This window comes from Saccopteryx bilineata, chromosome 9 (assembly GCF_036850765.1).
Source record: "Saccopteryx bilineata isolate mSacBil1 chromosome 9, mSacBil1_pri_phased_curated, whole genome shotgun sequence".
Lineage (NCBI taxonomy): Eukaryota > Metazoa > Chordata > Mammalia > Chiroptera > Emballonuridae > Saccopteryx > Saccopteryx bilineata.
This window is the reverse complement of record NC_089498.1, coordinates 96,686,499-96,830,677: the sequence shown is the minus strand read 5'-3', so window position 1 is coordinate 96,830,677 and position 144,179 is coordinate 96,686,499. Positions and strand designations below refer to the sequence as shown.

Here is a 144,179-nt window from a genome sequence, read left to right as displayed (position 1 = left end):
TGTGGTCTTTATTTCTGATATTGTATTTGTCATCTCCGACTGATTCTTTTTTATACTTGCTATTTCTTTATTTAGGTGTTCATAATGACCATCCATTGTTGTTCTAAGATCCCTAAGCATCCTTACAATTATTATTTTGAACTCTGCATCTGGAAGTTTGATTATTTTCATATCACTCAGTTCATCTCCTGAAGGTTTCATTTGGATTGCACTTTTTTGTCTTCTCATTGTCTGTGTTTTGTTTGTAGAGTTGGTTGAGTCTAGGCTTGGTGTTGTCTGCCTCCAGTTTTCAGTTGTGTTATTTCTAGGTCTTCTTGTGTTGGTATCAGTTATTATTTGTAATCCACTTTCAGATGTGGGCAGCTTTGACGTCTTGATTTGTTTGTTTTCTTAACAGGTGATAGTCTTGTTTACTGATCTCAGCAGGGGGCTTCCTTGAAACTGTATCCAGGAATGTGGTGGGTGTAACCTGAGACTCTGAAAGCCTCTTCCACCAACTAATCTCTCTGGGGGCAGGGTGTTTTCTCAGCTTCAGTAGGGGGAGGTGTATCTCAGATCTCCATGGAGACCAGAGTTACTGCCCCTCCTCCTCACTTCTTGTCTTCAGCTGTGTCTTGTTGCACTGATTGGAGCTGGAGAGATGTCCAGAGATCTCTGATCTATAAGCAATTCAGTACTGTTTTGTGGGGAAGGATCAGTCCCTCCCCCAGCTATGGCCACCTCCAGCATGGATGAGTCAGCTTTTTTTTTTAGATTGTCTCTTGCATTCCTTAGCCCCTCACAGTTTTGGCCAAATGTGTTCCAAATGTTCTGAGATAGTGTCGCTCATGTATATGTTTGCTTGTAATTGGAAATTATCTTTAGGTTTACATGTCTTCAGTTTCTGTACTTTCTGCTTCTGAAGATTTTTCAATAGCATGTTACAAAAAGTTTTTTAACATGTAAGTGCTTTATTTTGGTCTCTTCTTTTACCAGCACACAAAGTTTAATATAATACCAGATTTATCAAGTTAAACAGTGTTCCTCATAGAGTAAATTGAAATACAAAATACTGAAGAAACAGAATTTAACCACAAATTTAAAAGTAACTTTAGTTATATGTATTAGTCTGATAAGGAAGACTTCATTGGTGTACCTCCTTCCATTAAAGCAGAGAGCAAATATAAAATATCTATAAATGCTTCTGTAGGCTTCAGCACTGTCTCTAACAACCACAGTATACAAATGTTCAATAGTGGCCATATATATCAATGCTTTCTTTCAGTTCTGAAAAACACAACCAGAATCATCACTCAAATTTACTGTAGTATTTGAGTTAAACTGTTGTCTGTTCTTCCAAATAATCAGTGATTGGCAATTCTTTGATATTCATTGGGAAATGAGACAGTACTAAGTTTTGATACACAGTCATGTACGTACACCATCTGTGCTTAGCCTCTCAAACAAAATGAAAATGTAATAAAGCTGTAAGTATTGCTTGAAAGAATATATACCTTCAGGAGTATGAACTGCTCTTTGTACAGGTTTATACATGAAGTATACTAATAGTTATTTGAAACCTCACCATTCCTTTCAGTTCAAGAGTTAAGCACAGATGGTGTGGGTGCATGGCTGTGTATCAAAACTGGGTCCTAGCTCAATTCCCAGTGAAGCTTCACCTGAAAAGCAGACAACTGTTTTACTCTTGTAAATGCTACATTAAATTTGCAACCAAGCATATACATGAGTGAAGCTATCTCACAAAACGTGAAACTCTGTTACCAAAAAACCCACATACAATGAAAAACTAAATCTGACGTGTAATGAAGCATTAAGAATTGTCTTGAAAGAATATAATATCTTCACAAATATGAAATGATCAATGAGGAGTTCTTTTGAGGAGTATACTAACAGTTATTTGAAAACTAACCATTTCATTCAGTTTGAGAGGCTAAGAACAGATGGTGTAGGTACATGACTGTGCATCAAAACTGGGTACTAGCTCAATTTCTAAATATGTGTCAACACAGAGCAGACCACTGTGTAAATCTTTTAAATACTACATTGAATTTGAGTGGTGATTCTGTTGGTGTTTGTCAAGAATTGAAAATAGGTTTGATATATATGGTCCCTATTGAACGTTTGTATTCTGTGGTTGTTAAAGACAGTGCTGAAGTCTACAGAAGGGTTTAAAGATATTTTAGGTTTGCTCTGTGCTTTTATAATGGAAGAAGGGAGACTGATGATATATGTTCTTTATAGTACAGACGCATGTCTTACCTGCAATGTTTTCTTTCAAAATCTGGGGTTTTTTTTACCAAGGAGCAAAATCTTGTGGGTTGAACGTATAAATTGGCTTCCAAATGGGAACATGGCTCTTTTTCTGATAGGAATGGAGCTAAACATTTCGAATTCCATCTGTAAAATGTGAAAGAAACAACTTGATGAATATCAACAATGCATTTCAACAACTCTTTAAACACGTCACTCAAAGCATACCTGTTTATAGTGTAATAATTTCCAAGAAAATTGTAATGTTTTGGCTAGGTATGTTTTGTTATGCACACAGTGAAAACGTGCTGCTTTTATGTGACTGGAATGGTATTCTGACACTTCTGAAATGGATAGACAGAGAAGAACAAATGTGTTAGATTATATTCTGGAGCAGGGGTCCCCAAACTTTTTACACAGGGGGCCAGTTCACTGTCCCTCAGACTGTTGGAGGGTCATCACATACAGTGCTCCTCTCACTGACCACCAATGAAAGAGGTGCCCCTTCTGGAAGTGCAGCAGGGGGCCAGATAAATGGCCTGAGGGGGCTGCATGTGGCCCACGGGCCGTAGATTGGGGATGCCTGTCTGGAGCTTAGTATGATATACAGTATGATATTAAAGGCAGAAAATCATAGAGTATAGAGAAACATTTCATTTCAGTACTAGGATACATCTAGTTCATCTATATGGTTTAGTTATCTGGAATTTCATAGAGACTGTTATAACTTGACAAAATATTTACTGGTTGTTTGACAATGGTTTTTCCTTGATTATGCATGTATCTTGAGCAACATATTGTGTAAAATGTAAGAAATATCTGTAGTTTTAAAATTTGTGCTATTGTAACATTTCATATACATGTGCAGTTAAGTAGGACTTCTTGCCCATGTTAGGTAGATGATTGAATGTACTATTTAATTCTAGGTTAGCTTCTGTTTCCCGCAGGATTTTGTAAATATATTCACACAATGAGTTCATTTTTAAGTGAGGAATCTGATTGTATATGGAACTTTGTGTGCTGGTAAAATTGCAGTACATATATGAAGCACTTTAAGTTAAAAGAAGACATTTGTAACCTAATCTTGAAAGATCTTCCAGTGCAGGAAATACAGATAGTGTAGATGTTAAAGCCTGAAGTTAATTTTTAAGTACAACCAAACATACATGAGCGAAACTATCTCTGAACACTTAAAACTGATATTAGCAAAAACCAGGATACAATGAAAACTAAATCTGTTGTGTAATAAAGCATTGTCTTGGTAAAATATAGTATCTTCAGATTTATGAACTGATCTTTTTTTCATAATAAATTTTTATTAATTTCAATGGAGTTTCATTAATAAATCAGGGTACATGTGTTCAAAGAAGATATCTCCAGGTTATTTAGTCATTCAATTATGTTGCATACCTGTCTCTCAAAGTCAAATTGTCCTCTGTCACTTTCTACCAGGTTTTCTTTGTGCCTCTCTCCTTCCCATCTCCCTCCCTCTTCTTCCCTACCTCCTCAGTAACCACCACATTCTTGTTTCTGTCTTCTGTCTTGTTTTTATGTCCCACCTATTTATGGAATCATGCAGTTCTAAGTTTTTTCTGATTTATTTATTTCACTCCGTATAATGCTTTCAAGATCCATCCATTTTGTTGTAATGATCCGATGTCATTATTTCTTATGGCTGAGTAATATTCCATAGTATATATGTACCACATCTTCTTTATCCAGTCATCACTAGAAGGGATTTTTCATTGTTTCCATTTCTTGGCCACTGTGAACAATGCTGCAATAAACATGGGGCTGCATGTATCTTTATGTACCAATGTTTCTGAGTTTTGGGGGTATATACCCAGAAGAGGGATTGTGGGGTCATTTGGTAGTTATATTTTAGTTTTTAGAGCAACAACCATACTTTCTTCCATAATGGTTTTATTACTTTACATTTTCACCAAGAGTGAATGAGGGTTCTTTTTTCTCCACAGCCTCTCCAACACTTGCTATTACCTGTCTTGTTGATAATAGCTAATCTAACAGGTGTGAGGTAGTATCTCATAGTAGTTTTGATTTGCATTTCTCCTATAACTAATGAAGATGAGCATCTATTTATATATATGTTGGCCATTTTTTATCTTTTTTCCTGGAAGAAGTGTTTGTTCATGTCCTCTTCCCATTTTTTATTGGTTTGTTTGTTTGTTGTTGAGTTTTATGAGTTCTTTCCATATTTTGGATATTAAACCCTTATCTGAGCTCTTGTTTGAAAATATCATCTTCCATTTAGTTGGCTATCTGTTCATTTTCTTTTCAGTTTCTCTTGCTAAGCAAAAACTTCTTAGTCTGATTTGGTCCCATTCCTTTATATTTGCCTTCATTTCTCTTGCCTTTGGAGTCAAATTCATAAAATGCTCTTTATAACCAAGATCCATGAGTTTATTACCTATGTTTTATTCTATGTACTTTATTCTTCAAGGTTTTATATTTAGGTCTTTGATCCATTTTGAATTAATTTTAGTACATGGGCACAAACTCTAATCGAGTTTTATTCTTTTGCATGTGCTTTCCAGTTTTCTCAGCACCATTTGTTGAAGAGACTTTTCACCATTGTGTGTTGTTGGCGCATTTATTGAAAATTATTTGACCATATATTTGTGATTTTATTTCTGGAATTTCTATTTTGTTCCATTGAGCTGAGTGTCTATTTTTTTTGCCAATACCATGCTGTTTTGATTGTCGTGGTTTTATAATATAATTCGAAGGTACGTATTGTAATGCCCCAAGCTTCAAATTTTTTCCTTAGGATTGCTTTGGTTATTCGGAGTATATTATATTTCTATATAAATCTGATGATTTTTTAGTCCATTTCTTTAAAAATTGTCATTGGAATTTTGATGGGATTTGCATTAAATTTGTATATTGTTTTGGGTAATATCGTCATTTTAATTATATTTATTCTTCCTATCAAAGAACAGAGAATATTTTTTCATTTCATTGTATCTTTTTTTATTTCCTTAACAATGCTTTGTAGTTTTCACTTATAGGTCCTTTATATTCTTTGTTATGTTTATTTTTAGGTATTTTTTTTTCTTTCACCCATGAAGGGGATTTTTTTTTGAGTTCATTTTCTAATGTTTCATTGTTGGTATATAGAAAAGCTTGGGACTCTTGTATATTAATTTTCTATCCTTGGACCTTAATGTATTGGTTTATTTTTTCTAGTAATCTTTTTGTGGAGGCTTTGAGGTTTTTGATGTATAAGATCATATCATCTGCAAAAAGTGAAACCTTTATTTCTTCTTTATTATATGGATGCTTTTTATTTTTATCTTGTCTGATTACTCTGGCTAGAACTTCTAGCATCATGTTAAATAAGAGTGGAGAGAGTGGACACCCCTGTCTTCTTCCTGATTTAAGAGGAACAAGTTTTATGCCATTTACTATGATGTTAGCTGACGGTTTATAATAAATGGCCTTTATCATGTTGAAATATTTTCCTTCTATACCCATTTTGTTGAGTGTTTTAAACATAAAATTGTGTTGTATTTTAACGGGTGACTTTTCTGCATCTATTGATAGGATCATGTGGGGGTTTTTTGTTTGTTTTCTTGATATGGTGTATTACATTAACCATTTTACATATGTTGAACCATCCTTGAGATTCTGGGAAGAATCCCATTTGATCATGATGTATTATTTTTTTAATATGTTGTTGTATTCGATTTGCTAGTATTTTGTTTAGTATTTTAGCATCTGTATTCATTAGAGATATTGGTCTGTAGTTGTTTTTTTGTTTTGTTTTGTTTTGTTTTGTTTTTGTGCCGTCCTTGCCAGGTTTTGATATGAGCATTATGTTGGTTTCATACAATGTGTTTGGAAGTATTGCTTCTTCTTCAATTTTTTGGAAGACTTTGAGTAGAATAGGAACCAAGTCTTCTTTGAATGTTTGATAGAATTCACTTGTATAGCCATAAGGGCCTGGACTTTTAATTTCGGGGAGGTTTTTCATAGTTTTTTCTATTTCCTTGCGGCTTATTGTTCAGTTTAGGCTTTCTGCTTTTTCATGACCCAGTCTAGGAAGGTTGTGTTGTTCTAGGAATTTATCCATTTATTCTAGATTGTTGAATTTGGTGGCATATAGTTTCTCATAGTATTCTACAATAATTCTTTGTATATCTTTTATTTCTGTGGTGATTTCTCCTCTTTCATTTTTGATTTTGTTTATATGAGTCCTTTCTCTTTTTTCCTTAGTGAGTCTTGCCAAGGGTTTGTTAATTTTGCTGATCTTTTCAAAGAGCCAGCTCCTTGTTTTATTAATTTTTTCTATAGTTTTTCTTTTCTCTATTTCATTTATTTCTGCTCTGATTTTTATTATGTTCTTTCTTCAGCTGTTTTTGGGTTTCTTTGTTCTTCTTTTTCTAGTTCCTGAAGGTGTGAAGTTAAGTGGTTTACTTGGGCTCTCTTTTGTTTGTTCATATAGGCATGAAGTGATATGAACTTCCTTCTTATTACTGTTTTTGATGCATTTCAGATATTCTGATATGTCATATTGTCATTTTCATTTGTCTGTATATATCTTTTGATCTCTGCGCTTACTTCCTCTTTAACCCACTCATTTTTTAAACGTATATAGTATAGTTTTCACATTTTTGTGGATTTTCTTACCAGTTTTTTGAAGTTGAATTCTAGTGTCAAGGCTTTGTGATCAGAAAATATGGTTGGTACAATTTCAATTATTCTGAATTTGCTGATGTTATTTTTGTGGCCCCACATATGATCAATTCTTGAGAATGTTCCATGTACACTAGACAAAAATGTGTGCTCTGTCACTTTGGGATGAACTATCCTGTAGATGTCTATCATATCTAATTGCTGTAGTGTTTCATTGAAGGCCAACATTTCTTTATTGATTTTTTGTTTGGATGAACAATCTAGAGACATTCAGCAGCATATTGAGGTCTCCAAGTATGCTTGTATTTTTGTTTTTAGGTCAGTCAGTAGCTGTCATATATTTCGGTGCTCTTTGGTTTGGAGCATATATATTAAGAAATGTTATGTCTTCTTGATTAAGTGCCCCCTTAATCATTATGAAATGACCATTTTTGTCTCTGATTACCTTTGTTGTCTTGTAGTCAGCATTGTTAGATTTGAGTCTTGCTACAACTGCTTTTTTTTGTATGTTATTTGCTTGAATTATTGTTTTCCAGACTTTCACTTTGAATTTGTTTTTATCCTTGTTACTTAGATGTGTTTCTTATAGGCAGCATGCAGTTAAATTTTCTTTTTTAATCCATTCTGCTACTCTGTGTCTTTTTATTTGTGAGTTTAATCCATTTACATTTATTGTAATTATTGACATTTGAATGTTTCATGTTGCTTTCTGTTAGATTTGTATTTTGTTTTATTCTTCTTTTTTGTTTTTCTATCATTTGTTTTTGTTTGGTTGTAATCCATACTTCTTTCCTCTGTTTCTACCTTTTTAAAGTCATGGATTTAAAAAGGTGGTGGATTTTTCAGGGATGGTTACCATTATGTAATAAAAAGGGCATCTACCATGTTCATTGTAGTACACTATTTATGAGTGCTTCTTCACTCTATCATCCTTTGCTACTCTTAATTTTCATCCTCTCTCCTTTTTTGTTTTTGTTGTCACCGTTTAAATTTGATTTTATTGTGTTCTTGGTGAAGCTTTTACTTGTGGTTTTGTTTTGTTTTGTTCTTTGTATCTGGTTGGAAAACTCCCTTTAGTATTTCCTGAAGTGGGGATTTTCTGATGATAAATTTCCTCATTTTTTTTGTGTGTCTGTGAATGTTTTTATTTCTCTTTCATATTTGAATGATAAATTTAATGAGTATAGTATTCTTGGCTGTAAGTTTCTCTCCTTCAGAACTTTAAGTATCTTCTAGCTTGTAGAGATTCTGCTGAGAAATTTGATGAGAATCTAGTAGGCCTTTCTTTATACATTGTATTTTTCTTTTCCCTGACTGCCTTGAGAATCTTTTCTTTGTCGTTGGTTTGTGCCAATTTTATTATGATGTGCCTTGGAGTAGGTTTGTTGGGGTTAAGATAACTCGGTGTTCTGTTTGCTTCTTGAATTTGAGGCTTTAGTTCTTTCCACAGTCTTGAGAAGTTCTTGAATATTATTTGTTTAAATATGTTCTCCATTTTATTTTCTCTCTCTTCTCCTTCTGATATACCTATTATTCTTATGTTAGTCTTTTTGATAGAGTCAGACAATTCCTGTAGGGCTTTCTCATTTTTTTCAATTCTTGAGTCTCTCTCTTTTTCTCTCTGTTTTGCCTCAAGTTGCTTGTCTTTTATGTCAATAATCCTCTCTGCAATCTGGCCTGTTCTATTAGTTAACCTTGTTACCTAGTTTTTCAGTTTATGAATTGAGTGTTTTATCTTTATTTGATTTGTTTTCATAGTTTCAATTTTTTTTGGTAATATATTCTTTGTGTTTATTGAGTTGTTTTTTGAGTTCCTTGAATTTCCTTTTTTTGTTTTCTTGTAGATCTCTGAGAATTTTTATGATTTTTATTTTAAATTCTATCATTTAATTCCAAGATTTCCAATGTGTTAAATTTTTTTATATATTTTTCCTCATCTATCTGTGTTACATCTCTGTCTTTGTATCCATGATATTCGATTTCCTTTTCCTTAATGGCATCTGAGGGTGGTTTTGTTAATACCACTAAAGAGAATTAATAGAGTGAAAAGTAAAAAAAATAGATTTCAATAAAATAATAATTTTAAATGATTTTATTCTTCTTTGAGATAATACCATAAAAAAACTGAGAATTGTATTGTGCTAAATAGAACAAAAACTATGTATAATGGAGGGCCTGAGTTGGGGAGAAGAGATAAAGGGGTATAAAAAAGATAGGAACCAACAAAATGTAAAAAAGTGATAAATTTTAATCAATAATAAATTAATTTGCTTGTAAATGATGGTCAACTGAGAGATATAGTTAAAGGGTAAGAGGAAAAAAAGAAAAGAATAAAATACTATTGTATTAAGTGGAACAAAAACTACATAGAATGGAGAGCTGGGGTTCAGGGAAATGCTAATGAGTTAAAAAGTGAAGTAAGAGATGACTTCAGAGTAATGGCGGGGTAGGAAGCGATACCGATAAATCTCCCCCAAAACTCAACAAGATCTTCAACCAGGATTCTTAGAGATGATGTCAGAGTAATGGCGGGGTAGGAAGCGATAGTGATAAATCTCCCCCAAAACTCAACAAGATCTTCAACCAGAAACAGAAAAACCTATACTTGGAGCCTCCAGATGCTTCGCAATACACCCGAAGGTATGGTCAAGTGAAAAATTGGCTAAATATATAACCAAACCCTGAAGAAAATAAGGAGTAAGAAATGCTCCACCTTCCTCACTAACCTAAACAGGGTGGCTTTCTCTGGTAACTGTGAATATAGAAACTGAGGCAGGCAAAGGGGGTGAATAGATACAGGCCGCAGCACAAATGACCGAACCAGGCTGTGGAACGGAGATCCAAGCCAAGGAAAAGCTGATCCTGTGGCAACCTGGGCAATACAAGCTAACACTCGCGCCAAACCCAAACAAAGAAAGACAAGCGGGGCAGCTATTTTACCTGATCTCCTGGTTGGTGCACAGTTAGTGGGTGAGAGATTTCTTCCTAGGCCCCGGGAGTGGGTGCCCGTGTTGCCCCACGGAAAGGCAGAGTCGAAGGCCTTTCTGTGGGCCGAGGGTGGAGTCTCTGGGCAGCCTAAGTGCCCTGGAAGGGCCACGCACGGGAGGGAGCGAGAACTAGTTCCAACGGTGGAAATTTTCCGTAATGGTGGAAATTTCACTCAGAGGGAAACGCGGCCGGCCTCATATCCTGGTCTGCGCGCGCATATAACAAGAGATTCCTCCGAGTGCCTCGGCAGTGCACGCCCATGTTATTGCACAGAGGGGCAAAGTCAGGGGCCTTTGTGTGGGCCAAAGCGGAATCTCGGGCCGCCCCAGCACCTTGCAAAAGCTGTGCATGGGGACGGAGCGAGAGCCAATTCCAACGCTGCAACTTTTCCATGCGGTTTGGAGTTTCACTCAGAGCGTGAGACTGCTGGCCGGATATCCTAGTCTGCGCACACATGTAGTGAGTGAGAGTTTCCTCCAAGCGCCCCGGAAGTGGGTGCCCACCTGTGTTACCGGAAAGAGTAGCAGAGCCAGAGGTCTTTGAGTGGGCGGAAAGCCCGCCTGATTATGTTAGCAGTTCTGACTGACTGAGCCTTACTCAGAGTCCTGTGCTGAGTGGAAATAGGGTGGGGAATTGCCAGCTCTTTGAGCCTCTTACTATCCAGGCAGAGGCAGCAGCAACCCCATGGCTAGATTATCAGGCTACTAATTGAGGAAGGAAAGACTAGGAGAAAGGCTCCAGGAACACGAACTCTCTCACTGTCAGAGCCTATAAATGCTAATGAGCCTCGACTGCCAACAAGACTAAAGCACAATACATGACATTGCGACAGAAACTTATCAACTGCAATCCTCTACCTGAGCGTGCCAAAGGGGCAGAACCCGGGGTACAGAGTCACCGACCAGGAAGAGGGAAAGAAAAGAAAAAACAAGAAGATAACCTCTCAAAATCAAGAATAATCTGCAGACTTTATAACCTACCCAATTTTATTATATTTGTTCGTTTGTTTCTCTTCATGCTGGATACATTTTTTCCTCCTCCAATTTGGCCGATTAACTCTCTGCCGGTCTTACTCTCTCCTCCCCTTGAACTACACAACCCATACTGTTACATCTCCCATTATCTTTTCTCTCCTTTTCCTTTCTCTCTATGAGGGTTGCACTCTAAAACCCTTAACTCTCTCTCTCTCCCCCTCTCTCTCTCCTTTCTTTTTTCTTCTTTTAGTGGTTTCCTTTTCTTTCTCTCTCTCTCTTTCTTTTCTCCCTCTATATTAGTTTCTTCCTTTCTCCTTTACATCTCCTCTCATTCAAACCTCAATAACAAACAAATTATCTTATCTGGGACTCAAACTTCTGTTTTTGGCATTTTGGGGGGTTTTTACTTCACCTTTTTAACTCAATAGCAGTGGCCCATCCCTGGCTCTCCATTTTATCTAGTTCTTGTTCCACTAAATACAATAGTATTTTTTTAATTTATCCCGCCATTTTTGTGTTTTCCTCTTATTCCTCTCATCATAACTCTTAGACAACCAACACCTAAAAGCAAATCATTTTATTCTTGATCCAAATTTTTTCCTTATTTGCTTTTTGTGGGTCCATGCCCCCTTTTTTTTTTCTTTTTTTTTTTCTTTTTTTTTTGCCCCTTTATTACTTTTCCCCAATTCAGGCCCTCCAGCACAGGCATTGTTTGTTATAATTCACAGTTCACCACAATATTTTCTCAAGAAAGAGGGGAGAGGAGAGAAAAGGAAAAAAGGAGGGAGGGAATAATTTCCTTTTTTAAAAAATTTTTATTTTATTTTTCTTTATTTTATTATTAATTTTTTTTAAAAAAAACAACTCCTTGATTTTTTTAATTTTCTTTAACTTTTTATTCTTTATTAAATCTCATTAATACTATCAACAAAACCACCCTCAGATGCCATTAAGGAAGAGAAAATCGAATATCATGGATACAAAAGAAAGAGAGGTAACACAGCTAGATGAGGAAAAATCTATGGAGAAAAAATTTAATATATTGGAAACCTTGGAGCTAAATGACAGAGAATTCAAGATAGAAATCCTAAAAATCCTCCGAGATATACAAGAAAACACAGAAAGGCAACTTAGGGAGCTCAGAAAACAACTCAATGAACACAAAGGATATATGTCCAAGGAAATTGAAACTATATAAACAAATCAAACAAAGATGAAAAACTCAATTTACGAACTGAAAAACAAAGTAGCAAGCTTAGCTAATAGAACAGGCCAGATAGAAGAGAGGATTAGTGAAATAGAAGACAAACAACTTGAGGCACAACAGAGAGAAGAAGAAAGAGACTCAAAAATTTTAAAAAAATGAGAAATCCCTACAAGAATTATCTGACTCCATCAAAAAGAATAACATAAGAATAATAGGTATATCAGAGGGGGAAGAGAGAGAAAATGAAATGGAGAACATACTCAAACAAATAATAGATGAGAACTTCCCAAGCCTGTGGAAAGAACTAAAGCCTCAAATTCAAGAAGCAAACAGAACACCAAGTTTTCTTAACCCCAACAAACCTACTCCAAGGCATATCATAATGAAATTGACACAAACCAACAGCAAAGAAAAAATTCTCAAGGCAGCCAGGAAAAAGAAGAATACAACATATAAAGGAAGGCCCATTAGATTATCATCAGATTTCTCAGCAGAAACTCTACAAGCTAGAAGAGAGTGGACCCCAATATTTAAAGTCCTGAAAGAGAGGAACTTTCAACCACGAATACTATACCCATCAAAGCTATCCTTCAAATATGAAGGAGAAATAAAAACATTCACAGATACAGAAAAGATGAGGGAATTTATCATCAGAAAACCCCCACTCCAGGAATTACTAAAGGAGGTTCTCCAATCAGATACAAAGAACAAAAAAAAAACAGAGCCATAAGTAAAAGCTCCAAGAAGAACACAATAAAACCAAATTTAAACTGTGACAACAACAAAAAGAAAGAGGGGGAGAAGATGGAGATTAACAGTAGCAAAGGACAATGGAGTGCAATAGTACTCACAAAATTGTTCACTACAATAAACAGGGTAGGGACCCTTTTCATTACTCAACGGTAACCACCACTGAAAAAACCACCACAGAAGAACTTGAAATGAAAAAGATAGCAACAGAGGAAAGATGTATGGAATACAACCAAATAAAAACAAAAAAAAGAAAACAAAAGAGAAGGATCAAACAAGACACAAAACTAACAGAAAGCAAGATATAAAATGGCAATAGGGAACTCACAAGTGTCAATAATTACACTAAATGTAAATGGATTAAACTCACCAATAAAAAGGCACAGAGTAGCAGAATGGATTAAAAAAGAAAATCCAACTGTATGCTGCCTACAGGAAACTCATCTAAGTAACAAGGATAGAAACAAATTCAAAGTGAAAGGCTGGAAAACAATACTCCAAGCAAATAACATCCAAAATAAAGCAGGTGTAGCAATACTCATATCGGATAATGCTGACTACAAGACAGGAAAAGTACTCAGAAACAAAAATGGCCATTTCATAATGGCTAAGGGGACACTGAATCAGGAAGACATAACAATTCTTAATATATATGCACCAAACCAAGGAGCACCAAAATATATAAGACAGCTACTTATTGATCTTAAAACAAAAACTGACAAAAATACAATCATACTTGGAGACCTCAATACACCGCTGATGGCTCTAGATCGGTCATCCAAACAGAGAATCAACAAAGACATAGTGGCCTTAAACAAAACACTAGAGCACCTGGATATGATAGACATCTACAGGACATTTCATCCCAAAGTGACTGAGTATACATTTTTCTCCAGTGTACATGGATCATTCTCAAGAATTGACCATATGTTGGGCCACAAAAACAACATCAGCAAATTCAGAAAACTTGAAGTCGTGCCAAGCATATCTTCTGATCATAAAGCCTTGAAACTAGAATTCAACTGCAAAAGAGAAAAAAAATCCCACAAAAATGTGGAAACTAAACAACATACTTTTAAAAAATGAATGGGTCCAAGAAGAAATAAGTGCAGAGGTCAAAAGATATATACAGACTAATGGAAATGACAATACGACATATCAGAATCTATGGGATGCAGCAAAAGCAGTGATAAGAGGGAAGTTCATCTCACTTCATTCATATATGAACAAAAAAGAGAGAGCCCAAGTGAACCACTGAACTTCACACCTTAAGGAACTAGAAAAAGAAGAACAAAGACAACCCAAAACCAGCCGAAGAAAGGAGATAATAAAAATCAGAGCAGAAATAAATGAATTAGAGAACAGAAAAACTATAGAAAAAATTAATAGAACAAGGAGCTGCTTCTTTGAAAAGATCAACAAAATTGACAAACCCTTGGCAAGACTTACCAAGGAAAAAAGAGAAAGAACTCATATAAACAAAATCCAAAATGAAAGAGGAGAAATCACCACGGACACCGTAGATATACAAAGAATTATTGTAGAATACAATGAAAAACTTTATGCCACTAAATTCAACAACCTAGAAGAAATGGATAAATTCCTAGAACAATACAACCTTCCTAGACTGAGTCAAGAAGAAGCAGAAAGCCTAAACAGACCTATTAGTAGAGAAGAAATAAAAAAACCCATTAAAAACTTCCCCAAAAATAAAAGTCCAGGCTTGACGGCTATACCAGTGAATTTTATCAAACATTCAAAGAAGACTTGGTTCCTATTCTACTCAAAGTCTTCTAAAAAATTGAAGAAGAAGCAATACTACCAAACACATTTTATGAGGCCAACATAACCCTCATACCAAAACCAGGCAAGGATGGCACAAAAAAAGAAAACTACAGACCAATATCTCTAATGAATACAGATGCTAAAATACTAAACAAAATACTAGCAAATCGAATACAACAACATATTAAAAAAATAATACATCATGATCAAGTGGGATTCATCCCAGAATCTCAAGGATGGTTCAACATATGTAAAACGGTTAATGTAATACAGCATATGAACAAAACAAAGAACAAAAACCACATGATCTTATCAATAGACGCAGAAAAGGCTTTCGATAAAATACAACACAATTTTATGTTTAAGATTCTCAACAAAATGGGTATAGAAGGAAAATATCTCAACATGATAAAGGCCATATATGATAAACCATCAGCTAACATCATATTAAATGGCACAAAACTGAAGGCTTTCCCCCTTAAATCAGGAACAAGACAGGGTTGTCCACTCTCTCCACTCTTATTTAATATGGTACTAGAGGTTCTAGCCAAAGCGATCAGACAAGAGAAAGAAATAAAAGGCATCCATATCAGAAAAGAAGAAGTAAAGGTACCACTTTTTGCAGATGATATTATCCTATACATCAAAAACCCCAAAGAATCCACAAAAAGACTACTAGAAACAATAAGCCAATACAATAAAGTCGCAGAATACAAAATTAACATACAGAATTCAATAGCCTTTCTATATGCCAACAATGAAACCATTGAGAACGAACTCAAAAGAATAATCCCCTTCATGATCACAACAAAAAAAATAAAAACTTACGAATAAACATAACAAAGAATGTAAAGGGCTTATATAATGAAAACTATAAACCATTGTTAAGGGAAATCGAGAAAGATATAATGAGATGGAAGAATATTCTTTGTTCTTGGTTAGGAAGAATAAATATAATCAAGATGGCCATATTACCCAAAGCAATATACAAATTTAATGCAATTCCCATCAAAATTCCAATGACATTTTTTAAAGAAAGGGAACAAAAATCATCATATTTATATGGAACTATAAAAAACCCTGAATAACCAAAGCAATTCTAAAGAAAAGAGTGAAGCTGGGGGTATTACAATACCTGACTTCAAACTATATTATAGGGCCACGACAATCAAAACAGCATGGTATTGGCAGAAAAATAGACACTCAGACCAATGGAGCAGAATAGAAAGTCCAGAAATAAAACCACATATATATTGTCAAATAATTTTTGATAAAGGGGCCAACAACACACAATGGAGAAAAGAAAGCCTCTTCAATAAATGGTGCTGGGAAAACTGGAAAGCCACATGCAAAAGAATGAAACTGGACTACAGTCTCTCCCCCTGTACAAAAATTAACTCAAAATGGATCAAAGATCTAAACATAAGACCTGAAACAATTAAGTACATAGAAGAAGACATAGGTACTCATCTCAAGGACCTGGGTTTTAAAGAGCATTTTATGATTTTGACTCCACAGGCAAGAGAAGTGAATGCAAAAATTAATGAATGGGACTACATCAGACTAAGAAGTTTTTGCTCAGCAAGAGAAACTGAAAAGAAAATAAACAGACAGCCAACTAAATGGGAAATGATATTTTCAAACAGGAGCTCAGATAAGGGCCTAATATCCAAAATATACAAAGAACTCATAAAACTCAACAACAAACAAACAAACAATCCAATAAAAAAAAATGGGAAGAGGCCATGAACTGACACTTCTCCCAGGAAGAAATACAAATGGCCAACAGATATATGAAAAGATGCTCATCTTCTTTAGTTATTAGAGAAATGCAAATCAAAACTGCAATGAGATACCACCTCACACCTGTTAGATTAGCTATTATTAAGAAGACAGGTAATAGCAAATGTTGGAGAGGCTGTGGAGAAAAAGGAACCCTCATACACTGTCCGTGGGAATATAATGTAGTACAACCATTATGGAAGATAGTATGGTGGTTCCTCAAAAAACTCAAAATAGAACTACCTTATGACCCAGCAATCCCTCTACTGGGTATATATCCCAAAAACTCAGAAACATTGATACGTAAAGACACATGCAGCCCCATGTTCATTGCAGCATTGTTCACAGTGGCCAGGACATGGAAACAACCAAAAATCCCATCAATAGATGACTGGATAAAGAAGATGTGGCACATATACACTATGGTATACTACTTAGCCATAAGAAATGATGACATCGGATCATTTATAGCAAAATGGTGGGATCTTGATAACATTATACGAAGTGAAATAAGTAAATCAGAAAAAACCAGTAACTGCATTATTCCATACATAGGTGGGACATAAAAGTGAGACTAAGAGACATTGATAAGAGTGTGGTGGTTACGGGGGGAGGGGGGAGGGGGAGGGCACAAAGAAAACTAGATAGAAGATGACAGAGGAACAATCTGACTTTGGGTGATGTGTATGCAACATAATTGAACGACAAGATATCCTGGACATGTTATCTTTGAATATATGTATCCTGATTTATTGATATCACCCCATTAAAAAAATTAAATTATAAAAAAGTGATAAAAGAACTAATTAAAAAAGGCAATAATTTTTACAATTCATATCCAGATTATGATCCAATAAAAAATTTTAAAAGTTAAAATACAAACTGAAATAGAGATTAGCATACCATTTGGAAATAACTGCCATTTAAAAAAAAATCAAATCAAGCTTCTTTATAGAAAAGTAATGTTTAAATAACAGACCAGCCAGCATTCCATCATTATTTAAGTTCATCTAGAATAAGAGTATAAAAGAAAAATCTCAATTCTTTGCATAAAGCCCATTATTTTAATATTCAGTATTGACAAAGACAATGAAAAAGAAAAAACTGCAGACCATTCTAATGTCTTGATTCTATATTTCTAAATATAATGTCAGTAATTAACCTAGCAATTTGTCAAAAAAATATGATCAACCAAGTTTTACATCAGGAATTTAACTATTCAACAGCAGGGACATTAACAAAGTGATCCTATCAAAACAACTAAAGGAGAAAGCCATATGGTTAATATATAAATACTGAAATGGCATATGATAAAATTCAGATATTAACAAAAAGTCTGAGAAAATTAAATATGAAAAGAATGATTTACCCCCCACACAAAATAAAATCAAAGAGCTTTCAAAAACAACCAAACATTAAAAACTTTTAAAGTCAGAAACCAAAAACCATTAATCAAAGAATGAAAAATATAACTAAATAATAACACAGACTCTGGAACCAGATCAATTAAGTTTCAATACCAAGCCACCCACTGCTGAGTTATGTGGCTTTGGGTTAGTAGTTCCTTAACACTGGAGTCTTAATACAAATGGGGATGATAAAAATAGTACCTATCTTAAGATATGTTGAAGAACTGCATATGTTAATAACTATAAAATTTGACACACTGTAAGTACTCAAAAACTGTTAGCTATTATTATTAGTTACCATTTTTATCAAAGATTTTAGAGCATCACTGTGTAATGAATGGAACTTTCCACAATAATGAAAATGTGCTATATCCACAGTGTCCAATGTGGTAGCCAATACAATAGTTGGCAATTGAGCACTTGGAAAGGGGCTTTGAATGTACAAAAGAAAAAAATTAACAGCTAGCCAACTTCAACTAATGAAAGAATGAAAAGCAAACCCTGTTTTTAAAGCACAGATCTAATACTGGACAAAACTGTAACATACACATACCGTGCTTCCTCTATAAAAACCACTAAATTTTCAGATAAATACAGTGAGAGGCACTGGCCTTTCACCTGAGGATGATCTTATAATTTCCCACTCCCACCCTGACTGTCTGGTCTGCAAGATTAATTTTACTAGAATGGGGACTGGCCATAAAAACAGCAGCTTTGACCATGACAGGGTAGCTCAACTGGTTGCAGCGTTGTCCAGATATGCCAAAGTTGCAGGTCCAATCTGCAGTCAGGGCACATACAAGAATCAACCAATGAATGCATAAATAAGTAGAACAAAAATTGATTTTTCTCTCTCTCTCTGCCCCCTTCCTCTTTCTGAAATTAATAAACTTTCAATAAACAAAAAAAGAAGCTTTGCTATGAAATGAAGTAGAATCAGTTTCAGGAAAAGAGCAAATATGAAAACAGAAGCTTTAAAAATAGATATCTCAGAGAAAAACAGCTTTGCTGTTCTGAGGTTAGTATCACAGAGCAAGCAGCTCCCCCCCCCCAAATTAATATGAGATATTAAAAATGAGAGTCAGAGAAAGACTAAAATAAACTTTCCAAATATGTCTGGCCAACTAAAAGAAAGACCTAAGATGCCTGACCAGAAGGTGGCACAGCAGATAGAGCATCGACTGAGATGTGGAGGACCCACGTTTGAAATCTCATTGTTGCCGGCTTGAGCACAGGTTTATCTGGATTGAGCAGGGCTCATCAGCTTGGGCCCAAGGTTGCTGACTCAAGCACAGTCTGCTGTGCCCCACCTTCCTGGTCACGGTACATATGAAAAAGCAATCAATGAGCGACTGGAGTGCTGTAATGAAGAGTTGACGCTTCTCATCTCTCTCCATTTCTGTATGTCTGTCCCTATCTGTCCCTCTCTCTGTCACTGTCACCAAAATAATAATGATAAATAAATAAAAATAAAAGAAAGACCCAGGAAAGCCCAGCAAAAAGAAAAGGCCAAGTGAAACTAAAAACTGGCTGCAACTTTGAATGTGATTCCAAAATCACAAGATCAACCATTAGTGGTTGTAAGGCTCATGGATTCAAGATATTTGACCGCAACTCCTGCCAAAGTTCAGGATGACTAACAAGCTATGCAGACACAAGAGCAACCCCCAGAAAGCCATGCAAAACAAATCAAACAAACAAATATATATATAGAAAAGAGACATCAGTGGCAACACACTGCACAGAAGATAGATTTCATACTTTAAGTCTAAACAAGCTACTAAAAAATCTCAACAATCCATAGAAAAATACAGCAAATTTCAGAGTCGCTACATTACCTTAGATGTCAAGTTGTGGAAACCTTTAAAGAAACAGCCAATTGTAACCTAAACTCAGGAGTAACAATCATCAGTCAATAATCAATGGAGCACTAACACTGAAGTTAGCAGACAAAGATTTCAAAGCAACTAGTATAAATATTTCCAAGAATAAAAGGAACCTTTCAAAACATAAAGTAAAATACAATGGCAATGCCTCAACAAACAGAAAAGTCTCAAGAGAGAACTAAAAATGATAACCCATAAAGATGAAAAGTACAATACCCATAGTAAAAATTTCATTAGACATCTGGGCTCAATAACAGGCTTGAGTAAACTTATAGATAGATAATTTAAAAGTATCCAATCTAAAAGAGCAAAATAGACCTAAAAAAGGGACGGACCACATCAAGAATTCCAACACCAAGGAACTGGGAGTCCCAGGAGATGAATCAGGATAAGAAATATAAAGAATAGCCAAGAATGTTCCAAACTTTATGAAATACATTAATCTAAAAATTCCAAAAGTTAGAAAAACTTCAAATATGATAAATGCCAAGTGAACCTAAAGATATTAGTCAAAGAGCTGAAAGAAAAAGAAAGACATGCAAAGAAAATTTTGAAAGCAAGAGAAAAGCAATTTTTGACTTACAGAGTAATAATACTGAAATAGTCTCCTGCATGTGCCCCAACAAGGATCCACCTGGAAACCCCATCTGGGGCCAATGCACAAATCAACCAATTTATCCTCAGCACCCAGGGCCAATGCTCAAACCAATTGAGCCATAGGCTGTGGGAGAGTAAAAGAGAGAGAAGAGGGAGAGAGAGAGAATAAGAAGCAGATGGTCACTTCTCATGTTTGCCTCTGACCAGGGACCGAACCCAGTACATCTGCTCACTGGGCCAATGTTCTATCCACCGAGCCAACCAGACAAAGCCACCATAAACATCTGACTACATCAGAAACAGTAGAGGCCAGAAAGAAATTGAATAATGTTGTTGAAGAATTGAAAGAGGATTATAAATCAAGATTTCTATATCAAGCAAAACTCTTCTTCAAAATGAAGACAAAATAAAAATATCTCCAGGTAAACAAAAATTAAGAGGTTGTCACTAGCATATTTATACCACAAAAAATACTATGTGGAATCCATCATGCTGAAAAGAATTGAAACTAGACTATGACTCAAATCCAGAGGAAGGAAATGAGAAGCACTAGAAACAAAAACATTAGGAAAGACATAAAAAACTATTTTCTCTTAATTTGTTTAAAAGAAGCATACGATTGTTTAAAACAGTAATCATTTTAAACATGTAAATAGAATAATATAGCAATAACAGTAGAAAGTAAGGAATGGATTTATAGTGGGGCAAAGTTGCTATATTTTAAGAAAGTTAATACAGTATTTCCCAGAAGTGTCTCATGAAAAAGACATATAATTGCCACAGCAACCAAAAATTTTTTCTGAAATACATTAAAAGTACTAGTTAATGAAAAAGTGTAGGTAAAAACCGTAACAAAAAAAAAAGACATGACATGGCTATAAAATAAATAAAAAGTGGCCATCCTATATTCAACCATATCATTACTTACATTACATATAAATGGACTAAGCATTCCAATAAAAAGGCATATATTGTCAGAATGGATAAAACACAAAGTCTAACTATATGCTGTCTAAAATAGGCATTTTGATTCAAAGACACAACAGGTCAAATGTATGTGAAGGGGAAAAGATGAATTATAAAAACAGTTCTCATAAGACAAGTGGAGTGGTTATGTTGACATGGGAAGAGATGGAGAAAGCTCTCAGATGAAAAATATTACTAGACACAAAATTAAACATTTTATATTATAAAAGGTCAATTGTTACAGGGAATCATGACAATTATAAATATCTATGTGCCTAAATACATGAAGCAAAAACTAATATATTAAAAGAGATGGAAGATTCAATAATTTCAGTTAACCATTTCAATATTTATTCCTCAGAAACTCATTTTTTAAAAACTGAGTTAGTAAGGATACAGAAGCTTTGAACCACATCTTACCCAAAACTTGATGTAACTGACAAAGAACACTCTATACAAAAATAGTACAACACATATTCTCTTCAAGCACAGAGGGAACATTCTCAAGGACAGATCAGTTATTAGTCCAGAGATGGGCACACTAAGGCTCACAGTCCAAATCAGGTCCAGCCCTTCCTGTATGTCCTGCAAATTAAGAATTGGTAGGTATTTTTAAAAATCAGATATCAAAGGTTAAGAGAATATTAAGAATGTGTTTAAGCCTACATGTTAAGACAACTTAAGTCAAATTCCTAGACAAATATTAATTATCAAACCTGATTCAAGAGGAAACAGAGAAACTAAATACATATAAGAATATCAAGTAAACCCTGGCCGGTTGGCTCAGTGGTAGAGCATCGGCCTGGCATGCAGAAGTCCCGGGTTTGATTCCCGGCCAGGGCACACAGGAGAAGCGCCCATCTGCTTCTCCACCCCTCCCCCTCTCCTTCCTCTCTGTCTCTCTCTTCCCCTGCTGCAGCCAAGGCTCCATTGGAGCAAGGATGGCCCGGGCGCTGAGGATGGCTCCTTGGCCTCTGCCCCAGGAGCTAGAGTGGCTCTGGTTGCAACAGAGCGACGCCCCGGAGGGGCCGAGTATCACCTCCTGGTGGGCAGAGCGTCGCCCCCTGGTGGGCGTGCCGGGTGGATCCTGGTTGGGCGCATGCGGGAGTCTGTCTGCCTGTCTCTCCCCATTTCCAGCTTCAGAAAAATACACACACACACACACACACACACACACACACACACACAAAAAGAATATCAAGTAAAAAAACTGGATTAGTAATTTGAAATCTTCTACAATACAAAGTCCATAAAACAATGTTAAAACAATAAATTAAAAATAAATAAAAATTTAGGCTCAACTGGTTTTAATAGTTAATTCTCTCAAAGAGAATAATACAAACATCACACAAAATCTTTAGAAAGGAGAAAACATTTCACAACTCTTTTTAAGATACCAACATTACCCTGTTACCAAAGATGTAAGACAAAGACATCACAAACAAAATATCACCAGAAAATCACAGACTGAGCAATAACAGAAAAAGTATGGAATGGATTTATAGTGGGGCAAAGTTGCTATGTTTTAAGAAAATTAATACAGTATTACCCAGAATTATCTCGTGAAAAAGACATAAAATTGCTACAGCAACCAAAAAATTTTTGGAATGGATTGGATTTATAGTGAGTACTGAGATGTATTAGAAGAGGCAACTAGGGTCATTCCCAAAGTTTTGGCTTAGAAAACTAGTAATTACACAGTAAGAAAAGCTTTTAAGAAGAGGTATGGGTCGGGGTTACCTACATAGCAAAGCATCTCCCTCACTGCAATCTACTGAAAGTCAGCCCTAGACACAAGGGTTTGGAAAAAAACTAAAAGAAAAGAAGAAGAAGCAGTATGGAAACTACTGAGATGATTTTAATTTTAGATATGTGAATTTGAGATGCTTCTAAGTCATTCTTGAAGTGATGTTAAAGAGGCAGTTATTTTAAACAAAACTGTACTTAAGCGAGATTGAGTAAGGTAATACAATGTCTTATTATGAAACAATGGCCTACCTGACATGATTATATGTACTCTTAATAGCTTCCTAGCCATTATGTTGTTTTAAATTTTCTAATAAAGTAATATAGTTAGCATTTCATATTTTAGAGAGTTGTGATTTTAAATGAGTTCCTAATATTTAAAAACATTTATATAGTTTGAAAGTCTAACCATGTCCATGTCTTACTTTGTCACAATAACTATAAAAGTTGAACTGGTAAAAAAAAAAATCTTAGCTAAATAACCTTGACCTGTAAATTTTTCATTTGCAAAAATAAATACTGAGTATTCCTTCAATCTTTAAAATTAAGTGTTTACTTAAGTCTCCCAAATACCAACACAATACTCCTGAGAGCAAAATCTAATGCTACCTCTGACAGAACAGAAACTGAAGCATGAGTTCAGTGAGCCATGATTCTATCATTTCATATCAGAAATTATAAACTGTTAGAACCTAAAGGTCCTTAAGATAGCCACTTCAATAAATGGTGCTGTGAAAACTAGATAGCCACATAAAAAAGAATAAAACTGGACCCCTATCTTACACAAAAATCAACTCAAAACTGATTAGACTCAAACTTAAGACCTTAAATCCACCTTGCCTGTGGTGGCACAGTGGATTGAGCATTGACCTGGAGTGCTGAGGTTGCTGGTTCAAAACCCTGGGCTTGCCTGGTTAAGGCACATGCAAAAAGTGAAGCAGCTCTACTTCTCAATCCTGCCCCATAAAAGCAATCAATAATCTTTTTTTTTTTAAAGAGACTTTAAACTCTAAAACTCCTAGAAGAAAAATAAAGGGGGTAAGCTTCCTGACATCAGTCTTGACAATGATTTTAAATCAACAGGTAGGATGGCATCAAACTACAAAACTTCTGCACAGCAAAGGAAGTCATCAACAAAGTAAAAAGGCAACTTATGAAATAGAATGGAACAAAATATTTGCAAATCATAAATTAGATAACAGGTTAATATCTAAAATGTACAGTATAAAGACTTTACATAACTCAGTAGCAAAAATACAAATACAATTAAAAATGAGCAAAGGAACTAAATATTTTTTCAAAGATATACAACTGACCATCAAGGACATGAAAGGGTGCTCAACATCGCTAATCACCACAAATTTAAACACCACAATTCGCTATCACCTCACATCTGTTAAAACAGCTCTCATCAAAAAGAGATAACACATGGCAAGGTGAGGAAATGGGGAAAGGCAGCCCTTGTGAACTGTTCATAGGAATGTAAGTTGATGCATCCACTATGGAACATAGTATGGAGGTTTCTCAAAAAATTTAAAACAAACTACCATGTGATCCATCAATTTCACTTCTGGGTATGTAGCTAAAGGAAGTAAAAACAGGATATCAAAGAGAGACCTGCACTCCCATACTCATGACAGCATTATTCACAACTACAATATGTAAACTACCTACATGTTCATCAACAGATAAAGAAAGAAAAAGTGATATATGCCACTTGAAAACAATATAGATCTTTAGGACATTATGCTAAGTGAAATAAGCCAAAAAAAGACAATTACTTCATGGTTTCACTTAACATGTAGAAACTAAAATTTAAAAATGTCAAGCTCACAAAAACAGAGTAGAAGCTGCCAGGGACTGGGGGATGGAGAAAACAGAGAAGTTGGAACAAGGGTACAAACTTTCTGCTATAACATAAATAAGATTTGAGGATCTAAAGTATAACATGGCAGCCTGACCAGTGGTGGTACAGTAGATAGAGCATCAACCAGAAACACTTGAGGTGCCTGGTTGGAAACCTTGAGGTCACTAACTCAAGCATGGGATCAACAATATGATCCCAAGATTGCTGGCTTGAGCACAGGGTTGCTGGCTCAACATAAGCACCCCAGTCAAGGCACATATGAGAAGTAATCAATGAACAACTAAAGTGAAGCAATTATGAGTTGATGCTTCTCATACCTCTCCTTTCTTTCTCTGTTCTTCCCATTATCTCTCTCTGAAAAAAATATTTTAAATGTTTTTTTAATTAAAATTTAAATGTGCTTACCAATATAGATATAAAAATATATAAATTGATGCTTTAATTGAATAGATGAAATTCTTTCTCAATGAATATGTATATTAAATTATGTAAACATTTTACTGATTAAGAGAAGAAGAGGGAGGGGGAAGAGGAAAAGGGGGAGGAGGATGCAGAGGATGCAAAAGGGAGAGGGGAAGGAGGAAGAGGGAAATGAGGAAAAGAGATAAACTCATTCTTCTACTTACTTGCTTTTATTTGTTGATTCTTGTATGTGCCTTGACCATTTATTGAACCGACAACCTTGGCATTATCAGAATGATGCTCCAACCAAATGAAACACCCACCAGAGCTAAACTTTAAATATCTTAAAATTTTGTCAATTATACTTCAGTTAAACTGGAAAGAAGAGGGAAAGCTCAATATTTCCACTGACCTGAACTTAAGTAAAGAAAACTAAAATTAAGCCAACTTTATTTTTTACCTAAACTACTAAAAAAATCTTCTACTACCTGCATGTCAATAGGTAGTAGTATCAAGCAGCTAAACTTCTACCCCTACTCAGCAATAACAAAAAGGAATAGATAGTAGAAGGTGAGGCAAATCATCACTCCACTTTCTCTCCCCTTCTCTGGTATGCTAGGGTCTCCAAGGGAGCTGGGATCGCACCAATCTCCTGCAGCAGAAAGCAAGCATGAGTAATTCTAATGCTTCTTCATGTGGTGTCAGAGGGACTATGTGGAATCTAGCTTATATGCAACAAAGCTGTATGAGTTATTATCCCATTTTTGTTGAGAAAAACCAAGAAGGATAGAAAATTTTTATCTCATCCATTTGCAGCAAGGTAGTGAGAGGAAGCACTCCACTTTTTCTACGATAATGTCAGCAGGGCCCAATGAGATGCTGAACATATACACCCACCTGGCCAATATGTCTTCAACAAGAAGACTGCTTACTAAAAAAGATTAAACAGAATTTCCAGGGTCCAGCCCCGAGGGGAATCTAGGGGTCACACAGGAAGAGACAACATCGGCACAAAACGAGTGAGAGAGCCGAATTCTTTAGCATTCATTACCAGGCATCTCCTCCAATGGCTAGTTTAGCTTTATTTTTATATACACACACTAAGTTACAATCACATGGTATACAGAATACATTGATTAATAATTGTTTTTGTTTCACTATAGTTACATATTTCTAGGCAATGTTTAGTATATTTCTATAAACTATAAATTAGGTGGTAAATCATTCTAAGGACAGTTATACAATAACTTGAGCAGCAACAACAATATTGGCACAAGCTTCTAAAAGGTCAGTATTGATTAACTATTTTATCTAAGGTCTATTGTCTAGTCAAATTTTATTTGTCTACTATACTCATATAGTAGTTAAGTTCTAACTTTATTTTTCTCAGAGTGTTCCACCACCTGCAAGTCAGGTATGCAAAAAGAAAGGAAAATTTCTCTGCTCTACCGCATGAAAAGGCTAGAGAGGTAAAATAATTGATTAAGTGAAGGTTGAAAGGTGCTTTTATGTATAGTTACTGTTTCCTAAGTATTCATAATTCACAATCTATTTTTATAACATGATTTAAAGAAGGGAATTTTAGTGCAAACTTAACCCTTTCTGGGGGATATCATAGCCAGCCTACTATGTCTATAAGCCCAGGTAAAGGGGCTTTATAGGCTTTTCTGTGGAACTCACACACTCTGTCTTACTTTTAAAGAAATTATTACAAATCTGCAGGGAAACCACAGTGCTATTATTCCTGTGTCATAAATGATAGCACACACACACAGAAAAGTGGGGATAAAAAACCAAATTAATTCAAAAAGTTAAAGGGGGAAGTACCGTGGCGGCTCTTCTTTCTGTGACTGTGTCAACCAGCAGCTGTTGATCAGCTTCTGACATCTCCCCCCCTTTTTTAATTGAAGCTTTTGTATTTGCACCACTGTTTCCCAGAGACTGTTGTTTAAGAGTCAGAAAATGACTTGCAGGACAAGAGCCATAACTTTTACAGCTTTATTATTTCTATATTGGTAGCCAAAGAGGTCACGCTATGTATAGAAAACATACTTTTAATATTTTCAACAAATTGACCAGCTACTTCTGAGGCAGAGACTAAAGAGCCTGAATGTTCTTAATTTTGTATTTGTTGATGTAATTTTTTCAAATTTAAACTAATATTGCTATTATTCCATACACCTAATAAAAGATTCTGTATATTATTTCATGCTATGGTAAACTGATTGTATTCTAGAGGAGTCACACATATTTACTTGAACCCTGCATGGCATCTAAGAGTCATTCTAATCTTCATAGCCAACAGCTCATTTTCTATGTGAATAAAAACCCTCTCTAAAGCATTCACTTTCATTTCTAACTTTCTATCTAGTCTCCTGTATTGCTAAAGCAAGAGATATATTATAAGATAAGCTATTTATATGATTTCCAGTGTGAATTGATTGAGCTAATGTGGTGGAAGAAGTGGCTACTGATTCCATAATATCAATAAGAGCAGTAATTTCTAAAATTAATTCTGTAATAAATCACTTTTCTCAATGGTAAGCAAGCATTTCATAAGCAGCTTGTAATGCATGCAACCCTGGGTCATCATAGCAAGGCTGAGACACACTAACAGGTAACATCACATAAGGTGGCTGCTGTAAAATACACATGGCTTGAGCTTTGATATCATAAGATAGTTTGTTAAAACACAATGAGAGCAGGAAATGCTAAACATAGAATTGTAAGTGCTAACAGAAAGATTACTGTCTTTGTAGCAATAAAGAGTACATAAGGAGTCTGTATACAAGCCTGAACAAAAATATTTTGAACAGGATAAGGGTGAGGTCCAACCATATGCACAGATGTGGCAGCTGCAATTACCAGTCAAAGCTTTGTTTGATATCTGGTGTTTGATTCATTCTGATGTCAGCTGTGCAGGTATTCATCCAGTAGTTGGTCAGCATGTGATATATTTATTTAAAGGATTATATTTATTTGTTCAATTATATACATATTTAATTTTCTGCACTAGCATTTTATAGTCATGAAGAAAATAAGGACTAGACCAATCTTGCATAGTAAAATTAACAGCACATGCTTTATAATTCACAAATTGGAATATGTACATTTTGTGATGGGGGAAACCAAGTCTATTTTGAACAGACCACCAGTAAGGCTCTTGAGCTGCCTTATTTTGGAGGATAAAGTTTACATGAGTGAAATCTTTAGGGGCAATGCAACAGGATTATATTCATGGGGATCAGGGCTTCCAGGCATTAAAATTGTGAGAGACCATAAGTCTCTTGTCATGTGTCCAGGCTTATGACTTTTAGGGGAGTCTATCAAAATAGTCTTAAGTATAGTAGGAAAACATCCAGAAATCTTAAGAGTATTATTAAACATAAACCATATAGATATATTATTTGTGTTTTCATGGAATGAGAAATTTGAATTAGTTTTATATATAATAAAAAAACTAGGTTATTTTTTTAGGAATTTAGTATGATTAATAAATACAGATATATCATCTCCTCCCCAAGCAACAGGCTTAAAAATGGTAGATTTGGAATATAAGTCCAATAAGATTTGTTTTGTCCAATAGCCCCAACAATCAGTATTTGAATTGAAATTACAGCTAGCATAGCAACAAACATAGTAGTAGGGTTACAATTTATATTTTGTTGATTATAAATTAAATTAGCTTCTCAGATAGCACCTTCAACTGGCTCAAAGTTGATGTGTTGATGGTTCGAGTAGAGTGAGCCAGCCATTGACCACAATAGGAAGGTCCTGTAGTGACAGTCGTTGCATTGCTCAAAATACAGGATTATATGGAGAGTTTCTTGATGACCTTTGCTGGAGAGTCACTGGTGACGAGGGTGGCACAGGAGTCTCATCCAGACTGGACAAATAAGGAGGAGGATGGAGATGAGGAGGGGGCAGTGGTGGCAGCAGAGGCCTCTGGTGAGGCATGGTGAATCAGCCAATCTGGGATTCAGAGAGGAAAGTCAACATCCTCTGGAAAGATACAAGCATACACTCTCGCCTGGGTTAGAAATACATCTGGCCCCTTCCATTGACCTGTTAATAAATTCTTCCACTTTGCCATTGGTTTAGGCTTATCCAGATTTGTATTCCAATGTCTCAACATGCGAGTGTGGCCTTGACAGTTGAATTAAGATTGTTAATCACAAACAAAGTATGATTTAAAAGCTGATGTGGGGAATTATATTTAACTCACCTTCCTGTAGTTTTTGAATCTGCATTTTCAAGATCTGATGGGTCCTCTCTACTATACCTGTCTCTGTGTATTGTAATGGATGCCAGTAACATGTGAAATGTCAAAAGTGTTACAAGACCTTTTAAAGGCAGCTAATGTACATGCAGGGGCATTAGCAGTTTTAATGGCCATTGGCATGCCTAGAATAGCAAAGTAGTGGAAAAGGTGTTATACTACATTCTTGAAGGCCTCCCTAGTTCATGCAGAAGTAACAACATTTGAAAAGATATTAACACAAACATGCACATAGCAAATTTTGCCAAAAGATGGAATATGACAGACATCCATCTGCCAAAGGTCATTCGGTCGGAGTCCTCGTGGGTTAACTCCAAAACTATGATTAGGAAAGTGATAGGGCATGTGTCACATGCACGATAGCTCGAATAGCTTTATGATATAGCTGAAACTGCCATCGGAGTGCAGATGCATTCTGATGATGTAAAGCATGTGAATACTTAGCTTCCTTGACTGTTGTGAACACTAAGTTTTGCTGTGTAAGTAAATTAAGAAGACGATTTCTTTAGTGTAGTGGTCCTGGAATAGAAGTGTAAGAGCAAATGTGGCCAATAAACAAAGGGAGAGTTTTGGAGTGAATTTGCTTTTGAAGGCTGTTTAAAAGTGAAAAAATGGTGGTTTGATAATGTGGCAAGGAGGCAGTTTTAATGTGAGAAAACATCTTAACTATATACTGTGAATCAGTGAACAAATTAAAGGGAACATGTTTTGTTTTTTGTGGGTTTTTTTTGAATTTTAGATAAACAGCAAATAATTTTTAATGTAAGCCTGTTCCATGCAATCTTTAGGACATATTTTTAATATATAAATAACTATTTTGTACATTAATAAAACATTATTTGTTGTTTATCTGAAAAATTTTTTTTAATAATTTTTTTTAATGGGGCAACATCAATAAATCAGGATACATATATTCAAAGATAACATGTCCAGGTTATCTTGTCGTTCAATTATGTTGTATACCCATCACCCAAAGTCAGATTGTCCTCTGTCACCTTCTAATCTAGTTTTCTTTGTGCCCCTCCCCCTCCCCCTTTTCCTCTCCCTCTTCCCCCTCCCCCCGTAACCACCACACTATTATCAATGTCTCTTAGTCTCACTTTTATGAGGGAACATGTTTTAATTTCTAAAATGCTTTTATAACCACAACAATTTCTGGGTTTTGCGCTGATTTCTTCTGAGTTTCAGTGATAACATGCTCATTCCCTATGACTGTTACAGCTTTACCATTAGATTAGCCATCACTAAAAACCAGTGCAGCTGGTGGCGGCAGTGCATTTCTAAAAGTCTTAGTGGGAAAAATTACTGATTGTTTTTTTTAGAAATTGCAGCAATGTGTGAACAGGAGGATGAAAAATAAACCCTGCCCTGCAAAATTACTAAAAGCAATTTGCCAATCCGAATTTATCTGTAATAATGCTTAAAATTGATTCTTATTATAAGGAACAATTACCTCTGTCATTTCTTTATCAAACAACTCTCTGCTGCGGTTTTTTTCTTTAATTATAAGAGTAACCACCAAATTAGTATAGGGCATAGTAACTTTTTTGTGATAAATAGGCAAGTGAAGCCACTCTAGAGATCCATTCTGCCACAAACATCCGGTAGGAGTGTGTTTAGTGGCTAAAATCACAAGCTAGTATGGTTTCTCTATTTTAACTCTGACTAAATATTGGTGATTAATTAATTCTTCTATTTTTGTAAGAACTTTTGTCGCTTCTTCTGTGAGCTCTAGAGGAGAAGTTGGATTAGCATTTTCTCTCAAAATAACAAACAATGGCTTAAGCTCTGCTGTAGTTAATTTCAAATAGGGCCTAATACAATTAATTTCTTTCTATAATTTTGATAGTCATTTAGAGTTTTAAAATATTTTTTTCTTAATTGAAACTTCTGAGAACTGACAATGTCTGTAGACAGGATATACCCTAAGTGATTAAAAGGTGACTTTACTTGAATTTTTTCCGGGGATATTTTTAATCCAATATTCTGTAAAAACTGAGTTGTTTCTTGTAAAAAATATTATTTAATTTTGCCGATCAGGCAGAGCAAGTAAAATGTTATCCATATTGTGAATTAAGTAAAGGTCAGAATATTTTATTCTTATTTGTTTTAAAGCCCGATTCACAAATTTTTGACAAAGTGTGGGACTGTTTTTTATTCCCTGAGGCAATACCTTCCACTGATACCTCTCAAAACATTGTTTAAAATTTTCTGATGGCAAACTAAATGCAAACCTTTGACAATTCTGTGTGGCTAATGGTATAGTAAAAAAGCAGTCCTGTAAATCTATAACAATCACACTGTATTCATGAGGTACCGCGACTGGTGAGGGGAGTCCAGGTTGTAGTGACTCCATATTCTCCATAGTGGCATTTATAGCCCTAAGTTCCTGTAACATCCTCTATTTTCCTGATTTCTTTTTAATGACAAAAATAGGAATATTTCATGGACTATTAGAAACTTGTATATGTCCATCCTCTAATTGTTGCATAACTAATTCTCTGGCTGCCTTAATTTTTTCTGAATTCAGGGGCCACTGTTTATCCATGCTGGGTTGTTAGATTTCCAGTAAATGGCACTGACAACTAATAACTCAGTGGCCCCAACTATATATTTTTATATTCTATACTATGTCTCTCTTGATTCTCCAGCACCTGAACTGAATAAACTTGGCCCTGCTGTTTCATTTCTAGTCCTCAATTAGGGTCAAAACCCATCTGTAACATTTGTGTAGTTACTTTTGAATCCAGACTATACATAAAAACCCCTCATCTATTCTAAAATGTCTCTACCCCAGAGAGATAATTGTATACTTGAAATTACATAGGGGCAGAAAGTCTCTGGTTATTGTCTTCATCCTGCCAGGTTAATATTTGAGAACTTTTAGCAATATTTGAATCATGGCCAAGTCCAATTAATGAGGTTGGAGTTGGCAGTGTCGGCCAGGCTCGAGACCAATCTTTGCTAGCAATGCAGGAGACGTCTGCCTCAGTATCTAAAAGCCCCTCAATTTCTTTTTCAGAGATTTCAAATTTTTTTAATGGCCAGTATTTCTTCATTTCTTGAATTAAAAAAACAAAATCATTGGAGCCAAAAGCACCCTCTCCTCGTTTTTGTTCAGATACAGGTTTTCCAACTGGTCAGTAAGGCAATAGTAAAAGCTGAAAACTCTTTGGCCAGGATAAATCTCAGTTTAATTGGGGGAGCAATCATTATTTTTATCTCCCTTTCATAGTCCAAATCAATTATTTCTGGCATAACATATATTCCTTTTAAAGATGTTGAACTTCTGCCAATTAATAATCCAACCATTCCTTTAGAAAGGGGACCTTTAATTTCGGTTAGTAATGTAACCACAGTACTGTCAAGGTGTTAAAATTGCTGAGGTGGTGGAACAGAGGTCCATTCCTGCACTGCCTAGGGTTGCCCTGGTGAGGTCTGTGACAGACCAAATTTGGCAAATGGATTCAGGCTAGCCCCAATTGTTATTGGGGTCTGGAGCTGGCCCCCTTGCCAGTTTTCATGATTGCTACTTTGATTACTTGCCAGATTTTGATTTTGTGGGGGCTGCCATTTTGTTCCCAAATTTGGTCTTAATGGCTGTCCATTTTTGTAATATTTAGAACGACACTGCTTTGCCCAATACAGTCTCTTTTGACAGCGTGGACACAGAGTCTTATGTAAGGGGACATTATTATTGGCAATATTAATTATGGGAACTGTCCCTTGTACTCTAGGGCCTGCTTACCCACTCTTGTTAGGGAATTGTTTGCTAAAGTGGCTCATTTGATTATGAGTAAAACAAGTAGGGCTTCCCTTAGAGCAGGGGTCCCCAAACTACGGCCCGCTGGCCGCATCCGGCCCCCGCCACACTTCCGGAAGGGGCACCTCTTTCATTGGTGGCCAGTGAGAGGAGCACATTGACCATCTCATTAGCCAAAAGCAGGCCCATAGTTCCCATTGAAATACTGGTCAGTATGTTGATTTAAATTTACTTGTTCTTTATCTTAAATATTGTATTTGTTCCCATTTTATTTTTTTACTTTAAAATATGTGCATAGGGATTTGTTCATAGTTTTTTTCATAGTACGGCCCTCCAATGGTCTGAGGGACAGTGAACTGGCCCCCTGTGTAAAAAGTTTGGAGACCCCTGCCTTAGAGGAAGCCTCATTGTTAGAGAGCATTTTTTCTTGATAGTCTTAGTAAATTGAGAATACATTTCTCCTTTTAGAACTGCAGCAATAGTCACTTCCTGAGTAGAGGCAAGAATTATATCCTGACAGTCTTTCATGAAATTCCCTGTTGTTCCTTCTCTCCTTACTGACCATAACATGGCCTGGCAGGTGGAATTAGCATTTTTATAAGCCAATTGCTTAATTAAGATATCTCCTGCTGTCTCATTTGAAATAACTTTTCTGACTGTCTGAATCAACCGAGCAACAATATCATCATAAGGTTCATCACCTTTCTGTTTTATCCCACTACAGTAGCATCTCCACTAGACAGAGCAGGTAACCTTCTCCAAGCTGACATAGCACCATTCACCTGCATCAAAGCTGGTTTAGAAAGTTTTAACTGTTTACTAATATTAGCAAAATCTCCTTCCCCTGTGATTACTTCTCTAATTACGGGGTTATGAGACCTCTGATTTCTGTCTGTTGTTTAGCTTGCTCCTCATATTCAGCTCTCCAAAGAAGATATTTTTCTCCAGATAAACAGGCTTTAGCGTCCTGTTCTTAATCATAAGGAGTTACCCAATTATGAAAAACTGTTTCCACCAAGGACATAGTATAAGGAGAGCTGTGTCCATATTGACTACAAGCCATTTTTAGCTCTTTCAAGAATTTATAAGGAAGCGACTCCCATGCAGGAACCCCCTCATCATCAAATTCACCAGCTGTCGCCACAGGAAAACAAGATGCCAGATCAGTTTCCCCTTCAACGCAGGAAGCTTGAATTGCCTTCTGCAACCCTGTTAACCCTGATAATTTTTTCTTTTTATTAACATCTGGTGATTGTACTGGTAAAGGCAAAGGCATTCTAATAACCTTATTTTTATTCTTTTTGTCAGTCTTGGGGGAATGTAATATGGGCAAGACTGTTTTTGAACCTCAATTCTCATTGTCTCTATTATATTTGGCTGCCTTATTTTTTAATGCAGCCTCATCAGATGGTGGTAAATAGTCTTCATTATCATCCTGATGTTTACTTAATTTTAAAGAGGCCATTCCATAATCTGCACTATCTTGAGACTGACTTCTATTTCTAATTAATGGAGTCTCTTCTTTTAAAGGAGCTTTTGAAAATGTATGTGCCTCATGTTCTGGATTTAAGGCATCTTTAATCAAGCTCCATAATGCAAATGTATCAACTGAGACCTTTTCTGGCACATGTAGCTTATAATAGAGTTTTAAATTTTCTCCACTCTTAGCCCATGTCTCGAGATTCAGCATTCTTATTTCTGAAAACCATGGAGAACATTCTTGTACAGCATGCAGAAAATGAACTACATGTTAAGAGAAAACACTAACTCCTTTCAGAGAAAGTGTATGCTAATTATTTCCTATAAAGAGTTTTTTATCTTTTATTTTTAATAAATTTTTATTAATGGTAATGGGATGACATTAATAAATCAGGGTACATATATTCAAAGAAAACATGTCTAGGTTATTTTGTCATTAAATTATGTTGCATACCCCTCGCCCAAAGTCAGATTGTCCTCCGCCACCCTCTATCTAGTTCTCTGTGCCCCTCCCCCTCCCCCTAACTCTCTCCCTCCCTCCCTCCCATGTCCTCCCTCCCCCCACCCCTGGTAACCACCACACTCTTGTCCATGTCTCTTAGTCTCATTTTTATATTCCACCAATGTATGGAATCATGTAGTTCTTGTTTTTTTCTCATTTACTTATTTCACTCGGTATAATGTTATCAAGATCCCACCATTTTGCTGTAAATGATCTGATGTCATCATTTCTTATGGCTGAGTAGTATTCCATAGTGTATATGTGCCACATCTTCTTTATCCAGTCTTCTATTGAAGGGCTTTTTGGTTGTTTCCATGTCTTGGTCACTGTGCATTGCAGCACTGTTCAAAGAGTTTTTTATCTTTAAACTCAGTATGGCCCATGACTTCTCAACATCTCAAGTTCTGTTACTTTCCACCTATCTTCACCCTGACTTCCTTACAGGGGGTCTGCAGCACCCTGAGTGGAGTCCTAACCATCCCTCAACAATGAGGCAGCTTACCTTATGGATCCCTGTTTGAGCGCCAAATTCCAGGGTCCAGCCCTGGGGAGAATCCAGGGGTCCCACAGGAAGAGAAAGCATCGGCATGAAATGAGTGAGAGAGCTGAATTCTTTCGCATTCACTGCCAGGCATCTTTGCCAATGGCTAGTAGTAGCTTTGGTTTTATATACACACACTAAGTTACAATCACATAGTATACCGAATATATTGATTAATAATTGTGGTTTTTTTTTTACTACGGTTATATATTTCTAGGCAATGGTTAGTACATTTCTATAAACTATAAATCAGGTGGTAAGTCATTCTAAGGATAGTTATAAAATAACTTGAGCAGCAACAACAATATTGGCACAAGCTTCTAAAAGGTCAGTATTGATTAATAACTCTAATTTATCTAAGGGTCTATTGTCTAGTCAAATTTTATTAGTCAACTATAATCATATAGTAGTTAAGTTCTAACTTTATTTTTCTCAGTGTTCCACCACCTGCAGGTCAGGTATGCAAGAAGAAAGGAAAATTTCTCTGCTCTACCACATGAAAAGGCTAGAGAGGTAAAATAATTGATTAAGTGAAGGCTGAAAGGTGCTTTTATGTATAGTTACTGTTTCCTAAGTATTCATAATTCACAATCTATTTTTTCTAACATTATTTATAGGAGGGAATTTTTCTACGGACTTAACCCTTTCTGGGGGATATCATAGCCAGCCTCCTATGTCTATGAGCTTAGGTAAAGAGGCTTTATAGGCTTTTCTTTGTAAATCACACACTCTGTCTCATTGTTAGAGAAATTACTATGCATCTGCATGGAAAGCATGGTGCTATTATCTCTGTGCTAAAAATGATAGCACAATCACCCAGAAAAGGGGGGATAAAAACCTAAATTAATTCAAAAAGTTAAAGGGAGAAGTATCATTGTGCCTCTTCTCTCTGTGACTGTGTCACCCAGTGGTTGTTGATTGGCTTCCAACACAGAATCGCAACTATCAGAATATAATATACAAAATGTCCACAACACTCAAAATCACTGTCAAACAAAAAACCAAAAAAGTAATTAAATTTGAAAAGACAATTGTTTTAAGAACACATAGTAAAAAAAAAATTATACAACAAAATCTACTAAATATTGGTTTATAGAAAAATTTCTGTGGGACTAAAGCCACAACCAACCCCCCATGGAATCATCATTTTGAACAAAACACTCCAGGTAGATATGGCCTAAAAGGCCTCCCCCACCAGTTCCACATCTCCAGCAGGCAGCAGGCCATGAGCATTTCTCCTCACACAGTGCTGGATTGCAAAAGCCAATAAATCTAAGGCAGTGTGTCAAAGGAATCAAAGCTCCCTTCCTTCACGTAGTCCCAAGACATAGGGCACAGCTGACATTTTGTCCAGGCACAAAAAGACAAAAATGCTGGGGGTAACTGGCTCACTTGCTTATACAGCAGCAGTCTCATACCGCAGGAGAAGCAAGCCATTAAGACTAGCTTCTGTACCATTGCCTTTGCGTGCTGAGGATGGCTCACTGGAGCCTCCACTGAGGAAATAAAAATAGCTCAGTTGCAAGTATGGCCCCAGATGGCCAGAGCTTCAGTCCCAGACAGAAGTTGACCAGTGAATCTCAGTCCAAGTACATGCTGAAGTCTGTCTTTTTATTTCCCCTCTCTGATTTGGGAAAGAAGAAAAAAAAGTAAATTTAATGTGATGACAGTGATCAATATGAGCACACAGAGTTTCAGTGAACCTCTTGATTTTTTCTTTTTCAAGTAAGAGAAGAGGAGATAGAAAGACAGACTCCCACATGTGTCCCAACTGGGATCTATTCAGCAACCCCCATCTGGGGCCAATGCTCTGTCCATATGGGGCCATTCTTGCAACTGAGCTATTTTTAATGCCTGAGGCAAAGGTTCCACAAAACTTTCCCAGTTTCCCAGGAGACACTTAAACCAATGGAACCATGATTGTAGGAGTGCATGAGAGGAAGGGAAAGAGAGAGAAAAAGAGAAAAGGGGGAGGGGTGGAAAAGGAGATGGTCACTTCTTTTGTGTTCCCTGAGCAGGAATTAAACCTGGGACATGTACACCCTGGCCTAATGGTCTACCACAGATAAAACTGGTCAGTTCTTGTTGAATATTTCTATTGCCCTTAAGCTGCTGACTGCACAGTGGGCTCACCACCTAAAGTCAAATTATTTTCCATCATTGTATATTTTTCCTCCATTTCTCCCTTTGACCCACCCTCTCCCCCAAGTAACCATTTTATTCTTACCTATGTCCATGAGTCACAGTTTTATATCCCAGCTATGTGAGATTTATATTTCTTTCTCTTTATGCCCCTACCTCAATGATCTCTTGCTCTAATAACCACTTTATATTTATTTCTGTCCATAAGCCTTAGTTTTATATCCCACTTATGTGTGAAATCATATAGTTCTTAGCCTTTTCTGATTTATTTATTTCAAATACAATAGTATAATGTTCTCAATGTTCATCCATTTCTTTAAAAGACAACAAAAAATTATCAAATCTGTACAAAACTACAAAGGACCCCCAAGTAGTTTTAGCAGTCCTGAGAAAGAGGAAGAAAGGTGAAGGTATTATACTACCTCACCACTAAGTATACTACAGAACCATGATAATTAAAACAGCATACTAGCAAAATAGATAAATGAGAAAGTAACTCAGTAATTAATTAATTAAACACAGAATAATAAAGCAGAATCAAAAGCCCAGAAATAAACCCAAGATATATGGGCAAATACATTTCTTTTTACAAAATAATTTAAGACACACAATAAAGGGAGGAAAAGCCTCTTGAATTAACAGTGTTAGATTATTTCAAAGCCACATGCAAAATGATACTTGACTACAGTTTCACACTATGCATAAAAATTTATTTAAGATAAATCAAAATTTAAATATAGGATCTGAAACAATAAAATAAAGAGAAAAATACATAGGTTCTAAATACCTAAACTTTGGCTATAAAGAACTTTTCATTAATTTGATCCCAAAGGGAAGCGAGGTAAGTGCAAAAATAAATGACTAGAACATTATCAAACCTAAAAGCTTCTCACAGCTAAAAAAAACTGACAACAATAAGGAAAAAGGCAACCAACCAAAAAAAAAGATATTACTAACAAACAATAGCTCTGAAAGTGGTTAATATTCAAAATATATAAAGAACTCATAAGGCTCAACAACAAACAATTCAATTAAAAAATAGGGAGAGAATCTAAACAGACACTTCTCTCATGAAGAGATACAAACAACAAAGAGATGTACAAAAAGATGCATATCAAAACTATGAGATGCCACTTCACACTTGATAGATTGGCTGTTATCAACAAGAGAGGTAATAAAAAGGTTGGAGTGGTTGTGGAGGAAACAGGACCCTGTTTCACAGTTGGTGAAAATGTAAACTGGGTCTGATTTGTGGTGGTGCAGCGAAGAAAGTGTCGACCTGGAACACTGAAGTCGCCAGTTGAAAACAATGGGTTTGCCTGGTCAAGGCACATATGAGAGTTGATGCTTTCTCCTCCCCTCTTCTCTCTCTCTCTCTTCTCTCTAAAATAAATAAATAAAAAAATCTTATTCAAAAAGGAAAATGTAAACTAGTATAGCCATTATGAAAGACAGTATGGTGTTTTGAAAAATGTAAGTATAGAGTTGCCATATGCCTTAGCTGTTGGTTTTTGGTAAATGCCTGTTCTCTGAGGAAATTCTTTTGTAGTCCTAGTTTGTTGAGTGTTTTTAGCAGAAAAATCTCATTTACTCCTCTTTCTTCCACCCCTTTCCTTTGGTATTCACTTAACTTCTCTGTCTGTTAATCTAAGTATCCCTGACACATATGTGTGCAATCATATAGTCCTTAACTTTCTCTGACTTCCTTATTTTGCTTCTTAAAATAGTCTCTTGGTTTATTCATGCTGTTTATTGCATATACATAAGTATGACTCATTAGTATTTAATTATACATAGGTATTACATTTTTTTTTGTTCAATGTTTTATTAAGGGACTCTTTGGCCTGACCAGGCTGTGGTGCAATGAATAGAGCATTGGATTGGGATGCGGAAGACCCAGGTTCAAGACCCCAAGGTTGCCAGCTTGAGCGCAGTCTCATCTGGTTTGAGCAAAGCTCAAAAGCTTGGACCCAAGGTCGCTGGCTTGCGCAAGGCGTTACTTGGTCTGCTGCAGCCCTACGGTCAGGTCAAGGCACATATGAGAAAGCAATCAATGAACACCTAAGGTGTCGCAACAAAAAACTGATGATTGATGCTTCTCATCTCTCTGCGTTCCTGTTTGTCTCTCCCAATCTATCCCCTCTCTCTGACTCTCTGTCTCTGTAAAAAAAAAAAAAAAAAAAATTCTTTGGATTTTTCGATGTATTGGCCACCATGAAAAATGCTGCATTGAACAAGGATGTGTATTTGTTTGCATGTAAATGATTTTTCAGTATTTCTTTAGATGGTCATGTGCTTTCCTTTCTTCATTCTTTTAACACAGTAAATTATATTAATGGGTTTTTGTATGTAAGCCATGCTTGCAGTTTGGGGTGTGCTGAGATACATGCGGAGAGGATGGACTGTCTTCATTGTGCCCAGAGTGGTGGCAACATAAGGCAGAAAAAAGAGAGGGAATGGGGGGAGTGTCATTTACAGGTGAATAGTTCACATGCTATAAAGATGCATACATGAAACTTATATGTTTCTATGAAACAAGGTCACTCCATTACATTTCATTTCTACATAAAAAAGGGATAAAGCATAAATATTTTTAAAATATTAGAATGGTTAGGTTTTTTATTAACTCCTAGAACAATTATTATCTTCAAGTAGAATACAGGGCATTTGAGGTCTTCCTGAGCCCACCACTCAGAAACACCTCTGAACATTCCTAGAATTAAGTGGATATTGCCAGTTATAGAATGTAAAATATAAAAAAAGGTCAGGCCTCTCTATAAGACTTTAAAATAAAGTGGTCAACAAGGGTCAACTAGTTTTAGGTAGGAAAGAGAATAACAGAGGGCTTTTGAAGTACTAAAAGAAGCTCTCACCAGCCCTAAGCTGACCAAAGTTAGAAAAGCTCTTCCAATGACATTACAGAAAAAGAGGGAATAGCATTAGTCATCTTAACTCGGGCCATGGTTCTGATAGAGGAGCCCAAAAGTTAGAACTCTGCTTCAATAATAGTAGCTTTTTAGTTTTAATGAATAGATTATGGAAGAGTTAAGAAACAGTTAATCTGCTTGCTATTCTCTGCTAATGGGTCCCTGGCAAATTAGCTCTGGGTTTTGGTACTTTGGAGAAATTTCTGTTTTTACCTGACAGAATATTGTATCTTGTCACAGGAGATTTGTATTCAGCTACAAAGGTGAGAAGACCCACATGAAAGAGTAATGGTTCATGCTATGTGCACTTTGCATCCTTCCACTACCAATATGTAAATCATCCTAAGTTAGGCATGATATAATGTGCCCTGGCGATTCATAGAGCCCTTGCAAAACGACAACAGAAGATGCTTGGTAAATAGGTGCTATTTCTTAGATGTTCCTGAATGGCAGCAGAGAAGAGCATTTTCTGAATGTATGCATTGGAGTGTGTGCAGTGTTCCCACCCAGAGAGTGTGAGTCTTGGCTCATCAACTCTGGATTTTCTGAGTGTTTGTAACTATCTTTTTTTTTTGTGAGAGTATAGAACTCTGGCATATTGTATCTGGACCTTGTGATTGTGAGGATGTGTCCCACTTGAGAAAGGAGGGAGTCCTCTCATGTCTGGTTTCAGTTCTCTGAGTATGTGGCCTGGTTCTCTTACGTTAGTGTTGGGAACCTTGTAGTGAGATGTGGACCTATCTGAGAGATTATGGTTTACTTCTACACCATCTTTTGGTCACGTACCTGTGCAAAGGTGTCCACCCTGAGTCATTCGGGAGTCCTGTGTTGTTAGCTCTCAATCATCACAGATAATGACATAAATAAAAACCGTAGTGACTGAACACCCCTCTCTTTTATGCATGACCATTTCCACCATTACACATGAAAGAGTGGGGCATGCAATCACTAAAGCTTTTATTGCTGAGTGTTGGGAAAAGGGTCCTGTCACATCAGCACTAAATAGATGTATGATTATCACATCTTTGGTTCTTAGGATTGAGAAGACTGTCCCTATAGTAATCGAATACCTCTATGACAAAACAGAAATCAGTAACATAATTAAAAAAACATAGTGTCTTTGCTTTATAGGCAGATAAAAATTTATAATATCTTATCTGGTGCTATACAGTATAGAAAGTTTTTTTTTTTAACAAAGTAAAATAGAACCAAATTTGCATCAATAATACCAATCCTTACTTTAAGACAAAACTAATTCCCTTTCTTTCAAAATCTTATCCCAGTATATCATACATTTTAATTCAATCACAACATATTTTGTTTTACTTAATACAGAGTTCATTTTGTTATTGAGTTTTCTGTAGCTTTACTGATATATATTATTCTAAACCTTTAAAAAATTTAATTCTGGTAAAAACAAAAATTAAGAAATTGTATCTTTTATGCCAGTATTTTTTACATTAATATTCATAATCATATTCGACCTATTTGTTGGTTGAGCTATATTTACTGGTAGCACGATTATTTTTAATATTTTACAAGACATATTTACTAATTGTCACATAAATGTTTAATTTCTTGCTAATATAAAGCAAAGCATAAATAAACTTATAGTTCTTATTCTCACGCAACCTCTCACTGCCTTACACCACAAAAAATATCTTTTAAAAAACCCACAATGTTACATACCACAACATTCCTCTGCTGGTCCTCTGTATATAGACTCTTTCCGGTCTTATCTTTTTCTCTCAGTTCCATGGCAATGCCTCCCAAGTGGCTGCTGGAGCAATTTAAATTGCATAAGCATGACCAGAAGAAGCAGATAATATCTAAGGTGCATTTTCAGATAAGGTAAAGCTTATCCTAAATGTGCACCATGATAAAAATGTGCAAGTGCCATGTGGGTCAGAGAGGCAGCTCAGGTACCCTATGCCTGCTGAAGGGGCAGATTAGCCTACACCTCACTCAGTTTAGTGGCTGACTCCTTCTAGCAGTTCCTGCTTAAATCCATTAAATTTGTGAAACATCAAGCTCAACTGGAGCAACCTATACCATGATTTCTAAAGAAGTCAAAACACAATTGGAAATTATAAACCTCAGAAAATGAAGTGTTAAGAGTATTCAAATAATTCCCCACTAAAAATGGGCATATAAAAATACTCTATGTCAGAAATCAGAAGAGAAATGCAAATTAAAACCACTATGAGAAATTACTTCACACCTGTCAGAAGGGCTTTCACTAACAAATCAATGAACAACCTGAGATGGTGAGGGTGTTGAAAAGGAAACACTCCTCCAGCATTGCCTACATGCAGTTTTTCATTTTCTGCTCCCCTTTCCGAACTTTCACAATTCCACTTTAGCATATACAGCTGCAACACAGATAGAGTATAAACACATTTATGCACTGCTAAAATCTAGAAGACTTCCTTGGTCCTACCAGTCCTGTGACATGAGTTCTCCTACTTTGTCTTTTTTTTCTTTTTGCATAAGCCAAACAAGAGAGGTAATTTAGTAAGTTTTCAAGATAAATCCAGTTGAACTCTCAGCCAATTTCAATTCTTCATCAGCAAATGACCATTTTCTGATGCCACTACCACTTTATTAAAGTTGGAAGCCCTGGTAATTAGAATTGTCAGCAGCTGATGCTGTTTAACTTTGCTCACAATTTCTTTCACCAAGGGAAAGTAAACACACAAACTTCTTCCACTATGCAGCACACTGTCCTGTTGCCCATCCAACCTCACTCCCTCCAATTCTTTACTCTCCGTGAGTTATTCTGCATTCTGTCCTCAAATCTGACAAATTCTTTGTTTCCTAAATATCTATTCTTATTTTATGTAAAGTCTGCCTTACACCCTTCCTCATTTATTTCTAGATGAACAGCTCCCAATTCTTACACACAAACATCATAGGTTCAATCCTCTCCATTCTCAACCTCTTCAGAACATCTCCCACAAGGGTCCAGTCATCCTTCCAAAGACATGCCACAACCATTTTCCTCTTTACCTTGGTCTCTCCATCACCAACTTGTCATGAACAAAGCCCCACTTCCACATCTGCTTTTATAACACCCTTTACCCGGCCCAGTCTCAGCCCTTGTTTATAATTTTTTTATGCCCTACTCTGCACACTCTCACAGTTGCCACCACCCTGACACTCCTCAAACATACTGCTCCTTTACCTGGCTGAGTTTCAGTCACTTCTCAGTCTTGAGAATCTCAGGTTGGAATTTGCTACCACAATCTTTCCACTTTTCTTTCTCAAGCTCTTGTGGACTCAAGCCATTTCACAGAAACCTCTTCTCACTTCTGCTGTTTCACTGCTCCCATGTTGAAAGAGTTCATCAGCAGCAGCTGCAATCAATTCTTTTATCCGTGCCTTCAGCACTTAATAAGATGGGAAGAAAATAAAATAAAGGTCAGATGTGTTGAGAAAATTAGACCTGACGGATGGTTCAACTGGATTTTATTTCTTTTGTTCTTTCTCCCTTTTTTCCTTTCTTCCTTCTTCTTAGAATGAGGCAGTGATGTTAAAAAGGGAACAGGGTTAAGCTGTTTCTGTATATTCCCTTACTGGGGATCAAACCAACAACCTTTTTTTTAAGGTATTTTTTTTAATTTATTTATTCATGTTTTAGAGAGGAGAGAGAGAGACAGAGAGGGAGAGAGAGGAGAGAGAGACAGAGAGAGAGAAGGGGGGAGGAGCTGGAAGCATCAACTCCCATATGTGCCTTGACCAGGCAAGCCCAGGGTTTCGAACCGGCGACCTCAGCATTTCCAGGTCGACGCTTTATCCACTGTGCCACCACAGGTTAGGCAACCTCTGCAATTTTGTATGATGTTCTAACCATTCCAGCTACTTGTCCAGATTTAATTATTTATTTTTATAGATTTTTTTTTATAAAGACAGAGAGAGAAAGGAAGAGAGAAGGGAGGTGTAAGAAAACTTTCTGTGCCACTTAATCATTCATTAATTGGTTGCTTCCCCTTTATTACACTGATAAGTTCAAACTGGCAAACTTCTAATTTCAGAACAATGCTTTAACCCACAGAGATGTGAGAAAAACTGGTGCATTGGGCTTGCTCCCTGGTTTCCTGGCTGCAATCACTTTGCACAATTATTGCACTAGCATGTGTGTGTCTTTAAAAAGGTATAGTTGCCTTCTCTCAGGGGTGATTCAGCAAGATTGCTTTTCTACCACTGTGAGGTTTATTTTCCTGATTCCCTCAGCTGCCACCACGAGGAGTTTTCCTGATCCTTTCCGCTCCACTGAAAAAAAAACAGAATTTTTTTATTTGCTCTCCTGTCTCTGTAGGACTCCAATAAATGGGTATGGCCTGACACTTTTTGAGTCCATACTTTCTCTACCATCTGCCTGAATTCAGAACGAACCTGCTTGGCTTCAACCAACAGACTTACATTTGGCATATTGGGCAAGATTTGGATCAGATCAGTATGGAGTGAAGAGTGTGGTAGAGGAGTGAGTGGTCTTTGTTCTCCAGCATATGGATCTCCATGGCTGTATTTTTGGGTGCCATCGGCTGGGTGCTTTTTACAGCCCTGGAAAAAGAAAATGAGAGCTCTGTTGAAGATGACGACTGAGGTCAAAAGCTCCAGTATGAACTGCAGACTGAATGCAAAGAACAGCATGAGCTAGGTCACTGGAGAAAGAGTTTCAGATTCAAAAACTGCTAGTCAGGCTAGAGGCTGAGAACCAGTGATGGCTTGAACTGGAATGAACGCTGAAGATGAGGGCTGACCTCTCTCAAGGGCTGCAGTGTGAGATGCAGGCTGAGCACCAAAGGTGCCTGGAACTGAAACTGGGCTGTCGCCTATGAGCGCATTTGCTGAACTGTCTCCCTGCTCTTCCACGCCACCAAGCACACCAACTGCCAAAGAGCAGGGTCCTACCACTCCCCTTTATCACTGGGTTCCGGGTGTGCAACTAAATCGAGACTCCTGCGCAAACTGGTTCCTGCAGCATGACCTTGGCCACCAAGCAGGGAGAGGCAGATCTCCCGGATTCGAGAGCAGGCCCTCACCTGGGGCCAAGGTGTCTCTTCCACCCCTACACAGAGTTGGGGTCTCCCCGAGTTGCCACTTAGACCGCTCATTACCGGGCAAGTGGATACAACCTGGGAACACATCCCTGCATAGCTGCCCAGGCAGCTGACATGGGCCATTGTCCTCCCATCCCCAGCCCTCCCCCGACCATAATTCTGCAAGTTGCTGTGACACCGAGACCCTGATCCTTACTCCAGTTCCCATCATCTGGGTGGGTTGGCACACCTTCGGTCCCCGAGAATAAGACAGGGCGCTGAGGAGGTTCTCTTGGCAGCCCACTGGAAATGGTGGTGGCAGGGATGAAACAGATGGAAGCAGAGCTTGTGGGAGTGCCTAGCAGGGGACCTGACATGCCCAGGCACCTAGGGCAAAAAGCATTGAGGAGACCTGGAGGCCGGGTGTTTCCTCTTGGGCCACCAGAGGCGGCTGTCAAGCATCTATGGCCATACCACCCCGAACGCGTCTGATCTTGTCTGATCTCAAAAGCTAAGCAGGGTCAGGCTGGTTAGCACCTGGAAGGGAGACCATTGGGAATAATAAGTGCTGTAGGCTTTTGCCTCCTCCCACACATTTTTTTCCTTTTCCCTTGGCCACAGAGTTGAGTCCCCTACACATGCCTGGGGCACAGCACTTCGAGGTGGCCCTGGCCTCCTTGCAAAGCATGGCAGTCCACTCAGCTGTTTGCTGGTCGCCCATGAGCACCAGACCATAGCTGCTTCCTCCCCTTCTCTGCCTCATCACGCTCATTAGCCGCCCAGTGGTCGGGTCCTGCCATTCCCCTCTATGCCTGGGTGCCCAGAGTGAAGCTAACTCCAGGCTCCTCTTCAAACCGGTCTGGTCCCTGAGGCAGTGACCTTGGCCACCCAAGGGAAGCTTAGGCAGAGCTTGTGCTAGTGTGAATGACCTGGGGGGGGCAAACATATCCACTCACATGAGGTGCAGAAAGGTGAGGAGACCTGGAGGCCAGGTGTTTCTTTTGGGGCCACCGGGAGGCTGCCCTCAAGGGTCTGTGGTTACATTGAATGAGCCTGATCTTACATGATCTTGTGAAGGTAGGCAGGGGCAGGCCCCCTTTGCACCAGGACGAGAGACTGCCTGGTAATCCGGAGGCTTTGCAGGCTTTCCCCTCCACCCGTCTTTTTTTTCTTTCTGGGTTTTTGGTTTGTTTTGTTTTTTCTTTTTGCCTTGGTCACTGGGTCACATGCCCCCACACATGCCAGGGCCACAAGGAGAGAGCCACTCATCTGAAGGCATCCAGCCTACTTGCAGCTGAGAGCCAATGAACGGCCCTTCTCTGCCTTGAGTGCCAGGTCACTCACTGAAACAAATGAAAGGCTGTTCATGGCACTGACCCCAAAAGCAGGGTCAGCGTGGACACAGTGGATAGTGTCAGACAAAGGACCCAGGTTCAAAGCCCCAAGAGGTAACCAGGCTGAAATCAGGCTTGGAGTCATTGTGTCTCTTTCAGGGCACCATGTCAAACCTGGCCCAAACTTGATCTATGTCTCTGTGTTTTCCTTCATCTTCCATTGCCACCAGTCAGGTCTTCACTTCCCCATGCTGATAGAGGCAAGTATAGCACTTCAAGGTGGCCCTGGCCACTGCCCCAGACTGACTGTCCACCCCTACCTGGGGCTGTCACTTACAAGCGCACATGCTGAGCTGCCCCCACCTCTCCTCCACACCAAGAACACACCAGCTTCCCAGGACCCGGGTCCTGGCACTCCCCTTATCACTGGGCACCAGGTATACAACTAACTCCAGGCTTCTCTGCAAACTGGTCCTTGCTGCGCAACCTTGGCTGCCCAGCAGGAAGAGGATCTCCTACACTCCAGAGAGCAGGCCTTCACCTGGGCCAGGCATCTCTTCTGCCTCCACGTAGAGTTGGGGCTCACAGCGCAGCCACTTATGCAGAGAGGAGTCCTGGGAACACACCTCTGCACTGCTGCCCAGGCACCTGACACTGGGCTTTGCAACAGGGATTAACAGATGGCCCTTGGAGCTTGTGGGAGTGCCTAACAGGGGGCCTGGCATGCCCAGGCATTAACGGTGTGTTGAGGGCAGAATGTTGAGGAACCTCCTGGCCAGAATTTTCTCATCAGGTTGAGTGGGTGATTGGTGGCTTAAACGTTGGCTTTTTCTTCATCTCCCTCTTTCTGTCTCTTTCTTTGCTTTTCCTTTCTATATTGAATAAAGAATGAAATAAATCTGAAAACAAAAATAAGAAGTTGGGTTTTTTTACTTTTTAATTCTAGGACTTTAATATAGCTTCTGCTGTGTAATCCCTCATACATTTTTTTAAATTTTTAATTTATTGTTTACATGGATTCAAGTGTACCACTGAACATAACATTCTCACCTCACACCTCTGTGTCGCTTTTTATACCTCCTTTGCCCCCTTCCCCCAACTGCCTCCCCCCTTCCCTCTAGGACTTGCTGTCCTGCTATGTCTATCTGTGTTATGTATATATAGTTTCAACAATCCCCCTACCCTCTCTGATCCCATCCCTTCATCCCCTATTCTCTGACTGCTGTCCCTCTCATCTCTGTGACTCTGCCTTTGCCTCTATTCCATTTCTCAGTTCACTTTGTCCATTAGATTCCACATATATGTGAGATCACATGATATATTTTTTTGCTTGGCTTATTTCACATAGCAGAATAACCTCCAGGTCCATCCATGCTGTCACAAAAGGTAAGATTTCCTTTTCCCTCACAGCCACATCTGGGTCAGGTGTGAGGGGATTTTCATTAGAATACCACTCTAGCAAAGGTTGTTAGGTCCTGAACTAATGCTTTCTGCAGCTGGCCCCTGGATGTGCCAGCCCTGGGCCTCCCAAGCAGGAACCCAGCACAGACCAGTGGGAGACACTGCCCGTGACTGGCCCTCTTTCAACTCGGGACCTTCATCAATTTCTGTCCTCATGATTCTTCTTTCTGCAGAGTTTAAAAATAACCTTTTAGAACCTTCCCTCTCCTGCCAGGTTTTGTGAAAGCTTTTTCAGAAACACTTAACATTTTAGAAGCCCTACTCATCCTTGAGTGACCTGGCAGACCAAGGTCACTTAAGCAACTTGAAGGCTGTTCTTGGTATTGACACCAAAAGCAGGGCAGCAGGCACACATTGGTACCACAGACTCAGGATGTCCTCATATGCTTGTGGGATAGAGTGTTACCTAGTTATCAGCTCTACTAGCCTAGCACAATAGCCTCTTGTTTAAGCATATAAAATAAATGGTTTTCCAGGCTCGGTGTCATTGTATCTTTATTAGATACAATGTCCCTCCTTGACCAAACTCTATCTATGTCTTTGTGTTTTTCTTTTATCCTGTTGCCCCCACTCAGGTCTTCACTTCTCTGTGCTGATCCCCAGTTTTGTTTACCCATCGCCCCATGTTTCCATAGCTGTAGTTGAGCCCTGTAACTCCACGCTCATCATCTACACCACAATGAAGCTCCATGATTGTGCATTCATGTTTAACACTTAGGCCACCTACCACATATGTCAGTATCAGAGCCTTGAGCAGATCTATTTCTGCAGAAGGCTGCTGTCCAGTTGAACTTGAATCACAAGCCTCGAGGTTTCCACTGTAACTCCAGTGAAAGCTTGTCCAGGTTTTCTGGGTTTCTTAAAGCAAGAAAACTACTGCTTGGCTTCCCACTTTTACTAAGCCCAGAAGTGGAATATTTCCCTGCCAGGGCCCTGGTAGGTAGTATAAACCACCATCCACCTTCACCTTCTCCCTGCATGGTTTTCCTGGATTTGGCAGAAAAGACAGAAGACCACAGCACTGTGGTTGTTCAGGGAGGGGGCTAGGTAAGATGGTGTTTTGAGACTTCTGACCAAGCCTGAGAAATGACATAAAACCATGAAAAATGGTTTTTGATGGTTTCTAAAACATGACTCAGTGGCTTCTACAACAGCAATTAGTGTTAGAAGTGGAACAAAAAAGCATTATTAATAACCAGGGGAAATGTCTTTCTGCTGAGTGATGCTGAAGGAGGTGGGTTTCCGTTAAGGTCTCGAGTTCTTTCTGTCATTGACTTTTTTAGCCTGTACTGACCCAGCACAGCCCATGTCTTGCCTGTAAATGATGCTTCAGAAAGTGTTTTGGTAGCTTAGTGGAAAACCTCAGAGAGGTGACAAGGGTCTATGCCTCCCTGATCAGCAAGCCTGGGGAGAGAGGAGAAAATTAAGGTGGCACAATCAGGGTGCTGGGGCCTTAGGCTCCTGGGCACATCTTGATCACCAAGTGGTTTGTGCCCATAGGCTCTGCTCCCACTGGCCCTGAAGACTCTGAGGTGGGGTAAACAAAGGCAGCCCAGGCTCTTGTCAAGCTCACCATCACCTCTAAGCCAGAGATGATGTTTCCTGGGAGGAGGGTGTATGTCTTCCTGCTCCAGCCCTAGCCTCTCTTCCACCCATCACTGGGTTCTGATGGCCTCTGCTCTGGGCTGCGGCTTCTTCTTAGGACCAACAGGAAATGGCTTTGTTGAGCTCTGAAATAGGGAAGGCAGCATTCTGTTTGCATGGACTGCCACCTGCAGAATCAGTAGGGTTGGTGAGGACTATGATGTGTAGTCTTGACTAGTAGAGTGCACTGCGCAGATCTGTGAAGTAGTCTGGTCTTTTGACTCTGTTGCACCCCAACTTCTCAGTCCTTCCAAAATTTGAGGTGCTCTTGGCTTGAATGAACCTGGCAAGGATCAGTGAGAGGCTCCAATAATGTTTCTTGAGATGTGAAGCCTGGGCACGGTATTAAGGTTTATATTATTTCTACTGATGTACTTTACAGCAGGGGTCCCCAAACTACGGCTGCATGTGGCCCCCTGAGGCCATTCATCCGGCCCCCGCTGCACTTCCGGAAGGGGCACCTCTTTCATTGGTGGTCAGTGAGAGGAGCATATTGACCATCTCATTAGCCAAAAGCAGGCCCATAGTTCCCATTGAAATACTGGTCAGTTTGTTGATTTAAATTGACTTGTTCTTTATTTTAAATATTAAATATTGTATTTGTTACTGTTTTTGTTTTTTTACTTTAAAATAAGATATGTGCAGTGTGCATAGGGATTTTTCTATAGTTTTTTTATAGTCCGGCCCTCCCAACAGTCTGAGGGACAGTGAACCGGTCCCCTGTGTAAAAAGTTTGGGGACCCCTGCTTTACAGTTTAAAAAGCAAAACTTTTTGGTCATTGCTCTGAGTCTGTATCATTCAGCTGAGGAAATCATTCCATGAGAACAATTTACCTAACAATAATAGTGCAATTTCTAGAGTCATACGGCCTGTGTTTGAATCCTGGTTTCTCTGGTTACTAGTGTGTAACCTCAAGCAAATTACTTAATCCCTCCATACCTCAGTTTTCCCCTCTGTGAAATAGGAGGGTTATAATACCTATCCCATGTAATTGTGGTGAGAACTAAATGAGAAAATATATGTATTGAATAAAAGTACTTAGTACAAAGGTGCCTGGCTCTCAGACATGTGCCCAATCAATGCACATTAGCTATTACTACTAATTGTGACATTCACTACAAACTCACTCCTCAGCCTTGGTTTTCTCATCTACAAACTGCTCATAATAGTCACACTTGCAGCTTCAGACGGGGTTGTGTGGAAGATAAAGTCAGTCTAAGTGCTGGGTCAGGGGAAGTGCTCAAATTGTACGTGTTAGCATCACCATCACCACCAGCATTGTGTGCTAAGTTCTAGTTCAGACCATTCATTTTTCATGGTTTTATGTCATTTCTCAGGCTTGGTCAGAAGTCTCAAAACAACTGGTGCTCACACCTAGAGCAAGAGGGTGTTTAAATATTCTCCAGGGAAATTCTCAGCCCAGCGCTGGCTTGAATGAGAACATGGTGGTGGAGGGTCTGATGGTGCCAACACTGCCAACCTTGGTTCTGCAGGCAAGAGATTCTAAAGGAGAGGGTTGTGCCCTAGATTGAGGTCTACATGTTCAAAGACCATGAGCTGATCTGTCACACAGCCACAGAGGGCATGTGTAACTTTGCCATGAGCCCCTGGAAGGACTTTTCCCCAGGTGACCTCATGTCCTTTGTTATCTGGTCACAGGAATGAGAACAGTCTTTGAAGCCAAGGGCAATGCCTGGCTGCAGCTGCTGGTGCTGTACAGTGGGGAAGAGAATTAGCTGCTGTGCTAGGTGGCTGCTGGGGGCCTGGCCATGCTCACTTTATCCCCAAGTGGTCAGTCCCTCTACTCTGTGAGGGAGTGGAGGTGGGCCAGGACTCACTCAGCAGTGGTAGTGGTTGGTAAGGGGAGTCCAGGGTGTGTGGGTGTGCCCCTGCCAGGGTTCAGCCTGTTTCTCAGTGTTCACACTACCCTATTTCCTACAGACCACACACTGGCTAGAGATCCGGCAGGCTCTGCTTCGGAGCTCCAACTCGGTGCTGTAGCACCAGAACACCGTGGTGGTGTTGAACATGATGGAGGCCCCATGAGAGACCTGCTAGCATCCTGATATAAAGCCAGGTGCCAGAGATCCTTGTCAGTACCCGCAAGCAGTGAGGTGGGCCCTGTCATCAGGGCAGCTGTGGCTTTTCTGGGGAAATCAGTGGAATATGGGTTCATACAAACCAACTACAATGGAGAATAAGGGGCCTTCTTGTGCGCACAGTGTGCATTACAGCACAAGGAACTAGGATATGCTGCTTTGGCCACTAGGGCCTACACTTTCCAGCCCTCTGGCCTCTACTCCCAGCTGCACTTTAATGTCCTTTGTCTTGAGTAAGGGGCCATGCTCATGACAGCCCTGCTATGCCAGCACTGCTTCCAGGCTCACGCAGCAGAGCTTTGCCTATACTACTTTAGACATCTGGGAAAAGAGAAGGCAACTCCTAACTCAGCCGAGAGTTCCAGCATTGAGAACACATCTATGAGCCTCACCAGCTGTAAACATTGTCTGAGCCCAACAACTGGACTTCCCCTGAATGTCTCATATAAGTGTGTGGAACTCAAAGTTGTGCTCTGTCTGTGGTCTGCAGGACGGTTAGTCATGGGACACTCTCTGGAGCAGGATTTGCGTGGGATAATTGCACAGGTAAGTCATATATACAAAGAAATTGCATGGATTTTTCACCTCATTCCCCTGAGTCGCTGCTTAATCTTGTTGGAGGCTTGGGGTTAAGCCTAGAAAGCTAACCATTATACAAATTGGTTTAGGCTCCTAGGTGCTGGCCAAACTCATTGGCTCAGTGGGATAGATAACAGGTTTCAAGCCAATGGGAGGTAAAACCGCAGAGGCGCCTGCCTCTTCCAGCAGCTTCCCAACAGGCAGCAGCCCTGCAAGTGGTGGTGAGCGAGATTGGGGGTGACAGGTAGTTCCTGTCCCAGACCCTATTCTTTGCAGTGGACATATGCTCACCAGATGTACCTCCACATAGCACCCAAGGTTGCAGTGGCACAGCGTAGGACTTGGGACTGGTTCAAGAGACTTGGACTGGACAGCCACAGCAGGACCCTAGGTACAGAGGTAAGCACAACCCTCACATGGGGAATTGGCCCTAAGGCATTGTGGCAGCCATTGGGCACCTCACACAAGGCGCAGGACTTCCATACTTTCCAACTGCCTCATGTCAGCCACGTCCTGGTCTGGCTACTACTTCCTGGGAAGCTGCTCTGTGCTCCCTCCTTTTCTCTCTCAAGACTGCCCATGGGAAGAAGCAGCCTGAGGGGGCATAGGACATAGGGTCAAGGTCAAAGTCAGTGGCCTCCTTGAGTTGGAATTAGACACAAAACATGTTAGAAACATAGGAGTCAAGGAACTTTAATCTCAGGAGAGACCCAGAATCTGACTTCAAAGGCTTAAAACTGCCTGTGAAATTCTGACTAACTTCAATGCCGTACTGAGAAAGTGCATTGATTGCTATGTGAGCACTAGGCTGCCTCTGTCTCCTCACTGATGTGTGAGCTCCTGGAGCAGAAAGCCCCCCTCTTTGGCACAGAGTAAAGGATCAATAAATGCCTGTGGAATGAATAAATGACTAGATGGGTCCAATTGAAACTGTGTTTATATAGGGCTCTGAAAACCCCATTAGTATCCATGGTCATATTTATCAACTCAAAGTACTGAATGTAGTAAACTAGTATGGTGTGCCAGCCCTTGAACCCTTTATGTGCATCTATTCCAATCATTTCACAAGGTAAGTACAAACATCTCCCTTTACTACCCCTGCCTTTGTAAAACTGAAGAACTGAGCTGAACTCAGAGACTTAATTTAAGTGAATTAGCTGAGGACACAAGGCCATGTTAGCTGCAGAAGCAAATGTGAACTCTGGAGCTGGCTGTACCCGTTACCTTCTCCCCATTGCTCACTGGCGGGAACAGCAGTGTATGCAGTCGGTGGGCCAGGAGTTTAGCTTTTTGCCCTTCTCAGTTCTAAGCTCTATGATTGTGTAGTGTTAGTTTCTCTGGGTTACTTTTTCTGCCAAACTGGGATAATTCCCCATACCAACATTACATGGGATAATATACCTGACACTGAAAGTTTGGAGTTGAAGGGGCTCAAATTCCAGCCCTATCCTGATGTAGAAGGCACTTAAATCTCTTAGGCTTACATTGTAGGAGGCTGAGCTTACTGGGTCAAAAAGGGGGACAGGGAAATTGCCCCACTCTAGACAGCTGAGAGTTCTCCTAAATCTGGTAGGACTTTAGTCAAGACTCCCACTCAGTGAAACTCTGGAATGGATATGTTCTGGCACTGTGCTTAGGAAGGTGGCACTTTTCCCATCTTACAGGTAAGGTAGTGGCTGTCTGGCAAGGAACCCTCTGCAAGGATCTCGAGTTGTTATGTTGCTTAATCAGCCGGATAGAGTTTAGCCGATTGCACCCAGGATCCTGGTCTAGCTTCAGTTTTAGTGTCTTCATGGAGGAGCTGTGTTCCAGCTTTGGTGTCAGGTCCACTACCCTGAGCAGCAGTGCACAACAGACTCTGATGGGGACCTCTGCGGTAATGAGCACCAGATGGAGCTACACGGCATCCCTAAGAGATGAGCGTCCCCCTCCTTTCCACTCCAGGCCGGTCCCTGGCCACGTGTCCCTGTGTCCTGCTCAGCCAGGTCTCATCTCCCACATGTGCTGGCCAGTGCAGATGCCCAGCTAGGCAGGCAGCAAGGTGGATGACTGCAGGGAAGCATAGCCCTCCGAGATGCTGCTTTTGGTGCTTTGAGTGGCGTGAGGACCTTGGCAAAGGCAGAACTGCAGTCCTGGGCGCCACGCTGAGTGCAGCCTGAAGAGCTTTTCTGGGCCCAGAGGGTGGTGTGGGATTCTGAGCTGTTTGTGAGAACCAGGCTGGGCTGCTGCTTCTGCTGCCCTGCACCTGTGTCTACCTGAGACTGTGGCTGCCCATCACTGGCCAGGGAGCTGCAGATTCATCTGCTAAAGCTGGAGGCAGAGCATGCATGGCTACTGGATGAATCCAGCCAGGTGTACTTCTGCAGCAGGTGCAGGTGAGTGTGATTGTAAAAGGAAGTGGAAAAAGACCCCTTGATGTGACTAGAGCTAACTAGGGGTTCCCTTGCTCAGGCATGGAGAGTTGGTTCATGGGACATTGGAGGCAAGGCTGGAGCAGTGGCTGTTGGAGGTTCTGAAAGGCCTATCTATGGCTGAGGTGCCGCAGGTGACTAACATTCTGTGTGTGTGTGTGTGTGTGTGTGCGTGCGCACGCGAATGTGTGTGTGTTTGAGTGGCAAGTGACCAGTGCTTTTCCAAGGATGCTCAGGTGTTGTAGCCTGCAAAAGTTTTTTCCCTTTCATTTGGTTTTGGAGGCAGGCCTAGGCAGGCCTTCTTTCAAGCTCATCCCACATCAGTCAGCTCAGTCACTCATGACTCCCAGATGCCTCTGAAAGTTGACCCTCTGCATCCTCCAAGTACTTGTTCACACTTGGACTGTACTTAAACGGTTACTGGTCTAACTACCTTATCCATCTGCCTCCAGCAAGGGCTGTTTTTCTAAAATACCCCGTAGGGAAGAGTAAAAGTGTAAGGCACAGCCTCACCAAGAAGAATGGTGGGAAATGTTTTAAATGTCTAGGTGGCCATGATGTGTGGCTCACAGTAGATACTTTTGTCTTCAGGGAGGATAAAGGTGGTGAATGTGAGCCTTGGTCATGCCATGAGAGGACACCTGGGACCAGATGAAAAATTCCACTTTAGATTGTGAGTCCATAGCCTGGAACATGATCCAGATTCCAGGGCTGTTTAGTGGGGCTTGAAGCTGATAATTTTGTCAAAGGTCGGCATCTGGGCCTCTGACTGCTACTTACATTGCCTGGGGGCCTGAAAAACATTTGTATGCCAATACTGATGCCCCCCCCCCATTTTTATTTAAGGGGACTATGTTGGAATCCTGGCTCCAGAATTACTGGACTGCAGGCAATAGAGCAGATGCTGAAAAGAGGCCCGTGGCAAGTCTCACATTTAGGGGCCCAGAAAAAATCTGAGGCCATAAGCTTGGTGCCATGGTTAGAGTTCAGATGTTTCAAACCAGACTTCCTGAGTTCAGATCATTACTCTGCATATTGTGACCTTGGGTGGAGCATTTAATCTCTCTGTGCCTCTATTTTTTCATAAATAAAATGGGACATTGTGTAAAATGAGACTATAGTCATATAACTCTGGGGTGACGTCAGAAACATGGCGCGTGAGGAGCACTTCCAATACCTCACCCAAAAATTTCAACAAGTTCTACAGCCAGAGACAGAAAAATCTATCCCTGGAGCGTCTGGAAGTCCCACACACTGAACAAGAAGTTATGATTGGGCAAAAAGTTGGCTAGATATATAATCAACCCTGAAGGAAGTAAGACAGAGAACAGAACCCTCCGTTTTCCTCACTAACCTGAGCAAGGGCTGCTTTTACTTGTAACTGAGAGAGACTGGGGGCTAGGAGCATGGAGAGAGCCGGGCTGCAGCACAGACATTCAAGCCAAGTAAAGAGTGTGCCATGTGAGCTAACGCCTGCATAGACCCCAGCAAGGCGGGTGAGCGGCGGCTGCCATTACCCCCGATATCCTGGTAGGCGAGTGCAAACAGTGTGCGAGAGGTTCCTCTTGGCACCCCGGGTGTGGGTGCCCGTGTTCCTGGAGAGAGGGGCATGGTCAGAGGCTTCTGCATGGGCTGCTACTAGTCTTGGTGTGGTCCCTGCTCCCCCAGCAACAGTGTGTGGGTAGTGCACAAAAGAGAATTTCCCTACACTTGGACTTCTTCCTGCGGGCAGGGTGCCTAAACCAGCCATTCAGGCTGACATCCCAGGATAGAAAAAATACAAAAGCGCTAGGGGGAGGGGCACACAGGCAGTTGCAGACTGTCTCTGAAGCAGATCTGTGGACCCAAATGCTGAAATTTGCTTAACCCACAAGTCTGCTCGCCGCCCAACTGGCTTACGTGGCTCTAGTTGACAAGGTCTCTCTCAGATCAGTGATCTAAGACAAGAAACGTCATTATTTTTTACTGCCTCTTGCTCTGCATGTAGGGGCAGGGGCAACTTCTTGTTAGCTGATACAGGGTGTAAAACACATTCCTTTGGAGTAAACCTCGGAGAACATTGCAGAAGTTAGACTATTCTGTAGGCTTTTTAACAAGGAAGAACCTTGCAGAGGTTCTTCCCACAAATGCTAAGGCAAATTTAACTAGATATACCTGAGAAATGGAACAGAAGTCAACACGTCCGCTATCTGCTTAAAGTGGTGGCTCTGATTGGCAGAGCTTTCATACTCAGGGCTGTGCACTAAAAAGAGGGACTTGGAAGCTTTTAAGACCTCCTGTTCTGCAAGCAGCGACTAGGGCATCTTCATCCTAGCCAATACAGGTTACAAAGTGCAAAAAGCCTGGGGAGAGTGGTACCACATAGTGCTGGGGCATACTGGACATACCTGGAGGCTCAAGAAAGACACCTTGGGAGCAATTGACTCCCAGTCCTGCCTGATTACCCTGGCCGCTCTGACTGACAGAGCCTTACCCAGAACCTGGCACTGAGTGGGGATAGACTGCCTCTTAATTTCCAGGCAGTGGCAGTGGCAACCTCATGGGTGGATCATATCAGGCTGCTAATTCAGGAAGGAGAAACTAGGAAAGAAGCTCCGGGAAAATGGACTCTCCCATTGTTGGAGCCTGCAAATGCTAACAATCCTCAACTACTAATGAGACTAAGACCTAGTTTATGACATTGCCACAGAGACATATCAACTGCAAATCTCTACCTGAAGTGATCTTTGTACAAGTTCTTACGAGAACTATACAAAGTTATTTAAAACCTCACAATTTCATTCAGTTTGAGAGGCTAAGCACAGATGGTGTATGTACATTACTGGGTAACAAAACTGAGTACTATCTCAATTCCTAATGAATATCAAAGTGTTGCCAAGCGCTGCTTCTCCTGAAAAGCAGACAACTGTGTAACTCTAGTAAATACTACAGTAAATTTGAGTGCTGATTCTGTTGGTGTTTGTCAAGAACTGAAAGAAAGAGTTAATATGTATGGTCACTTTTGATCGTTTGTATACTGTGGTTGTTACAGACAATGTTAAATCCTACAGAAGGGTTAAAAGATACTTTAAGTTTGCTCTGTGCTTTAATGGAAGAAGGGACACTAATGATTTGTTCTTTATAGTACTAATACAGATGAACATCTTACCTGTAATGTTCCCTTCCAAATGCTGTTCATTTACTAAGGAGCAAAATCTTGTATGGGTTGAAGGTATAAATTGGCATCCAAATTGCAACATGGCACTGTTTCTGATAGGAGAGCTGAACATTTTGATTTCTGAAAAAATAAATGCCAACACCAGTTATATGGTTTAATTTCCTATTTTGTGTGAAGCATAACAGTCTCATGATTTTCTTTCAGTTCTTCAAAAGTGTTATAGTACCAATTCATCAATCAGATAAAATAAAAACATATTTATAATTATCACTACTCTTTTGCTTTGATTTTTAGTTACATAGTGATGAGCACAACACAAAAGAATCTGTTCTGACTGACTCTCTGCTATGTTTGGGCATTGGTAATTTCTTAGTGTTAGTACAGTATTGCCCTAAGCCCAGGTGTTTTGGTCCTGAATCTTACCTTTTGTTGGTACTTCTCTGATAGGCATGGTAAAGATGGTTAACTCTGGAGTCAGAAATATCTGAAAAGGGACATTTTTGTTTTTATATTTTTCTGAAGCTGGAAATGGGGAGAGACAGTCAGACAGACTCCCGCATGTGCCCGACCGGGATCCACCCAGCACACCCACCAGGGGCAACGCTCTGCCCACCAGGGGGCGATGCTCTGCCCCTCCGGGGCGTCGCTCTGCCGCGACCAGAGCCACTCTAGCGCCTGGGGCAGATGCCAAGGAGCCATCCCCAGCGCCCGGGCCATCTTTGCTCCAATGGAGCCTTGGCTGCGGGAGGGGAAGAGAGAGACAGAGAGGAAGGAGGGGAGGGTGGAGAAGCAAATGGGCGCTTCTCCTATGTGCCCTGGCCGGGAATAGAACCCGGGTCCCCCGCACGCCAGGCCAACGCTCTACCACTGAGCCAACCGGCCAGGGCCTGAAAAGGGACATTTAATGATAAGCATAAATGAGACATATTTATTAGACAACTAATAAATAAGCTGTGTTTGATTGTTAGGTTTTTCCAACAGCAGAACCTAATGTACAGACACAAACCATATATAGGCAAGTTTATTCTCTGTGAAAATATTTGTTCTACAGCCATACCACTTGTTATAATCCTAGATATCAGTTGAATGAGACCTTATCTCAAATGTCACATACTCTCAAAGTTTAACATTTGTATTACTTCCCTAAAAAAATATTTACTGGAAAAAAAGATATTTCTATACATTTTGGTTTGATGTATTTATGTATAAAATTATACTGAATGTATTGTTAGCAAGGATTGATTTTTTAAAAATAAACTTACCAGGAGGCTTCATCTCAAATTTGATTTCTGCAAAAGAAAATAATATCATTTTTATATTTAGAATTGTCTCAGCAGGGTATTTTGTTCCAAAGACCGCAATGTGGCTTTAATGGGGTGTGTTCTGACCTTTAGTTGCCAAGTACGGCTCTGCTGTGCTTCTCGCTTCTCCTCTTGGCTCCAGTCAAGTGATTACTGAATAGACACCTAAGGAAAAAAATCAGCAAACTTTTTGTTTTTTGATATATTTGTCAACACTTCTTTATATAGATATAGTATATATTTTTTATACTTCTCTTTCCTAAAAAAACAATTCTGTGTACAATTACAGAGTTTAGGTATGAACAGGTAGAAATATATATATAAAACAAACAGGTTTTACATTATATATTCACAAGGACACTGTCAAATAAATTACCTTCCTCATCTGGGGTCACATTATGGATGGTCATATAGTGGCAGCGACCATCATTCCTAGAGTTGTATTTCTGGCTCTCAATCAATTCTGTTGGTCCTTTATACCATGTAACAATGGCATCAAGGGCACTTCACACTCAAAGATGGCAGATTGATGCTCGCTCACCACAATGTTCTGTATACACTTTGTAAACTGAATTGGTTCAGCTGTTTTAAGTACAAAGAGATCCACAGTTAGACTATATAGAAAATTTCTCTCACCATGCTTTCCCCATCTTTTGGAGAATTGGAAAATAGCTAAAAATATAAAACAAAAAAGATCATGCACTTCCTTTATCTCAGAAACAAACAAAAAAATTAACCCAACACTTAAATGTATTCGTCTAGGATTAATGTTAATGTAGCAAAGTATAAAGAAGCCCTTGAAAGTCCTTAAAATATTTACAGGAAGGCAAATGTCAAGGGTGCTTATAACCTAAAAGTAAAATGATACTTTAAAAATATTAGTAAAAATGGTAAGTTCAAAATAAAAAACACATAAACTTAACTTTACTCTTTATTTTTTTATGAAATTCTTCTGTAAAATAATTTTGCTATTTAGGATCTGGAATTGCTTACTATTTGACATGTATAACTTTCTTTGTGAAGTAATTTCAAATTCAATAAAAATGTGCACTTCTAAATTTCAGAAGATTCTTTTTTTTTTTTTTTTTTTTTGTATTTTTCTGAAGCTGGAAACAGGGAGGCAGTCAGACAGACTCCCGCATGCACCCGACCGGGATCCACCCAGCACGCCCACCAGGGGGCGATGCTCTGCCCATCCGGGGTGTCACTCTGTTGCGACCAGAGCCACTCTAGCGCCTGAGGCAGAGGCCATGGAGCCATCCCCAGCACCCGGGCCATCTTTGCTCCAATGGAGCCTTGACTGCAGGAGAGGAAGAGAGAGACAGAGAGGAAGGAAAGGGGGAGGGGTGGAGAAGCAGATGGGCGCATCTCCTGTGTGCCCTGGCCGGGAATCAAACCCGGGACTTCTGCACTCCAGGCTGACGCCCTACCACTGACCCAACCGGCCAGGGTCCAGAAGATTCATTTTTAAGAGTTCTGAAACATGCTATGTAATCACCTGTGGGTGTTCAAGAAGGAGACTACAACTGAGCACTGCAGAGGTGCTTAGTAGGAAAATGCCTGAAAATTTACGTAAAATTTTATCTGGAAATCTAGACTATGTGGCACAGCATCATGACCACCTTAGATGTCATATGCACCCTGGTGAGCTTTTATTTGGCAGAATTATAGTGAAATGTGCATTATTTTTAAAAAGATAAATGGTTTCTTTTTAAGTTTTGACCTTATGGTTTTATAAAAACTATTTCTATTTATTTATTCATTTTGAAGAGGAGAGACAGACAGTGAGGGGGGAAATGGGGAGGAGGAGGAAGCATCAACTCCCATATGGGCCTTGACCAGGCAAGCCCAGGATTTTAAACTGGTGACCTCAGGGATCCAGGTCAACGCTTTATCCACTGACACATAGAGCTTTGTACTGGGACACAGAAGACCCTGGTTTAAAACCCCGAGGTTGCCTGGTTTTAGTATGGGCTACCCAGCTTAACAAGGAGTGAGCTGGCTTGAGTGTGGGATTATAAACATGATCCCATCATCGCTGGCTTGAGCAAGGGGTCACACACTTTGCTGTAGCCACCTCCTAAACACCAAGGCACATATAAGAAAGCAATCAATGAACAACTAAGGTGCCCCAACAAAGAATTTCATTACAATTACAGCTATAGAAATATAGGTAATCAGATAGAAGGAAGGAGAGTCAAACAAAACTACCCCAAAATATAACCCAGGGATCACTGTAAAGTGTTATAATTTATTTGTTTATATTTTCTTTCTGCTTTTCTAAACTTCCCATCTAATTTTAGCTATCTACTTTAACAATGAGGAAGACATTATCATTGACATGAAAGATAACTTGATGCTGACAAAACTTGCAATTGGTTGGTTTGTGCGAAAGTTAAGTATGCTTTGAAAGAATCTAGAATACTGCAAAAATTAAGAGAAACATCCTCTAAATCTCTTCAAATAATTAAATTATGCTTTTTGTCTAAATCAGAAAGACAAATTAGAGACTGTATTAGTCAAGAAATAATTGTAATATTTCAACAATATTTTGTACACTTTAAAATCCTTGCTGAAATGGTTAGAAGAAAATCTAAAGAACATTTGTATTCTGACATCTGATAGCCTAAATTAGGCCAAAGAAAAATATTTGTAAGATGACTTTCAAAAGAAGCAAACATGTTCTTTCTCATCTTGAAAAACCTGCTAAACAGTATCTACCTAAATATCACTGTTCATTAATATAAATAAATAATTTCTTTACACCAAACCTACGGGAACTGAATATAGTATAGTGTACATCTTAGTACACTTAATGTTGTGTATAAGATACTAAAATTTAATTTTCTTTAATGTCATAAAAGTTGCCTTTGCTACCTCATCCTTTATGCTTGTCTAAAACTAGAACATACGCAAGAGTGAACTCTGTAGACAATATCATTCCATGGGAATCACATGTGTACAACACCCACAGAACAGATCCCAACTAACGTATTGTACTTAAGAAGGCAAAACTAATCCCTAGCATTTTCTTAAATCTCAAAATGTCCTCAGATTTTCTTTACTCTTTCTACCTGAAAGGGAAATAATAGCTATCACTCTCCTAATATAAAATTTCAATTTCAGTAAACTGTAATTTAGTACCATTAATGAAAGTGAATTATTAAAAATAGCACTTAATATTCAAATCCTTTCTTTTTGAGTTATTAATTATTTTCACTTAGTTCATTCTGTTCTAGATCTATTGGATACAAGGCATCATGCTACTTAAGTTGGAATACAAAAAAGTTTGACATAGTATTATATCCTAATTGCCATAAATAAGCTTGATTCTTGTTTGGAAAGACGTACCAACACGCCTCAACATATCACGAGTAGAGGAAAGCTCTCTCATCAGTACTTCTGTTGCACAACCTCTGAAGCAAAAATATAGCAGAGATATCCCCTGAAGTTTGCCAGTGGTCCTCTTTTCCCCTGGGCACATTCTAGGAAAGATGTTTTCTTTGATTGTTTGTTTGTTTGCTACTGTTGTTGTGGTTTTTAAATCATTAAACATCAAGGAACACTATAAAAAAATATCAGAGCCACCTCTCCTAAATCTTCACAGCAAATCTATAACAATTTCAATTAGTGATTCAAAGAGCATTTAGCAAACTCCACTTAAATATAACTACAAAGGACATACTGGATCAAATGTAAGTGATTACAGGATTAGCCTTAACTTCCCACTCCTTCATACATGTCAAATCTTGAATTTTCTAGACAGCATAACTGGGACAACAGAACTATAGGTTCCTTGTGTGTGCCCTGCACACAACTTGAGACACTGTGAGTATAAGCCAGACACCTCTAGCAATCATTTTACTGAATTAAAGGGTAAATCTAGGCATGCTCACAAGTGAGAAAATGACCAACTACAAAAAGAACTTACGTGATCTTTGATAGCTTCTTGGTTATGATTTTCTATATCTCCATCATTCTCCAGTAATATCAGTAATGGAAATTTGAATTTACTTCTTTGGGAGAAAATGTTATGCCGCATTACATGGATGTCTGGTTTTCTACCTCTAAAAAATACACACCAGGTTGTTCAGGATCTGTGTGTTTTCCTATAAGACAAGGAAAAGTACATGTGAAAGAAGCCAGAAACATACGGATAACACCATTCTTAAATGAGGAAATGAAACACTCAGAAAACTCACCAATGTGTTCATAACAATCAAAAAGTAGTAGCAAAAATATCTGTGCAGGGCTGTGTCAGGTTGCTGGGTTAAAGTATCGCTCTAACGCCAAAATTGAAATCTGCAAACCTGATATCCAAACACGAAGCTGATATACATGCAATAAGCAAAACAAACAGTAAACCCATTTTTTTAAATCCTGCAAAGTTTAAGAAGCACATCATAATCCTATTCAGATGAATGTAGAGAGGAATAAAGGGTAAGATTATGTGACTGACTGACTCTTAGGTCCAGGAACATTGGGAGACACCTTTTCCAGTGAAGATGGGGCAGGGAATACTCTGACCTCCTCAGATACCTTAAAGAGTCCACAAAGAAGAGAAACACAATTTTATACAAGAAAACTCTTGACAAAATTGTACAAAAGCACTGGGTGAAGATACAGACACAGTTGTTCAATAATGCAAAATTCAGGTTCAAAAAGTATAACCATTTAAATTAACTTCTAACAATTTCCTGAAAGATCGCGATAGAGTAGAACCACTGTCCTCATCTAACCAATTTTAAATTCTTTTATCTCCCTAAAATTTTCAGATCATGCCAAGAAATAATAATTTCGATTATCCCTATTTGGAAATAAACTTTAATAACTTATTCATTCCATCTCTTTCATCCTACTCAGTTTTACTCACCTTGATAATGCAAAAATCATTAGACATGAACAAAAAACCCATTAAAGTTTATATTAATAACATATTGTCAGCAATATGGAAAAAGATGTACATATTACAGAGCAAAGAATATCCATCTAGAACAGATGTAGGTCTAGAACACAGAAGACATAACAAAATGGATAAGTAAATTAATATTCATAAATATATTTGGAATGTATACTGCTCACAAAAATTAGGGGATATTTCCAAATAAATATGAAGCTATAAAATATCCCCTAATTTTTGTGAGCAGTGTATATAAACATGTAGTTCATAAAATGCAATAATCTAAGATAGCTTCAGTAAGTATTTGAGTGTTTATAATGTATGCGCATTAACTGGACAACTCTAATAGTACACAAAAAGTTCAAATGTAGCCCTTAACCCCATGCAGCTCACAATGGACAAGGGGAGACAAACAGGTACACAGCCCTTTCTGACACAAGACGGAAATTGATTAGTGCTATAATAAAACATTTAGTGCTATAATTTAAACAATGTCCTGAAGGAGAAAAGATTTAAAAACAATTCCAAACAACTGGACAGGGTAGAGAATGGGATTATTGACTCATAGGACAGAGTAAGTTGGAGCTTTTTTAAAAGAGAAGGTAAGATCTCAGGCAGCAAAGAAAGAAGAGGACCTACCCTAGAAGGGAAGCCCAGTGCCACTGGGAGGACATGCAAGACAGAATCTGGTGGCAGCAGAGAGCAGATGGAGCCTATGATGGATGAGGTGGCTGGAAAGACAAAGTGGAGTCAGACCTAAATGAATCTCTCACCCTTTCCTGTCTCCAAGTCACTTTATCAATTAACCATGAAGCCATCATGTGAAAAACCAAGTCTAATTTGTCAACAAAGAGCATTTATGTGTTCAAATACTTATAGTAATAGGATACATTTTCAGGCAATTTTATTTTTCTTTTTTTTTTTTTTTTTTTCATTTTTCTGAAGCTGGAAACAGGGAGAGACAGACAGACTCCCGCATGCGCCCGACCGGGATCCACCCGGCACGCCCACCAGGGGCAACGCTCTGCCCACCAGGGGGCGATGCTCTGCCCATCCTGGGCGTTGCCATGTTGCGACCAGAGCCACTCTAGCGCCTGAGGCAGATGCCAAGGAGCCATCCCCAGCGCCCGGGCCATCTTTGCTCCAATGGAGCCTTGGCTGCGGGAGGGGATGAGAGAGACAGAGAGGAAAGTGCGGCGGAGGGGTGGAGAAGCAAATGGGCGCTTCTCCTGTGTGCCCTGGCCGGGAATGGAACCCGGGTCCTCCGCACGCTAGGCTGACGCTCTACCACTGAGCCAACCAGCCAGGGCCTCAGGCAATTTTAAATACAGACTTTATTACAAATTGATAATAATTACTGAGATCAGCTTATATACTTCCAATACTGTATCAGCAGCAGGCATCTTAGGAACAATGTTATTGGCCAATAAAGGATCAGGAAAGATTTTTAAGAAGAGATGTGATAAGATCTCTGTTTTAGGAGACCACTCTCTGGAATAAGTATGAAGAGAAAGGCATAGGGGCAGAGAAAGCATTTGAAAAGAGATGCAATGGCTTAGAGGGGAGGCTTGAGCTAGGGCTAAGGCAGAATTGAGGAAAGAAAGGCACTTTGCAAAATAGTTCTGCAGAACAACCAAGAACTCTCTGTGATCCACTGAACAAGGTGCATGAAAGTACATGGGCCAGTGAGTGACAGCAAAGTGTTAAAACCACGAAAGTTTCAACGTCCAGACTTTTTTGAAAAAATGAATATAGATTTCATAGTTATTTCAGATTGCCTACTATTATTATTTCTGGGCTATTCCACAATCTCCTCAAACACAGTATGTTTGCCTAAACCTGCTCCTCCTACATTATATCAACTATGAATTGTACCTCTCTAGTCATCCACCTTTCAGTATCAAAAAACCAGTAGTGATTTGAGACATGCTCCTCTTCCCTACTATCTATTTCCACTCAGGAACCAAGGCAGAGCCTGTCTAAATCATCAGTACCTTTGTACTCTCCACCTTCCCATCACTATCACGACCTGAGTTTAGGCTCTCGTCACATTTCATGTGTATGACCACAATACCCAACTGATCTCCCCATCTCTGGTCTTTCTCTTCCCACACCTCCTTTCCCCAGCCCAAAAGGAAAATTAGTAGAGTGTGAGCCTAACCACACCATTAGCTAGAAATAATCTTTTAAATGGAGCAGCCTAACATCTAACGTAACAGTCCAGAAAAGACCCTTAGTAACCTGGGTCTCACTTGCCCCTCCATTTTTTCCCCTCTAACTACCTTCTATACTGACTCATTTCTAGGCTTTTAATTGCATTCTTTCACATATCCCCTTTTCTTGTAAATCTCCTCCAAGGCACAAACTATGCATCAAACTCTTCAAAATGTGTTTTCTATTTGCTGATTCCTGGCTACTTTTCCCTAGTATATACTCCCTTAGCACCATTCACTGATCTATCTTATAGCATCAGCCATGTTATATGACAATAATCCGATTCATTATCCTCCCCAGCTACTGTTAGGGGCAGTCTCCACTTGTCATGTAGATCTAATAGCCATCTTTCTTTGCTCTGTTCTGCTCTGTCCTGACCTTGACAGGCTGAGTCAGCTAGGCCCCCTTGCTCCTCTGCCTCTGCTTTGTTTCAACCACAGGGAGACATTGGCAGGATTTGAGAGATAGATGCCCTCCTGTCTTTGCTGCTTTGGCTACAGTTCTGGCAAGGGCTACATTCCTTTAAAGCTACAGCTCTTAAAGCTGACCCATCTATCATAGTTTCAACACTCACAGGGATCCAACAATATCTTGCCTCCTCTTGCTCCTTCAGGTAAAGAGGAAGTAGCAGCTTCCATCCCTTGTTGGATTCTTTCAACCAGGCTACCATCACCATAGATACTTCCCTCATTAACCCTCATCATTTAAACACTTTTAGTGAATTATCTGTTTACTGCTGAGACCGTGACTAATAAACTTACTGTCCACTTCTTGAGAAAATGTAGGATATCTTAAAAATGTAGTCATCTAGCCTATAATTGGTATTCAACAAATATTTACTGAAGAAGCAATGACTAAACCAATGCTCAACAAACTTAAATAAGGTTCACGTTGTAAATATTTTAGGTTTTGCAAGATACATGGTTTCTGTCATAACTCTTCAACATTGCAATTATAGCAGACATGCAACCATAACAAATACAAATGAGTGTGTCTGTGCTCTAATAAAACTTTCTTTACAAAAACAGGTGACAGGCCAGATTTGACCATCAGGCCTTAATGTGCCAACCCCCAGAGTAAACATATAAAATACAATTATAAAAGTGTGTACTTTTTAAAATTTAATTTATCATAAATATACCTATTATATGAGTAAACATACAGAACAAGCTAACAAAGAAAAAAAAATTCATGAGCAATCAAAACTAGAAATTAATTTTGTGTTCACTTACTGTATTTATACATAGGATATATAACATACTATATTAAATAAATAAGTATAGTTGTATGTCATGCATTACAAGTGTTATATTAATATGGATATATTTCTAGAAATAAAATCATGATGAATTACAGAATATAAGAAAAACATGCATTGAATCATTAAAAATAGTTAAGAATAATTTCCCTTGACTTACAATATTTTTAACATTATAACTTTGAGCAGCTTAAACTGTATTACTTTTTATCAGAATATCATTATAGTATAAATATATACCTGATTTGTCTTTAAACTCCACTGAAAAATATTGACATTTTTGTAGGCTAACTTCCACTCTAACACGTGCTAAACCTTTGTTTTTTTTTCTAAAAATGAAACAGTCTAAAGTTAAACATGTCCTAAAATTAAAAAAAATAATAATTAGAAAGTAATGTATGAGAACAATGTAAACTAAAAATTATACTGTAAGAGAGATCTTAAAAGTTCTCATAAGAAAAAATATAACTATGATTGGAGACAGATATTAACGAGACAGTGGTAATCATTTTGCAATATATACAAATATATATTGTACACTTGAAACTAACATGTTATATGTAAATTATACCTCAATGAAAATTTGTAGTTATGCTCAACAGAAATATTAACTACAGTACTTTATAAAAATTAGTCACATTTCCATTCCTCCCACCTCCTACATGTAATCAGTTACCAAATTCCATTCATCCTTCCTCTTTCTTCACTTCTTATCTTTACTGTAATTCTATGAAGTCAGTAACTCATCACTGTTCATTTCTAGATTCTGACCTTCTCCAGTTCTCCCCTCCAAAACTAAGTCACAATTAAACTTATTGAAAATCTGACCACATCGTTTCATGTCTTAAAATCTGATGATTCTCTTCCACATACAGGAGAATGTATAAGCTCACTACCAGTGTTCACAAAGTTCACCATGACTTTCCCCAACCTTATAGTCCAGCCTCACCTAGCCTCATTCTCACCCTATCACTTTATATTTCAGCAAGCTCTATGACTTGTCAATTCTTTTTAAAAAATTTTATTTAGAAAATTAAATTTGCCCTGGCCGGTTGGCTCAGTGGTAGAGCGTCGGCCTAGCGTGCGGAGGACCCGGGTTCGATTCCCGGCCAGGGCACACAGGAGAAGCGCCCATTTGCTTCTCCACCCCTCCGCCGCGCTTTCCCTCTCTGTCTCTCTCTTCCCCTCCCGCAGCCGAGGCTCCATTGGAGCAAAGATGGCCTGGGCGCTGGGGATGGCTCTGTGGCCTCTGCCCCAGGCGCTAGAGTGGCTCTGGTCGCAACATGGCAACGCCCAGGATAGGCAGAGCATCGCCCCCTGGTGGGCAGAGCATCGCCCCTGGTGGGCGTGCCGGGAGGATCCCAGTCGGGCGCATGCGGGAGTCTGTCTGACTGTCTCTCCCTGTTTCCAGCTTCAGAAAAATGAAAAAAAAAAAAAAAAAAAAAGAAAATTAAATTTAACAGGGTGACATTGATCAATAAGAGTATATAGGTTTCAGGTAAACATTTCTATAGCATTTGAACTGTTGATTGTGTTGTGTGCCCTTAACCAAAAGTCAAATCATTTTCTGTCACCAGACATTTGTCCCTCTTTTCTTTTTTCACTTCAAATATCAATCTAGTTGTACAGGGTAAAATTTGTAAAATCCTAAATGGGTAATGAAAGTTTGAAGCATTCTATATGCAAAAAATAATTATTCTTATCCCATTCTGGCTGAGTCTATTTGCTCATTGGGATAAAATTTCCTAATTGTTACTAAGATACACAATCAATGCCACACACATATTACATATATAATATTTCTGACAGTACCTAGTGATACTAGAATAGTGTTTTTAAAGGCAACTAGGCAGCTGTGTTTAAAATCCAACAAAATTAGGAAATATTAATAAATATCAATGTAAAGTCCTATAAATTACTTAGTTGGACTATATCATGAAAGCCTGCCACAAATTAATTTAGGAAGTGGAAATAAAGTAGTAAAAGTCTCAATGCACATGCAGTATTGTACAAGGAGAGACACCATAGCAATGGGAAAATCATTCGGATACTACAGGGAGTTACCATAGTCTTGAACAAGCTAGCTTAATATAGGTAGTGCTCGACTTACGATCATGATTGGTTCCGACAGACCAGTCGTAACGTGATTTGGTCGTAAGTTCAGTAGGCTATATGTACATACTGTGAAATGATGTTATAAAAATCTTTAAGTCATATTTTATATTTTTTATTATTGTTATATATCATAATTTTCTTTGTTCATTTTATGCCATTTGTATCATATCTACATCATTTTGTTTCTTATTTTTACATTTGTCAGGTTTAAGTAAAATACTGCGTTACCAGTTTAACTGGCTTAACATTTGCAAAACATACAAAATTACAAAATACAGGTGCATACAAAAATACAAAATACAGGTGTAAAAAATACCATAGGAAACATTTTCCCAATTGCAAAACATATCAAAATATATATCCAAGACACAAAACACAAACTGCTCTACTGATTCTGGGATAACAGTTGGAATGGTGCACGCGAAGATGGTAGTGCTGCCGGAAGCTGGTCCGCAGTGTCGTACGCCCTGCTGGGTAATGCTGCGCTGCCAGAAGCAGAGCAGTTGTGGCTAGCAATTGTGGTCATAAAGTCAAACTGTCATAAGTTGCACAGGTTGTAAGTATATCAATACCTGTATCTGTCAGTCTTTGTCAGGGGTCGGGAAACTTTTTGGATGAGAGAGCCATGAACGCCACGTATTTTAAAATGTAATTCTGTGAAAGCCATACAACAACTTGTGTATGTTATGCATTATCCAATAAAAATTTGTTGTTGTCCCAGAGGACAGCTGTGATTGGCTCCAGTCATCCACAACAGGAACGTGAGCGGTAGGAAATAAATGGATTATAATACATGAGAATGTTTTATATTTTTAACATTATTTTTTTTTATTAAAGATTTGTCTGCAAGCTGGATGCAGCCATCAAAAGTGCTACATCTTGCTCACAAGCCATAGGTTACTGACCCCTGGTCTATGTGGATTTTTAATGCCTTCCAAACTGAGAAAAATAAAGGTAAGAAAATTATAACTTAAAGTCCACTCTAGAATTATGGTGATGCCATTAAAGTGCAGATGAGCAGTGAGGCCTACGTGAGGCAACAAGCAGCCTCATTAATTCCTGCTCAATTTAGTTAAGCACCAAAGTGGTGCTAGGTGCTGGGGTCTTGTTGAGGGAGAAAAAGAAAAGTGCGTGTATAATAAAAATAATGTGGCAATCGCTAGAATAAAGGTATTCCCAAATTTGAAGATGTTTGTAACATGTTATAAATGTCACAATAGAAGGGCATATGGGTCTGCTTTGAAGAATCAGGTTAAGTTTCTCTGGTAGATAAACCAGATCTAATTCCTGAAAGGCTGGCCAAAAAGAAAAAAAAAAAGACATCGTGTGTGTGCACTCTATAAATCATAGAACAAAATTTTATCAGGGTACAGAGAAAAAAGTAAGTATAATTGTAATTCGGAAAATGCAAATTGAAACCACAGCGAGATGTCATTTTATATCCCATAGATTGGCAAACATTAAGTCTGTGGCTCAATAGAAACTCAAAAATAAAATATGGAAATTATCTTGTAAATCAAACATGCACACACTTAATGTCTCAGCAACTCCACTCCGAAAGAAACTCTTGCGTAAGTATCATATGACGTGCTTCAGAAACTGTGATGTGTGTGTCCCATGTCACCGGAAGTAGTACTGTATATGAGCGATGCCGCACTTTGCAGCGCCACCACATAGAGCACTCCAGGAGCACAGGATGCAGATGCATCTTGTGCTCCTCTCACTAACCACCAATGAAAGAGGTGCCCCTTCCGGAAGTTTAGCAGGGGTCGGATAATTGGCCTCATGGGGCCAAATGTGGCCCACGGGCTGTAGTTTGGGGACCCTTGGTCTATATTCTCTGCATGATACACAGCAATCTAATATTTAGGAAAAATATAAAACTCTGTAGAAATCACATTAAAATATACTTGTATACCTCTGAAGAGTTACCTAGCATTTATGTAACATCTTGTAATTTAAATAATCATATCATATTATAAATGTCACAAAATTTAATCTGGCAGTTGTCATCACATTTCATATTATGAAGAATTGATGTTTCTAAAAAGAGTGAGTGCTCAAATCTTAGTTACCTTCAATGCAAATGGGACCAGCTGACAGCCTGTTAATTTGCAGAATTCTACCCATTTGAACTGACATTAAGTGTCTCAAACTCTCTGTGGCCCTTTTGTATTTACCTAATTTCAATGGATTATTAAAATGAAAACAAACAGGAAATAAATACATATGTACTTCTTTCCATAGAAAGACACTAATATCCACAATGACTATAATGAGAACAGCTAAAAATTTCTGAGTATATGGACCAAATATGGAGCTAAACTCATTATCTCCTTTTTAATCCTCAGTATTCTGTGAGGTTACTACTATTAATACCTTAATTTCCAAGAGAGAAAAACTAAGGCCAAGTAATTTGTCTTTTTCTTGAGGTTACAAAACTTAAAAGCAGCAGCAGTGAAACTTGAACTAAGGACTACCTGAACACTCAATTGTTTCCAGAAAAATTAAGACAGTGAAACACAAAATTAGTTGTGCCTGACCTGTGGTGGTGCAGTGGATAAAGCGTCAACCTGGAAAGCTGAGGTCGCCAGTTCAAAAGACCAAGATGCCCAGTCAAGGCACATATGAGAAGCATGTACTCTGAGTTGATGCATCCTACTCCTCCTCACCCCTTTTTTCTCTTATTTTTTCTCTCTCCCCCCCTCTAGAAAATCAATTTAAAAATAAATTTAGTTGTATAATTCCTTGTTTGACTTTGCATCCTAGAGTCTTTGACAGAGACTGTATTGAATGAACAAATTACATTGTATTACACTATGAAAAAGGTAAGCTGTGTAAAAAATAGCACACTCCTCTAAAATACAGTAAAAATGAATCTTTTAGCAAAATCTGTACTTTAGTGGCCATATTTTTTTTTATTTTTTCAGAATATTATGTAAAAAAACTTCTGCCCAAATCTCAGGCCATATACCACAATATATAATTTATAAAACATCTTTCAATAAATATTTCTCTATAGAAGAATAGGTTATTTATTTTGGGCCAGTCAAATTGGTGTTTGTTACATTAAGCTACATATTACTTTAAAATTGTTATGGAAAACTAAAGGATACGTGAGGGATATATCAAAAGCTATTCATTTTTATCTGACAGTGTACATATTATTTTTCAATGTAAATAAATGTACACAGTTGAGCATCAAATTGATGCTCAATTTCAAGTAGAACAAGAGTATTCTACTTCATGATTTTATAATACATAAACTTTATTACAGACTGGTCTTACTTGTTTGTTCCATTAATTCTGTTTAATGAACACAGAGAAGTCCCTAAAATCAAGGTAATATCTTTTCATTTATATAATTTCCAGAATATAAAATAGCAAAACATTGGTGTGTGCTATAAAATATAGGTATGAATGTCATTTAGAATTTGTCTATAATTCATATAGTCACTAAGCTATTCAGAATTAGCAATCTAAAATTGATTATTTTTCCCTAAGTTATCTAATTAATGCCATGAAAAATAATCCTTTACTCTGTGACTAGTGAGGGCTTGTCACAAGTTAGAGATGCCAAATATAATTTGGATTTCACATGAAAAATGACTTATATTGATGAAAGGTATTCATTTCAATTTAGTAAAATTGTCCATTACCAACTTTTACCAAAAACATTTTCTACAAATCCTCTGTCATGTTGTGCTAACCATTTTTATAATAGATAATATAGGTAAGGTTGCTTTTCTTTCAGATTGCTAAAATTTGCACTTTATTAAAGCTAACTCAATTACTGGAAAAATGATAGAGATTTTTAAAATAGAGTGTATCCGTAAAGTCATGGTGCACATTTGATCAGTCACAGGAAAGCAACAAAAGAAGATAGAAATGTGAAATCTGCACTAAATAAAAGGAAAACTTTCCCAGTTTCATTATCTATTCAGTGCAGTTGGATGTGGGCTCACACACAGATTTTTTAGGGCTCCTTAGGTAGCTATCCCGTAGAGCCTCTACAGACTTGTCACTGACTGATGACCTACCAGAACGGGGTTTCTCCACCAAACTGCCGGTTTCTTTCAACTGCTTATCCCGCTGAGTAATGTTATTCCTATCTGGTGGTGCTTCATTATAAACACGGCAATATTCACATTGCACTTTGGTCACGGATTCGAATTTAGCGAGCCACAGAGCACACTGAACTTTCCTCTGTACCATCCACATCTCAACTGGCATGGCCGTGGGCTGCTCCGCTGTATACATGGTGTTACATTATCATCTGTGAATGCGCACATGCTGCCACATCATCCTACAGAAACTAGGAGGGTTTTCCTTTTACTTGGTGCAGATTTTACATTTCTATCGCCTTTTGTTGCTTTCTTGTGACCAGTCAAAAGTGCACCATGACTTTACGGACACACTGTATATTTTTAATATAGCATTAAAACTCATTTTTATTAAAAAAATCATAACTATTTTAAAAACAGACATGTTTACAACATTTTATACCATTAGACTTCCTATTACAAATACCTTAAACAACCAAACAAAACTACATAGACATTTATATGGTGCAGGGCACACATACATAAACATACCTTTGCTACTGTATCCAATTTTTCTGCTGTGGTGGGTGTACAGCACATATTGAGAACAGTTAGCCCCCCAAATAGAATTACTCCTTCTGATGGAATAATATTAATTATTGGCAGAAGACTCTTAGAGCACCTGTAATTTAAAATGTGCAGAAATGCTATATTCTTTTAAAATTTTTAAATATAGTTAGTATATAATCTTGTAATTGTTATATTAGTTTCATATGTACAACATAGTGATTAAACATTTTTATACCTTACAATGTGATCACTCTATTAATTCAAGTACTCATTTGTCATGTGCAAACTTATCACATTATTAGTTACATTTACCATCACCATTTTACCCGTCCCCTCCCTTCTGGTACACATCACCTTAGCCTCTGTTTCTATGAATTTGTTTTTGTTTTATTTTTTTATTATCCTTTAAAGTTACTGTTCAAAAGCTTCAATAGAAAAGTTTCCAGACTACTAGGAACCCCCACCAGGTACAAGGCATAAGATAATTCTTTAATAAATTTTCAAACACCAGATGCACGTATTGTTTGAATTTCAACAATGATTTGGACCCCTACCCCGGCAAACAGAACATTCAATAGGGGCATCTGACAATTCAAATAGAAAGCTGAAGTTTATTGTCTGAAGTGTTTTCAATACTGTATAAAACTTACAAGGATAAAATATATCTCTTAGAGAAGATGCCAAAGTTTTAGATACTATATCAGTAGTTTGGTTTTTCCCTGATCATAAAAACTGAAAGCAGTTAGTGATGAGGCAAGATGATAAAGTAATTGTCTCTTCTTTATTATTTCCTTGATTGCCTAATGTCTAAGATACTATGTTGACATTCAAAAAAGGAACTTACCAAGAGTTTATGGTGAGATTTGTCAGAGATCAATATAACCCTATCTACTACCATCCTTCAAACCAGAGTAACTTAAAGGGAAATTAGATATTTAAAGGAAAATTGGAAATTAAGATTTTGGATGATGAGGGAACAAACCACCTATAGATCTAACTCTGAAGCAAGAGTAGAAAAGGGTATCCTCATTTGCTTACTGAGGCCAAAGATGGCATGTTAGTACAAAACCTGAATGGAAGACCTCAAACGCTAACTTCTGTCACTGTTGGGAGATCTTAATAGGTTTTTCAGTAAAAACAAAACTCTCATCACCAATTTAAACACCGCCAACTCACAATTTAAATCAGGAGAAACTGTAAATACATTATCTTTAGAATGGTCTAGATCTAGATCTACGTCCCATTCTCTACCCTAAGAGTCCTGATGGCAGAGGAGAAAAGGAAAAGTATGTAATTAAGTATGAAACGTAACATCAACAATGTATATTTTTAAAAGTTGTTTTCTTCAAATCACTTATCTTTTGTTCAATATAAAAAAATCAGACAAAGAAAAAAAGGGGTAAGAGGAGAAAAAGGAGAGAAGTAAGAAAAGGAGAGAAATGAATGTTATGGGAAATTAAAAAGAGAAAAGTAGATTAAAAGGTATTTAGATAAGTCTCATATGAAGTATCTAAATATTAGCATTAGTAAATCTATAAAAACTAAAACATTAATGCCACGGTGTTTACAGAAAAACTAACTCAAATTATAATGTGATCTGATCTAAGATTCCAAGATTTTACATCACCTTGAAATAAGCATGGTTTGGTTCAACATAGTAAAGAATAACTGTGGGCTATTATTAAAGAGTATCCTTGGCTCCAAATACACGACTTTGGAGTTACTAGGCTAAAAAATAAGAGGAGAAAAGTGAAAATGCAATTGAAAAATAGTAAACATTTTTTACATCTCCCAGATAACTCAAATTTTTTTCAGCTTTATGGAAATTTTTAAAATATGAAGTGTTTTCAGATTTTTTTAACTTTTATTTTTTATTTCTTGTGTTGACATGGTTTCAAGTATCCCACTCAATATAACACCCTCTACCCACCCCCGCATCATGCCCCTCTTGCCCCATGCAAAGTCTCTTTCCACCTCCATTTCCCCCCATTTTTCCCCCTCCTCATACCTCCACCTCCCCCTCTCCCTCTGGCTATTTGCTACCCTGTTGTCTGTATATATGTGTTATGTATATGTGTTTTTGACTAATCCCTTCACCGTGGAATCAGATTTTCTGGTGTGCTTAAGAGAAAGAAAAATAGAATAGAATATTTAAATTGTACTCCTAAAGTGAGGGAGGCAGGAGTAGGATAGATCCATGGAGAAAGAAAATTCAGGACTGAGAACCATGTAGATTAATCACTGAAGATGTAAAAAATCATCTACTCAACTATGTACAGTGTTACTACGTGCTACGCAAAAGGACAGAGTTCAAGGCTCACTTAATCCTGACCAGGTGGTTTCACAGTGGAAAGAACATAAGATGGGATGCAGAGAACCCAGGTTCAAAACCCCAAGGTCGCCAGCTTGAACACGAGCTCATCTGGTTTAAGGAAGGCTCGCCAGCTTGAACACAAGGTCTCTGGCTTGAGCAGGGGATCACTAGTTCTGCTGTAGTCCCCCACCCCAGTCAAGGCACATATGAGAAAGCAATCAATGAACAACTAAGGTGCCACAACAAAGAATTGATGCTTCTCATCTCTCTGTTTCTATCTGTCCCTCTCTGTCTCTGTCACACAAAAAATGCTCATTTAAGTATGGGAAATAGTGTACCAAATGCATGTTTCTACCAGAAGTCTTAATATGTGGATAATGTACACTTTGCTTATCTGAGAATGGGGAGGGAGTTTACTGTGATTCACAGAATGACTTAGGCATAGAACGAACTCACCTCATTCCACACAAATCATTTCATAGAACTAGTATATCATAAAACACTTTTTGAAAATTTGGTATTGTCCAGCTCTCCCATTCAACAAGAAAGCAAACCATAGACAAAGGCAACTAGAACCCAAGTTTTTCAATTCATCATTCAGTGCTCTTTACACCAGAATCTATTGTCTTGATCTATAATATATTATTTCTATTGTCTTAGGAGATTTTAGTACATTCTTGTAATTATATGAATAATATGGCATGGGCAAATAAAATAATTTTCAAACAAAGCTAACAAAAGAGGAAATGGTCAAATTCTTCATAAATCAATGACAATTTATGTTGCTCCATCTTTACTTGTTTAAAAGCAAGACTTCACACAGTCAATTTAACATTAAAGGCTTCAAAAGTTTACCAAAAACAAATCTAATTTATTATTCTGACATGTCAAATTTTAATTTTTAACCAACCCTTGTGCAAGAAAAGCATAAAGCAAATTTTATTAGAGGGTAACAGCAAAGGCTGTGGAGACAGATATATCTGAAAACAAATTCCAACTAGGGCACTCCACTGCATGTGTAAACTTGTATTAGTTAATTATCCACTCAAACCTTCCATTTCCTCGCCCATCGAGTTATTAGTATATGCCTATAGAGCTGTCATAAATATGACATGAAATAACATGAATATCATTTAGTATCATACCTGACACTGTAACTACTCAATAAAATGCCAAATCTATATTACCAAGTCCCTCATCTTTTATCCATCAGAATAAATACACATGGGGTAAGTGTGTGAGCAAATTTATATTAGTAGACTTCTCAAACACAAAACAGTGAAGGTGGTAGGACTCAGCTTATTACGAGCTCAGTGCAGTGGAAATGCCCTACAAACTTCTGACTGCCACTTGCCATCACTAAAAATAAATGAATCTATTATCTCTTAAGGCTGTAAATTCTTTCATAGCTGAACTATGTAAGAGCATGATCATGGCATAGAGATAAGAGACAGGGTTTAGTAAAACAGCATTTGGCTTGTGTTAAATTACTAAGAACACAGGAAGGGAGATTTGGCATACAAGCAGATTCCTAGTGACTAAAGAGGCATGAAGTCAAGGATTTCTAGGCCCACCACAGAAAGTAAGTTAAAATTATATATTGCAGCTCTTACTTTACTCACGGTTACACTCCAAGAAATATATTCTATAAAAATAAGAATTTCCATACTTCCTTGCCATATAAATTACATGGTCTATGTCACACTAATTACTAATTATTACTAGAATACCAAAAATGCAACATAGTAGGGCAAAAACGTAATTTTCTCTGTTTTTCTTTGGCATCTATTAATGAAGAAATTTAATTTCAAGTGGCTCTCATGGTATTATAGATGTATAGGGGCTCTAACAACAATCTAGGGTTATTGGCCCAAAAGTCTTGGATTTCTAAATTAATTCTAGATAACAACTCATTTCTTGGCAAAGTCTTTACTTACAATAAAGAAATGGCTCCAAAAAGATGCTAACGTAATTCGGTTAACAAGTATAACATGCAAAATTAGTTTTTGTTAACATAATATACATACCTAACTGCTCGATGCACATATGTATACCTAACCAATTTAGAGCCCTCAAAATAAAAGTCATATTCAACAAAAATTATTACCTGTGCGACACATTTTAGTGGCAGACTGTCTCCCTTGTCAATGCAAAAAACAAATTCTCCTTTCAGGAGAACTGAAGCCTGTCTCCCATATGACTTCATATTTCAATGAGAAGTATGGTTTAACAGTGCCTACAGACAATGTAGAGAGAAGTCAGTTTCACATTTTAATTATATTTATTTTTTAATATCCAAAATAAGAGATGGCATACAAATATAACAATATATAACACAGTGGTAGTCAACCTGGTCCCTACCACCCACTAGTGGGCATTCCAGCTTTCATGGTGGGCAGTAGTGGAGCAACCAAAGTATAAATAAAAAGATAGATTTAACTATATTAAGTTGTTTTATAAAGATTTATTCTGTTAAACTTAGCGAAAATCTGACATAAAGTACTTGGTAAGTAATTATTATTATATGCTTTAACTTGCTGTAACTCTGCTTTATAAATTTTATAAAGTAAAGCTACTTCCCTACTTTATAAATCACTATTACTGTGGAACCAGTGGGCAGTTAGAAAATTTTACTACTAACAGAGATACAAAAGTGGGCAGTAGGTATAAAAATGTTGACTACCCCTGATATAACACATTATTTAAATTACACTGAAAGGATAGGTAAATGCTAAATGAGGGATTATCAAATGAGTCAGACCTATAGAGTTTGATTAAAATGTAAAATGCATACTTTGTTTTCCATTTTATAAGGCAGATGAAAATATTTGACAAAAAGTATACCAATATTTATAAAAAAACAGAAATTTATCAGTGAAGCAAACACTCTAGAATTAGAGATGGCTTTATACATACACAGTCAAAAACCATTTGCAATCCCTGAATAAGAGTTCCCTTGATGTTTCCCAAACTCAGAAATACTTGCTAACATCACACACTCATTACTCAGTTTCCAGAGAGAGCAGTTACCAGAGGCATTTTTAAATGTTCTCATCCCTACAAATATAAGTTCTGATAGAGCTGCTTTATCTGCTTAATCATTTCCTTTAAAGTAAGAAAATAATACCTGATGGAAAGAATAAGTCAGAACTTCTTCCTTATTGATCAGGATCACCTGAGATTCAAAAACACTGCATAATGAAAGGAGAGATGAGTGATTATCACAAACTTGACCTTGGGTCAGGTTGACTTTTAGGTGATGGCAGTTTCCTCAATCTTAAAAAAGATATAGTGCCTACCTCCTATGACCATGAAGGAAGACAACAATACATGTAAAAAAATTAACATAGTGTGTGATGCCCAAAAAGCACCCAGTGTCAATTATTATTAATATTCTTGAATGTCAATACTTTAGTAGACACAGTAATTTATAAAAATAATAGAAACTACTCCTGAAACAGCTAACAGTCTAGGTCTAGTGGGAGGCCACCAGGATTATATTTGTCTATAAGTAACAAAAAGTCCTGCTACAACAAGTTAGTAGATAGGGTTTTGTTTCTTATTAAGTTAGAAGTCCACTAATAAGTATTCCAGAGCTGCCTTAACAGGTTGACAAGATCTTCAAGGAGCATGGTTTCTTCTAGTTTCCCACACTACCATTCCTTACTGTGTGGCCTTCCTCAGTGTAGAAAGGTATCATAGAAGAGTGGTTAAAAGAGCACAATTTCTAGGGTCAGACTCCTTGGTTCAAATTTAAACTCTGTGACTTACTTGCTGAGACCATGGACAATCTTAACCTCTGTAACACAATTTTCTCATATATAAAATGGGAATAATAATTGTATCTAATGCAGAGAATCGTTGAAGGGGATTAAGTAAGCTGAAATATGCAGAAATACTTCAAACAGTGACTGGCACAAAGAAGGGGAGTAGAAATAGAGGAAATTTCTGTCCATATCTTATTGGCAAGGTGCTTGGGAGAAGAGATTTCTGGTTCCCCACACAAAATGAAGGTGCTGCTAGAAAGGGAAATGGATACCAAGTATGGGCTTAGCAACATCTACCACAACTGGAGATGTATAGAAACAAACAGTTCTAGGCAATATTAAAGAAATACAGAGTGGGAGCTGAAAAGAAGGGAAAGGGAGTTCCAATTAATCCAAGAAAGTAGAGAAAACCTCATTTAAGGAGATGGCATTTGAATGGTGACTAATGGCCGAACAGGAAATTTGAAGGAGGACAAAGCTTGGGGAAGAGAGTGTGTCTGGTAAAGAATGTGAGGGAAGTAACAGAGACGTAGAAGATTCAACACTACATATAAAGACACTAGAAAAGGGAACAGGAGAAATATTTAAATTGGGTATCCAGACTGAGCAAAGCTGGGATAGGCAGGGCAGGTATTACAAATGAATTGAGAAAGATAGTGAACCAATTCCGAGACAAGTTTGAAGACTGACTGAGTGGACTCAAAGTTTCAGTAAGGTTAAAGACAGTAAGAATGAAAACAAAACAAGCAGGAACATGAACAATACCTAATAAAACATTGTATTAGAAGCCAACTGTATCTTAAAAACTATCAATCAGCTCTTAAATTCTTCCTTTACAATATCCACTAACCAAACACAACCCAAAATACACCACCCCTCAGGAAGGAAGAGCAATCAGAACATAAAATTTAATTTAGAACTATTTATTTTGCTTTACAAAAACACATAGAAAGATATGATTAAATGTATTATCTGAGATGCAAAAACCAAAATAGGAAAAATAATCTAAGAAAAATACTTTGCTCAAAATTCATTTTCTATTTATAAAAACAAGCAAAAACAAATTAAGTAATTATATTTATTCTGAGCATCAAAAAATGACACAAGAAGCCCTGGCCGGTTGGCTCAGCGGTAGAGCGTCGGCCTAGCGTGCGGAGGACCCGGGTTCGATTCCCGGCCAGGGCACACAGGAGAAGTGCCCATTTGCTTCTCCACCCCTCTGCCGCACTTTCCTCTCTGTCTCTCTCTTCCCCTCCAGCAGCCAAGGCTCCACTGGAGCAAAGATGGCTCCTTGGCCTCTGCCCCAGGTGCTAGAGTGGCTCTGGTCGCAACATGGCGACGCCCAGGATGGGCAGAGCATCGCCCCCTGGTGAGCAGAGCGTCGCCCCCTGGTGGGCGTGCCGGGTGGATCCTGGTCGGGCGCATGCAGGAGTCTGTCTGTCTCTCCCTGTTTCCAGCTTCAGAAAAATGAAAAAAAAAAAAAAAATGACACAAGAAAAATCTATGTATATAAATTATGTATAGTTTCTTCAATGCTATCTCAAATAGGTTTAAGTGTGTATCATTTGTGTTCTAAAAAGATAAAAAATACTTGAAGACTACTGTGATTACTCATATAAACACTGTATTTGGAATTAAATGTCAATGTGTTTTTGTGCTTTGACTTAAAAAATTCTAACAGATGTTATGAGCAGCCTAGAGAAAATAAATACTAAAATCTCCCTGTAAAAATAAGTTCTAAAGATCATGAGAAGCTTAATTGGTGTTCTAGTTTATAATATTGTAATTCCACTTCTATCTTGACAAATTCAGCACCCAGCCATTTCAGCCCTGGTTAGGATGGAGAATCATGGAACAGTGCAGTGTGCTGTGCCTTTCAGATGTCTGCAGTTCTATGTCAGAACCTGTAGCAGGAACACAGTTAATACAACTAGTACTATTTGATAGCTATTCCAAAAACAACAGCAACAAAAAAATAAATCTGGAGATTTACCTAGAACCACTGAAATGTGCATAAATAGTTTTTCTTTTTATGATTATTTACTCAGCTTTGCCCTAGATTGGGATAGGACTCAATATTTTCAGTATTAATAACAAAGAAAAAAGAACTTAGTCAAATAAAGCTGCTAAATAATAACAGAAGTATACTTCAACTGTTTAATAAATAATCTGGATTGTCCTAAATCAATCCAGGTTCACAAAAGATTAAATATGGCTGTATCAATGATATCTAACTCCAGTGAAGGAATAGTCTTATTCTTCCACTTATTAAGTTTGTAAACATCTCTACTTATGTCTACATTAAAATTAAGTGAATTTAAATTAACACTTAAGTTTGTTTACAGCACTCCCTGTTGCAAACACTGGTAGAGTTATATAAAAGTTGTGATTAGGAAATAACTGATACTGACAGAAATATACACCTAACTCAAGATTGATACAAACTAGAATTCCTCTGTGATCTGGTAGTCTATATAGATCACAAATGAAGGCTATTCCTAAATTAGAGATAAAGAAGGAGGGAAAGAGGAATGGAAAAGAGAAGAGACAGAGAAGGTCTGAGGTTGGATGGCAGGAAGCATGATAAATTGTTATTGCCCTGAGGATACTTTGAGAAAAAAAAGACAGCCCAAACACAATAAGCAAATTTTTCTAAAAAAGTAGCTATCTATTTTTTTGGCACCTACTCTACAGAAGGAGTTTTCATATATTTAATCTTTATGAGATATAGTAGTCTCTTCATTTTACACATAAAGAACCTAGTGCTTATAGAGTACTCTCCTAAGATCACAAAGGCAGTGAAAAGCTATGACTGGTTTTAAAATCAGGTCTATCTGACTCCAAAGTTTTAAATTTCTCTTGCAGAATTGGACTTCAGCTGGTTATAAAACACCACGTGACTCACTGTAGATATAAGGATCCAGACCTTTCCATCTAGCTAGAAAGTCATGACATGTAAATAAAACAAAGATACCATATTCATCACTCTGCTAACTTGCCATTTTATTTCTTTAAATGATAGCTTGTGTCCTCATCTGATCTTCACAGCACATCACAATTATGTTTGCAAAATCTGATAGGCTACTAGGTAAGTGACAGTTTAGTAGTTACCAGGGATTAGTTTTGTAACGGGCACATTATGCAGAATTAAAAATTTCAGGAAATGGCAGAAGCAAGGTTAAGAGGATAATGAATACAAGGGGCCATCTAAAATGTTAAGTCTGAGATTATTTTCTATTAATTATAAATTTTTTTAAATGACAGTTTGAAGTTCTTAACTTTGTTAATCAGACTTGATTACCTGTATTAAGTATTGACTATAAAGAATTTGTGCATCCTTATAAAATAATTCACAATCTAACAAAATGTAACTCATTCTGAATCATACCTTATCATCATGAAACTAAAACTAAACAAAAACAAATACTGAGTTCATCTGTATCTGTGATGGTTAACTTTATTTATCACCTGGTCAGGCTATGATGCTTAGCTGTTTGGGCAAACATCAGTCCAGATGTTGCTGTGCAGGTATTTTTTAAGATATGATTAACATTTAAGTCAACAGACTGAGTAAAGCAGATTACCTTACAAATGTGGAAAGCCCTCATTAAATAAGCTGAAAGTCTTAAAAGAAGAGACTGAGGTCCCTTTGGATTGAAGATTGCCACATCAATCCTTTCCAGAGTCACCAGCCTGAAGGCTTGCCCTAAAGATTTCAAAATTGAAAGCTTATACAATCGTTTAAGCCAATTCCTTAATCTCTCTCTCTCACACACACACATACATATATACACACACAGATACACACATATGTTAGAAGTATATAGAGGGATATTTCCTATTGTACCCATTTCTCTAAAGAACCCTCATATAGGATCTATATATTTAAATCAAACTTATGCATGTTTTCTGTATGTAAAAATAAATCTCCAGATGACCATATCAAATTTACTTGTATGTTCTCAGCACCCCTATACAGTACATACTCAATAAATGATTAATGCCTGAATATGTGAATAAATGAATGGATTTATGTTTTGGGGGCAGCATAGGTCTTTTATAAAATGGAATATACCACATTCTGAGTCTATTCAGGTAGAACTGTATGGTTTAGGTACAGTTAATAAGAACAAAGTTGCAGTCACAAAGTAGATCTTAAACAATTCTGGATGCAAAAATCTTTACCAGGCCCTAATACAAGCTTTTTGAACCAAATGTAGTTAAGTGAGAAAACATTACCCCTACCCCATTAAAGAAGAACCTCAGAATTATAGAATTTAGGGAGTTTTCCTTAGATTATACCTAAGAGGGAAAAATATACATCCCAGTTTTAAATCTGTGTTTTCTTTTAGCAGGTATATGTCATAACTATAACCCAGAACCTGAAGCCTTACTATAACTGGGAAAAGATTTACTAGCCTTGAATTTTCTGGAAGTGCTATTTATGATATTAAGACAACAGGAAACCTTTCCCAGTTTTTGTTTTGTATATCCTCTCACACATCCCTGACATTTAAAATAACCTATTTTAACAGTCCCTATAATACTAGAAGGATATGTATTATGGGAACGTGCACATAACAAAAAGCAAACAGAACTTGTCTGCACTGATTAACCATCCCTTTCTACAAGCTAAAGTGATAAATAACGTTCAGAGACAGGGAAGGCATCTACCACCTCACAGCTTTTTACAGACCAACAGTCCTGTTTAAAACCATGACTGATAAAATGACAGGCCTGCAAGTATTTGCAGAACACTGCTGGAAAGAATTATCAACGTCCATCAGAAAAATCCTTCAAATGAGAGAAGAGAGATAAGTGTACATAACTCCTCACCTCTAACTTAATGTAGCAAAAGTGCTCTAGTTTAAATGACATGTATGGTCTATTCTTGAAAACCATCTGCTTCTGCATAGGATCCACAAATGGAAACCCTAATTCAATGAGCATCCAACAGCAGTCAAGTTATTTGCAATCTGTTCACACCACTATTGCAAAAACTTTAAAAAATATAAAAATACAATCCTCCTTAGAACTTCAAGGACATCTGAAAGCACCCTTTTGGACCACCTTGTCATTTGTCAACTTCTGAAAGAGAATACCTACTTCCTCCTTTTAAGGGTTCAGGTAAATAATACAGTTTTCCTCTTAATCAGGAAATATTCAAAAAACAGCCACACTACACTACTCTACAGAGAGAACACACTCTTAGGCTCCCTGTAACTATGATCTAAAACTCCCTCTTCATAGAGACATGTCTGAAGGGCATGCAGTCTCTTCTTTCATCGACTAGATCAGAAGTTTTCAAATACGTTTTAAAGCTACAAAACTCGTGAACAAAATCTTACAGTTGTTTCAATTTATAAGATACAGCAGTGATTTTCAAGCGTTGTGCTCCCAGAATTTTTAAAATATGCAAACCTGACTATTTAGTCAAGGGCACTGACTTCTTTTCCCTTAGATGGTCAAATAAAAAAATTTACACTAGCCAACACAACACTAGCTCTCCGGTGTTAGTGCCCTGTGTTGAACCATAAATATATGTCATAACCGGGTTGCATCTTATTGGCCACACTGCATAATAAGGTTGCATCTAACTGGTTAATTTTCTGCACCAGAAATCCTTACAGGCATCTGATTTTTTTAAAACCTCACTGACTTAAGTTGCTAGTTTGAATATAAATGAATTCAGGTCTCTCGAGCTACTTGAAGTATACTGCAAACTTCTGTTAAATAAAAATAATTTTATAATATGTACCACAGAAGCAACAAGTTTCTGTGCTGTTGACAAACTAAGGGGTGGGGGTGTTCAGGAGCCACACTGAGGTTTACGTGCCTTAGCTGTGTTAAACTTTAGGGAAAACCAATCACTGGTCTCAACACACTGTCCTCTGGGGCTAGATTTCAATGGCTGAGTACAGGCCAGGCAGGATGGCTATTTTAAATGATGGACGATACACAGACAGCACTAAGTTCAAAGAGCTTCACAGTATTCATACTAAGCCCAGTTAATATTTCTTCATCTCATACCTTAAGCTGTGGTTCTTCTTCATCCAGAAGAGAAATAATTCCAGCTATAAGACAAAAGGTAGATCATGATTATGAAATATTGATATATGCTGAGAGAAACTGACTTATTCAAAAACACGATAGTTGGAAATAATTATTCTTTGGAGGGGTGACTTCATTAAAGGAAAGATTATTTTTCTTTATAACTGTAAAGGTTAATATTTCAAAGTTTAAGAATTAACTTATCAAACCCTGTATATAGAACATTTTTTGCCTAATTCAATGGTTTTCAAAATGTGACCACTGGACCAATAAAATTAGCATTACTTGGGAATTGGTTAAAAATGCAACATTTTGGCCCCACCCCAGATCTATTGAATCAAATTGTGGGGGTGGGGTCCAACAATGGGGCAACAAAGTCTTCCTTGTGATACTGATGCTCACTATACTTTGAAAATCAAAGGCCTAATTTACTGATCAAAACAAAAAACTTTCCCACACAATTTAGAATAAAACTATTCACAAAACATACCAACAGTTATACAGTTATATACAAAGAAAGGGGTATTAGTCATTAACTTATTAGTAAAATATTTTAACTATTTCAAGGTGCCTATATTAAGGAATCACCTTCATTTTACAAATAACCTAGGCTTTGCTAGATAAGCAATCTTATTTATTTTGACTTGAACTACCTAAGGAGCCACTGAGCCACTTCACCCACAGGTGCTGTAAAGTACCAAAAGCTACAAAATTAATATTAATATTTTGGGAGGCTTGAAGAACATTTTATTAATTTGGGTTAAGGTGTGCAGAGAAATTGTGAGAGTAGTCTCTGTACTGTGTGACTGGCATGACCAGGATGGCGCTTGGCATTGTATTGTAAATACAAAGGGGAGGAAAACATGGATTCCCAGACATTCCACCACGCCTGTGGGGAAAGGGGTGAATGGCTAGCCAGATACAGAGAGAGTTATAAAAGCCAAAATAAACCTTTTCTTATAGCAATAAAGCATTTGCGGGCATTTGTTACATAGGGAAAGACTACCTCTCCTATGTAAATGCGTGTGGTTAACACGTGTGACTCTACAAAGAGATGGCAGATAAACACTAGATAATATAGGAATGTCTTTTAATATGTAAAAGATATCTTTTTACCATTGTGTTGACTTGTAAATTTTGTTTTCTCCAAAATGATGTATGTCTTGCAAATTGAACATGGTCCTATCACAGTGGTTCTCAACCTTTCTAATGCCGTGACCCCGCAATACACTTTCTAATGTTGCGGTGACCCTAAACCAAAAAATAATTTTGGTGGCTACTTCATAATTGTAATTTTGCTACAGTTATGATTCGGAATGTAAATACCTGATATGCATTATGTATTTTCCGATAGCTTTAGGCGACCCTGCTGGGGTCGCGACCCACAGGTTGAGAACCTCTGTCCTATCATGTTAAAGGACATATGACTATAACCAATAGTGGTAAGGGGCTCCTAATTACAATTTTTGCTTCTGTACTTCCCACTTACAAAACTATAAATCTAAGTAGAACAAAGGGCCGGGGTGCGCTCTCCCTCAGACCTCTGGTGGAGTGCGCTTGGCCAAGCTAGACAATAAAGCTTTGATGTGCAATCGATGGACTTTGTTTGTGTCTTCAATGTTTCAGGTCCCGATTAGGCTTAACACTACCTAAGCACAGTGTTCCCCATATGACCTGGAGGTTTTAGCACTAACACTGAAAAGTAAAGGAAAACAACAGTTTCCTCTCCAAAAGAATGCTCCTTGAAATAGTCATAGGTCAAAAGACACTATTAGAAAATATGGGAACTGTCTTTGGACCATAAAGAAAACCAAATTGTCTCTTTGATACCATGTAGGTCTTTTTATTTTTTTAGTTAGGGAGAATAGTGAGGCTGATTCCTGCAAGCTCCAGGACTGGGACCCACCCGGCAACCGCCATCTGGGGCTGATGCTGGAGAACCAAGCTGTTTTTTAGCATCTGAGGCTGATGCACTCCAATAGAGCTATCCTCAGTGCCTCAGGCCAAGCTCAAACCAATCAAGCCACTGGCTGTGGGAGGGGAAGGAGAGAGGAGAAACAGATGGTCACTTCTGTGTACCCTGACCAACAATCGAACCCAGCACATGCATATGTCAGGCTGACGCTCTATCCACTGAACCAACGGCCAGACCCACCATGTAGGACTTAAAATCAATCTTTAGTTGAAATTGTGATTTAATTAAAAAGTGTCAAGGCAACTAAGAAAATACAGCCATTTCTAACTGATCAGTGTAGGCTGGCTAAACAGCTCCAGCAGTCTTAGTCTTACATGAAAGGATATATAATTTAGCAAATAAATAATACTATGGTTCTAGCTAGGGGACACTACTATTTTAAAAGCATAAAAGCAGATAAAAAGAGCTTCGTGGTACTCTAGGTTGGTATCGCAAGTCCAGAACAGAGACTGAACCAACAGTATGAAAAAAGACTCTTTAAAGAGTGAAACCAATAGGGGGTGGTGGGGAGGGGTTGCAAAGTTGTGATGCAGAATAGCTGATAAACGAGGATGCTTTAAATGTGGCACAGACCGGACATAGCAGGACACTTTATCAAAATATGGAAAAGGCTACCCCATTCCCTATCATCAACAAATAATGTGTTTTGAATTGATTTTACCAAAAGAAGTGATAAATTTTCCTATACTCTCCTGTTTGGTTTTACTTTTAATTAATTTGTTACAAAGTTGTCCTGGCTTAGAAACAAAACCACTGTTCATGGAACAACTAAATCAAATACTGTACAGTCCATTCACACACACTTCACATCTTAAAAACAACACAGCACTCTGCTTTAGATGGTGGTAGGGGGAACAGGGAAGGTTAAGCACACTAAAAAAAATCTAAACTGTTGCATCAATATATAACAATATTTGGATATTATTTATAAATATAGAGGTATGTTCCAGAAGAAACAGCTTCAAAGTTGAAAATGGTTGCCTCTGGGGATAAGGAAGGGGAGACTATTGTTTTAAAACTTTTTATCATACTTTCTCTTTATGTGCCTATATTGTTAAAACAAAAACAAACCAACAAAATTCCACTCTGTCACACATCTCCCTCCAGCAAACATCTATCTGGATCTCTCCACTCCCTTTCTTTGTCAAGCCTCTTGAAAAACTTAACATATGTATATGTTGACCTCTTATTCACTGCTGTGTTTTCAGTGCCTAGTGGGTAAATGAAAGAATTAACAGACTAACCCACATCAGAACCATGTCGCTGGCCTGGTTAGCACCTGGGACAGATTCTAAACCAGGGGTCTCAAACTCAACTCAGCATGTGGGCCACAGAGCAAGATCACAGCCATTTGGCGGGCCGCACTAGGTCTACAAAAGGCAACTATTACGCAACACTTTTCTCACTGCAGTTGAAAACAAAAAAAAATCAGTACAACAAGCACAATCGTACATGCAGTTTACTCAGTGTCACAAAACAACCAGAAACTGCAGTTCGCATCACAACTGCTGGTAACTAAGCTAATATCTAGCTAGGATGCTAGAGAAATGAATAATACAAGTAGGCCCGCCCCTAGGCTTACTTAATTTTATCCAAAATATTTTGAACTTCGTGGATTAGTCTGCGGGCCGCACAAAATTGTTCGGCGGGCCGCGAGTTTGAGACCCCTGTTCTAAACCAATGTGAGCCAAGGAACAGGAAACAAGGTGACAAAGCTTTGAGGCAGAGGGTGATACATAATCCAGTAAATGTAATAAATGGTAGAAACAAATCCAGTGTTTCCCAACTTTTGTGCCATGCCCCACCTTAACTGCCGGGGTCCAGCCCCGGGGGGGATCCAGGGGTCCCACAGGAGGAGACAGCGTCGGCGAAATCGAGTGAGAGAGCCGAATTCTTTTCTTTCTCTTTATTCTCTAGTTAGCATTTACTGCCAGGCATCTCTACCAAATGCTAGTACAGCTCCTTTTTTATACACACACACCAAGTTACAATTACATGGTATTAATCATTGCTTCTGTTTCACTATGTTTACATGTTTTCAGATAACAGTTAATTTATATCTATAAACTACAAATCAGGTGGCAAATCATTCAAAGTACAATTAAAAAATAACTTGAATAGCGATAACATCGGTGAAAGCTTTTAAAGGATTAGTACTAACTAATAACTCAACTTTACTGTTGTTGTGAGTCAAGGGGCAGAGAGAGATTAACAGACAAAATCATTAAGGACTAGCAAAGGACCACCGCTTGCTCAGGCAAATGACCTTGAGTTTATGCAGTGTCCTGACTTTCCTCACAAGATAACAAAAGGCTTGCCCATTAAGAAATTGACATATTATTAAGAGTAACTTTTACTTAAAGATATATAGAATGCACTCGCAAGATAGCTTAGTAGCAACATAATTTCAGAAGACATTAATTGCTATTGCTTCTATGGAAGCCCCCTCATACCTCTCATTAACTGAAGAAAGAATTTTTGGGAAAATATATAAATTTCATGAGAGTGTCTCACTGAGAAAGCCCAGTAACTGCCTTCAGTCATAAAACAATTCTCTTAGCAAAACATTCTTTTCTTGCTGACTGCATTCCCATCCCAAGCCATGCAACGGGCCATTCCATAACACCTTACCTAAGATTCTATTGTCTAGTTAAACTTTATTTATTTACTATATTCACACACTAGTAAATTCTAACTATATTCTTCTTAGAGTGTTCCACTATTTGCAGATCAAATAAGCAAAAAGAAAGGAAAGTTTCTCTACTCTATCACATGAAAAGGCTAGGGAGGAAAAATGATGAATTAAGTGAAGGCCAAAAGGTGCTCTGTGCACAGCCACTGCCTTCTACCCATTCACAAGTCACAATCTATTCTTTCTAACATGATTAAGAAGAAATTCTCCTACAAACTTAACCCTTTACGAGGGATATCATAGCCAGCCTCTTATGTTTATGAGCCCAGTTCAAGGGGCTTACAGGCTTTTCTGTGGAACTTACACCTTCTGTCTCATTTCCAAAGAAATTACTACAAATCTACAGGGAAAGCACGGTACTATTATCCCTGTGCCACAAATAATAGCACATACCCAGAAAAGGGGGGATATAAGGCCAGATTAATTAAAAAAGTCAAAGGGGAAGTATCGTTGTGCCTATTCTTTTTGCGGTGACATTGTCACCCCGCAGCCATTGGTCTTCACTGCAGTGACTTTGTCACCCCGCAGCCATTGGTCTTCTCTGCTGTGACTTTGTCAATCAGCAGTTTTTGATCTTCTTCTGCTGTGACCTTGTCAGCCAGCAGTTGTGGGTCTTCTCCTGCTGTGACCTTGTCAGCCAGCAGTTGTGGGTCTTCTCCTGCTGTGACCTTGTCAGCCAGCAGTTGTGGGTCTTCTCCTGCTGTGACATTGTCAGCCAGCAGTCGTTGATTGGCTCCCGACACTTAACCTTTCTAAAATTTTTATGTCCCCCCCCATGTAACATACATAATTTTTAACATTAAAAAATTGATTTGTTCACTTAATAAACATAAATGATAAGTTCTAGGAAGAAATCACTATGAAATTGTTAACAAAACACAGTAAAATTTCAAAACATATAATGAAAAACAGAAATTTAAATTCCAAATAATTTTAATACAGATTTTTCTATATTATTTTAATTTAGTGTGATCCTTGTGCTTGATGCTTGCTGCACAGAGATTTTATATTAGGTTCCAATTTGGTTAGCTTTAGTCTCAAGTCTCCACATTGTGTTATATCCAGCTGATTTCTTTTTTTTAACCAGTAAATCATCTACAGCACTAAATCCACATTCAGCTAAAAATGAAGATGGAAATGGTAGCAATAGTTTTCTTGCACATTTGGTTGAATTTGGGTATTTGATTTCTGTTTCCTCACAAAGCCATGTCATTGCTCCTTTGATATTAAATAAAGCTTTAACTGATTCATCATTTTGCAATTCTGTGAGTTCTTCTTGATTCTGCATATTTGATATATCAGACAAATCCACTAACACTGGCTGCATCATCCATGTTAGGAAATCAATTTGTTTTAAATCAGAAAATCTTTCTTTTAAATCAGCGGGTAGAATATTCAAATGATTGACAATAACAAGTAAAGCGGTATCAGTTACTTCACATTTTTGGAGCCAATGAAACTGTTTAAAGTTTTTGTTGTTAATATGTTTCTGACATAACTCAATATTGGTAATGAAACCAAATATCTTTGCTTTTGCATCGACAAGAGTTTTATTTGTTCCTTGAAGTTGCTTATTTAATATATTTAGTTTTTCAAAGATATCGGCTAAATAACTCACAAATGCTTTACCATCTATTGACTTCATTTCAGGTTTGTCGCTTAAAAAATCACTAAGAGTATCAAACAGTTCCACAAATCTTTTCAGTTTCCTTTAGATAGCCATCTTACTTCAGTATGAAGTAAAAGTCTCACATGGTCTTCATTTTGTTCTTCACAAAATAGCTTGAAAAGACGCTCACATTTGGCACTAGCTTTAATAGCATTAACACACTTTATTACTGTATGTAATACTTCATTCAGAACAGGCGAGATGTTTTTAGCTACTAAGTTTTCCCTATGAATAACACAATGCACAAGAATCATTTCTGGATTCGCATCTTTCATCAATTTTAAGCAGCTATTTTTCTTGCCCATCATATTGGGAGCACCATCTGCAGCACAAGATGTTATATTTTTCATTGGTATATCATTGACATCTAAGTAGTTTTTTAGCTTATTATATATATCTTTGGAGGTAGTGGTGCTTTCTAATCTTTTACAGAACATTTCTTCAGCAAAATGTCCTTTATCAATATATCTTATGTAAGTTATCAATACTGCCTCACTGTCTCTCAAAGTTGATTCATCCATTTGCAAGGAGAATTTTCTTGTTTTCAGCTTTTCAATAAGTTGTTTTTCAATATCCTCACTCATTTCATCTATTCTTCTGCTAACAGAATTGTTACTGAGTGGCATAGCTTTTACATCTTTGTCATCTTTTTCAAGAACTGTTTTAAGAAATGCTGATATTGACGATTTTATTAATTTCTCTCCTATAGTGATTTTCTCCAGTTTTAGCGATGAATAAAGAAATTTGATAACTAGCCTCAAAGAACACAATTATTAGTTGAAGTATGCGCAGTAAATAGAGACTTTAATGTTCTTTTTTCAAAATTTTTCTTTAAAGTTTTAAAGTAACTCAAATTTGAATTAATATGAGCACTATGTTTCACCTTCAAATGCACCTCAAGACGACCTCGTTTCATTGATTTGTTGGTCAAGCATTGCTGACCTAAAAGACAAAAAGGAATCCGCTCATCGTGAACAGGGGGTATGAACCCAAATTTTAAATATTCCTCCGAATATTGACAAGTTTTTTTCTTGCTTGCACCACTCATTTTACTATGGGCTATAAGAAATAAAAATAAGATCAATTAAAAACTAATATTAAAATGTGTTAAAATATATTCAATGTGACAGAGTAAACGTATACTAAAAATTCATATTTATTTAAATGTATATAACACATTTACTACACTACCACCGCAAATCAAAAGGTATCTATATTTTTTCCACTTGACAAAATTTTCTGGAAAGTTATGCTTCTAAAATTAAAATTGTCGTGCATGCACTATTATAGCCCCAATAATATTTATAAAATATTAGTGCTTTCTAGCCCTGATGCAAGAAGTACTTAATAGTTTAATATTGATAAAGATAAAATCAAATACTTACCAATTATATCTATACAATATATATGTATATTTATTAAATCAACAAGCTTTTACAACAGTTTTGACTGACACTTATTTCAAATTAACACCAACTGAATGATGTGAAACACTACAGAAGTTGCAATGGGCCAATTAGGTGAGAATAACTGCGTTGTTTAGCGAGTTTTTAAAACGTCCAGGATTCCCCGCGGCAGATGGCATGCTCAGCGGTGAACCCAGGACGAAGTTTACTTGACGACGCCAATCACCCAGTTGATATTTTGGTCTCGTCAAACGAAATTATACTTAATAATTATTTACCGCAATTATTTAAGAATTGCATTTTTTGTTAAATTTGGCACCGATATCTAGCATTGCATTTAAATGGCCCGGGGCGAAAGAGTTAAAGTTGTGTCGAGTCCATTTTCAAATTGCCCCCCTTAACTATCGAATTGCCCCCCTGTGGGGTGTGGGCCCCACATTGGGAAACACCGCCTTATACTATCATCAGCACCTCAGAATGGGACCTAAAAATCATTGCTCCTGCCATACTCCATAGGTTTAAATTCTCTGTATTATTCTCCCACCTCAACACAATTTTTTTCAGCCTAAACAGAAATTTCCTGGGTACTGATTTTTTTATTCAACATGTAGTTTTGAACCTCTGCCATCTGACAGGCAAAGTTTCAAGAACTATGAAAACAAGTCTCCCCCTCAAAATTCTACCAGAGAGAAAGACAGTAATCAGACAAGTAAACAAAGTAATTACAGGGCTGTGAAGAAGGGAGGGGACAGCTAAAGGGGAGAGAGGCAGCATGTTGTAAAAAAATGATCAAGAAAGACTAACATTGGAGCTGAAGCTAATGACTGAGAAACATGAGGAAGAGGCATCTAGAAAGATGGAGCAGAATGTGCAGGATCCCTTAGGTAGGAGACAAAGTGACACAGTCCAGTAAGACACAGAAAGAAGGCCAGTATGATTAGAGTGGTAAGTGAGGAAGAGAGTACAGTAAGTTCCCGAGTTACATCCACTTTAGGTACAACTTGTACTGACGACTGGGGCGCCCTATGGGGCTATTGGCAATTAACTGCAGTTGGACACCACTGGAAATGATCTCATAGAGGTACTAGACTCCCATGGCAAAGAACTAACCAGTGAAGACCTTATGGAACTAGAGCAGCAGATGGTAGCTTTTAGAGAAGAAAACAGAGATGTAGAAACTCCAGAACCAAAAAGGTTTCTACAAAAGAGGTAGCTGATGCTTTTTTGTCTCATTGAAGCAGGAATGGCAAAGTTAGAGGAACAAGATCCTGACCCAGAGAGGTTCACCGAAGTGTACTGTACAATTACCGAAGGCCTGAGATGCTACAGGGCTGTTTACAATGAGAAAAAGAAAAGCTCTGTGCAAACCTCCTTTGAGGCAAACAAGAAACTGACTCCAGCAGCAGAGCCAAACCCAGACCTTCTAACACCAGTCCCATCCTCTCCAACAAGTCCATCATCTTCTGCATCACCCGTGATTGTTTGAGGTTGTATTTGAAAATGTTTAAATATTTATATGCACAGAAAGGTAAAAAAAATACTATTATTAAGAAAAACAGCTAAGTTGCATTTAACAGGGAAATGTACCTGTTCTAATTTACACACAAATTCAACTTAAGAACAAATCTACAGAACCAATCTCCTTCATAACCCAGGACTGCCTGGAGTACAGAACAAGCCAGAAATCACATCATGAGGTCTTTAGTGAAAAGTCTGGATTTTACTCCAAAGCACACAATGGCGAGAATTGGAGAATTTTAAGCAAAGAAAAGTCTACTATGAGAACGGACTGCATGAAAACCTCCAGGCTGTTATGGTAACCTAGGCAAGGGAAGCAGTGGTAATAAACAAGTTTGAAGTCGAAGGCGGCCTTCCTTTACAGGTAGTGTAACAGTGGATTCCGTCTGTGTAACAGTGGATTCTGTCTGATCTTTTTCGTCTGATTTTTGCTTAACTCATCTTGGCTTGTAAAACAATAACTGGCCCACCCGGCCCCCAGATGTTTGCCCAGGCTCCTTGAAGAAGCCGCAGGCATCCGGTGTTTGATTAGGGGCTTATCGGAAAGGCAAGGCTGCAAGCATCTGAGGCAATCAATTGTTGCACTCGCCGGGTAAAATAAATATAAAACTTGCCTGCTGAAGTGGCTCGGGGCTCTTGGCCATTTCCTTGCCTTGGGCCCGCTCACGAGTGTAATAAACTTTTTTTTTTTGTTTTACCCTGAGTCTAAAATTCTGTTTGTGCGTCCTCGGTCAACAGTAGCAAGACACTCAGTGCTTATTTTATTTTTAGAGAGCTGACTGGTACAGCTCTTCTTTTAATAAACTTATCTCTTGGAGACAAACATCTAATTCCAAGTACAGGCGACAGCTCCTCAAACCTCTGAAAAAAGACTTATGCCTCCCAACATCTCCACCCATTCCTCTAAGCAATCTTCATAAAAATATGGTCGTGAGCTCCTTCCCAGGACAAGTTGCTGTCTTCCATGCCCCACTGTTGACAACAAAACGCTCGTGGGCCAAGAGGAGAGGAAAATGGGATGAGAAAAGCAGAAGGGGGGGGGGGTCTAGAAAAAAAAGCACGGAGGCGGTGGACAGCTCTAAGCACATCAATCCCTGGGGAGTGCATCTCAATGTCACCACAACTTTCTGTCTCCAGTTCATCCCGCTTCAAGGGTCTTTGCATAAATGTTCGGATGCGATGGTGAGAGGAGTGTGCACACCCATGCATGCTTTCTGCCGTTCAGAGACCTGATCAGCACCCAGCCTCAGAAGACATCACACCAAGCCGGCTTCTTGTTTTAGAGCCACCCTGAGTTCTGTCACCCCGAAACACAAACATTCCCTGAGCGATAACCCTGAACCCCTTTGGCCGGAGCTGACCAGCCTCCAATCGTAGCGCAGGTTTCTCTCTGAGGAGAACAGGAGGAGTAAGAACCCAGGCCATGTGCGCGGAACTGAAACAGCACTGTCGTGTCCTGCCAGTGCACCGGGGGGCAGGGTCATCGCATTCCTATTCCGGGCAGGCGGAGACAGGACTGGCTGCCCACAGCCCCGGTGGTCCCCATCAGGATGGCTGAAATGAAGAGATTCTAACCTCGGGTTCAGAGAAGGGCCTAGAAAGCTCCCCACACACACCCCGCCTTGCGAGCATGGGAGTGTAGCGAGAAGGATGCTGAACTGGGCGACCTGGCATGGTTCCCCCGAGACGGAGGGCGACCCGGTGGCCCGCAGAGAGGCCCGGCCAGACTGACAGCCCCTGGCCCGGCAGTGGGCCCGGGCAGTGAGCGGCTAATTAGGCCGGCGCTCCGGCGGGAGGTGCCCAGTCACCGGCTCTGACTCAGCTAAAAGCCGGCGCCGCGGTTCTTCTCTTCTGGCGACCGCCGTGGCAGTACTCACAGGCTGATGTGATCATGGCTGCGCCCTGCACTTGTCCGCCCGCTCGCTAGCCGGCTCCAAAGGTATCCCCATTGGTTCTCCCATGCCTCCTCACTGCTCAGTCAGTCGCCTTCTGGGGTCCAGCGACTCACATCTCGTCCAGGACCCCATCCGCCCAGGGCTGTCCACCACCCCGCCTGCCGCCCGGCATGAGTTTTCCCCCAGCCTACGTCTTCCGAGCTGCCATCGCCACCCCAGCTAGTGCAGAAAATGCACAGAGAACTTTCTTTTATTCTCCAACCCTTCTCGAGGTCAGAGCTCCCACAAGGTTATGACAATCTTCCGCACCTGCGTTCAGGATTCAGCATGGCCACCACGAGAAAGAGAATCCCTACAGTCACTGGCCATTGCTGAGAAAGGGTGTTGAGGGGAAGTGCGAATGGTGCATGCATTGGCCACCTGCTGCGTGGGAGGTCTCGCTGAAGCGCCCACCCAGCCAAGCCTTTGTGCTAAGGATGTGTAGCAAAGAGTGTTTCCTTTAAACAGTGATAATAAAAAAATTGAAGAGCAGAGGCAGTTTTCAAAAGAAATCGTCACAGAAATGCTTTACTATAATGATTCCATCATCACTTTATTATGATGTTGAACAATGGGAGTTTTTATATATGTTTGGAATAGTTAATACTGTACATTTATATGGTTTGAAAAGTGTTAAGTATAAAAATATATACAGTTAAAAATGTTCCAAAAAGGAAAATAAACTTCATCTAGTTTTGCTTTCCATCTGCCCAGTTCCTCTGTCCCCCCATAGTAGCAGGTTTTTGACTTTTAATATATCTTCAGAAATTTGAATCAGCAGTTCTGATCACCTTGTGCAGTCTTATACAAGCTTCAATAGCTAATTAAATTTAATAGTGCTAAGAAAGTATTGACAGATATTAATGGCAGATCATGACACTTTTAAGCCACTAGTCTTGGACTTTAATTGGACAGCAATTTCTAAAGTTTATTTATCAAAACACTGTAACCTAGGAGCAGATGCTGTGGACCTAGCATTCTGGGTCTTGAGTGAGAACGGTGTAGGGTTAAGAAAATAGACACATCAAGTAAAGAGGATGGGATCTGGAGGCCTCTTCAATGCTGATGGCAATATCTGAGAGAGAACCATAGCCCCAATTTGCTTTATTATATAGCCATATGCAAATAAGTCTTTGATATAAAGTCACACATCTGAGGCAAAAACAGGAACTCTCTTAAGGCATAAACAGGAATCCCCCCCCCCCATGCATAAGTGAAATCAGCCAACATCTTGAACAAACAAAGGGTGAGAGGAAGGGCATGTAAATTGCTTCCAGCAACTTAAACAAGTGTCAAGTGGGGCTATGGCTGAGTGCAAATACTCAACTTCATAGCCAGTATGGAGGCGGGAGGGGGGGAGGGAGGTGGGAGAAGAACTCAGCCTTTTGCTAAGCCTCGAGTTTACAAAGGTTTTTTTGCCATTTGCAGTCTACCACAAATAAGGCTGAATATAATTGAATGTCAGCAGATATGGTGATTTATAAAGTACTGTGTGCCCTGTGTATAATGAAAACCCTTGGCACTGAATCCTAGTATTTGATGAAACATTATAGTGGCTTTATTTCCAATTGTCAAATTGACCTAGAATCTTTTATCATTTTTATAGTGAACTGCTTTACCATGTTTCTACCTGTGACTCAAGTTTTCATCTATAATTAAGGCAAAAAAGTACAATTTGAATTTAAAATTCTTTTTCCCTTTCTTCAGCTATGACATTTTCAAGGCAATGAAAGGAATATTTTAGAAAATGTATCAGAATTGTGTACATGTCTGGATTGTAAACTCCATGCAAGCAGGTGCCTGGGGAAAGTGACATTCACCCCACTTGATGCTGCCCTTGCTAAAAATAATCTTTGGAACTTGTCTTTGGAAACTTTTTTTTATACTGATAACAAATATTTTAGACACCACTTTCTATGTCAGAACTTTGCTTTGGGTGGTGGGTTTGACTTTTTGAGCAGGGTTGAAAGGCCTTTGCAGTTGAGACTACTAAATCATGAGGTTAGGCTGGGTCATGAGACACTTAATATAAGGTGTGTAGTACTATAATCTAGTTAACAATGGAGGCAGGGTGGCAGTTGTAAATCAATCTTGTTGCTTTATATTCATACATTTCTTAAAAATAATGTAACAGAGACCCTGGCCAGATGGATAAAGCATCAACCCCATGCATCTGAGTTCACAGGTTCAACCCCCGGTCAGGGCACAAGGCACATATGAGAAGCAGTCAATGAGTGCAAAACTAAATGGAACAACTAAGTGGAACAATGAATTGCTGCTTTTCTCTCTCTCTCTCTCTCTCTCTCTCTCTCTCTCTCTCTCTCTCTGTCTCCCTTCCTCTCTCTCTCTCCCTCTCTTTCTTTCCCTCAAATCAATGGGAAATAAAAAATAAATAAATGATATAACAGAAAGATTTGCACTTAACAACAAAAAAATTGGGAAAGAGCACAACTGTAATTTTAAAAAGCAAGCTCATAGTTCCTTTTAATTCATTAAAAATGAAATGTTTAACATTATAATAGAACAGTTAATGGGATCCTTTGACCAAGCATAGTTAATAAATACCTTGATAATTAGCTACTCCAGGAGAAGAAAATTGAGAGAAAACAAGAAGTAAGACACAGATTTTGAAAAGGTCTCTAATACTTCCCCAGGGTATTAAAAAGGAAAATTCAAACTGTAAAGGACACCTTTCTGAGAAATTTTGATAATGTTTGAGTGTATGTTTTTATTCACATTAAAGTAAAACAAACAAACAAACAAAAAAAACAGTCTCCCCTAAATTTAATTTCAGACATTAGCTCCTGTACCACCTCCCTGGGGATATTATTAAAATGCAAATCCTGGTCCAAAGTCTGCATTTCTAAGGAGCTCCCAGTTGGTTCTCAGGTGCTGTTTGTGCAACAATGTTTTCAGCAGCTGGTATAGACTTGAACTTTTTATAAATATTCTCCCATAACATTGTTTTCTCCTCTTTCCAGCTCTTTCAGATACCTTTCACAAGCTCCAGACATGCCATTTATGTTTTACATTTATTTCTTTTTTTGGCTGGCAAAAGTGAATAAATAAAAATCTCCTGTTATGGTGGATTGCCTGACTTCATATTCACGGTGGCAGAAATTTTCTCACCACTCTCTCCTCCTTGACCTATTCTCTTCTCATTTCCCAAACCTGCAGCTCCCCCAGGCTCCCTGATGTCGGAGTTTAATGTAGTTTCTAGCTCAGCGTAAGGCCCACTTTCATTCTTCGGTGTGACTCTGGGTAGTAAACTGAGACTCTGATAGCAATGTCTTAGGCCCATGAAGGTCAAAAAGCTCCATGATTCTGCTGCTTAAAAAAATCAATTCTGTTTAAAAGCAAACAAAACCCCGAGGTAGCTAAGGGGACTGTGCTCTAATAACAAACAAACCCCCGAGAGAGCTAAGGGGACTGTGCTCTAATATAGCAATTTACTTCCAAAGTGCCATCACCTGCTAAATTGTGAATTAATACTTGTTTTTATGTTTTGGTTAATATAAAAATTATTAGCTCCTTTTATATCAATTCTGCAAGATGCAGGTGGAATGATGGCTTCAGGTATAAAAGGAGGGGTCTAATTTTAAAAGTTATAAAGGAAGAAAAAAGAACAGAGAATTATAAATACAATTATAACTGGACTAGGATATTAAGAGCTTTAAACTAATTGTTGAATTTTCAAGTAATACAGAAATCTATTACTTTTCAAATTATTGATGAGCAAGAGAGACAGAGAAACCTCAATTTGTTCTTTCATTTATTTATGCATTCCTTGGCTGATTCTTGTATGTGCCCTAACCAGGTCTCAAATCTGCAACCTTAGCGTATCAGGACAATATTCTAACCAAATGAACTACCTGGCCAGGAGCACAGAAATTAGTCCTGTATAAACTTTTAATTCAAAAATTTGTAATTAGGATAATAATAGCAGAGAAAAGGTCTAACCATGATAAAATAAAATCTCAAATTAGCATAGCCTGAGTAAAATTAGTCTAAAATGAATTCAGGTGCAGAGAAAGATGATTAACTAATAGCTTTCAGGTATGCAGAAAAAGGCTATAGGGACCAACTGTTTCCTATAAACAATCTTATTAGTGCTTGCCAGGACAGTGTTCTGCCCCACAGGACTTGGCGTTCCAAAGTTGGTACCAAAGACTTGTCTCAGGACAACAGTCTAATTCCTGGCCACTTTCCTACAATGCTGGAAGTCAAAAGTGGTCCTACAAATAAAGAACAGAAATTTCTTTCAATAAATTCCATAGACCTCAAATATCTAAGTTTACACTCAATATATAACAAATTCAAATAATAAACTGCAGGCCTAAAACAGAAAATAAAATAATTCGTAATTATAAAAAGTGATTTAGCACACCTCTCTTACTTGGGAATATGGTAATCCTTTCAAAACCTATACCACCCCCCCAAAAAATCAGAAAGGATATTAAAAAATAACTTCTAAGTGGCAAATAACTTCAATATACATAACTACTCTACCATACCCAATCAATGCAAATCTAAGATGCTCTTTGAGAAAGCTTGAAACTTTTAAAAAACTGACTGTATTGAACAATAAACCAACTTTCTACACATCTCAATGAATTTAAATTGCATAAACTCTCTTTATGGCTCTCCTCACCATCCATCTAGAAACCTGTAAGGGAAGGTAATGACAGTATTGTCATGTTTACATCTTCTCAAAGAAACATCTAAAAACAAAACAAAAAAACAACATAAATCACTGGTAAAGTTAGAAAATAATTTCAGCAGAAAGATAAGAAAAATGTTGCAATCTTATCACTCTGGTTCAGAAATGTTCAACCTCAGACTGCTACATCAGGTTTCTGAACCAAAGATGAATATCGCCTGAGTGCAAATTTGCCATGATGACACCATTTTGTACTGTCAGGAGTGTAGGGGGAAAATTTAATTTGCAATCAGTGAATAGAAAGAACACATGCATGTGAACACTTCCAGTGCACAGCTGTTCACCCAGGATAAAGATTGACCCAGCCCAAAAGACCCCTTGTACTTAGAATACAAACCCTAGTCTACATAGAACAACAACATGAAGAAGACAAGACTAGAGTATAAACAGTAGATCATTTTCAACCCTCAATCTGAAATATAATTCCTCTATCACCATGCAAACTCAAACCCAAAGATGAACAACAAAAACACAAAACCGCCCATCTTGCAATGATTGTGGATGACTGCCCTGGGCTGACAAGACATCCAAAACTTTCAGAAATCAAGAAACATCTCACAAGTTAGAAGACTGAATCTCTCGGAGACAGAACCACACTAGGTACCTGACCATTAATACTTCTTTTTGTGACTCAGAAATCACTTTTATACCTCTTTACAATTGCTAACGATCCTTCATTTTACTAGATTAGATTCCAGAATTCACTCTCTAAGATTTCCGTGTCAAAAATAAACTTTGACTATATTGTGTATTTCCTGAACGACCTACAGGAGGCACATGTAATGACTACCCATACTTAGGATTTCTACCACAGTATGCATTCCCACACCTACAGTCTTTTCAAAATCTAAGATGGATGTTACTGTTTTGTCGACTCATTAGTGTACCTTTAACTCACAGAACAATTTTTGCCAACTCCTCACATGACCTCACTTCTTCCTCTTACTTTTCAAGCTCTGACTACTCTCACATGACTTACATCAATAGAATAATCATGACTGCATACTACCTAACATACCTTGCTGACTCATGAGAATCACCTAACACTTATTACAAACAAAAACAATTACTAACCTGAAGAAATAAGGCATACATAAATATTTCACCTATATACAAAAAATTCCTTTGAAGGAATTACATATTTTTTAAGACCCAATAACAATAAACCAGGTAAAATACCTGGGAATCCACTTCACAAGAACAGAGATAATCTATACCAACAAAATTATAAAATGCTGCTCGAAGACACAGTCTCATCATGCTCTTTAAAAATAATAATAGTCATAATAATAATGATAATAATAATAATAGGCCTGACCTGGGGTGGCACAGTGGATGAAGCGTCACCCTGGAATGCTGATATTGGCTTGGAAACCCCGGACTTGCCTGTTCAAAGTACATACAGGGAACAATTACTACAGATGGATGCTTTCTGCTTCTCTTTCTAAAATCAATAAGTAAAATCTTTTTGCAAACGGAATTATTGTTTTCTCAACATTGTTTACAAATGTCATATTGTCTACATTAAAGTAGAAAAATGCTCCCACTGGAAGTGTTCACTTACATTGGGAGTGGAGATGCACACCCCACAAACACTCCAGGGATTCTTCTCTGCTCCTCATGGTTGGCTGCGATTCCTCCCCCAACCCCTACCTCCTATCCCCTCCCCCCCTCCCCTATTATCCCCTGGGCCATGGGGCTGCCCTAACGTTTATCCTACCCCTACACCCTTGACCCTAACAGCACTGCCCCTGCATGGCAGTGCCCCGCCTCACGTCCACGAACTTGCTCCCTCTTCATTGCACCGTCCTCACCTCAGGTCTGGGCCCGATTTTCCTCTGGTCAAGCAGCAGCCCGCACCTTCTTCTCAGCCCTGTCTCTCACCTCCCACCAGGTCCTTTCTCTGGCTTCTGGACAGGCTCTGCTTCTCATACAAGGACTTCAGTTTTCCATGACTCATTCACATGAAAACACCCAGGAAACGGGTACATTCATGAAAATTTACCTTAGCAAAATAAATTCACTTACACTTTATAAAATTAAAAACTACTATGGAGAATGCCTTCTTTACAAAATAAAAACACGGGCCACCACATGGGACATATTCTGAAATGTAAAAACCAAAAGGGGACACACAGATTCCAAGAAAAGCGCTGGGAAAAGTTCTGCAGGGTGGGCCGAATGAAGACTGACAGTCATTTTATGGAAAATAATACAATAATGAATAAATAGAAACACAACAATTAATTCTTTCTCCTCACCACCATAAACCTACTCTGGAACCCACCTGTATTATACAAACGTCACGCAAATGGACATTATATAACACTTAGTATGACTAAGGGCAAAAACCATGACTACAAATAATAGCGCTTCCTACCGATGACTTGGATGGACTCGGGAATTCCTACTTTTCATGCACTTCACGTCAATCCTGTAACATACACTCCCAATGACATACAGCAGTACTGCAAGAAGAAAAAAAAACAGAAAAATTTATCATCAAAATAGATGGATCATACCTCTCTCATTCAGAGACAGAGTGTCATTCCTTCAAAAACGATAGATTCTCCCCCCCCCCTTCCTTCAAAATACTCTGAAAAGAGAGAAAACACTCTAGGCAAACATCAGAGTGGATGCTGCCTTCATAGATCTGATCAGCTCTGCCACCTTCTCTGCGCACCTGCATTGAGGCGTCATTCCCCCATATGCCCACACGAGGGGGCCAGGGCATCGGGTTGACAGCTGTTGTAAGGTGATTGTGTTCTACTCCACACCTGTGATAAAAATAAAACTATGTATCTTCCTCTCCTATAGTTCCTTTAGAAATAGATAACATAAATTAACTAATAGTCCTTATATTTGCAAGTTGTCAAAACTTTTAAAGAATTCCCAAAACGAACAAGGTCACTTAAAATTTGCAACTGAAACATAACACTAAGGAACAAAATTTTTGTTGCCTCTACAAAAATACTTGTTCTTACCTAATTAGAGTATGCTGATCTTAAATCTGACATTAGTTTTTCTCTGTAAGTTACAGGTTTTTTTGCAATTAAAGATTTTAGGTTTTCATCTTATTGTAAAATTTTCAACATTTAGTTTAACATAATGAAGTAGAATGTCTTCTTGAGCATCATTTATGTGAAAGTATAATAATTTATATAATGTAGTATATACACTAATACACTAAAAGATGATTGCATCAGAATTTGTTTACAATTTTGAAATAGAACATATTAAAACAGTTATTTTAATCATAAAATTTGCGCAAAACTTATTTAAATTCTATTCAGGAAAAAATTAGCATTTATAGCTCTTGCATTTGTGTATTTGCGAGGACAATCTTGTCTGATGCTCAAGCAGTAGTCCTCTCATCACTAACAGCTCCAAGATTTTCAGGAAATTTATCAAGGTGATTGTTCAGGAAGTGAATCTTTTTTCTTTTTTTTTTTAATAATTTTATTTTTTTAATGGGGTGGCATCCATAAATCAGGATACATATATTCAAAGATAACAAGTCCAGGTTATCTTGTTGTTCAATTATGTTGCATACCCACCACCCAAAGTCAGATTGTCCTCTGTCACCTTCTATCTTGTTTTCTTTGTGTCCCTCCCACCACCTATCCCTCTCCCTTTCCCCTCTCCCCCCGTAACCACCACACTCTTATCAATGTCTCTTAGTTTCACTATTATGTCCCACCTACGTATGGAATAATACAGTTCCTGTTTTTTTCTGATTTACTTATTTCGCTTCGTATCATGTTATCAAGATCCCACCATTTTGTTGTAAATGTTCCGATGTCATCATTTCTTATGGCTGAGTAGTATTCCATAGTGTATATGTGCCACATCTTCTTTATCCAGTCATCTATTGATGGGATTTTTGGTTGTTTCCATGTCCTGGCCACTGTGAACAATGCTGCAATAAACATGGGGCTGCATGTGTCTTTACATATCAATGTTTCTAAGTTTTTGGGATATATACCCAGTAGAGGGATTGCTGGGTCATAAGGTAGTTCTATTTGTAGTTTTTTGAGGAACCACCATACTTTCTTCCATAATGGTTGTACTACTTTACATTCCCACCAACAGTGTATGAGGGTTCCTTTTTCTCCACAGCCTCTCCAACACTTGCTATTACCTGACTTGCTAATAACAGCTAATCGAACAGGTGTGAGGTGGTATCTCATTGCCGTTTTGATTTGCATTTCTCTAATAGCTAAAGAAGATGAGCATCTTTTCATATATCTGTTGGCCATTTGTATTTCTTCCTGGGAGAAGTGTCTATTCATATCCTCATCCCATTTTTTTATTGGATTGTTTGTTTGTTTGTTGTTGAGTTTTATGAGTTCTTTGTATATTTTGGATATTAGGCGCTTATCTGAGCTGTTGTTTGAAAAAATCATTTCCCATTTAGTTGGCTTTCCGTTTATTTTGTTATCAGTTTTTCTTGCTGAGCAAAAACTTCTTAGTCTGATGTAGTCCCATTCATTAATTTTTGCCTTCACTTCTCTTGCCATTGGAGTCAAATTCATAAAATGCTCTTTAAAACCCAGGTCCATGAGTTGAGTACCTATGTCTTCTTCTATGTACTTAATTGTTTCAGGTCTTATGTTTAGATCTTTGATCCATTTTGAGTTCATTTTTGTACAGGGGGAGAGACTGTAGTCCAGTTTCATTCTTTTGCATGTGGCTTTCCAGTTTTCCCAGCACCATTTATTGAAGAGGCTTTCTTTTCTCCATTGTGTGTTGTTGGCCCCTTTATCAAAAATTATTTGACTATATATATGTGGTTTATTTCTGGACTTTCTATTCTGTTCCATTGGTCTGAGTGTCTATTTTTCTGCCAATACCATGCTGTTTTGATTGTTGTGGCCCTATAATAGAGTTTGAAGTCAGGTATTGTAATGCCCCCAGCTTCATTCTTTTTCTTTAGGATTGCTTTGGCTATTCGGGGTTTTTTATAGTTCCATATAAATCTGATGATTTTTTGCTCTATTTCTTTAAAAAATGTCATTGGAAGTTTGATGGGAATTGCATTAAATTTGTATATTGCTTTGGGTAATATAGCCATCTTGATTATATTTATTCTTCCTAGCCAAAAACAAGGTATATTCTTCCATCTCATTATATCTTTTTCGATTTCTCTTAACAATGGTTTATAGTTTTCATTATATAAGTCCTTTACATTCTTTGTTATGTTTATTCCTAAATTTTTTTTTTTTTTTTGTTGCAATCGTGAAGGGGATTATTCTTTTGAGTTCCTTCTCAGTTGTTTCATTGTTGGCATATAGAAAGGCTATTGACTTCTGTATGTTAATTTTGTATCCTGCGACCTTACTGTATTGGCTTATTGTTTCTAGTAGTCTTTTTGTGGATGCTTTGGGGTTTTCGATGTATAGGATCATATCATCTGCAAAAAGTGATACCTTTACTTCTTCTTTTCCGATATGGATGCCTTTTATTTCTTTGTCTTGTCTGATTGCTCTGGCTAGAACCTCTAGTACCACATTAAATAAGAGTGGAGAGAATGTACAACCCTGTCTTGTTCCTGATTTAAGGGGGAAAGCCTTCAGTTTTGTGCCATTTAATATGATGTTAGCTGATGGTTTATCATATATGGCCTTTATCATGTTGAGATATTTTCCTTCTATACGCATTTTGTTGAGAGTCTTAAACATAAAATTGTGTTGTATTTTATCGAAAGCCTTTTCTGCTTTCTATTGATAAGATCAATGTCTATTGATAAGATCATGTGGTTTTTGTTCTTTGTTTTGTTGATATGGTGTATTACGTTAACCGTTTTACGTATGTTGAACCATCCTTGAGATTCTGGGATGAATCCCACTTGATCGTGATGTATTATTTTTTTAATATGTTGTTGTATTCGATTTGCTAGTATTTTGTTTAGTATTTTAGCATCTGTATTCATTAGAGATATTGGTCTGTAGTTTTCTTTTTTTGTGCCATCCTTGCCTAGTTTTGGTATGAGGGTTATGTTGGCCTCATAAAATGTGTTTGGAAGTATTGCTTCTTCAATTTTTTGGAAGACTTTTTTTTTTTTTAATAAATTTTTATTAATGGTAATGGGATGACATTAATAAATCAGGGTACATATATTCAAAGAAAACATGTCTAGGTTATTTTGTCATCAAATTATGTTGCAAACCCCTCGCCCAAAGTCAGATTGTCCTCCGTCACCCTCTATCTAGTTCTCTGTGCCCCTCCCCCTCCCCCTAACTCTCTCCCTCCCTCCCTCCCATGTCCTCCCTCCTCCCCCACCCTTGGTAACCACCACACTCTTGTCCATGTCTCTTAGTCTCATTTTTATGTTCCACCAATGTATGGAATCATGTAGTTCTTGTTTTTTTCTGATTTACTTATTTCACTCCTTATAATGTTATCAAGATCCCACCATTTTGCTGTAAATGATCTGATGTCATCATTTCTTATGGCTGAGTAGTATTCCATAGTGTATATGTGCCACATCTTCTTTATCCAGTCTTCTATTGAAGGGCTTTTTGGTTGTTTCCATGTCTTGGCCACTGTGAACAATGCTGCAATGAACATGGGGCTACATGTGTCTTCACGTATCAATGTTTCTGAGGTTTGGGGGTATATACCCAGTAGAGGGATTGCTGGGTCATAAGGTAGTTCTATTTGTAGTTTTTTGAGGAACCACCATACTTTCCTCCATAATGGTTGTACTACTTTACAGTCCCACCAACAGTGAATGAGGGTTCCTTTTTCTCCACAGCCTCTTCAACATTTGCTATTTCCCGTCTTGTTGATAATAGCTAATCTAACAGGAGTGAGGTGGTATCTCATTGTAGTTTTGATTTGCATTTCTCTAATAACTAATGAAGCTGAGCATCTTTTCATATATCTGTTGGCCATTTGTATCTCTTCCTGGGAGAAGTGTCTGTTCATGTCCTCTTCCCATTTTTTTATTGGATTGTTTGTTTGTTTGTTGTTGAGTTTTATGAGTTCTTTGTAAATTTTGGATATTAGGCCCTTATCTGAGCTCTCGTTTGAAAATATCAGTTCCCATATAGTTGGCTGTCTGTTTATTTTGATATCAGTTTCTCTTGCTGAGCAAAAACTTTTAATTCTGATGTAGTCCCATTCATTTATCTTTGCCTTCACTTCTCTTGCCATTGGAGTCAAGTTCATAAAATGTTCTTTAAAACCCAGGTCCATGATTTTAGTACCTATATCTTCTTCTATGTACTTTATTGTTTCAGGTCTTATATTTAGGTCTTTGATCCATTTTGAATTAATTTTAGTACACGGGGACAGGCTGTAGTCGAGTTTCATTCTTTTGCATGTGGCTTTCCAGTTTTCCCAACACCATTTGTTGAAGAGGCTTTCTTTTCTCCATTGTGTGTTGTTGGCCCCTTTATCAAAGATTATTTGACCATATATATGTGGTTTTATTTCTGGGCTTTCTATTCTGTTCCATTGGTCTGAGTGTCTATTTTTCTGCCAATACCATGCTGTTTTGATTATCGTGGCCCTATAATATAGTTTAAAGTCAGGTATTGTAATGCCCCCAGCTTCATTCTTTTTCCTTAGGATTGCTTTGGCTATTCGGGGTTTTTTATAGTTCCATATAAATCTGATGATTTTTTGTTCCATTTCTTTAAAAAATCTCATAGGCATTTTGATGGGAATTGCATTAAATTTGTATATTGCTTTGGGTAATATGGCCATTTTGATTATATTTATTCTTCCTATCCAAGAACAAGGAATATTTTTCCATCTCATTGTATCTTTTTCGATTTCCCTTAACAATGCTTTGTAATTTTCATTATATAGGTCCTTTACGTTCTTTGTTATGTTTATTCCTAGGTATTTTATTTTTTTTGTTGCAATCGTGAAGGGGATTATTTTTTTGAGTTCGTTTTCTAATATTTCATTGTTGGCATATAGAAATGCTATGGACTTTTGTATGTTAATTTTGTATCCTGCGACCTTACTGTATTGGTTTATTGTTTCTAATAATCTTTTTGTGGAGTCCTTCGGGTTTTCGATGTATAGGATCATATCATCAGCAAAAAGTGATAGCTTTACTTCTTCTTTTCCGATATGGATGCCTTTTATTTCTTTGTCTTGTCTGATTGCTCTGGCCAGAACTTCTAGCACCACGTTGAATAAGAGTGGAGAGAGTGGACAACCCTGTCTTGTTTCTGATTTAAGGTAGAAAGTGCTCAGTTTTATGCCGTTTAATAGGATGTTGGCTGATGGTTTATCATATATGGCCTTTATCATGTTGAGATATTTTCCTTCTATACCCATTTTGTTGAGAGTCTTAAACATAAAATTGTGTTGTATTTTATCAAAAGCCTTTTCTGCATCTATTGATAAGATCATGTGGTTTTTGTTCTTTGTTTTGTTGATATGGTGTATTACGTTAACTGTTTTGCGTATGTTGAACCATCCTTGAGATTCTGGGATGAATCCCACTTGATCATGATGTATTATTTTTTTAATATGTTGTTGTATTCGGTTTGCCAGTATTTTGTTTAGTATTTTAGCATCTGTATTCATTAGAGATATTGGTCTGTAGTTTTCTTTCTTTGTGCCATCCTTGCCTAGTTTTGGTATGAGGGTTATGTTGGCCTCATAAAATGTGTTTGGAAGTATTGCTTCTTCTTCAATTTTTTTGAAGACTTTGAGTAGAATAGGAACCAAGTCTTCTTTAAATGTTTGATAGAATTCACTAGTATAACCGTCTGGGCCTGGACTTTTATTTTTGGGGAGATTTTTAATAGTTTTTTCTATTTCCTCCCTGCTGATTGGTCTGTTTAGGCTTTCTGCTTCTTCATGACTCAGTCTAGGAAGGTTGTATTGTTCTAGGAATTTATCCATTTCTTCTAGATTTTTGTATTTGGTGGCATATAATTTTTCATAGTATTCTACAATAATTCTTTGTATATCTATGATGTCTGTGGTGATCTCTCCTCTTTCATTTTGGATTTCATTTATTTGAGTCCTGTGTCTTTTTTCCTTGGTGAGTCTTGCCAAGGGTTTGCCAATTTTGTTGATCTTTTCAAAGAACCAGCTCCTTGTTTCATTGATTTTTTCTATAGTTTTTCTGTTCTCTATTTCATTTATTTCTGCTCTGATTTTTATTATCTCCTTTCTTCGGCTGGTTTTGGGTTGTCTTTGTTCTTCTTTTTCTAGTTCCTTAAGGTGTGAAGTTAAGTGGTTTACTTCGGCTCTCTCTTGTTTGTTCATATAGGCCTGAAGTGATATGAACTTTCCTCTTATTACTGCTTTTGCTGCATCCCAGAGATTCTGATATGTCGTATTTTCATTTTCATTTGTCTGTATATATCTTTTGATTTCTGCGCTTATTTCTTCTTTGACCCATTCATTTTTTAGAAGTATGTTGTTTAGTTTCCACATTTTTGTGGGTTTTTCTCCCTCTTTTTTGCAGTTGAATTCTAGTTTCAAGGCTTTATGATCAGAAAATATGCTTGGTACAATTTCAATTTTTCTAAATTTGCTGATATTGTCTTTGTGGCCCAGCATAGACAAAATGGTCAATTCTTGAGAATGTTCCATGTACACTAGAGAAAAATGTATACTCTGTCGCTTTGGGATGAAGTGTCCTGTAGATGTCTATCATATCCAGGTGTTGTAGTATTTCATTTAAGGCCACTATATCTTTATTGATTCTCTGTTTGGATGACCGATCTAGAGCCGTCAGCGGTGTATTGAGGTCTCCAAGTATGATTGTATTATTGTTAGTTTTTGTTTTAAGGTCAATAAGTAGCTGTCTTATATATTTTGGTGCTCCTTGGTTTGGTGCATATATATTAAGGATTGTTATGTCTTCTTGATTCAACTTCCCCTTAATCATTATGAAATGACCATTTTTGTCTCTGAGTACTTTTTCTGTCTTGTAGTCAGCATTATTAGATATGAGTATTGCTACGCCTGCTTTTTTTTGGGTGTTGTTTGCTTGGAGTATTGTTTTCCAGCCTTTCACTTTGAATTTGTTTTTATCCTTGTTGCATAGATGTGTTTCTTGTAGGCAACATATAGTTGGATTTTCTTTTTTAATCCATTCTGCTACTCTGTGTCTTTTTATTGATAAGTTTAATCCATTTACATTTAGTGTAATTATTGACACTTGTGGGTTCCCTACTGCCATTTTATAAATTGTTTTCTGTTAGTTTTGTATCTAGTTTGATTCTTCTCTTTTGTTTTTCTATCATTTGTTTTTGTTTGTGTTCCATACTTCTTTCCTCTGTTGCTACCTTTTTTAAGTCAAGTGTTTTTGTGGTGGTTTTTTTAAGGGTGGTTACCATTAAGTAATGAAAAGGGTACCTACCATATTCATTGTAGTACCCTATCTTATAAGTATTTCTGCACTTCATCATCCTTTGCTACTGTTAATCTCCATCCTCTCCCCCCTTTTTTCCTTTGTTGTCACAGTTTAAGTTTGGTTTTATTGTGTTCTTGGTGGAGCTCTTACTTGTGGTGTTGTTTTCTTTTGTTCTTTGAATCTGGTTGGAAAACCCCCTTTAGTATTTCCTGGAGTGGGGGCTTTCTGTTGATAAATTCTCTCATCTTTTCTGTATTTGTGAATGTTTTTATATCTCCTTCATACTTGAAGGATAGCTTTGATGGGTATAGTATTCTTGGCTGAAAGTTCCTCTCTTTCAGGGCTTTAAATATTGGGGTCCACTCTCTTCTAGCTTGTAGAGTTTCTGCTGAGAAATCTGATGATAATCTAATAGGCCTTCCTTTATATGTTGTACTCTTCTTTTCCCTGGCTGCCTTGAGAATTTTTTCTTTGTCATTGGTTTGTGTCATCTTTATTATGATGTGCCTTGGAGTGGGTTTGTTGGGGTTAAGAAAACTTGGTGTTCTGTTTGCTTCTTGAATTTGAGGCTTTAGTTCCTTCCACAGGCTTGGGAAGTTCTCGTCTATTATTTGTTTGAGTATATTCTCCATTCCATTTTCTTTCTCTTCTCCCTCTGATATACCTATTATTCTTATGTTATTCTTTCTGATGGAGTCAGACAATTCCTGTAGGGCTTTCTCGTTTTTTATTATTTTTGAGTCTCTTTCTTCTTCTCTCTGTTGTGCCTCAAGTTGTTTGTCTTCTATTTCACTAATCCTATCTTCAATCTGGGCTGTTCTGTTAGCTAAGCTTGTTACCTCGTTTTTCAGCTCGTGAATTGAGTTTTTCATTTCTGTTTGATTTGTTTTTATAGTTTCAATTTCCTTGGTAATATATTCTTTGTGTTCATTGAGTTGTTTTCTGATCTCCCTATATTGCCTTTCTGTGTTTTCTTGTATATCTCTGAGTATTTTTAAGATTTCTATTTTAAATTCTCTGTCATTTAGCTCCAAGGCTTCCAATATGTTAAGTCTTTTCTCCATAGATTTTTCCACATCTATTTGTGTTACCTCTCTTTCTTTTGTATCCATAATATTCGATTTCCTCTTTCTTATCGGCATCTGAGGGTGGTCTTATTGATAGCACTAATTAAAATTAATAAAGAGTAAAAAGTAAAAAAAAAAAAAGGGGGGGGTAAAACACCCCACAAAAAAAAACAGTAATAATTTATTATTTCCCCCTTTTTTTCTCTCTTCTCTTTCCCTCCTCTCCCCTCCTCAGGGAAATATCGTGCCTATAATGGACGGCCTGATTTGGGGTGAAGAGTTCAAGGGGCAAAAAAAAAGGGAGTAGGGACCTACTAAATGCAAAAAAAAAAAAAAAAAAAAAAGGAAGAAAATCTTAGACAAGCATAAGATGATTTGCTTGTAAGTGATGGTCAACTAAGAGATATAATGAGAGGGATAAGAGGGAACCAGAAAAAAGGACCAAAAAAGAATAATAAAGAAGAAAAAATAAAAATAATAAGTAAAAATCTGTTGTATTAAGTGGAGCGAAGACTAAATACAATGGAGACCTTGGGTTGGGAGGATCCAAAATGACACAAAAATAAACAAACAAGAAAAAAAAAAAAAAAAAAAAAAGCAAAAAAGAGAAATAAAGCCAAAAAAAGGCCTTGAGTCCCAAATTAACTAATTTGTTCGTGATTGAGGATTATATGGGAGGAAAGTAAAATGAGAAAAGAAAAAACTAATAGAAAGGGAAAAAATAAGAAAAAGAGAAAAACGAAGGAAGAAATAAAATAGGAAGAGAAAAAAACAAAATAAAGCAAGACAAAAAAAAAAAAAAACAAAAGAGGAGAGAGTGAGAGTTAAGTGTTTTGGAGTATAACCCTAAAGGAGGGTGAGGATGTAGAAGAAAAATAAAATGCAACACTCATGGGTAGTGTAGTTCAATAAAGGGGAAGCATAAGATGGGCAGAGAATAGAAGGACCGAGGTGGAGGAAATAAAGGTAATAAGATAGAAGAAACAAACAACAACAACAACAACAAAAAAAATTAGTGGATCAAGTTGTAAAGTCTGTGGGTTTTTCTTGATTTTGAGAGGTTAACTTCTTCCTTTTTCTTTTCTCTCCCTCTTCCTGGTCGGTGACTCTGTACCCCAGGCTCTGCCCCTGTGTCACTCTTAGGTAGGGATTTGCAGTTGATGGGATTCTATTATATGGCAATGTCATATAATTGGCTTTAGTCTTGCTGGAGGTAAAGGCTTGTTGGCGTTTGCAGGGTCCAACGATGAGAGAGTTTGCTTTCCTGGATTCTCTCTCCTAGTCCCCCCTTTCTGAGTTAGCAGCCTGGTGATCCAGCTATAAGGCTGCAACTGCTTCTGCCTGGGGAGTAAGAGGCTCAAAGAGCTGGGAAATCCCCACTCTATCCCCACTCAGTGCAAGGCTTTGGGAAAGGCTCTGACAGTCAGGGCCTCCAGTGTAATCAGGCGGGGGTGGGAGTCAATTGTTGTCAAGGTGACTGTTCAGTGCCTATCATTTAGTTGGACCTCTCAACCCAGGCTTTCCACACTTTGTAGCCTGTTTTTGCAGGGAAGAAGAGGCACTAGTCTCTGCTTACGACTAGTGTAGTATAGACCTTATTATCTGCCAAGTCCTTCTTGTTAGCGTTTATCCCTGAATATGGAGGCTCTATCAATCAGAAGTTGCCCCCGCCCCTTTAGCGAGAGGCACTAAAAAATATCACGCCTCTTGTCTTGGGTCGCTGAACTGAGAGAGATCTTATCAATTAGAACCGAGGGTGCGCAGATTTCATGGGTTAAGCTAATTTCAGTGATTGGGTCACAGCTGTGCTTCCGAAGGTATTTTAGGCTGCCTGCGCGCGCCCTTCCCCCAATGCTTGATTGTTAGCTTGAATGGCTGGGTGAGGTGCCCCGCCCACGGAGAGAATCTCCCAAGCCTCTCCTGCTCGCCCCGCCGCTGGCGGCTGGACCACACCAGGAGCAGGATAATGGAGCCCCCTGGGTGTGCGGGCCAGCAGGGCGCCCTGGGCGTGTGGAATGCCCAAGGCACGCGTGCGAATGGGGCGCTCCGGGCACCGGTGGCTGGCGACCCCCACTCGCTGTGTGCGGGCCACTGGGAACGTCAGCGGTGCTCAACCGGACCGGGCGTGCGCGCGGCTGCTCGCGGCAGTGGCTGCCGGGGGCTCGCGGCTCGCGTCGGCCGCTCGCAGCGGGTCGCGGTTCCCAAGTATATGGGCTGACTCACCGCAGGTGCACTCCCTTGAGGTTTGAAAGAACGTCCCTGTGGTAGATTCCTCCACACCCTCGTCTCTCAGATTCAAGTGATAACAGTCCTTTCGCTTTCAGTTTGTGTGGAACTCTGGAATGCTCCGAGGATAAATTTTTCTGTTTCTAGTTGATAAATTTGTTGTGATTTAGGGGAGAGCTGTCGGACGCGCTGCTCACAGCGCCATTTCCGTGATGTCACTCGGAAGACTTTGAGTAGAATAGGAACCAAGTCTTCTTTGAATGTTTGATAAAATTCGCTGGTATAGCCGTCAGGGCCTGGACTTTTATTTTTGGGGAGATTTTTAATGTTTTTTTCTATTTCTTCTCTACTGATAGGTCTGTTTAGGCTTTCTGCTTCTTCTTGACTCAGTCTAGGAAGGTTGTATTGTTCTAGGAATTTATCCATTTCTTCTAGGTTGTTCAATTTAGTGGCATAAAGTTTTTCATAGTATTCTACAATAATTCTTTGTATATCTACGGTGTCCGTGGTGATTTCTCCTCTTTCATTTTGGATTTTGTTTATATGAGTTCTTTCTCTTTTTTCCTTGGTAAGTCTTACCAAGGGTTTGTCAATTTTGTTGATCTTTTCAAAGAACCAGCTCCTTGTTCTATTAATTTTTTCTATAGTTTTTCTGTTCTCTAATTCATTTATTTCTGCTCTGATTTTTATTATCTCCTTTCTTCGGCTGGTTTTGGGTTGTCTTTGTTCTTCTTTTTCTAGTTCCTTAAGGTGGGATGTTAAGTGGTTCACTTGGGCTCTCTCTTGTTTGTTCATATATGCCTGAAGTGATATGAACTTCCCTCTTATCACTGCTTTTGCTGCATCCCATAGATTCTGATATGTCGTATTGTCATTTTCATTAGTCTGTATATATCTTTTGATCTCTGCACTTATTTCTTCTTTGACCCATTCATTTTTTAAAAGTATGTTGTTTAGTTTCCACATTTTTGTGGGATTTTTTTCCTCTTTTTTGCAGTTGAATTCTAGTTTCAAGGCTCAGAAAGTGATTCTTAATGTTCATGTTATATCCAATGTCACAGAAAGCCAACTGCACCCTTTGAACCAGAAGTTCATAGTTTTCTGCTCTTTTGTTGCCAAAGAAGTTCTTTGTAACTGCCACAAAAGACTGCCATGCTGCTTTCTCCTACTTATCCATCTTTCTGGCAAATTCTTCATCACGTATGAGGGTTTAAATTTGAGGTCCATCACATACACCTGCTTTTATCTTCTTGAAAGACAAAGGAGAAAAAGCAGAAATAATATGTTAAAAGCATTTACTTTCTCTATTCAAAGCCTGAAAAAACTGCTTCATTAAGCCAAGTTTGATGTGTAGTGGGGGAAGAATCATCTTGTCTCAATTAACTACAGGTTCATTCACAATATTTTGCATTACTACTTCCAGAGCTTCATGTTTTGGACACTCCTGTGTCCAGTGTTTCTCCAGAGCTCGGCTGTCTCACACAGAAAGCAAAAACACTTCGTAAAACTTTTCTGTTGTCCTAGCAGAAAATTTACCATTTTAAAATCCACACAAATGATCCAGTTATGCTCCTTATACTTCAGAAATTCGAGGGCAATTTTTATGTCACTATAATCTTCTCACAGATGAGTTGAATAACCAATTTGAATCACTACATAAACATTACCATTGTGTAGGAGAACACATTTCAGACTCCATTTAGAGCTGTCAAGAAATAGCCGCAAAAAAAAAAAAAAAGAAAAAGAAAAAAAGAAATAGCCGTCATTCTGTTGGACTGTAATTGGTAACACCTAGCTGGCTGAAAAGACTACTGATATCATGACAATAAACAAAGTATTTGTCTTTAAAAAAAAAGTCCATAAAAATTTGTTCATGCTTCCTGAAATGGGATACTTTAGCTGACTGGTGAAGTACATCATCTTCTTGAAGTCTGGAGGCTAATAACTCAGCTTCTTTCTTTGATAGGTCCAAGTCTCTTACTAAGTTATTTATTCAGGCTGGCTAAACTGCTGAGAGGTTAAGGACTGCTTGGCATCAGAAGAAGACCCTTCAGATTCTACAACCATTTTCTCATGCATCTTATCAAAATACACTTGATCACCATGTTCACTTTTTTCATCCTTAGAAGAAATAAAATCATTAAAAACTAGAACTGGAGGTGTCTCAAAGTGTGGGATAGGTCGTATTGCTAAAGGAATATTAGGACATGTGATCATATGCCATTTTTTCTTGGCGATGTCCTTTGTATGGATCAGACAGAAATAACAGTTACTGCTGTGGTCCTTAGGTCATGCCAAACCATGAAAATACCAAAAGGCATTCCTTTGCATTTTTATTCTGTCCAGTCACAAAGCATTTCCTCACAATTATGACACACAACATGAGGAGCCTAATTCTTGTCTTGATCGCCAAGGGGAACTTGAAAATAGGCAATATATGCATGTGTCACAAACCATAAAATATTGTGCCTTTGACATTAAAGTATGTAACAGCCACATATATAAAAGAAGGTGTCAGGACTATTCTTACATTTATGCCTACTCGAAGAAGCCATGATTCAGTCTTAAAACAAAATAAGAGGGTGTTTTATCAGATAATATTTTTTTATATTTAAAAACTACAATTATGTAAAAGTGATGTTTGTAAAACATTAATTGCCTTGTGGTCATGTTCAACCCAAAAGTTGTTGCCCTTTACCTCCAATTTAAAAACCAATGTATGCCATTAACTGTAACAAAAATAAATTAAAATTGCATAAAAACTAGAGCATGCACCAAAAAATGGATTTTAGATTTGGAATCAGCGATGCAGAAATATATAGAAATGGTTCTAAAACCTCATGCAACAGAAAATGAAAAAAAATTGTTCCCTAGTGATATCAACCACATTTTTCATGATCCTATTGCCTTATGTGCACTTCAACATACAAAAAAAAAAAATAATAAGGGGAGATTCTGGGAAAAGCCATCCATAGAAAAAGCCTGAACACACATGAAACTTTTTTGTATTCTACAGCTACCAAAATGAAACAGTACATTGCCACCTTCTAAATACACAAATTAATTTTGTAGAATAAAGTTTTCTCCTTTGATGATAGGCTAATACAAATGAGAACCAAATTAAATTTACACAATGTACAGTACACTGGAAGGCCAAGTGGTCCTAAAATAGAGAATGGAAATTCATTTTGAAAAATTTCATGGACTGGAAAGATATAAAATCACCCTCCCTGAATACCAAAGTCAACTCATACATCACACAGCAAACAGGAAAAATGAGCAACTTTGTAATGATACAAGGAGATTGGATCTAACTTTGTCGGGTACCTAGCCAACATTTAGAACTGATCTGACCAACAAATCTACCTCTAAGGATGTGTAAAAATAGCATAAGTAGCCAAGACGATCCTATACACATAAATACTCCACTAGAAACCCCAAAACTCACATTAAAGATGATGTTCAAAAACACTTGGAAATTGTTTTTAAATGACTGCATGGAATGATAAAACAAATTCTTACTGATTTCAATTCACTGAAGTTCCATGGACTGTAAGCACCTCTCATTTTCTCCCACCTAGAAATCTGTAAGAATAGGATATTACAGTATCATTACATTTCCAAGTTTTCAAGTAAATGTCTAAAACAGACCTCAAGGCAAGTCACTAGTACAATTGCAAAACAATTACAATGGAAAGATAATAAAAATACTGCATTACAATACTATCAGGTTCCAGAAATACTCCAAGCTTCTATCTCACTGGTATCTGGTCCAAAGGTGACTATGCCCCCAGGGCATAATCAGCCAAGATGGCGGCATTTCACATTGTGAACATAGTGGGGTTGTCTGAGCAATGGAGACAAGAAACAGGTGCTCCTGATCCCTTACAATGCAGAGCATTTTACTCCTAACAAAGAATGACCTGGCCCCAAAGGTCAATACTATTTGGAAGAAAAACCCTACTCTACATAGAATATGAAGAGTAAAGTACAATAGAATCAGGTTATTTTGCATCCTAGATTGCAAATACTGCCTCTCTTGAACTAGCCACATGTAAGCTAATACCTACAGAACAACAACATCAAAGACAAAACTATCCATCTTCAACAATTGGGGAGGAGTGCCCTATGCTGAGGAGACACCCCCAAAAATTAGGGAGTCAAGGAACATCTTACAACTTTGAACACTGAATCTCATGGTAATGAAATAGACTAGGTCTGTCAGGATCACTGCTTCTCTTTATGAACCATTATGCAGGCTTTAATAACTTTTTCTTCATCTTCTAGAATATTTATTTTTAACTCTTTTACATTCCAAAATTCACTCTCTAAACTAGTATTACTTTCCTTTGGTGAAATCATGAACAGATTCCTCTCTAGAAATAGACTTCTCAGTAAAACTTTTTGTTAATATACCACAAAACAGTGCTTTCTACCACTCTCAAAGATCTTCAATTACTCTAGAATAAAAACTGAAGCATAAATAAACTATATTCTGGAACCCTGATCTTCACTCTCACTCAAATGATACTACACCACACAATACACTTTAATATATATATATATTTTCCCTGCTATGCCATCCTTCCACTAATCTCTTGCTCACAGACACTCTTTCTGCCTCACCTTTTCCTCTCAAGACCATGGGCATGCCTCCTGAGTGACTGCTGAAATGCACTCAACTACCTCAGTGATATGGAATTATCTGTAGTAGAAAGAAGTGTCTCTGACACTTCCTGATGAGGTAGACCTATTCTGGCCTTTAGATAGACTTCCAGACCACTGGCCAGGGAATGAGCATCACATGGTCACAGAGGCTACTTGGAACCCCCTGGCTTGACTGTTGGAGACAAAGACACCTTAAGACACTGAATCATGTTGTGAACCACTGGATGCATCTAAGCATCTTTGCTTTTTCATGACTTACAACATGCTCTTTAGTACTGCTTCAATAATGTAACTGATCATCAATCATCCTAGTCTTTTACTTTCCACCCTCTGTCATCTATGGGTTCCTTTTTTGAATTTTGCACATTTGCCGATGTGTGACTTAGCCATATGATCTAAATGGAGCTCCGCTTTTCTTGGAAAATGCTTTTTGTTTCTAAGACACCTTCCATCTGTACCCTTCATTCATTTACAATGCTAAGAATTCATATCATTTTTTAAACACTTTATTAATTTTACATATAAAGGAAGTAGGGGAGTGAGAAGCATCAACTCATAGTTGCTTCACTTTAGTTATTTATAGATTGCTTGTCATATTTGCCTTGACCAGGCAAGCCCAGGGTTTCAAACCCATAACCTCAGCACTCCAGGCCAAAGTTTCATCCAATGTGCCACTACAGGTCAGGCCATATTTTCTTTATTAATCAATTTGAAAACAATTGTACATACAATGGCTTCTCATAGATGTCTGTAAACTCAATGCACTGATTAAAATACAAAATATAGGAAAAGTATGCAAAAAGCAACGAATGTAAGAAAGCCTGACTACATTGAATAATTCCTTATAGTATACAGCTACCAAAATGAACCACTGGGCTAACTCCTTCTCAATAAACATAATTAGCCTAATTGTTGACACACAATAACAGATGCAAATTCATATACATATTATATATAATAAAAGGTTTTTTTTTTGACAGAGACAGAGAAAGAGTCAGAGAGAGGGACAGAGAGACAGAAAGAGAGATGAAATGCATTAATTCTTCATAGTGGCACCTTAGTTGTTCATTGATTGCTTTCTCATATGTGCCTTGACAGGAAGGGGTGTGGTACAGCAGAACGAGTGACCCCTTGCTCAAGCCAGAAACCTTGGGCTCAAGCCAGTGACCTTGGGCTTCAAGCCAGTAACCTTTAGGCTCAAGCCAGCAACCATGAGGTCATGTCTATGATCCCACACTCAAGCCAGTGAACCTGCACTCAAGCTGGTGAGCCCATGCTCAAGGTGGATGAGTCCATGCTCAAGCTGGCGACCTTGGGGTTTTGAATCTGGGTTCTTTGTGTCCCAGTCTGATGCTCTATCCACAAAGCCACCACCTGATCAGGCTAAATGTTTCTCTTTACATGAAAGAAAAAAAATCAGATAATATAATAACTGGTATCAGAACAATCATGAGAAAATATTGTGCCTCTACATTTTGATATCCACCAAAAAAATCACTTCCTTCTGAATGTTAATAGCCAACCACAACTAATAGAAAACCCTGGCCTGACCTGTGGTGGCACAGTGGATAAAGCGTCGACCTGGAAATGCTGAGGTCGCCAGTTCGAAACCCTGGGCTTGCCTGGTCAAGGCACATATGGGAGTTGCTGCTTCCAGCTCCTCCCCCCGTCTCTCTCTCTCCTCTCTCTCTCTCTCTCTCTGTCTCTCTCTCCTCTCTAAAAAAAATGAATAAATAAAAAAACAACAACAACAACAACAACAACAAAAAACCCCTGGAGTGGCCTACAATATAAAGGAGCAAAACATTAAAAGAATTTAATATGACAACCAAAAAATTTTTTAGATAACATACAGATAGATCTGAAGCCACAAAGTTGTCCTACAAATAACACAAAACCATTTTAACAAACTCAGTAGACCAGCTTTATCTACATACATGCACAATTCATAACATACTCAAATCATACACCACACACCTAAAAGGGAAAGTAGAAATGTTCATAACTATGACAGGAGATTTAACATATCTCTCTCAATCAGCCACAGAGCACAGTTTTAAAAACTGATACAAACAACAAAAAAATCTGTAAGATGATTTAAAAAAATAAATAAATAACCTAAGTGGCAAGTAACATTCCATATACATAAATACTCCACTATAACCAAAAAATTTAAATTTACCATGCTTTGAAAAAATCCTTGCAACTTTTTAAAAACTAACCCTATTGAGCAATAAGTGAACTTCCTACACATTTCAATGGACTAAACTTACACAAACTTCTTTATGACTCTGGTGACCATCTTTGTAGAACTCTGGAAGGAAAAGTGATGAAAATTATCATTACATACCCATATTTTCAAATGAACATAAAAAATATAATAAATCAATGCCTTATAAAATAATCAATTCCAAATTTCAAAGGAATAATGATGAAAATACTATTTTCAAGGCCAAATCATTCAAAGCTTCCACTGCAGTGCTTCTCTGGACCAAAGGTGAATATTTGTCAACATGGCAGGACTTAATATTGTTAAGAGGGTGAGAGTCCACCTGAGTGTTACTTCCAAGCAGTGAATAGAAGAAACAACTGCTTATAAGCACCTACAAAGCAGAGGACATCCACCCAGGACAAACAATGATCCTGTCCAAAAGTGCAATACTACTCCAAAGACGAATCCTAGTCTACATGGAACAAGATGAAGACTAATGTCCAATATAAACAGCAGGTTATTTTGCTGATTCTAGATCTGAAATAAAAAGCCTCTCTTCAACTACCCACAAGGGAGCTGAAATCTAAAGAATAACAACAACAAACATAAAACTTCCATCGTGCAAGGATTGCAGCGCAGCGTCCTAGGCTGCAAAAATTCGGGAGGGGTGTGGAGGACCTCACAACTTAGGAGACTGGATCCCACTATGATGAACCAGACTGGGCATGTCCACATCGCTGCTTCTTTTCATAAATCACTCATACATAACTGTTTATTAAGATCACATAACTGTTTATTAGACTCTTTCCTCTTTTTCTTTTAGATTCCACAGTTCACCCTCTAAACTTTTCCTCATTGAAAATAAAGGCTCTGCCAGATTGTGTGTTCCCAGAATGACCTGCATGGGAATGTGATGACTTACAATCCTTAAAATTTCCACCACAATGCCCTAAAATCACTGAAAATGTCAACATGGATGTCACTACTTTATTTCATCATTATTGGACATATAAATCACAAAAGACATGTTGCCAATGCCTTGCATAACCTCATTACTTCCTGTTGCCCCTCAAGCTCTATACATAGCTACAACCATGGAACAATGATTACTGTGTGCTAGCTTATGTGCCTTGATGATACATGACAATCACCTAAAACTTGTAACTAAAACGTATTGTAAATAGAAAAATGAAGTAGAGGAGAAATAACATTGATACATAAATATCCTATCTAGATACAAATATATCAATTATGTCCTGGCAGGTTACTCAGTAGATCGAATGCTGGCCAGAGTGCAGATGTTCCAGGTTTGATTCCCAGTCAGGGCACATATGAGAAGAGAATATCTGTTTATCTTTCTTCCCTCATCCCTTTCTCTCTCTCTTCCCCTCTCACAGCCAGTGACTTGATGGGTTGATGGGTTCCAGCATCAACCTGGCACTGAGGACAGATGGGGGGTTGCCTGGTAGATCCGGTCTGGCACTCCCATGGGAGGCTATCTACCCTCCCCTCATATAAAAGAAAAGTCAGTTAAAGGATTTATATCTTTTTCTCCCCCCCCCCTTTTTTGTATTTTTCTGAAGTTGAAAACAGGTAGGAAGTCAGACAGACTTCCATATGTGCCCAACCGGGATCCACCCAGCATGCCCACCAGGGGGCGATGCTCTGACCATCTAGGGCATTGCTCTGTTGTAACTGGAGCCATTCTAGCGCCTGAGGCAAAGGCCATGGAGCCGTCCTCAGCGCCTGGGCCAACTTTGCTCCAGTGGAGCTTTGGCTGTGCGAGGAGAATAGAGAAAGAGAGAAAGAGAGGGGAAATGGTGGAGAAGCAGATGGGCACTTCTCCTGTGTGCCCTGACTGGGAACTGAATCTGGGACTTCCACACACCAGGCCTTTGCTCTACCGCTGAGCCAAGCAGCCAGGGCAGGATTTATATTCTAAAAATAGCAAAAAAAAAGGTGAAATGCCTGGAAATCTGCTTAACAAGAATAGTCACGATCTGTACCAAAGAAATTAGAAAATGCTAACCAAGGACAAATTTGAACAGAGTACATACTCTCATACTCTTTAAGAAAAGTGAGGAGTGGGGGTGGAGGACTGATTGGCCTCACCTGTGCTGGTGCAGTGGATCGATAAAGCATCCACCTGAAATGCTGAGGTTGCAGGTTTGAAAACCCTGGCTTCCCTGCCCAATCAAGACACATGTGAACTGACTGCTACGAACTGAGGCTTTATGCTCCTTGCTTCTCTCTCTCTCTTTCTCTCTCTTTCTCTCTCTCTCTGTTTTTCCTGTCTCTAAAATTAATTAAGATAATCTTTTGAAAAACAGTATTTTCTCAAACACTGTCTACAAATCTAGTATGGTCTACATTGAAATACAAAAGTGTTCCCACTGGAAGTTCTCACTTACATGCCCTACAAACAGTTCAGGCACTCTTTTCTCCTGGTGGCCAGCTGCACCTCCTCCCTAATCCTTTGCTCCCTTTTGTGCCCTCTGCCCCTTCCCTGATACCCCCTGGGCCCCAGGGCTCAACTCACATTTAGCCCTTTAGCCGAGCTTGGCACCTCCGGGCTGGACCGTGGACAACTGTCACTGCCTGCAAGCGCTGCACTTAATATCCATGATTTTCTCCCTCTTCCCCTGCATAAATCTCACTTCTAACCTTCAGGCTGCAGTTTCCTCTGCTCCACCCCACCTTGCACCTTCCTCTTGGCCCCACCTCTCACCTCCTGAGGGGTCTGCCTCTGGCCTCTAGAAGGGTTCTGCAGCTCACACATCACTTTAGTTTACAATGGTCTATTTACATGAAAACAGCCAGGAACCAGGTACACTTGTGCACTTTTACTTTAGAAAAATAAATTCATTTACACTTCATAAAACTAAACACTACATTATTTTGTAAAGAAAAGGTCTTCTTTACAAAATAATAACACGAGCCACAAGATGGAAGATTTTGAAATGCAAAAACCTTAGAGACCTGCAGCTTCCAAGGAAAACAGTGGGAATAGTTCTACTGGGTGGGGTGAACAAAGGTTGATGGCCATTCTGTGGATAATAATAACAGAATAAATATAAATACAAAAATTCCTTTTCACAGTCACAACAGTAAACCTACTTTTGAACCCTGCTGTATGATGCAAATGTTACATAAATGGATATTGTATGTACAACAGTTGGTAGAACTGAGTGCAAAACCTGTGACTGCAAATAATAGTGCTTCCTATGGATAAGCTTAATTAACCTGGTAATTCCAACTTTTCCTATACTTAACATAAAATTTGTAACATAAACTCTCACTTACAGTAGAACTACAAAGAAAAAGGGAAAATTATCATAGAAATACATTCAACACAACTCTTTTATTCAGAGACAGATGTCTCTCCTTCAGAAATGACAGACCCTCCCCCCTCCCTTCTTCAAAATAATCAGTAAGGACAGTAAAAACCTTATGTGGAGAGTGTTGGAATCCATGGGAGTCTGAAAAGACCAGAGTAATAGGCTTTTATTGAAAGGAAGAAAGAAACCCTGCCAGGCACTTCTCTGGGGGAGAAGGGCACAGGTTACAGACTATGAGGTGAATTTTATAGGGCTTGGGAGAGCCTAAGAAAATACTGAGTCAGAAGTTCTGGTATGTTCCCTTTTATGGTTTTAGGGTTTCAGCTTTCTGGAATGCTCCTTCTTGGGGCAGGTTGACCAGCTTTCTGGAACTCTTCTGCCTCAGGGGCAATTATCCAGGAAGTAAGGGTGAGGTCAGGCAGCCAGGTGGGACAACAAAAGGGCAGTTGGAAGTTCTGGTAAATTCATATATCTATCATTTCTCAATTCTGTGGTATAATAAAAAGGAAAGAAGGTTGGGGAAGAAAAGGGTATAGGGTTCAGGAAGGAGGTTTGTCTTGGACCAGCCATTTTCTGGAGGTACTTTCTGCTGTTATCCCTATTGGAGGCCTCCTACATGAACCTCTCCCTGAGTGAGTTGGAATAGGGGTTGTAAAAGCATTTGTTTGTAGGTAATTCTGGAGATTTCTCTCATTCAGTCCTGCAGGAACTTGATAAAGAAAGGAGCAAGCATTAATATTAGGCACAAAATTAGGATTGGTCCTATAATTGGTGCTAGCATCAAGAACAAGTTTTTCCAGTTTTCTGATTGGCAAAGGTCTGCATGTGGTTCTGTAAGAAACTAGTAAACAAACCTAAGAGGCAGGGTCCAAAAGTTAGAAAAATAAATAAAAGAGTGAGTGGACCAATGAAAGGCAATAGGCAAGATACCCAGTTTGTGTGAAACCACTGATTCCATGTTTACGAATTTGCTGGGCTTCAGAGAGAGAGAGAGAGATAAAGAGTAGGAATAAGACAGGGAAGTAGCCAGTCCTCCTGCCCCTAGACCTACTTCTGTAGAGATTCCTAAAGCAACAAAAAGAGGGATTACCTGTACAGCTCGTTTGGTTCTTAGATTGAAAAGTAGTGCACAAGGAACTGAAAGAGGCTCATGGGGTGGAATTAGGTTGATATTTTGGGTGAGATAGATTAAGGCACAGGTTTTTATTCAATTAGTAGGGAGACACATATAGGTGTTATGCCATGTTTCTACTTTAGCAGCAGTGGGAGTTGTCAGGATCACTGTGTGTGGACTTGTCCACATGTAAGTCAGTCCTTGGGTGATGTAATGCTGGAAGTGCCTCTTGGACAGTCTTTGAACAGTTTACTGAGTAACCTGTAAATCCTGCAAGTACTTAGGGAAAGGGTGGTTACATTTCTACACTTTGCAGTTAGAGTTTAAGTCCTAGTGACTGCTGCTTCTAGCTGGAATTAGCAGCAGGTCTCAGCCTACAATAGGCATGGGGCATTGAGACAAGAGGAATAAAGGAGATGCTATACATTAAATGAAATAACAAAATCAGACTGTCAATACCCACAGTAGAGATCTTTGAGGGATAAATAAAATTCAAATATTCAGGCAAGACATAGTAGATGACCCTTGTGTTTACAAGAAATGAGATCAGCTTATCTGTTAGTTGGAAGAAATACCTTAAGCTGGTGAACAATGTCCTTGGGCCTTCAGTGGCAATTCCCAGCATGCTGGGCAAGGTAGCTGGAGTAGGGCTAGAAGAGACTGAACCCTCCCTCCATGGAGCAAGGGGGCAGCTTACCTTCTCACGTCCTTCTTTCCACAGCACAGAGTTGTCAACCAATGTGGCTGGGAAGCCTGGCAGGCTTCAGTTAAATGACCTTTCTTTCCACTCTGGAGCTGGGCCCTAATGAAATTGTATGAAGCCCTTTAGGGCACTGGAGCCTTTAAGAGCATATTCCAAAAGCTTATATTTCTTGACTTCTTTTTGGGCCTTATTTGCCTTTTCTGTTACTCCCTTGGCCATTATAGACCTTAAAAGCTATGCTCAAAAGATTTCACTGAGGGGCTTGACTAAGAGAGCTATTTTGAAAATTCAGTGTCTACAGAATCCTATTAGACCAAGGGAAAAAAAATTTGATTTGCGGTAGTATGTGGTTGGAGATTGCAGAGGGTCTGAGTTTGATCTAGGGTGAGACCTCAGATGGTGGGAGTTAAGGTAATGCCCAGATAGACTATAGACTGAGAGTGAAGTTGAGTCTTAGCAGAGAAGACACGATATCCTTTCATGGTGAGGAAGTTAAGAAGGGTGGTGGTGTGTCTCCTTGAGGCTGGCAGGGAGGGGATTCAGAGGAGTAGGTTACTAGTTTCGAGACTGCATACTGCTACATCCTGAGCTAGTGCCTGCCCAAACAGGTGTAGGCTGTTTTTTAACCTCTGAGGTAAGACAGTCCCATAAATTGCTGGGCTGCATTAGTGTCTGGGTAAAGGCAAACAGAAGGTAAGAGTCAGGGTGTAGAAGAATGGTAAAGAAGGCATGCTTAAGGTCTAGGACCGTGAAGTGAGTGATTTTTTAGGAAATGTGTGACAGTAACCTGTAGAGATTAGGGACTACTGGATGGAGGGTAATTACCACCTTATTGATTAGGCGTAAGTCTTGTACAATGTGACAAGCCCCTAAAGGTTTTCGAACAGGAAGGATGAGGGTATTGCAGGGAGAGTTCGTGGGGATAAGTAAGCCTTGATTTAAGAGGTGGGTAATCGTTGGTTTAAGGCCTTAGAAACAGACACCGTTACACATTAAACAAAGACTTTACGTACAAATTATGAATTAAGGAATTTAAATGACTGTGCTTTACTTGTTTCAATTTAAATTTTACTAGAGATATTTTGTGACAAACAAAGAAACAAGACAGATTACTCACTTACACAGCTCAATAGACAACTCTGCTTTTTAAGCTTTTTGAGATGTCAAGAAGTTGTCAGCATAGAGGGGAGGACGAGAGGAAGCAGACGGATGGACAGTGTGAGCAGCTGGATGGAAAGAAGAAGGGTCAGAATCTGCAGGAGGAGGGGGAGGGGATTAAAGTTCTGGTGGTGGCACCACGTGGCCAGAGGAGTCAAAAGATTTGGAGCTCTGAGGAGAAGGGAGAGGATGAGGGGTAGTGCAAGGCACAGTCAGTCTCTGCGGAGGGGGAAGGATGAGTCAAAGAGGAAAAAGAGACAGCCGAAGCCGGCAGGGTAGGGGGATGGGTCAAAGAAGAAAAAGAGACAGAGCTGCCCATCTGTAAGGAGGGAGGAGGGGTTTAAAAACACAGTTGAGAAGGGAGGGGCCACTGGCCAGCAGGGGAGGAGAAAGAGAAAATGGTATTTGCATGTGAATAAAAAGAGGATTCAGTGAAGAGGGTGTGAGCTTTCTGGAGAGAAGAGACTCAAGCGGAAGAGGTCCACAGAGGGACCAGATAGGGGTCCTGAGAGGGGGTGTCCCCAGAGGTCAGGCAGGAGGGAAAGAGAATTCAGAGTCTGTGGGGAAGGAAAGATTAGGAGCGGAGGCTTTAGGTGAGGTTTCTTTGGCCAAAAAATGGCCTGCGTGTAGAACAAGTGGCACAGAAATGAAGGACAAGAGCAAAGGGAGAAGAAAGCCTACACATAAGGAATTTCTGATGCCCTCCCTGTTCGGTGGAAGAAATTTTCAAGATCTCTTAGGATATTGTAATAGTAGTAGAAAGCAACCTGGCTAGGTACCTAGACTTTCGAGGAAGTTCATAGAAGCTAGCCACTTGGATAGAAACCTCCCAAACTGTGAACCTTAGAGAGTAGAGTGAGTCCCAAAGGAGTAGAGGATTCCTGAAGGAATAGAGGAGTAGTCTCTGAGGCCTGAGACTGGGAGAAGCCCATGTTCCAAGGGGAGTCTGGCTGGATGGTTTGAACTGAGAGGAGCCCACAGTAGAGAAACCTGGTGAGAAAAGGGGGCATCCCACTTTCAGTCACAGTTCTGAGAGGAGAAAATCTCCATAGAAAGAGTCTCAAACAGGAGGTCATCACTCCAAGGTTGAGATCCCGGGACATAGAAGAGGGACCTGGCTAGGCATGCCTAGACTTTCATAGAAGTCTAGTAAAGGAGTAGATGCAGACCACCCATAGATATGGGGTCCAAAGTCAAAACCGTCCAACCAGGAAGGGGTGTTTTTAGAGACAAATTTGGAGGCCAACCAGGGAAGGGGAGGGAGTAACTCCTTACCTTTCTGGTCTGGCAGGGGTTTGGGACAGGGTTAGACTGCTGGCCAATCAACCTACAATTACACATCCAAACAGAATCAGGGAGTAAACCCAGGACAAGCTGCCGCTGCCCATTGCTTCCCTGGTAGTAAGTTTGGACAGCAAAGAGGGATCATCCAGGCAGTTAGTACCCTGTCCCAGGATTTGGCACCAAATGTTGGAATCCATGGGAGAAGGGCACTGGTTACAAACTATGATGCAAATTTTATAGGGTTTGGGAGAGCCTGAGGAGATACTGAGTCAGAAGTTCTGGTATGTTCTCTTTTATGGTTTTAGGGTTTCAGCTTTCTGGAATGCTCCTTCTTGGGGCAGGTTGACCAGCTTTCTGGAATTCTTCTGCCTCAGGGGCAATTATCCATGAAGTAAGGGTGAGGTTAGGCAACCAGGTGGGACAAAAAAAGGGCAGTTGGAGTTCTGGTAAATTAATATATCTTTCAGAGAGCAGAGTAGATTTTGTCTTCATAGAGGATTCACTCTACAGCGAACCTGTGCTAAGGTGTTATTCCCTGAGATGCCCATATAATAGCACCAGGGTATCACCCCGAAGGGGACTTAGTAACCACATTAGCCTGACCAGGTGGTGTCACAGTAAGACATGCTGAAAAACAGAATGACCAAGTTTGAAACCCAAGGTCACCGGCTTGAGCGTGGATCTGACATGACCCCCATGGTTGCTGGCTTGCACAAGGGGTCACTAGCTCTGCTGTAGCTCCCCTCCCCCATCAAGGCACATATGAGAAAGCAGTCAATGAAAAACTAAGGTGCTACAAGGAAGAAATGATATTTCTCTCTCCCTTCCTGCCTGTCTGTCCCTTTCTCTCTCTCTCACTCTAAAAAAAATAGTTACTACATTAGACTAGACTCAAGTGGTAACACAGAAACTATGTACAGTTCTAGAAATCAGCAACAAAAAGTAACTACAGAGCCCTTATGGCTACAAGTTATCAACTACACTCCTCAATAACCTACAAAGTAAATTACACTGGCAGTTACAATAGTATTGAAACTGAAACAGAATAAAAACACCACACACCGAAACACAGGAAAGTCTAAGTCTTCCCTGCACAGATGAGCAAAAAAGAAAACCTGATGGTTCCCCACTTTGCCACTTTTCTTCAGAATTACATTAGTAAGTTGAATGCCCTCACCTTCATTCAGCCTTGGCAACCGCCTCCCTTGGAGCCCCCCCCCCCCCAGTGGTGGTGTCGGTCCTGCCGCCACTTCTCACCACGGGTCCAACTGCACTGAGCCTAAGTCCGCCTGCCCTGCACCTCTCTTCTCCAGGCCTATGGCCTCCTTTCTACCACCTGGGGCCTTAGCCTTTGGGCCCACCACGCCTCTCACCATTCTTCTAGGTTTCAGGTATTCATCAAAATGGAAAAGCCACGACCCAGAATTCTGCACGTGACCTTTAATGAACACTAATTAATAATGTAGACTTTATAAAAGTAGAATCAACTTAAAAATAAAACTATTCACATAATAAAAACATAAGCCAGTAAAGGGAATGTCTTTCCATGTTCCTTGATAAAACATTTCTGTTCTGTAGACCGACAAAACGACAATACATTTCTGATCAAAATTCACATAGCACTCTTATACAAATAACCACACTTAAAATGGGTTCATGCTCAAAACAGACACCCTTCTGAGGAACACAGAGATTGTTGACAAAAAAAGAGGTTCTGTAGAATAGACCTCCTTCTAATCTGATAGAGATTTCCAAATTGAGCAGGTCCAGGTGGGAACTCACACCCTGGCAGATCACTTCTTTACCAAAAGGCTTCTCTTTGCCTTCACTGAGTTGTGTCTATTGACTGTGCGTCTATATGAGCATGTCTTGTACATACCCCCTGATAGTCTCCTTCTGTAAAAGGCCTAGAGCAAAAACTCTTTACTACTTGCTCATCCCACATGGCTCTTACTCTCTCAGGCCCTCATGAAATCTTTACTTTCTTTCTTTGATTTCATATGCATTAAAAAAATTGCTACACTGAGACTCTCTGCATGATTGGAGATCTTTATTCCAAAAATCTGGAGTTGCTTTGGCTCAAACAAACTATTAAAAACTCCCAACAGTTCTTCATATTTCTTATGTCAATGACAGCAAGTACATAATCTTTCAAAAATAAGCTCTGCCTGATATATCATTAGGAAATGACAAATTCAAACAATAATATGGCAATCCATACCAATTAGAACTGCTAAACTCCAAATAAGACAATACTGATGTTCCCCTGCCACAGTGCTCTGATCAACAATCATAGGCTATTCTCTCTCCATTTTATGCTGCCAGAAACATAGTCTAGCTTTAGAAATAGAATAACAAAATGACATACTTCAGAATATCTCAGCTGATGCAGTCTGCACAGTTAAGGGCAACTGAGACCTGTTCCACTCTTCCTCAGAAATCCTGAGATGGAACCACATAGAGACTCAAACACTTAAGAAAAGTGTAGGTCTGCTATTTTTCTTTTTTAACTGATTTTTTGAGAGACATGGAGAGGAAGGAAGGAAGGAAGGAAGGAAGGAAGGAAGGAAGGAAGGAAGGAAGGAAGGAGGAAGGAAAGAAGGAAGGAAGGAAGGAAGAAAAGAAGGAAGGAAGGAAGGAAGGAAGGAAGGAAGGAAGGAAGGAAGGAAGGAAGGAAGGAAGGAAAGAAAGAAGGAAGGAAGGAAAGAAGGAAGGAAGGAAGGAAGAAAGGGGAGGGAAAATCATTAACTCATTTCATATACTTGTTCCACTCAGTTGTGTACCCACTGAAGATGTCTTCTGTGTCTCATATTTCTCATGACTGGGGCTTGAACTGGTGACTTTGATACTCTGGGACAGTACTCTGTCCATTGCACCCTGGCTAGTCCTGGACTGGTTCTTATTTGGGGTGCTGTCCTATATATTCCAAAATGTTTAGTGGTATCCTTGAACCCTACCTGTTAAATACCATTACAACCTCTCCCCAACCCCCTCATTGGACATATAAACAGCCTCCATGCACTGCCAAACATCCCTTGGGGTGACTAAGCCTGGATTGAGATCCACTGGGTTCGAAGCAGATAGGCCCAAGTTTAGCAATGATACTGACAAGTGAGATGATTCTGGATTTATACTTCATTCTTTCAATTGCTCTGTATTTTCTATAATCACAACTTATCAGTTTTAACACAAAAATAAATAAACATTAAAATATTTGGGGGGCTCCTGAGTCTGAGAAAAAGGGAATAGGCCCAGATGGGACTAGGAAAAAAGCATTCAAGATGGAGCTCTAGGTGAAGGACTGCTCTGGAGGTGGGGAGATGACCTCATTGAACCAACAGAAACAGAAGGCAAGTAAAACACTAGAGACTGCATTCTCTACTGACTCTTCCATGTTAGGGAGCAAAAATAAAAGCTGTAGGGTGCTAAAGAACAAAGAAAACTTAAACAGATGGGAGAAAAATTATCTGTCCAATGTTGGGAAAGCCTTAAAAGTGGCTGTAAAATAAATGATGCACAGACCCAACAACAGTCACTTACATGGCAGTTGTGACAGCACAGGCACTGCTGAGACAATTACTGGACAAGAAGGAAGGGAAGCATAGAACTGGCAGGTAGTAAACTTCAAAGGAACAAAGACAAAACAGAGTCTAGGGAGCAAGAACTGAGGAGCATGCTGCATCTATCCACTGGGGAGTGAGAATTTCAGTGTGTTCATCTCCCCAAGTAATTTTACTGAAGAAATGAGAGCCTCTGTCATCTCCCAAGGCTTTAGTCCCTCTTCTCCCAGTTTTTCTTGGAAGCCCCTTAGCCTACTGTCTCCCTCAGCGTTCTTGAGAAGAGAGGCCTGCTCAGGCTGCCCAAGTCCTGGCAAGGGATGGAGGAGTGATCACTCTGGAAGATAACCTGACTGTCCCAAGCATGGGCACAATGGACGGCCCCCTAACCCAGGATCTGCTACCTTGTTCCTAGGCTCCCAGGGTGGCAACTATGTCTGATCCTTGCTGAGAAGCATTTCAGCAAGTTTATCACCAAAGGTAGGGGGAAACAAAATCTTCAAGGAGGAGTCAAAAGAAGAACTTGGAGACCTCTCCAAGAGGAAAGGTTCAGAAAAAGAATTCTTGGGAAAGTCTGCACTCTGCCAATGGTCTGATAAACATCTCCAACACCTAATCCTGCTGCCCAACTAACTTCACCAAAACCTGGTCTTCCTAAGGCATACATTGACTGAGGAAGGAGAGGAATTTGTCCAGGATTTGGGTATAAAATACAAGTGAGAATAAAACTGGAATGACACAGAACACAGGCTCTACTCTGTCACATACTCATATGTCATGAGGACTCAATCCCTGCATCTTCATAGTCACTGACTGTCAGACATGGCCATTTGGCCAAGTTTGATGGACAGATTGCGGCCTGAGACCCACAGGGCTACTGGCATGGCTGTGATCCTGGAGAGGGATCAACACTGTTCTGGGCCATTTTCTTCAATAACCAGTGGTCTAGAGCCTCCCTCCACACTTTTGTGCTTCTTCAAAGAGTCACCTGGAATTTGTGAACATATCTCTTTGGTAAAGAAAGAAATAAATTTTTGTTTCTTTTATCCACAATATCAGATAATAGCTCCTTCCACAATCCCATGTTCCCTGTTTGCAGCTTGATGAAGAAGAATTGCACGTAGAAACAGAGGTGAGAACCCAATACTGGACACAATTTGATCAGGTTGTACCTGCTGGCACTTTTGGCCTTGGAGACACCTACACAGACACCACCCTTCGCCTGGACTTACAGGCCTTATGTGCCTGTGCAGCTGGGAGACTAGGAAGGAGTTAGTTCCTGTTTGTCTAGGGGACACCGTTTTTGTGCAGTGAGTGAAGAATGAAGAAGAAGGAAAGAGCCCAGGACTGCCATACTGAATTTCAAGCACACTGAACTCAAGTGTTGTAAAGTGCCCATACCCCAGATGCTGAAATGTACTGTACCTCACTTCTGCAGGTTCACATAGAGAACCAAGTCCAGATAAATTGTGAAGGGTTTTATTAAAGGAGGAGATTTATTAAATATGCTGAACACATATGACTGACATGGGACTTTTGCAGACCCAAATCATGTGCGCCAAATATATCTCAGGATTTTGGTTATATACCCTTGATCATACACAGGCAGGGGAGAGCATGACATCATGGCACAAGCTTACAACATTTGTTTAGGGAATATACAAAAACATTAAGACTTTCAAGGTAACACAATCAAAAATGTTTACAAATCTTTTAGGGTTCATCTTCCCTCTTTTGCCTAAGAGTATGTTACTTTCAGGATTCCAGGAAGGGGAGGAACTTCAATCAATGTAAGGTGGTATGTAAATTCTGTCTCCCATTGAAAGAGAAGAAGTTTCTCGGTTAACTTTTATTTTATTTATTTATTTTTCTACTTTTTTATTTATTGATTTTATTTATTTATTATTAATTTTAATGGGATGATATTGATAAATCAGAATACATATGTTCAGAGAAAAAATCTCCAGGTTATTTTGACACTTGATTATGTTGCATACCCATCACCCAAAGTCAAATTGTCTTCCATCACCTTCTATCTGGTTTTCTTTGTGCCCCTCCCTCCCCTCACCTCCTCCCTCTCCTCCCTCCCACAGTAACCACCACACTCTTGTCCATGTCCGAGTCTCATTTTTATATCCCACCTATGAATGGAATCATATAGTTCTTAGTTTTTTCTGATTTACTTATTTCACTCAATATAATGTTATCAAGGTCCATCCATTCTGTTACTTACAACCTTTATTTTATATTTAAAACTAAATGACCCATTGTTCTTGCAAGCCAGAAACTTTTGAATTCATCTCCCTCCCCTCCCCAAAGGAAAAACAGGACAGGAAAGCCTGACCTTTCCTCCTAGAATATCAATATTAATTTTTCTACTTTTTGGTACCTTATTACACAGCACAAGTCAAATCTGTTGCTTTAAAAAAAGGAAGTGACTGACCTCATCCAAATGCAGAGTGCTATCTAAAAAGCACTGTTACTGTTTGCATCACTCCTTTGCAATTCTGGGGAGATTCAGACAGCCTGGTGTCCCTCCTCATGGTGTGCTTCAGAGGGATGAGAAGTGACTCCTTCTTGGATATTTTCTGAGTCCAGCTCTGTGCATACTTGTAGCTCAAGTTGGTGTGGAAACAAAAGATGTTCCAGTCAAACCATTCACTAGGGATCTGCAGAAGGACAGATTATTAGGAGACTAATTTTCAGGGATTTTCTACATGGAATCCTTCATCAGTGCACATGCTACAGAAATTCCCTCAGCAATGACAACACAGAACCAGTGTGGATGCTGCTGTGGAGCTCAGACTTTATCAGATATGAACTTCATGAGCATGAAGGTCTGCATGTCTCCAAAGACACAGCTGAATTGGGCCAGGCCAAGTAGGTAACTGAAAGAGAATGGCCTATAGGACTCTATAAAGTCGGTAGCCAACGCCAACATCACAGCTGCCTGGCCCATGCAGGTTCGCATTTGATTCGAAAAGACGGTAATGAAACAATGAAGCCAAGAACTGGTGGGCTATTAGCTTTAATCCTAGCTTGTACCCAGTGAGCAAGAAATACACACAGTGAGAAAACACTTCCCTTTCCATTCAGGGCTCCCAAAGCCACTGACTTATCCGAGTTCCCTAGAATCAAAGTTTTCTACCTCACCAGCCTTATTCACCTCTGTTCCCCACCTCCTTCTCCCTGCACAAACTCTACACAAACTGGCTACTCTTTTAGCACCCCACCATCTTGGCTGCTTCTCCTCTCCTCCACATGGCCTTTTTCTGCTCTTTTCTCTTATGCTAATCTGAGAAACCAAGAGAGAACAAGCTCCCAATCTGCCCCATTTTATAGTGTAGAAATCAAAACCTTTAATCCAATGTACAAGTAAGGAAGTCTCTGATACAAAGTCACTTATCTGAGGCATAATGGAATTCCTAATAAGAGTGCACCACCCCCTATCATACAACAGTTAAGGGTGTGGGAAAAAGCTTAGTCTTAAAACTAAGCCTTAGGCTATAAGAATCCTGCCTGCTTACAACCGGTCCCCCAATGCAAACTATAAGTGAGCAAACATATATATCATATTTACAAACTTATTTGACTAACATTCCACCCCTTTTGCTCACTTCACAATCTAAAGCACAGGTATGCCTGAACAAGGCAATTAGGCACATTACACAAATTACAACATGACAAATCATACAATTTCAACAATTGCAAAGATACACTTCACCAGTCTCTGAGCACTTTGCTAAAAGTGCAAAATGTCCTCTGACTTCTTTCTAGCCATGGGAAAAGATTCCTGGGACAGAGGAAGGGCCTCCAGCAAAGCTGACCCCCCCAGCCCCATCAGGGTATTTTACATTGTCCAAAATCTGTAAGTCCAAAAAGAAATCTGTAAGTCCATCCAACAAAGGAGCCAGTGCCCACTCTGGTCATAGTCCAGGAATTAGTCTACGCACATGGGGCCTCAGCCACCACCCTCATCCCTGCCATCCTGGCAGGTCTTACACTGTCCCAAGGGGGAGCACATGCCAATGGCAGTCAGCATTTCCATCTCTGCTCTGGAGAGCCTGATGGCACCCGCCCCTATGTCCCAAAATCACAGACCTACCAGGGGCATAATAGGTACTCCTCACTGCTGGGCTCTCATCTTCTGGAGACTTTGGATCAAAACTCCCATCCAATTTTCCTCATCCTCCAAAGAGAAACTGAAAACACCAGCTCCCACCACTGGGCTCAAGCCTCGGGACGCTGTTGCTTTCTGCTTTGCAGTCCTGGCTCCGGACTCAGCCCCGGCCTTTCACTGTTGCTGGCTTCCCACAATGTCCAGGGCAATCTGCAAGTCACGAACCTATGATTTCTTCTCCAGCAGCTGCTCCATTTCCAAGCAAACCTCACGAAACTGATCGGCCTCCTCTGGTGCTTGCTCCAGCTCCAGGTGTTGTAAAGTAACTAAATCCACAATTCCACAAGTGTTCATAGAGGCACACAGTCCAAATAAATTTTTGAAAAGTTTTATTAAAGGAGGAAATTTATTAAATATGCCAGCTGCATATGGCTGACACAGGACAACAGACCCAAATTGTGCAGCCCCCTCAAAGCAGTTCAGGGGCTGTTTATATACTCCTAATTATACATAGGAGGGGAGAAAACCTGACATCATGGTATGTTTATACCTTTAATTTAGAGATACATACATTAATTACATGCTTTCAGGAGGGGAGGGGTAGTTTCTATGGGAACAAATGCCTACAAATGATCCATCAACCTAAGAAAGGATTTAATTTTTTTCCCTACACCTGGCTAGCCATTGACCCTTCCCTCAAAGATATGGGGGAAGGTCAGGGAATCCAAGTCTCCTTCTTTCTGTATTTACAACACAATGTCATCTTGGTCTTACGCTAATCACACAAGCATACAAATCACACTTAAAAAATCTGCTCGCCTAGTCCAAACTAATAAAATGTTCTTTAAACATCCTAAAATATTAATATTAAATCTGTAGCTTTTGGCACCTTACAACACAGGGCCAGCATCTCTTTCTCTCTCATTTGCTCCAGCTCCTTCCATTACTTGATTTCCTGGTTCTGGGCAGCCTCTTCCACAAAGCTCTTGGTTTCCTCATACATGGCTGCAAAGGTCAGCCAGCCTACGACCCCCAAAAGGACAGCCATGGGGAACCATAACAGCAGCCAGTCCTCTACTCCACCACTTAAAGGTGGTGGTGGCTCCATACTGAACTGTATCTAATTCTGCCAAAGACTATGACAAATGTAAATCCAGTAGCCATGGCCACCATCACAGCCAGCTGGCCTGTGCAGGTTCGCATTTCATTCGAATAGACAGTAATAAAACAATGGAGCCAAGAACTGGTGATCCATCACCTTTAATCCTAGCTTGCACCTGGTGGACAAAAAATACACACAGTGGGAAAACACTTCCCTTTCCATTCAGGGCTCCCAAAGCCACTGACTTATCCTAGTTTCCTAGAATCAAAGTTTTTTACTTCACCTGCCTTATTCACCTTTGTTCCCAACCTCCTTCTCCCTGCACAAACTCTGCATAAACTGGCTACTCCTTCAGCACCCCACCATCTTCGCTGCTTCTCCTCTCCTTCATGTGGCCTTTCTCTGCTCTCTTCTCTAACGTTAATCTCAGGAACTGAGAGAAGCAAGCTCACGGTCTTCCCTATTTCATTGTATAGAAATAAAAACATTTAATCTAATATACAAACAAGGAAGTCTCTGATACCAAGTCACTTATCTGAGGCATAATGGGATTCTTCATAAGAGTGACCACCCCCTATCATGTCAAGGATATGGGGAAAATATTAGTCTTAAAACTAAGCCTTAGGCGATATGTTGTTTAGTTTTCACATTTTTGTGGGATTTTTTTCCCTCTTTTTTGCAGTTGAATTCTAGTTTCAAGGCTTTATGATCAGAAAACATGCTTGGTACAACTTCGATTTTTCTGAATTTGCTGATGTTGTTTTTGAGGCCCAACATATGGTCAATTCTTGAGAATGATCCATGTACACTGGAGAAAAATGTATACTAAGTCACTTTGGGATGAAATGTCCTGTAGATGTCTATCATATCCAGGTGCTCTAGTGTTTTCTTTAAGGCCACTCTATCTTTGTTGATTCTCTGTTTGGATGACAGATCTAGAGCCGTCAGTTGTGTATTGAGGTCTCCAAGTATGATTGTATTTTTTGTCAGTTTTTGTTTTAAGGTCAATAAGTAGCTGTCTTATATATTTTGGTGCTCCTTGGTTTGGTGCATATATATTAAGAATTGTTGACCTGACCTGTGGTGGTGCAATGGATAAAACGTCGACCTGGAAATGCTGAGGTCACTGGTTCAAAACTCTGGGCTTGCCTGGTCAAGGCACATATGGGAGTTGATGCTTCCTGCTCCTCCCCGCTTCTTTCTCTCTCTCTCCTCTCTCTCTCTCCTTTCTAAAATGAATAAAACAAAAAAGAATTGTTATGTATTCTTGATTCAGTGTCTCCTTAGTTATTATGAAATGGCCATTTTTGTCTCTGAATACTTTTGCTGTCTTGTAGTCAGCAAAAGTTATCAGATATGAGTATTGCTACACCTGCTTTTTTTTTGGATGTCATTTGCTTGGAGTATTGTTTTCCAGCCTTTTATTTTGAATTTGTTTTTATCTTTGTTACTTAGATGAGTTTCTTGTAGGCAGCATACAGTTGGATTTTCTTTTTTAATCCATTCTGCTACTCTGTGCCTTTTTATTGGTGAGTTTAATCCCTTTACATTTAGTGTAATTATTGACACTTGTGAGTTCCCTATTGCCATTTTATAGATTGCTTTCTGTTAGTTTTGTGTCTTGTTTGATCCTTCTCTTTTGTTTTTCTATCTTTTTTTTATTTGGTTGTATTCCATACATCTTTCCTCTGTTGCTATCTTTTTTAAATCACGTGCTTCTGTGGTGGTTTTTTCAATGGTGGTTACCTTTAAGTAATGAAAAAGGTTCCTATCCTGTTCATTGTAGTGCACTATTTTGTGAGTACTTTTGCACTCCATCGTCCTTGGCTACTGTTAATCTCCATCCTCTCCCACCCCTTTCTTTTTGTTGTTGTCACAGTTTAAATTTGGTTTTATTGTGTTCTTCTTGGAGCTTTTACTTGTGGCTTTGTTTTTTTTTTTGTTGTTGTTCTTTGTATGTGATTGGAGAACCCCTTTTAGTAATTCCTGGAGTAGGGGTTTTCTGATGATAAATTTCTTCATCTTTTCTGTATTTGTGAATGTTTTTATTTCTCCTTCATATTTGAAGGCTAGCTTTGATGGGTATAGTATTCGTGGCTGAAAGTTCCTCTCTTTCAGGACTTTAAATATTGGGGTCCACTCTCTTCTAGCTTGTAGAGTTTCTGTTGAGAAATCAGATGATAATCTAATGGGCCTCCCTTTATATGTTGTATTCTTCTTTTCCCTGGCTGCCTTGAGAATTTTTTCTTTGTCCTTGGTTTGTGCCAATTTCATTATGATGTGCGTTGGAGTAGGTTTGTTGGGGTTAAGAAAACTCGGTGTTCTGTTTGCTTCTTGAATTTGAGGCTTTAGTTCTTTCCACAGGCTTGGGAAGTTCTCATCTATTATTTGCTTGAATATGTTCTCCATTCCATTTTCTCTCTCTTCTCCCTCTAATATACTTATTATTCTTATGTTATTCTTTTTGATGGAGTCAGATAATTCCTGTAGGGCTATCTCATTTTTTGTAATTTTGAGTCTCTTTCTTCTTCTCTCTGTTGTGCCTCAAGTTGCTTGTCTTCTATTTCACTAATCTTACCTTCTATCTGGTCTGTTCTATTAGCTAAGCTTGTTACCTCGTTTTTCATCTCTGTTTGATTTGTTTTTATAGTTTCGATTTCCTTGGAAATATATTCTTTGTGTTCGCTTGAGTTGATTTTTGAGCTCCCTAAATTGCCTTTCTGTGTTTTCTTGTATATCTCTGAGTATTTTTAGGATTTCTATTTTAAATTCTCTGTCTTTTAACTCCAAGGTTTCCAATATATTAAATTTTTTCTCCATAGATTTTTCCTCATCTATCTGTGTTACGTCTCTTTCTTTTGTATCCATGATATTTGATTTTCTTTTCCTTAATGGCATCTGAGGGTGGTTTTTTGATAGTATTAATGAGATTTAATAAAGAATAAAAAGTTAAAAAATAAAAAATCTTAAAGAGTTGTTTTTTAAATAAATTAATTAAATAAAGAAAAATAAAATAAAAATTAAAAAAAAGAAAATTATTCCCCCCTCTCCTTTTTTTCTCTCCTCTCCTCTCCCCTCTTTCTTGAGAAAATCTTGTAGTTTACTGTGAATTATATCATACTAAATAGAACAAACAATGCCTGTAATGGATGGCCTGAATTGGGGAGAAGTAATAAAGGGCCAAAAAAGAAAAAAGAAAAAAAAAAGGGGGTATGGACCCACAAAAAGAAAATAAGGAAAAAATTTGGGTCAAGTATAAAATGATTTGCTTTTAGGTGTTGGTTGACTAAGAGTTATAATGAGAGGAATAAGAGGGAAACAGGAAAATGGGGGGACAAATTAAAAAATTAGTATTGTATTTAGTGGAACAAGAACTAGATAAAATGGAGAGTCAGGGATGGGAGCACTGCTAGTGAGTTAAAAAGGTGAAGTAAAAAAAACCCTGAAATGCCACAAATATAAATTTGAGTCCCAGATAAGATAATTTGTTTGTTATTGAGGTTTGAATGAGAGGAGACGTAAAGGAGAAAGGAAGAAACTAATATAGGAGAAAAGAAAGAGAGAGAGAGAGAAAAAAAAGAGAGAACCACTAAAAGAAGAAAAAAGAAAAAAGAGGAGAGAGAGAGAGAGAGTTAAGGGTTTTGGAGTGCAACCCTCATAGAGAGAAAGGAAGAGGAAAGAAAAGATAATGGGAGATGTAACACTTATGGGTAGTGTAGTTCAAGGAGAGGAGAGAGTAAGACCAGCAGAGAGTTAATCAACCAAATTGGAGGAGGAAAAAATAAAAATCAAGAATGATGATAAGAGAAACAAATGAACAAATTTAATAAAATGGGATAGGTTATAAAGTCTGCGGATTATTCTTGATTTTGAGAGGTTATCTTCTTGCTTTTTCTTTTCTCTCCTTCATCCTGGTCGGTGACTCTGTACCCTGGGTTCTGCCCCCTTGGCATGCTCAGGTAGAGATTTGCAGTTGATAAGTCTCTATGGTGATGTCATGCATTGTGCTTCAATCTTGTTGGCACTCGAGGCTCATTAGGATTTATAGGCTCCAACAGTGAGAGAGTCCATGTTCCTGGACCCTCTCTCCCAGTCTTTCCTTCCTCAATTAGTAGCCTGATAATCCAGCCATGGGGTTGCTGCTGCCTCTGCCTGGATAGTAAGAGGCTCAAAGAGCTGGCAACTCCCCACTCTATTCCCACTCAGCACAGGGCTCTGGGT

At 38.6% G+C, this 144,179-nt stretch overlaps 2 long non-coding RNA genes across 2 annotated transcripts; one reads left to right on the top strand and one right to left on the bottom strand.

Moving 5' to 3' along the window:
- Positions 1 to 35,666: 35,666 nt before the first annotated feature.
- LOC136312526 (uncharacterized) lies at positions 35,667 to 98,813 on the bottom strand. The gene is made up of 18 exons (XR_010727007.1): positions 98,297 to 98,813; positions 87,139 to 87,182; positions 84,693 to 84,814; positions 80,469 to 80,532; positions 79,449 to 79,577; positions 75,010 to 75,139; positions 65,467 to 65,558; positions 64,130 to 64,256; positions 63,942 to 64,024; positions 60,304 to 60,509; positions 60,015 to 60,092; positions 59,889 to 59,915; positions 59,050 to 59,110; positions 58,618 to 58,746; positions 45,321 to 45,461; positions 44,083 to 44,287; positions 42,588 to 42,678; positions 35,667 to 39,354 (listed from the first exon to the last, which is right to left on the bottom strand). It is a non-coding gene; the product is annotated as an uncharacterized lncRNA (long non-coding RNA).
- On the top strand, positions 71,250 to 73,158 carry LOC136312527 (uncharacterized). The gene is made up of 2 exons (XR_010727008.1): positions 71,250 to 71,368; positions 72,847 to 73,158. It is a non-coding gene; the product is annotated as an uncharacterized lncRNA (long non-coding RNA).
- Positions 98,814 to 144,179: the final 45,366 nt, after the last annotated feature.